Genomic DNA, 144,179 nt, shown 5'->3' on the forward strand with positions numbered 1-144,179 from the left:
AGGGGTCTTGGGTTCATTGTCTATGCCCAAGAATGAATTGAAGAATAGGACACAGAGATAGCTGGCAAGCAGTAGTTTTATTGCAAAAGCTGAAGGAGCAGATTTCTTCAAAAAGAAGAGATCCGGGGGCCTGGAGGCCAGTGAGAAAATTTTGGCTTGTTCTTTTTATGGTCTCCTTCATTCTTTCTCTCCTCCCCTCCCCAAACAGTACTTTCTATTGTCCACACATCTATTTTAGGTTTTCTGTTGGATATTCCATTTAGAAGCACAAATATAAACATATCTGTCTCATTGGGTCCCCAAATCAGACAGATATGTTTATACTCATTGACCTCATTGGAAGACCCTCTCCAGGCTCCTTTTGTCCAACCCTGCCTCCTGACTTCCTCACTTGTCATCTTGCCCTGGTTGCCTATGCCCTTTTGCATCTCCCACATTTATACTGTCAGAACTTTCTGATGCTAACTTTTATCATAAATGTTTTCATGATAGCATATTTCTTCATATATACATATTACAGAAATGTAAGGGGCTTATTATTGTTAATTTTAAATCTAATTTTTATATAAAATTTAAATTGTAACATGATAAACATAAATATGATGCTCATAAACTACATATTTAGATACTTAATAAAATTTGAAGACTATAAACACTTCCTGAATCACACACATTGATCCTTAAAAAGAGATGTCACTCACAGTACTGACCACGGAGTTAGCCTACATATTGATCACAAGGTGAATAGATATAATAACTTAGGCAGAATTTACCACGTGCCCTTGCCATTTTAAGCACTTTACCCATTCCACAGTTAATCCCTATAATCCATGCAGCAAACCCATGTGGAAGGCACTCATTACTTCTGTTTTACAGATAACAGAGTGAATGCTGAGTTACTAGCTGAGGTACTAACGACAAACTGGTGAAGAGTGGAGCCACCACTTACTCCCACAGTCTTGCCTTTGTGTGTGTGGGCTTACCACTCTCCTACAGGAGCTTGTGTTTGCATAGAACAAAACATCACACTGCAGTCAGGAAGAGTCGGTGAGAACAGCATAGCTTCACATGGTAGATACTTCACAAATAATGTTGAACTTAAAAAATACCAGAGAGATGTGTTGGTATGATTGGAAAAAGGATGCTATCAAAGTATAAGTCTATGCATTGCACGGTTTATTGCCATACAGGGACAGCACTCCTTAGGTTCATAATGCTTAATAAGAAGAACAAACCTCACAGGAAATACACTCTATAAACGAGGTTCCTTAACCACCTAGTAATTTCCAAAATTCTTAAAGTCTAGTTGTTCCATTAGGATGGAAGCAGGTCCCTTGGGAAGGTAAAATCTCATTATTGCTGGTGGTATACATTTATACAAGTGGTTCTCAGAGAGAAACTGGAAGGACCTACAAAGCAGAGATCTTTGACGATGTCTGAGGTCCCTAGATTCTAAAAGTCAGTGCCAGAGTTGGAGGCAAGGTTCATAGGTGAGCAGAATGCCCAAATGACAAATAGATAAGTAATAATAACTTAGGCAGTATTTACCATGTGTCCTTGCCATTTTAAGCACTTTTCTCATTCCACAATTAAGTCATATAACACTTGCAACAAACCGGTGTGGGAGACACTCATTAGGGTGTGGCACTGTCACAGCCTAAGTTCTCAGTCTTCAGAGAAGTGGCCGATTGCAGACTTGTCACAGCATGCTAGAAGAAGCCATTGACATAATGTAGCCTGCCATGGTGTAAACTCTCATATATCTAACAAATTCTTGAGTTCAGGTCAGTAACTCACACAGGGTGATCTGATAAGGCATGGTGTCATAGTCCTGAGGGGAGAAGCCACCCCATGTTCTTGGCACAGCAAAATATATATCATATTCATTGGTAGTGGTAGCAAACTGTGTAAGAGTTTGGAATCATTTCACAGCTACATGACAAGAGCAAATTTTATTGAAGCAATCTTGTATAAAACACCATTGGTATAAATATTATACATACATAAAATGGCACCAGATAGTTTTCAAGGATAAACAAGTAGTTGATAAATGTATAGAAGTTGGAGAGGAAAGATTCTGATTAGTGGTCCCATGACAGGGGAAAATTGATTAGAAAATGAATAGGTGAGAAAATAAAAATAAAACAAAATAAAATTTAAAAGGCCCTTCATGAAATGAAAATGATATTATTCTATGAATTGAATAATATTGTTAACTCACACTTTTATACCAAGGTTAATTAGAACAATGAAAGTAATATTTATTCAATATACTCTATGAGAATATAATCCACAATCACTTTAAAGAAGAATTCTCCCCTCTCTGCCATGGTGACAACTATATGCCATGCTAACTATGCAGTCAGCTCTTGCCTTCCAACAGCTGCAGAGACAGTGACTCTGTTCCATGTGGCTCTCCTCAACAGGAAAGGGCGACCTGCATGCCTGCAGAACTTGGAAAGCACCTCAAAATTCCTGGAAGGACTAATGAAACTTTCCAACACACTGAAGAGTGGAATATTGTGACATGAATACGTCCTGCCCATTACTAAGTCAAACTGCACTTTTATTCCACCTTTCCATGATTTTCTTTGTGCTAGCTAATGAAGGTATTTATTCACACTCCAGTTGGCATAAGAAATCATTAAGTCAGAATGCTAACTTTGCAGTTAGATTTTGTATATATCAGATCCTTTTATTTTATTCTTTCAATTTCCCTATACAAATACAGATTTTCTTTAAATAACTGTTGAAAACTAAGTTTTCTTTATAGAAACCGTCATGCTTTCCCTCTCATTTCCAGTTCCGCCATTGACCTACCACTTTTCAATTAATTTAGTCATTCTTCTCTCTTCACTTCTATCAAGGAGGTGAGTCTGTTTGCAGAATTGAGCAACTAAAGAAGTATTTCTGTGCAGTTCCTAGAACCAGTCTTTCCTGAGGAAACTGTTTTCTAGAGGAGAAAGACAAATGCTTAGTGACTATGCTATTTTTAGGGTTTCTCTTCTTCCTGGCTTCCCTCTCTATGACACACGTTCAGTTTCTTCTTTCCTTGTAACTGTATCTGAAAAAGCAAGAATGTCCTGCCCATTACTAAGTCCAGCTGCACTTTTATTCCACCTTTCCATAATTTTCTTTGTGCTAGCTAATGGTTTTTACTAAAAACTAAATGTCACCTCTTAATTTTCATATTCCCCTTTATACATCATGTGTCACCTTTATTTCTTTGTTAATTCTAGTTACTATGGAGTTTTTCATTTTTTATCTTAATTTATAATTAATATGAAGAATATAATCTGCATGTAAATAATGTTATGGTTTTCTAGTACCAATTTATATTTACATTTGCTGTTAAGGCCATTGCAATAAATTTATATCCCCTATATTCTACTGATACTTGTCCTTTTCTGTAGGAGACAGCTGTAACATTCTGTGTGCAAACTTATACGTGTCATGAGAGGAAGGAACCAGCTTTGTGCTTTCTAACAGGCCAACCTAGAAATTGGGAAATTGAGGACCAGTAAGTCAAGTGCAAGTCTGGGATCCTCTGAGATGGACAATTTCTCTCCCTCCCTTCTAACTCTTCCTCCTCCCAGCACTACCGGGTTCCACCCTCACCCCGCCCCCGGTCCTCTGACCAGGAAGGGCAGTGGGTACAGCTGGCAAGGCGACAGCTGACTCTCACGCACGGGTCTGCCACCTCCAGAGCTCTGCATCACAGCGCCTCCCAAGGGAGGTGACAACCCCAGCACCTCTCCGCCGCCAGTCTCAGGTGCCCAGCGGCATGTTTTCCAGCCTGCCGAGGTGGGGCGCCTGCAGGTTCTACGAGCCGATCCCAGGGGGGCTGGATACGCAGGTAAAGCCCCCTGGTCCTGGGGCGGAGGCGGAGCAAGTCTTGGCGGCTCCGGTGGGGGCGGGAGTGGAAAAGGGGGGACGGGCTGGCTCCTGGGACCTTGGACTAGGCAGATGTCTCAGAGCCTTATTTTAGTGGTGCAGAGACAGACACATGCACACGCTCCAATCCTGAGAGCTGAGATCAGTCCCCAGGACGGTGGGAAACCTGAGCCATCGTGATCTACGCCTTGGTGAAGAGACATCTGAAGAATAAGTGACTCCTGCATAAGGAAAAACAAGCGTTTGAGAGCATGAATGGGCTTGTCCTTGCTGAAGGGGTGGAAGCCCGTGGGGAAATTCTACAACCAGGGACTCATCCCACGAAAACCGCGGGAGCCATTAGACATAAATACTTGGAACCCTGACTTGGGTATGGGGACACTAGGGTCTGGGACAAATCCAGAAACTGTAGACACTTAATGGTGCTTTGCTCTACCCCATAATGAGTCATTCTTCTCCCACAATAGGAGTCATGTGCTAAGGCAGTAGCCCAGAGAAATGAAACCTTCCGTTGTGAATTAGGAGAGATTTGTCTAACAAAAATTGCATTCGTTTCATTTATTATCACTATATAAGACGTGGTCTTTAAAAATAGTCCTTCATACAAGTTGTTCTATAGTTCTAACAAAAAACAAATAAAGAAAAAAGAAGAAATAAACATATTTTGTGGAACTCGTTTTAAAATTTGTCTTTTGTTATAATTCCAAAATTTAAATAAATATAACAGCTATTTTTCTTATTACGTATAAAATGAAATTATAAAAAAATTTAAAAAACTAAAAAAAAAAAGTTGCATGTAAACTATGCTTTTTAAAGTTTACATAATAGAGGGGTCAATAAGCCCTTAAAATATGGAAAAGCCCCCTCAAGACAATATGCCTGTTTCATCTTACAGTGGAGAGAACAGGCTCAATCAGTCAAATTGTTTTAATGTCATTACTGAACAGCGAAGTTGCCACAAGCCCTAAATTACAAACTTACATAGTGGGAAATTATAAAACTCAAGCAATTTCCTCATCAAAAATTCCACTGTGCTCTTCCTCTAGAATTCAAATAATGTTTATTTTCTTGATTGTTTTTCAACGTTGATAGTCATTACAGATAAAAAAAAATCCGCTTGAACAGAATAGAAAATGTCCATTTTAATTATATTATATAATGCAAAAAATTTTTAAAGTTAATGGCTTGAAAGCATATTGAAGACCTTACATGATTACATTCATGGTTGAGTCAATATTTTTGAAATAATGAATTTTAGTTAACAAATCTCTTCCTAACCTATAAACTAAGAACGTGATTTTGTGATTCAGTAGGGCTGGCATGGTGATCTAAGACTAGAATGCTTGTAAATATTTTTAGTTGATAGTAACATTTATTTGTCTGTTCATTCATTCATTTATTCATTCATCCAAAATATATTTATTATGAACTAGGTTCTAAGAAAAAACTAGATATCCAGAGTGAAATTTAATGTATTTTCTGTCCTCCAGAGATACTGATTATACTAGGAGAAAAGCACATGCTAGAAAAGATGACATTCTGGGAGGATGGGGTGAACTTTAGTGAGTGCAGATCTGAAGGAGCCCTCAAGTCCTCCCTAAGGAGTACGTTGAGATTTCCTTGATGACACAGAACCACCATGTGAATAAGAGAAGAGGAAAAAACAGTTGGGCACAGTGGCACACCCCTGAAATCTCAACAGCTTGGGAAGCTGAGACAGGAAGATCCCAAGTTAAAAGCCAGCCTCATCAATATCCAGGCGCTAAGCATCTCAGTGATACCCTGTCTCTAAATAAAAATACAAAGTAGGGCTGGGGATGTGGCTCAGTGGTTGAGTACTCCTGAGTTCAATCCCTGGTACCGCCCCTTCCCCCCTCCCCCACCCCCACCCCCCCCACCCCCGCAAAAAAAAAAAAAAAAAAGAAGAGGAAAAGCAAAGGCAGTAAGTAAATCCTGAACAGGACTGAAGTGCAAGGGGAGGTGAGTGGAACAACAATGGGCAGGAACAAATGCCTAAGTCATAGAAAGCAGTATGTGACAGGTATGGAGTTGAAAGTGTGGAATGTAGGAATAGAAGACAGAATGGACTATCTAAATTAGATCTAATTTGTTAGATTCTTAAAAGGTCTTGTGCCAGTTTCTTGAAGTCTGTGTGTTATTTTCCTTGTCTAAAAACATGGCAATCAGAAACATGTTTCCACCACAAAGGTATTTTGTATTTAATGAGAGAGAACATTTTGTACAGAATCTGATACATAGTAAGTTATTAAAAACATACCTCTTTTTGATTTCTAAATGCTTTCCCTTCTCTATGAGTCTATACTTCCACTTTCCTACTTTTAGATCTTTTGTACAACACCCTCAAAGGAAATTAGGGGATATGAGATATTAAACCTAGCAATCAGTCACACAAACCCTATCTTTGTGAGGCCACATCTCACAAAGAAGATGAGCAGACATTTTACCAAGTGCTGGATCCTGGTTATGCTATGGCACAGTGGGTCTAAATAATTTGGGTATATCAGCTTTCCAGGAGTGTAACAAATTCCTAATCTCAAGAAACTTAAAAAGAGGCTCAGAGTTTAGGAGGTTTCATTCTATGGCTCCTTTGCTTTGGTTATATGGCAGCACGGGACATCATGGAGGAAGCATGTGAAGGAGGATGTCCTTTTACCTCATGACTCCCTGCAAAGGAGACAAAGAGGAAAAGGTTGGGTTCCATTATCTGTGTCAAGGGTATACCCTTAAATGATCTAAGACCTTTGATGAGGCCCTACCTCTTAAACATTTTCATTACCTCTGAACAGACCTTAAAAGGACATTTGAGATTCAAACTATAGCATGCTCTTGCTTCTCTGCCATAATCCAGAAATAAGAGTGCCTCCAGTCAAGTGAAAATTGCCCTTAAGTCAGCAGTGTTATGTTTATGAAATATCTACTGTAAGTCCTATTAGGGTCTGTAAACAAGTCAGGATGGCGCCTGGCATTTTGCCAGGGGGAGTGGTTTGTGAGGTGGCGCCAGCGAGCCATTAAGTGTGGAGATTTCTTATTGGTTGACTGCTGTATCTAGTTTATGTTAATTAAGATAAGCTGTGTGGAATGTATAAATACCTCTGTTGTCCTACAATAAACGGCTCCTACTCCTGCTGTATCAATCTACACAAGTTGCTTGTCACTCCCCGGTTATTTTGCTGCAGCTGGACTGCAGCAAGTCCAGTGATAGAGAAGTACAATGGATAATCAAAAGGCTTAGAAGACAAAGGCCTGTGCAAGCTTAATAAGACAAAGGCAAAGAGACACCAATTGGGGTCAAGCAGATCTGGAGATTAGAGATGTGTGAGTAAGAAGGGGTAAATTAGAAGGACTAAAAAAGAAAATTGAAATGTAATCCCACATGTTTCTATATAGAAAAATAGAAACATGTTCTATATATTATATTTTTCTATATACAAGTTGCAATGCATTGATATTTAAATAATAAACTCAGTGAAATCTATAGTATGAATTCAGTAACTAACTATTCCTTGAAAAATTATTCATATATTCTTGATGCTTTGTAAGAATTAAGCATCTTCACCATTATTTTTTTTTAACCTGGCTGCTGTTCCTTCTCAGACATTATATATACTTGGACTTTGCCTATGATAAATTCAGTATAAGATGCCAGGTCCACACTTAAGGAGGCTGTTTACCAGAGTAATCAGTGGGCCTCATATAAGATACTACCTGGAAAATTATTCTAAGGGAAATATCAAGTCAAATGCTGAGTTCTAGTCTTCTAAAGTAACTATCTGTGAAGCTTTGTAAGACTTAGGTGCTTAAAACACAACCCATTATACTTAGCTGATGACTTTCTGGATCCATTGGGCTGTGTCCTGACTTGGATCAGCTTCTCTGATACCTGCTGAGCTCCTACTCATCTACAGTCAGCTTGCAGCTCCACTGATGGCTGGATAATGCAGCCCCTCTTTACCCATGTGCCTGACAGTTTTCAAGGTCTTGGGCAAAAACAGATGTGGTAAGATTTTGAGTTTAGAATTAGAGCTCTTTCAATGTTGCTCCCGTGGCATTTTCATGATCAAAGCAACATTGTCAAGACTCAACAGATGGGAATTAAGATCTACTCGGTGGAATAAGCTGCAAAGAATTGTTAGCCATTTACAATGTGCCAGACATGTACCTGTTTGGGAGGTGGAAGAGATCCTTTCATTGACAGTGAATTATCAAATTGATAACTCCCTCTGACATTTGGATATATGTCACAAAAGTTGAATTCCAGGTTAATTGGAGAATTTTAACAATATTTCCCCAATAACTTGTGTATTTGTTTTTTAAAATAATATAGTTAATAAAAACAGTGATGGCAACATCATAATTCATGTTATTGAGTCTTTGGGGCCAAAATTGTGATAAATGTTTTTTAATCATCATTATACTTACTTCTTACAAAAATCCTGAGGATAGATACCATTTGGAAAAGTTTTATATAAATGATTTTTATCATTTACTATAATGCAGAAAACAGATTTAAAGTTGAATATCATGTTTTCCCTTCATGCTCAGGACATCTTGCTGTATGGGATGGAATTTTTTCTTTTCTCTCTTTTAGGTTCAGAATTTTTAAAATATGGTAAACTCTTTGTTTGAGTATGGAATCCAAACTGGGTTAGAGAGGATCAATACAAAAGTTGTTAAACATGGGACAATTTTTAAGAATCAAATTTAGCTTAGTGATTGATCAGATTTACTTTTTGAAATACAGATGGATGCTGACTCTAAAAATGTAAAAAAAAAAAAAAAAAGTCAATTTTGAAAGCTTCCTTTTAAAAATCTCTCTTCTCTTCATTGAACCCACTAAGTTAATGAGAAAACTTTTAGGGAAATGTTTAACTTTAAAATAATATGTAATTGTGATAATTACATGATTGCGAATGCCATTATAAAAATATATAATTAAGTGCTTATACAGAAGTATGCCAAATACCTATTGTCTTTTTTCTGGACTTCAGAAAAAATGAAAACTATATTTAAAAAAAATTTTTTTTAGTTGTTGATGTACCTTTATTTTATTTATTTTTATATGTGGTGCTGAGAATTGAACCCAATGCCTCATGCATGCCAGACAAGTGCTGTATCACTGAGCCACAACTTTAGCCTGACAACTATCTTTAATTTAATAATTATAAAATATGTGTATAAGTCAAAGTATGTATGTATATATGTTCATACACACATAACTATCATAAGTATATATTATAGTGCATGCTATAATATACATGTATATGGACATATACAGAGAGAAGAGTAAGTTTTAGAAATTATCATCTATTCCAACATCATTTACTCATATGTAAATGGTCATAATGTTGGTGAAAATCTTAAAATTCCTTTACTCCAATAATCACCCAGGAATATATTCGCTTAACTGTACTCCTTGAAGATTATGAAATCAATGTATCTTTAACTGTTAGTAAAATAACTTATTTAATGTTTACTCTTCCACCTACTGACCAAGATACAGGCTGAGCTTCCTTAATTCAACAGTCTAAAATCTGAAATACTCCAAAATATGAAACTTTTTTTAGCACCAATTTGATGCCACAAGTGGAAAATTTCACACCTGACTTCCTGGAATATACTGCAGTCAAAATGCAGGCATACTAAAAGCATTGTGTAAAATTACCTTCAGGATATGTGTATAAGGTAAACATAAAATATAAAAGAACTTCAAATTTAGATTTGGGTCACATCCTAAGATATCTCATTATGTCTATGAAAACATTCCAAAACCTTAAAAAAAAATCCAAAATACTTCTGATCTCAAATATTACAGATAAGGCTTATACAACCTGAATTCCAAATGAAAACTAAAGGCATTAAGTATGTGTTCATTATGTTTTTCATTTTAGAAATGCAGTCCAGAGAAAAGTGCTTCATTTTTCAGTAAAGTGACATACTCCTGGTTTAGCAGGTAAGAATTATACTTACTTATTAACAGCATGTGGAGATAAGAACAATTCCAAGGGAAAAGACACTGGAATGCTATTCCTTTACTTTAAGTATGAATATTTTTACAATATGTCATTGTAAAGACTTTCTTTTCATGTCACCTATTACACAGAAATCATAGGTAATGACAATAAGGCTATCTCTTTTTAGGAAATGTGTCCTGTGAGCACTAAGGAGGGAAAGAAAAAAGGAACCTTTTCTTAACATCAAGTAAATGTAATACATATATATACATACATATATATATGTATGTATATATCATATGTATGTGTGTGTAAATGTATGCATGTGTATGGAATTCATCCATTGGATTGGTACCCAGGTAGGATCAAGTATGTGTTATAAGTCTGTTTCTTTTGAGTCCATGTTTTTTTTCACTTATGTCTTTCTACTCTTAACTAGGAGTGGTTTCATATATGCTTATATATTCTACTATAAAAACTCATACACGTACATACATAAGAAATCATTTTTGTAAAATACTGTGCTTTATGTCACAGAGTAATTAATCTGTATAGTACAATGAGAGCTCAGAAGTTCTTTTAGACACACCAGTATGATCTCTGACTTTAACACAGGAATGAAGTCAAATGAGAAGTGTTGACTTTCTTATTTTATAAATTCAGAAGATTTTTTAGAAATATATTTCTTTCTCACTCTTAAGAGAAAGTTTCTGATAATATGAAATTAAATCTACCTTGTTAACTTCATTTACCCTGCTTAGTAAAAACAAAATTCAATTTTTGTCTACAAATATTTTCTCAAGAGTAGATGAATCCTTAAAATAATTGATTGAAAACTAGATGACCTGATCTCTGCTAACCTTTAAAAATATAGGGATAAATAATTTAGTTTCTGCTTTCTTGGAATTCATAGCAGAATTAGAAAGATTAAAAAATAAATCATCAATTATCAAAAGGTAACAAAGATGTATCAAAAAAGCAACATAAATAAGATTAAGAAACACATTTTCAGTAGAGTCATCTAAAAAAATTTGCACTGCTTTGAAATGTTTCATGAGTACATGTATCTTAATTCAACATTTAAAGATGTGTAGGAGTGAATCAGGTTGCATTCCAAGTTGCCACTTGCAAGCCACAGAAAGAAGAGAGAACTGCCCCTTCACACCTTGCAGGACATTAGAGTGGCATAAGACTAACCCAGAGGGAGAGATCATGAGACTTTCTTTAGAACATTGTGAAGGGAATGAAAAGACACTGGAGAATCATAACAGAAGAGTGATGTGATCATATTTGCATTTTAGAACATCACCTTTGCAATAATGTAGAAAAGGTGTATAAGAGATAGAAATGGAGACAGGAAAATTTATAAAGAGTCTCTTTGGGTGTCCTGGAAGATTTATGGTCACATTTTGAAATAAGATAATGATAAAGGTGATAAAAAGGAAGAAACTATTTAGAAGATTTATTTAGAAAAGTGTGGATTGGATGAGATTATTGAAGGACTGGGAAAAGTGTAGGTTAAATGCCAATTTCTAGTTCAGGTAACTGTGAAGTTCCGTTGTGGTGGGAAAAAAAAAATGTAGGCTCAGATGGGGGAAGTTTTACTCTGAGAGGCATGAGAAGCATCATTTAAACAGGTATTTGGATATGTGGTCTCTAGTATGGATTTGGGAATCACTTATTATAGGTCAGTCGCTGAAACCATCGATATGAATATGACTGTCAAGAAAGAAAATCCACTGAATACAGATGGCTTGTTGGGAATCCTTCATTTTTAAATGAAGAGAGGAGTTGTAGTCAGTCTACAAAGGAAACTATATACAGGTATTCACAATGTAAGAGGAATATCCAAGGACAGAAATATGATTAGCAATTAAGAAAAAAGGAGCTATCAAAAAAGGAGAAAGATAAGCAGATGTAGCTCAGTGGTCATGTGCTTAGCATGCATAAGGCCCTACATTCAATCCCCACCACCATCAAAAAATATAATAATAAAACAAAATATTCAATAGAGCTAAATGTTAAAAAGGGAGTAAATTAAAATAAATACAGGATACTCTTCCTTAAATTTGGCAACCTTAAGATTAGTCTTTTTTTTTTTTTTTTTGAAATCAGGTTAAGTAGAAAATGTATATACTTATGGGCAAATTCCAGGTAGACAAAACTGAATTATGGTAAGAATTCCAAGTTATATCAACCTAGGAACCAATTAAAGAGTTTGGCAAAAATTTTATACTAATACAATTAAACTACATATTAGGAAGAAAAACAATTAGGTAGAAATTATAGTAATATGTGCTTATGTGCTATTTACAGTTAATGATTTTTGACTTTTCAAATTAACATATGTATATAAATGTTTTCCAAACCTGGATTCTGTTACATCTGTGAATTGAGAGAAAGAGTACTATTTATTGTGGTTTTAAAAAATTGGGGTCATTTTAAAGTTGTAGATATCAAAGAATTTAAATTGTACAGATTAAATTAATTTCAGTCAAATATAGATTTAAATTTTTATTACCAAACTATAAAATTGTATGTAATATTTAATTTTGTGAATACCATTTTAGGATTCCTAAAGCAAGAAACTGAAATTAAGTGTAAGCATAACATTTTTGTAAATGCTAATATTTTGAAATCCATATCTTAAGTTAATTAAACATACCAACATGCTATAATTGCTGACTATCATATTTATTTTATTTAAATTTAGCATAACAGAAGTAAATACAAAATATTTTTATAGTATGCTATTATTTGGAATGTCGCTGGCTTGATTTTTTATTTGATGGTTAGACAATTGCAGTTGGAAAATAACTGTTGTTTAATAGGAGACTCAGAATAGCTAAAGCAATCCTTAGCAAGAAGAATGAAGCAGGAGGCATCACAATACCAGACCTAAAACTATACTACAGAGCAATAGTAACAAATATGGCATGATATTCACACCAATATAGACTTGTAGACCAATGGTACAGAATAGAGGACACAGAGGAAAATTCACATAAATACGGTTATCTCATATTAGACAAAGGTACCAAAAGCACACTAGAGAAAAAATAGCTTCTTTAACAAATGTTGCTTGGAAAACTGAAAAACCATATGCAGCAAAATGGCCCCTTTTTCTCACATGCACAAAACTCAACCCAAAGTGGATCAGGGACTTAGGAATTAAACCAGACATCCTGCACCTAATGGAAGAAAAAGTTGGCCCAAATCTTCATCATGTTGGATTAGACTCTGACTTTCTTAATAAGAAAGACTTCTATAGCACAAGAAATAAAATCAAGAATCAATAAATGGGATGAATTCAAACTGAAAAGTTTCTTCTCAGCAAAACAAACAAACAAACAAAAAAACAATCTGTGATGTGAATAGAGAGCCTTCATCTTGGGAGCAAATTTTTACCACATGCACATCAGATAGAGCACTAATTTCCTGGATATATAAAAAACTTCAAAAATTTAACACAATAATAATAATAATAATAACCCAATCAGTAAATGGGCCAAAGATTTGAACAGATACTTCTTAGAAGATGATATACACTTGACCAACAAAGACATGAAAAAATGTTCAGCATCTCTAGCAATTAGAGAAATGCAAATCAAAACTACTCTAAGATTTCATCTTTCGCCAGTCAGAATGGCAGCTATTAAGAATACAAACAACAATAAGTGTTGGCAAGGATGTAAGGGAAAAGGCACACTTATATATTGCTGGTGGGACTGCAAATTAGTGCAACCAATCTGAAAAGCAGTATGGAGATTCTTTGGAAAACTTGGAATGAGACCACCATTTGACCCGGCTATCCCACTCCTTGGGTTATACCCAAAGGACTTAAAAACAGTTATGTAGCCGTGTCCATATTTATTGCAGCACAATGCACAATAGCTAAACTGTGGAACCAACCTAGATGCCCTTCAGTAGATGAATGGGTAAAGAAATTGTGGTATATATGCTCAATGGAATAATACTCAGCATTAAAGGAGAATAAAATCATGGCATTTGCATGTAAATGGATGGAGTTGGAGAATATTATGCTAAGTTAGCCAATCCCAAAAAAAACAAAGTCTGAATGTTTTCTCTGATATGTGGATGCTGATCCATATTCGGATGTGTGTAGGGTGGGTGCATGGGAGGAATGGAGGAACTTTAAATAGTGCAAGGGCAAGGGAGGGGAGGGAAGTGGGTATAGTGGGAAGAAAGATGGTAAATGAGGTGGACATCATTACCCTAACTAAGTATATGTATGAAGACATGAATGATGTGACTCTACTTTGTGAACAACCAGAGACAAGAAAAATTGTGCTCTATATGTGTACTATAAATTGAAGTGCATTCTGTTGTCATGTATAACAAATTAGAATAAATAAATACATTTAAAATTTAAACAAAAGAAAAAGATCTATTATTTAAGAGAATGTCCCTCTGAAATCATTGTTTAATTATATTCTTGTGTCTGGTTTTCAGTTGTAAAATAAAGTCAGAAATTATTTCCTAGGCCAACTTTGCCCAAAATTATATAAATAATTCAATTAAAAATGAGCTCAGACAATACATTACTTAGGAAATAATATGCTTATGAGTCTTAATTCCTAAGGTAGTAGCGATCTAGATCATTTTGATGATCAAATAATTACCAAGCCTTTATTAGAAAATATAATCTGTCTTTAGTGTATAATGATCAGGGTCATAGAATAATCCCCTTGATATATGTGGAAAAATCTAGTTAATGTTTTTATGGGTCACAGTTGGGTCATTATTTTAACTAGGCCTACATTCTCCAATATGTCCTACCTTTTATTCACACATTAATAAAATGTGTACATTAACTGGCTTTGTTTCAGTCAATGATTTTTGGACAGATTGATTCATTCCTTTACTATCTACTCAAAAAAAGGGACAATCACCCCTTCCCAGAAATCTTTAAAAGGTGACTAATATTAATGTAAATGAAAATGCTCTCTGTTCTTGTTTTGCAAGTATTTAAATTTATTCATCTACAAAATTATATTTTACTGCATCTTTCTAATTAAATGACACTTGTTAATATTACATATGTTCAAAATTCTGTCTATGATGACAAAATTAAAAATGGAGTGGTGTTATCACATTTCGAAGCAACTGTCTGACTTTTGTTAAAGTAGCATTAATTTATTCCACATAGAAAAAACTGCAACCTGTCCCTGGAGTTCATGGTGTTTAACCACCTGTAAAAATGGAAATGAATACTGCCCTGTCTGCTTTAAAGAGTTGTGAGGATTAGGTGAACTGAAATGAATACCCTTTGAAGAGAAAAAAATATTCTAACAAATACTAGATGCACATTGGAATCTGATAATTGCTTTGAGAAGAAGGTCCACAAGTTGATGGGATCCAGCAAATGCAACATTTCAGTCATGGAGAAGGTCAACTATTGATCCTAGTTGCTTCCCAAAAAGCTCCCTCAACATTTAATATAAAGAAATACCACTTCTACACTTCTTCTTTTTCCCAAACTCTTAAGTGGGAATATAAGTCTGCCCCATTGTGATCAGAGTCTTAAAAGTTTATCACAGAGAACAAAAGATGGGGAGGGAGCACACACCTGGGAGAAAGGAAGTCAAGGTAGCTAAATTACAGAGCCATGAAAATCACAATCAATTCAGCTGAAGTGTCACTTCTAGATACTGCATTATTTGGAGACTCAGCATGAAAGCTAGGGGTCACTTATCCCTGAACCAAAACCGCTGAGTTTTGCACAGTTCTATCTCAAAATGCTGAGGCAGTAAATGTTATTAAAAATGCTTTTCTGAAAAATCAATGTGATCTTATTTTGAAAATGAATATTTATTTTATGCAATGGAATAGAAGGACTTAATATGACATGAAAGGAGTTTATTGCTTAATATGTTTTTAAAAGTGCACTTCAGGAAAATGTCCAGCATATTTGAGCCAACAGAAACATGATTACTGATGGTACTTTCTTATTACATTTGGGCCTTTTTGTTAAATAAGGATTGTAATATGCTACTATGTATTACAATAAAAGTAAAATTGAATCCAATGGAGAATCCAGTTACCACAGGGTTTACATTCATCCCAGGGTCAATCAGTTGAGATTTTTCAGTAACAATGAAAATGAAGTAGACCTAGTTGGAGTAGTATAATAGTTTGCTATGGTTTCTTGGTCTAATGCATTTTATAATTGAAGGAACTGAGGCTAGAGAGTTTGAAGGATTAGATATAAATTAGTTTAATTTTTTTTTTTTTTTTTTTTACTGTGCAAGTCACATCACCAAGCTCACAGACTATATCTGAATTCTATCACTGAGAATTGTGTTTGGGTTCAAGTAACAGAGTAGTCAAATAATAATAGCTTAAACAAATAAGTACAGACATGACTATGGGTTGACATAATGACATTTTGGTCACAACGTCATAACAGTGCATTACTCACTTTTGTGTTTGTGGCATTGTCGGTGTAAACTACCCCACTGCACTGCCACTTGTGTAAAAGTATATCACATCTGATTATATATCGTACCTGATACTTTATAATAATAATAAACACCTCTGTTACTGCTTTACATGTTTACTGTATTATACTTTTATCATTATTTTAGAGTGTGTGCCTTCTGTTTACTAAAAAAAAAAATCACTGTAAAACTATCTTCTGGGATATGCTATCAACACCTATTACATCTCAGGTTTACCATGACTCCTGATTACATAAAGAAGCCATGCCAAGTGAGTGACCTATGCCATCTAGGTTCCTTTAATGACACCTTTTGATGTTTGCACAAAAAAATATTGCCTAATAGCATATCTCTGGGAATGTGTCTCATCATTCAACAAGGGTTAATTGCATTCATTTTCTTAGTGAGAGAAAGACATGGAACATGCTGGCGAGCTACCTCAAAAATGCTATGAAAGGCCCTGTCTTCCAACTTTCCATGCTTCTCATTGGCTTTTCACCTCTGATGGCAAAGGTAGTGTCTTAGTCCACTTCCTAGTTCTATAACCAAATACCTCAGACTGCATAAATTCTTAGGGAAGGAAATTAACTTGTCAGAGTGGTGAAAGCTGGGAGATTCCAAGCATGGCCTTTGTGCTGTTAGTGTTTCCATGCTGCATCAGGCTTGGTGAAAAGCCAATGAACAAGCAGGTGACCGGAAATCAGTAGATCTCACCCTCTTGTCCACTCCCTCCCTCAGTCACTTACCCCTCCAACAAGTTGATCCTTTTCATGAGGATGACTTGATCCACATTGCCTCACCACCTCTTAAAGTTCCCCCTCTTAATGCCGTTACAATGGCAATTACATTTCCAGATTAGTTTTGGAGAGGACATCCAAACCATAGCAGGTTCTATATCAGAATATCATTTCTTCAGTATGTGAACAAGAGTAAGCAGAAGGAAAGGGGTAGCAAAATATTTCTCTGCTTCAAGTTTTATAGTTTCTTTTGAAATCAAAATTTCTCCCCAGCATATTTTTGTTTCAGTATAATTAGCCATAACTAGTTAGTTATGTTCCTAACCCCAAGTAAAGGGTAATGGGATTTCCAGGACTGCTTTAGACCAACCATAATCCATAATTCAGCTACTGGAATATGGGCTGTCCCGGAGTTCACGAGACTTTCAACTGAATAATATAAGATTTCCATTAGCAGGAAGATGGTAGAACAGAAGGATTGCTGAGGGAATGTGCAGTTCATCATTTCCCACAATAAGTTTTGTGGTCTGGCTAGATTGTGCATGTTTGTCTGCCTTTCAGTTTAGACACACTATTCTCACAGAATTGTTTATGGTACACCTTGGGCCCTTTGAAGGAAGGGGGGATGCAAACTCTAAGAGGTTTGCAGAAACTTGCCATTTTCAGGTGTCAACTCAAAAATGGCACTCTCACATTGGCTGGTATTCTACCGGTCAGAGTAAGTCATATAGCCAAGGTCAAAATTTATGGGCTAAGGACAGATATTCTACATATTGTTGGAAAATCTCTACAGGCAAATCACAAAAAGCAAATAAATTTCCAACAGAATAGCAAAAAGTTGCAAACGCAAAGGGTGGATCCATTTCTCCTCTGCACAAGCCTAAAAAACAAATGTGGGTTCTTGAATGAGTGGGTGAATAACTTAACTGTAAAAGTTTGCTACTGATATTTCAGTAAAGGAGGTAAGATACATGAGTAGTATGTTTTCCAAATGTAAGATGAGTAATGAAGTTGGTATTTCACTAAATTATTGAATGTCTAAATAGCCATTTTAAAAACTACAAATAATTGTAATACATCATTTAACTCTGTAATAAAGTTGTACGAATTTTAAAATATACAATCTGGTCATTCTATCCTAATCAATAAAGCAATTTATAACCCAGGGAGTAAAATAAATGCATGTAAAATTATTTAAAGTAATTTCTGATTATGCTGAATTATTTACCTTACCATTTTATTTTTAGAATAATTATTTTAGGCTATAAGAAACCTTTGGAAAGAGAGGATCTTTTTGAACTAAATGAAAGTGATTCTCCCTACATTGTATGTCCCATCTTTGAAAAGCAATGGAGGAAGGAAGTTTTAAGGAATCAAGACAGGCAAAAGGTAGGGGTAATTAATTATTAAATTTTATTAATTACTCAAGAAGTTAACTACAATGTAAAGTTAGATAAAGATTTTTCTAAATATGAGATATTATTGTTATTAATCCAAAAAAAACCCCTAAATTATTTGCAGTGACAAACCATTCTCATAAGCACAACTGGTAGTCATTGTGACCCATTTCTATACTCAAATTTTTCATCATCTCTTCTCTTTATGTATATTTGGTTTGTCAGTCATGGTGGCAAAGATGGCTCCTATATCTCATAGTATACACCTATTGGTCAAAGTAAGTCACATTGTGACCACAGCAAGTTTGTGGGGCAAATCTTCCATATATAACATCACATATACACACATATATCCTTTTATAACATCCCCCAAAGAAAATGCACCTCGGAGATAAGGCAGTATTAATATTAATGAAATAATTTCAAAAAGTGATGAGTAAATGAAGTTGTGTTGGTGTTATTAACACCTGTGCATCTGGAAACCAATGATATGGGTCACATTTTCAACTTAACTGAATTTATTCTTTCCCTGTTGCCTTATTATCTTTGGAGTGCATCGCTAATTTTGTAGTAATATTGTATCTATATTTTACTTTTACTTATATTAGTTCTGTCCAATTTTCTCATTGTTTCTATTCTCTTTAATTACATAGGCATCTTTTCATAGAGAGGACCATACCAGGAAGCCATCTCTACTCTCTGCATTGTGGAATACATTTAAGTCTTCCCTGATTCAAGTTGCTTTGTTCAAAATGTTTGCTGATATTTTATCCTTCACTAGCCCAATCATAATGAAGTAAGTTGAAAGCTTATTGTTTTTTCTTTATTTTCTCCTCACAGGTAAATGCTAAGCAAATATTCCACTATAAAATTTCTCCTAGAAAAGAGTAGGAAAGTTTCCTTTTTGTGAATTTTATTTATTGTATGAACACTGTGTTGGGATTATCTGTGATGTGAATATAAATTGTGATACTATAGTCAGTGTTTACTGAGGTCAACAATGTAGTAAGTGATGCTATAAAATCTTTGTATTCGTAGTATTGTCAGAGTTGTCTGGAGAAACAGACCAAATAGACAGACAGATTTATAAGAGGGGAATTAATTATGAGAATTGGCTCATGAAATTATGGAAACCAAGAAATTTCCACAATCTGGGAAGCCAATATGTAATTCAGTACAAGTCTAAAGACCTGAGAACCTGGAAGTAAGACACTCAAGGACAGGAAATGGGAATTATAGTAATTTTTACTCAGAAAACAAAACAAACTTGCCCTTTTCTCATTTTTGTTTTTTATCTAGGCCACCAATTAACTAGATGACACACTAGGCCTTCCAATATCAGTCTACTAACTAAAATGCTAATCTCTTCTAGGAACTCCCTCATGGAAAATTGTACTATCAGCTATCTGGGTATTCCTTCACCAAATCAAGTTAAAGCATGAGATGAAAGTTCTATTAATTAGCTTACTTAACCTTTACAACATCCAACAAGGAAGTAGCATGTATTTTTACACCTAGGATTACAATATAGAAACAGAAAGGTTTAACTAATTTGCCTAGTCCACATAGCTAAAAACTACCAGGGTAATGATTGAACTCTTGAAAAATAGTTTGAATGTATGTTTATAAAATGCAGTGATAGATGCTTTTGATATTTGTTTTTAGCTGTGGTCTTTTGAGAATTCAACTTTATCAACCAAGGTACTAATATATAATGACTATGTCAGATTAATATATAATAATAATATATAGTAGTGATGTATATACACACACACATATATATATATATATATATATATATATCACTACTAATTAACATGTACATATTTGTAGATATATCTTTGTATATATATTTTTTCTCAAAGATTTTTTATAATATCTATCTTAAAGCATTTCTATAATATCTGCCTACAAGGGATTAAAGGCAATGAACTTGAAGCCTTGATTGTGTACCACATTTTTAAAGGAGTAATTACCTTACTTCTGTTATTTGAAGAAAACATTTATTATTAACCTATTATTTTATTTTAGCATTGAAGATACATAGTTTTTCAAACTAGTTAGAGTTTTTAAAAACAATTTAGTCATTTAATTCATGAAAATATAATTAATCATGAGTTACCTGAATTTCAGATAATTTCCAGGAGCATATTTATCCAATATTAATTGAGTATCTATTATATGCCAAACACTGTTCTAGGTAGACTATAGGGATAGAACAAAAATCAAAACAAAGTTCCATTCTGACACTTAGGATGATTTGAGAATAAACAAATGAATAAACATAAACAATATTTAGAAATCATCAGTGCTTAGGAAAGTAGAAGAACAAAGCCAAATGAGGGACTGTAAATTTCTATTTGATTTATTAGGTGATTGAAGATGACATTGGTGATAAGGTGACATTTGAGGAAAGTCCTGAAAGAAGTTAGAAAGTTAACCAAGACAATATCTGTTGTAATTTGAGGTTACATGAAGGGAAAAGGTAAGAGCTAAGGACATAGTTTGTTATCTTTGAGGGCTTGTAAGGTGACAAGTGACACTGGAGCAGAAGAAGGCTGAGAGGAAAAGTGATAAGATTAAGGTCAGAAAGGCTCAGAGTGAGTCAGGAGATCTTGAAGGGCCTTTATGAAAAGATGATGGAGAGAGTTAGAAGAGAGGCCTTAGGAAGATTTCAAGGGCAGAAAGTGATTAGACTCAAGTTTTTCTGTGATCGCTCTGGCTACTGTGTGGAGAATCATGTAAGGAAGAGGAAGAGGATCAGAAGGACCACCAGTTAAGTGTCCATTGATGTGATGCAGGCAAAAGTGAGTGGTGGCTTCAAATAGGCTGTGGTGATGAAAGTGATAAAAAGTGGTCAGAGTCTGGCTCTGGTTTAGAAGTGGAGACAAAAGAGGACATACTGATGGTTAGAATGTAGGTTGAGGGAGGAGGAGAGGTATCAAGAATGCCTTCAGAGTATTTTTTTTAAACTTAAGTCAGAAGGTAACAAAGTCACTGTGTATTATGAATACTCAGGAAAGACTAGAATAGGGAATTGAGTTTGCTTTAGGACTTTTTAAATTTGAAATATCTATTAACCATTGTGCAAGAAAGAATTGACATAGCAGGCCTGACTATGCACTCCAGAAGGCGTGCTTGTGGGAGTGGTCTGTTTCTGACATCTGGAGCTGAGATTTCAAGAGGGTTCTCACTACCTGGACAGATAGAAAGTGGTTCAATTATATTAAAACTGTTGTTATAGTTAATTGTGCCAAATACCTTCTGTCCTTCTAAGAGTCTAGAATTTTGATATGGGTTAAGAAAAAGGAAAAATATTGGACCAACCACCCTACATACTGATTTTCCACCAAATTTGCCTGGTAGAAAATATTTCACACTAGTATTAGTTGCTGGGGGAATTAAGTGTGTTCTTTGTGATTTTGCTGAAAGAGAAAAAGGAACTTTGGAAGCTTGTGCCTGTTTTCCCCTGGACTTCAACTCATGCACATTTTTTTTCTCATTGCTGATTTTGCTTTGTATTCTTTCACCATAATAAATCAGCTGTGTTTATGACTGTATGCCAAGTGCTGTAAGTTCTCCTAATGAATCATTGAATAGTCTTGGGTATTCCTGACACAGCAATTTAGATTAAAAGGTTGAGTAAGCAACTCTCTATACAAGTCTGGAATAGGGAAACGTGGAGGCACCAGTGATTAAACTGGGATTATTCTGAATTGGACTGGGGTGAGGGTCCAGCCACTGTTCTGGATGAGGCTATGTTAGCATACATGTCGAGAAGTAAAGATGTCCACGGACAAAGCCATCAGCTATTCCAATGCGTACAGTTGGTGAAGATGAAGAAATCTATCAGAGGATATTGAGAACGAATGACTAGTGTAGAAAGTAGAGAACCAAGAAAGAATGGTGTCAATATTGTGTGCGTGTACACACATATGTAACAGCGAATCCCATCAATATATACAACGGTAATACACCAATAAAAAAATGAAGAAATAAAAAATATAAATAAAAGAAAGAAAGAATGGCATCAGGAAGCCCGAGAAGAAGGTGTGCATTGCTATCAGAAAACTGTTCCACACCTCAGTATATGCCAAGAGTGATCCTACAGTTTCCTTGTGTGTGAAGAGAAAGCTACAGGCATTTAGCACCGTCTTCTTCCTCTCCTGCCCTTCTTTGGTTATCTAATGTGGCAAAATCAGCCATGTCAAAACTTAATGACATAACACAGAAGTTTCATTAATCTCATAATTTGGAGGGTCAGAACTTCAGGCAAGTTGCTTTTCTCTACTTCACAGCTCAGTGTCTTGAACAGCTGGACAAATGGAGATGTTATGTCTGGTGCCCTGGTTCTGGGTGTTGGCTGGGTGACCTTGTTTCTTCTCCCTCTTTGCTGGTACTGGAATATCCCAGATAGCTGCCTACCTTCCTAACTCAGACACCTGGGCTAAGATGGCTGGGAATGGCCAGTTATCCATCTCTTTCTTCCCATTTACCAATGACTTCTGCTCAAGAAAGTCATTAGAGAATCTCACTATGGCCACAGTCTCTCCTAAAATGTGTTATAGCATGTCAGTGTCTCTGTATTCTCCCAAAATTTGTACTATGAAAGAAGGCCTGTGAGATAGAGAATGTTCTAATTTTGTGACACATTCTTGCAACACACGTACTTGACCACACTTGCAAAACAGAAATTTTAATATTGCATTGAAATGAGTCAGCCTTTGTCCCTGCCTAGACAACAGGCTCCTCCAGGTGTTATTCACTCTTCAGCCACTGCCATAAACCTGGCACATAGAGCCCCAACACATTTCCTGAATTGCATACTGAATAAATGGACATCAGCAAAGTTACACTTTTCTCAGAGATTCTCATTCTACAGTAACTGAATAACCTTAAAATTTCTACACTGAGGAGCAACTTAGTAATCAGAAAGAATGAGTTTTTATGAGTTTGCATGAATATGATTTAGACTCAGCAGAGCTGAATTTATGAGCTAGTTTTGATATATATATATATATTTATGTTGATAAGGGAAAGTTAAGGAGAGGACTATTTTTAAAGATGAGGGCACTCTGTCATATGATTATGACACATATGTGTGACTAAGCATATAAAATAATGCTTTTGTCAATTTGCTAGTAGAAGAGATGTTTTTCTTTTTGGATTATTGTACTTTCTCTTTATCCCTCTTTATGGAATTTATTCTAACATCAGCCAAACATAAAATGAATGTTTATATCTAATATCACAAATAGTTTTATGGATTTTACCATATCTGGAGCACAGATTATTTTTAATATTCATAATTAATGTGTAGAATCTGTGTGGTACCTGGTGATAAACATTTAGTTTTTTGATTTTTATGAAAAAAAATCAAAAGGTTAATGAGAGCTATAATAGGAATACTAGAGCTCTTCTTTCAGGGAATCTTATTCAGAGACCCAAAAGGCATTTTGTTAAATTGCCTTTGCAAAAATAATTTATTGTTCTAGTAGATGGCACCCAATAGATATCAGTTAAGAAATTCAGCTAAGAGATCAGTTAAGAAACTCCCATTATTAGTATGTCCCTCTGGGAAATGGAATAATTTAATGTCACTGAGAATATATAATGCCCCAAATAATTTTCAAGAAGTTTTAATATTAGTTTTAGAGACACACATACACATATATACATATATATTATTCTAAAAGCTGATTTTAATAGCGTTAATATTTGAAGTCCTTGGTTTATAAAGCAATTTGAGCAACACATCCACTAGCAGTTCAAACTGTTAATATAAGAGATCAACTCTTAGAAATTTATTTTTATCTGCCACCTTAATTGTTAAGCTATATAGTGAGTTTTTAAATTTATTATTCTTTTAGAAATATTTAGATATGATTTTACCTAATTACATATGCTTTATTTTTCTGGTTATATAACTTACAAATTCATTCAAGATAGCTATTGGATGATAAAGACCATTTTTGTATCTCCTGAGTTCACAATGAAAATAATATATTTATACAACTTCTAATCTTATGCATTGTACCTATGAATTAGAAGGGACCACTTAAATCAACCAAGAACTGTGGGTCTGCAAAATAAATGATGTACTAATTTATACTATCTCATTCTATACGCCCATGTTGTTTTCACAGTTATGTGGAATATATGTAGTCTTTTAAAGCTATTATCTTTAGTCATGTAGATGCTATAAACAGGGTAAGACCACATGTAAATGTTATCAACAGTGGACATAAGGCACTCTGAATCTTAATCAATATTTACAACTGAAAGACAAAAGCCAATCAAGATAGTTACAAGATAGTTACGATTAGAACTGTCCCCACTGTTTCACTATCTCCTTGGCAGTAATGATCATGACTAAGTTTTGGTCACAATCAAACTTGAGAAAGTGAGAAAATGTAGAGAAGAGAGAAACTGGATATGGATAAAAGTAACAATAAAAGATGAGACATAAACCAAGTCTTTAATACAGGTGTCTATGGCTGGGCATGGTGGTGCATGCCCTTGATTCTGGAAAATCAGGAGGCTGAGGAAGAAGGATCACAAGATTGAGGTCCTATCTCAAAATAAAAAGAAATAGGGATGTTGCACAGTAGTAAAGGGGCTCTGCCAAATAATAAATAAATAAATAATATTACCAAAAATAAATAAGACATCTGTGTTTCATCCTAAAATACCACTTCTTGAGTTCTGATTTTTGTGTTTTCCTACATTTGGCAAAATGCATCATTTTGAAGAAAAAAAAGTTTGCTTTTTAATGTATCTGTCTCAACATTCTGATGAAGTCATATTAGAAGAGTTAATTATTTGATGACATTATCATATGAAAACCAGAAAATAACCTCATACCCACCTGCCTGTGATAGTAATTGGTGATTTTATTTACTTTGTCATCTAATGCATGAGTTTAAAAAACAAAGAAAGAGAAGGACACCAAATTGAGCAGGTACAGAAGAACATACAGGGGTGTGTGTGTGTGTGTGTGTGTGTGTGTGTGTGTATGTGTGTGTGTGTGTGTGTGTGTATGTGTGTGTGTGTGTGTGTGTGTGGTGTTAACAATACCTAACTCTTACAAGCATTTAACCACTTCAGGTATTTAATATTTCTTCCCTTTTCTCAATTTTTATGACATCCAGGCAAATGATCATTTTCTGTGAACACACCCCAGATTCCAGCTGGACTGGTTATGGTTATGCAGTTACACTTTTTGCTGTAGCCTTTTCCCAAACCTTGATCCTTCAGCAGTATCAACGTTTTAGCTTGCTCACCTCAGCAAAAATAAAAACAGCTGTAACTGGACTGATCTACAAAAAGGTAAAAATATTCAAGGATTTCCCAACTTTAAGTGGATTGCTCTCTCCTTATGCTTTACAATAATGGAACTGGGAAAGTAGTGGAATATATTAAAAAGTGCTTAAGGTGTCCTTTACATGAACATTTATTTTACTCCAATACAGAACTGACTCATCAATCTGGTTGCATTAATTTCCCTAGGGGATTCTCTCCCTCTCCCTATTGTCCTAAAACTTCTAGACAGCCTTCAATTGGGAAACTAATGGTTTCTTTGTCTACTGTTATGTCACTTAACTCCTCCTCCCAAAGCAAATGGAATTGAATGTTTTCCTGATTGTATTTCTGAGCATCCATAAAATTTCTTCTTTTCACTGTAATTCTTTCTACTTTTGTCTGACTCCACTGCTCACTTTTTTTTAATGCAACAAATCCATCCTGCTTTGTGCAATAATTGCTTCCCTCTCTTTGATCCTAAGTTTCATTCCTCAGACTTAAAGTTTGATTTGTCCTTTTTAGAAAATACTGTTTTACACACCACCTTGTTTCTATACAGGGCCTTTTATTTATATCATAATTATCAACAATTAAAGAGTTTCCTCCTTCCCCTAGTTATCAGCCATTTATTCAATCAGCAGTTGTGTTTTGTTCTTTTTTTGTGCTCCTCCTGTAAATTCTGGGTGCTTCATAATCTGGAACAGAAATGCATCTGCCTGTTGTGTCCTTATCATCTAAGATATGATTTTTTAATATTTTTATAAATGCTGGATGGCTCAGTAAATAAATGAATAAATGAATGAACAAAGAAGCCTTCGAGAAATTGGAAAGAAATGTTAGCATACATAGTATGTGGAACTAAATAGATCAAATAAGCAGAAAATCTACAAGGGTTGTATATAGTTAAGGAAATTTTCACACAAAGTCTTGAAAGAGTCTTTTAGAAACCTATCAAACTTGTATAAGTAAAAGGAAGCATTAGAATTTAGATTGAGCTGGCCAAGAGGCATTATAGGCTATTTCATCCTGTTGGGTCAAATGGGGACATAGAGTGGTTTTAGACAACCTAAAATAACCCAGGACCCATTGAATCAATAAATGTTAAATGAACTTGTAGCAGAGCTATATAGTTCAGCCCAAAACTGGGGTCAAAGAGACTGTCCTATCATAATTCCAGAGGAATCCAAACATGCAGGAGAGATACAAAAGAATCTAGGAACTGTTTAAATGCTGCCACTTGACTTTTGATGTACAGTCTCTACAGAACAGGATTTTATTCAGTGACTAAAGCCTCAGTGTTTAGATGTGGGTTGTGAGTAGATTTACAAGCATAAAAGTATCAACTGCCCTGAAAGAGCAGAAGCAAAAGTGGGTGGTTTTATAAGCATAAAAGGCAGAGCTCAGAAAAGTTTTAGGCAATGAAGCTGCTCTTTATGACACTATACTGGTGACTATGTCACACATTTGTCCTAGCCCATAGCATGTTCAACACAAGATTGAAATCTAATGTAAACTATGGGCTTTGGTGATAATGATGTGTCAGAGTGTGTTCATCAGTCACACCTCATGTCCTACTCCAGAAATGTTGATAATAGGGGAGGCCATGCCTGGGTGGGGAGAGACACTCTATCAGAACTACCTTCTTCTCAGTTTTGCTGTGAACCTAACATTTCTCTAAAAAATAGTCTTTAATTGAAGGGGAGTGCAGTAGAAATTAAAGCAAAGTGTCCAAAATAAAAAGGAAAATCAAGTATCCTGGATGAGTCCATTTCAAGGACAGAAAGTCTATGGAAGTAAGTGGGAACAGTGACTCCAAGGGAAATCCCTTATGGCTTCTATGAGATTGTTAAAGAATGAAGGTTACTAAAGGATCAAAGGATTACATCATGCCTCTTCAGTAGATTCTGCTGTAGTGACTAAAGTTTGGTAGGAAACACAAATCTCTCTCCTTGGGGTTAATTGGAATAGATAAATTTCCTTTCTTCTTTACAGGTTTTGGGATTGTGATTTATTTCATATTTAGATATCTTCAAGTGACTGTCCTAGCAGACCCCAGATGACCTATATTAACTTGAAACTGGATCTATTTCATTAGGATCTTGTTAATAGAGTTGAGTAAAGCTGGTCTCAGATCCTTTGCTTGACAAAAAGTGGAGTTGGCAGGACTCACTTGTTCTGTGTCATTCACATAACTATACTTTATTTGAAATATAGTTCAGGGAATATTATTTTTAGGTTCTCAGTGAAGAACATGAGTCTCCTTACATTGGTCACTTTAAGAATCTATGGATCTCTAAACTCAAATTTTTTTTTTTTTTATTCTTTGGTTTACAGGTGCAGGTTCCATGAGAATTCATAAAGACTCAGAAAAAGACATGACTCAAAAGCAGCGTCAATTAGTCCTGGGCTTAGTGTGGGAACTCGGGGTGTATTCCTTCATTAAGCACCATCCAATAGAAATTTCTGTGTTTCTAAAATTGTTCTACATTTACACTGTGCAATATGGTAGCTACTAGTCACATATGGATGTCGAAGATTCGAAAGTGACTGTTAGTATAACTTAGTATAACTAAGGAAGTGAACTTTTAATTTTAATTAATTTAACTTTAAATTTGCTAACCATACCTGGTTAGTGGCTACCATTTTGGAAAGTACAATATTTAGAATGTCTCCCTGTGTAGCTTAAAGTTTTTATCTTACTTTATTTATAGAAGTTATAAAATACAAATAAAACTGATAAAATTTAGTTGCACTCTGTAAAGTAGAGATATTGCATTTAAGGGTGGACAAGAAGAAGAGAGCCACAATCCAAACCCTGCACTTTGAGTCAAGAGAATCCTGGCATAGTTGTTGGCATATAAAGGAACTACAGAAGAACAAATTCCCATAAATGTTAAGGTTACACTTTTAAGTTCATGTCTCATACTTGCATTTGAGGATCATGGGAATATAGGGCCCTTTCAGCTTTGCATGATATGTATCGCTTCCAGCTAGCAAAGTCAGAAAAAGTTTCATGGTCAATATACAAATGTGGGTCAGTAGGATAAATGTCATGAGGTGAAGTCTTTTATGTAGCAATAACATGAAAGAAAGGTGGAAACAAATATAAGACTTGCTCAGAAAATGGTAAGTAGGTTAATTTGGGTTGACACTTTTCCTATATAGTATGATGGGGAGAGATAATATTGACAGAAAGAAGGGATTGTTTGTTGAAACAAAATTGAAGAACCTTGAAGACTATATTGTGAAAATGTATTTGCATTATATAAGAATTTAGTATGCAGTTGAACCACAGGGGGATACTCGAAACAAAAAGATTTAAAACAGATAGGGTAGAGAAAAGAAAAACCATAGAACTATTGCAATAGTTAAAGATTTGAAGAAGGGCCTTGGCAATGGATACAGCAAAAAAACAGTAAAGGGAGAGGTGAAATTGCAAAACAAATTTTATCATAAATGGATAAAATTAAATATTGGTGAATTGAACTCATCGATAATGAAGATATTTCCAGTTAGTTAGGAGGGGTTTGGGAAGCTTAAAACTCTATCTAGTTCATCTGGATCATCTTCTATTGTAATAATAGGTGGAATAAATGAAGTTTTGGAAGAGATGAGCCACACAATTATGCCTCTGTGTGTGTGTGTGTGTGTGTGTGTGTGTGTGTGTGTGTATGGATTAAAAACCTAAAACTTGGGGAGCTTGGAGGAACTTTCTTAGAAAAAAAGTAATTAGGATGCAAATATATGTTGGCTAATTTCAATTTTGACTTTAAGGATATTTATAAATGTCCGGACTTTTCAAATTATTTTAGATTTTAAAGATAAGATCCTTTCTTTTTATCTCAATCACACTTTCTCTTTTTCATTAGATTAAATTCTACCAGACAATTCTAGAAATGTTGCACGATCTACTGTAATTGTGGTGCATATTGCAGTATTCTTTCAAATTGTTTCCTGTAACACAAAGGCAGTTTTGATTGTATAATTTAGCAGTAAATGGTAACTGAATTGTCCTTCATGGCCTGTGAATTTTGTCCCTTATAGAAATGTGAAGGTTTATTTGTCAGAATAAAAGATCTTGAAAGAAGAATCAGTTCTCCTAATGTTAGAAATGCCATGCAAATAACATTAAATGATATGGTGCCCTTTAGTCTTTTCTTTAATATTCTGAAAACAATTATTTAATTTAATTTTGTCAGAGTATTTAATATGAATGCTGTCATCTTAACCTATTTTAAGTATAAAATGAATCCTTTTTGCTTATTTATTACATTGCTGTCTATATAATATTGCATAGCAGATCTCTATAACTTATTCCTCTTACTACACTGAAACTTTGTTAAGTATTCCCCAGTTTTTCCTCCCTTCTGCCTCTGGTAAACACAATGCCAGTCTTTGATTTTATGAATTTGACTCTTTTAGATACAGTATTTAAGTGGAATCAACACATATCTTTCTGTATTTGGTTTATTTCATTTCGCATAATATCCACAAGATTCATGTTTGTTGCCATATATTTCCTTGTTTTTTTAAGAAGACACATAGTGCCCAAACAGTATTTTTAAATGCTTATCTTCCTTATCATGAGAACATACTAATCAAAACCATGCCAATACCTTCCTTCATGCCTGCCAAAATGACTACTACCAAAATATCAAAAAGCAAAAATACAGACAAGATTTGGCAAAAATGTGGGGAAAGCAGAAGCCTGGTACACTGTTGTAGAAATGCAACGTGGTGCAGGTAGTATGGAAAATAATGTGGAGATTCTTCCAAAGGTTTAAAAAGGAGCTGTGCCTGTAATCCCAGTGGTTCAGGAGGCTGAGACAGGAGGATCTCTAGTTCAAAGCCAACCTCAGCAACATGGAGCTGCTAAGCAACTCAGTGAGACCCTTTCTCTAAATAAAACACAAAATAGGGCTGGGGATGTGGTTCAGTGGTTGAGTGCCCCTGAGTTCAATCCCTGGTATCCCCTCGCCACCCCCCCTCAAAAAAAAGAGCTGCCATGCCACCCAGCTGACTCCTACTTCTGGAGATATATATATATATATATATATATATATATATATATATAGAGAGAGAGAGAGAGAGAGAGAGAGAGAGAGAGAGAATTAAAAAATTACATTTTCTTTTTCATTCATGTCTTGTATGAGATTTAGTTTGTTTCTACATTTATATCTGTATTCATTAGACAACTATTCACCATAACCAAAATGTAGAAACAAACTAAATCTCATACAAGACATGAATGATAAAGAAAATGTATACTGCAGCTGAACACTATTCAGCAATTAATTGTTAAAGATTATTTTGTTCATTGAAGAAAGTACATAAAATATGAAAGAGAAAATAGCATTTATTCTAACTCCAAAAAGTAATCACTGATATTTTCTTTCGATATTTATTTTTTAATCTCATTTACTTAGTAATATATGATTTATTTAATAATAGATCATGAGCAAAAGTATTGAGAAAATACACCATCAATACAAGTTCTTTGTGATTCAAAGTATGTTTTCTCTAATTTCTGGGGAAAAATTTTTTAACTTCTCTAACATTTTACAAATTCCATTTTAAAGTACTATCTATTTGGACTTTGGATGCTTCCATTATGTTTGTATAAAATTTGATAGTTGTACTTCAGATATGGAAAAATTTCATGTTCTTACTCATTTTTTCTGGGTATCCTATTTTTTTCCTACAAAGATAATAAGGAGATAGTCAACTATTTTCTTGTGTTTATCATAATACCTTTTCCCAGTAGCAGGACATTTATTTGATTCCTTGGATAATTTACTTATTTTGAACTACAAACTTTTAATATGTTCATAAACACTAAGTGAGTATTTGAGAAAAACAGGGAGAAAAGAGCCTATATTTGTTTATAATTGTAAATTGGGGAGGATTCTATTCAATATCAATGGATTGAGCTTATGAATTATTATGCTCTTATTAAAATGAGTAGTGTGCTTGGATTTCTATTGTTTTACTTGTCCACATTAGTCAATAACTTACTAGAGGGAAGTTAAAAAGCAATATTTGAAATAAATATGACTGGAAGTTTAACTGGTAAATAATGACTTCCCTTTTCTTCTCATGTGGCAATAGTCATTTTATGTTATCTTGAATACAACTGTCCTCTTTAATAGTCAGTAGTAAAAATGTCTCTAATTTGTGGTGCAGGATTGGGGATATTTTTGCTACTGACTAGTAAAGAGGACAGTCATAGAGCCCAAGCCTGTGGGGATGCTGGAGCCTTGTGAAAGTCCCAGGGCTGTGCAGTCCCTCTGGCCCCCTACGCAACCCCACCTTGCATTTAATCCCTCTTCTTGAAGGTAGGCAATGTTGGGTAAGTTTCACTGTGAGTCCTGCCAGGTGGGCTTTCCTTTTGTATTATTACTTTAAAAAAATGTATTTTGCTTGCTTCTTGTACCCTATTATTCTTGGTAGCCTCAACTCTCAATCTTGTTTCTTTTAAATCAATGTAGTGACAATTTCATAAAATATTAGGTATGTAAATGGGCCTCTGCCTGGTTTCCAGTGCAAATACAAATCTTCCACTATTTTTAGTTATTTATGTATCTCACTGGAAATTTTAAGTGAGTGGGAATTAAATAAATGCATTTCTACTAGAATCCTTAAAAATGGTACCAATAAATTTGCTTAGGAATATTGAATTTGATATACAAATATTAAATAGTATACACAGGTGAAAATTAAGAATTGGGCCTTAGAAGAAAAGATGTATCTGCTCCATGAAGTCTTTGTAGTCATCTTATGCCTCTTTGTTTCCATAACCCTTTCCAGTTGTTTTTATACTTACAATTGGCCTATGTGGATGTGTATGTATGAATACAGTTCCCCAACTAGATTGTAATCATCTTAATAATTGGGATTATGTTTTTTTTTTAGTTTTTCACAACTTCAGTAATAATACTGCTCACCAATATTCATTAGATATTCATTGATTTATGTGTGTATTCTTTATCAGTTAACATTTAGCTTTATGGAGGTGGCACGAAATGGAAGAGAGTTCAATATATTCAGAAGAGATTTCTTTTTCAGTTTTGTAATTACAGAAAATAGTTATAGAGGGTCCTTCTTTTCTTATGAACCAGATGTTACTTTCTACCATTATGCAGTTGATTCCAAAACTATATATTTAATCAAAATTATAATTCCTCACTTAAAAGTCATGTTTTCTTAAATATATTAATGACTGATAAATAAAACTTACCATTGTTTGATAACAAGATGTCCCATAACTTAAAGAATTCTAAAATAGTTTGTTTCTCATTTTACAGGCCCTACATTTATCAAATGTTTCTCACAAAAAGTTTTCCACTGGGGAAATTATCAACTTGATGTCAGCAGATGCCCAGCAGCTCATGGACTTGACAGCCAACCTCAGTGTCCTCTGGTCAGCCCCTTTCCAAATCCTGATGGCCGTCTTTCTTCTTTGGCAAGAACTGGGTCCTGCAGTGTTAGCAGGAGTGGCAGTCCTTTTTCTTGTATTACCAATAAATGCTTTTGTTGCCATTAGAATAAAAAAGCTGAAGGTAAGAAAATCACTGCCTCCTGTTATGTGTGCTGAACAGAAGCTGAGTTTTCTGACTTGAGTTGACAATAGTCATCTGGCTAATTCTATAACTATGAAAAGTAAAGGTTATCAATGGAAACCACTCAGATTTATCATTCACTAATTCATTTAACCCATATTGATGAGGCACCTATTCTATGCCAGTCACCACTCTAGACACAGAAAGGGCAGTAGTGAGAGGAACTGACAAGTTCCAAGTCTCGTGAGGCTTGTGGGGGGAGACAGACATCAAGTGGGTATTAAATAGATACATAGTAAGATATATATGCATAAAAATAGTCAAGATGAGGTGATAGAGGTGCAAAGAGACCTCCATATATGCAGAAGGAGGAAAGTTCTCAGGAAGGAAATGGTATGTCAACAAATGGTTGGACATCTGTGTGGATGTCTCAGAAAAAGATAAACCAAGTGAAGGGGACGATAAGTGCAAAGGCTGGAGGTGGGTATTCTCAGTTGTCTGAAGAGTGGAAAGGGCCCACGTGCTCGAATGCGCAAAGAGTGAATGCACAGTAAATTTTTCACAGAACTAATTTTGACACTCTTTCCTTACCATCAATTTTTCATCTTTCTATCAATATCCATATATTGATAGAAAGTCTATTGACACCCATGGGGTGTCAGACAGTGTGTACTATTATGCTGTACTACAGGAAGAGAGAAACAGCATAGTTCACTCTGCTGAAGGAAATCACACTGCAATGAGAGAGAAAGATGATTCTATGCATTAAATAAGGTTACCTGAACATGAACACAGCTAGTGTTTGACAGTCAAACTGATAATGAGAAGGCTACCAAGTGACTAACAGGCATGTAGTCTACAAAGCATGGATATGTTGGACAAAGCAAGGATTCACATCCCAACAGGACAGAATGGATGAGAACAAGAGGTTTTGTCATGTTGCTCTGAGTTTAAGACTTATGAATTATTTCATTCTGGAATTTTCCATTTAATATCTTTAGACCTCTGTTGACCATTGGTAATCAAAAGCACTCAAAGAGAAATCACTGATACAAAGTTGGGGACCACTACATACATATACATTCATATATCTATATAACGCTACTCCAGTATTTACAACATGAATATACTCATGCACATGTGTGTGATAGAAATAAGTAAATGAAAATATATAACTACATATTTATTTGTTTAACTATAAAATTATCTAGAGAAAAAGGAAGAGTCTCTTATTACCCATAGAGTAGAATTAGATGTATGGGAGAGGGAAATGTTTTACTTACTTAAATAATTTAAGTGATGGAAAGTTGAATATTTTTTGTTTTTCTAAAATTTTCAAATAAAGGATGACTAATTATAAAGATGAAAACTAGAAAATAGGATATAATTCTGAAGTATTAAACACAATGTTTTGAATAATGCTTGCTCATAATAATAATATATTTTAATTATTTTTTAAAATGTAACAGACTTTTTATATTTTAAAAAAATTTTATTGATTCTTTTTAGTTATATGTGACAATAGGATTCATTCTGACATAATTATAAAAACATGGAATATAGTTTGTTCTAATTCCGTCCCCAGTACTTCCCCTTCCCCTCCTACCCTCCCTCCTCCTGTTTCCTTCACTCTGCTATACTGATCTTTCTGCCATTTATTTTTAGTTTACTTTTTTTTAAGTTAGTGACTTGTGGAGGTGCATGATGGTGAGATTCTGTTTATATTCATATATGTACATAGGAATGTTAGATCAGATTCATTCTACTGTCTTTCCCTAGCCCATCCCTCCATTTCTTCTCCCTTCCTTTCATTCCCCTTTGTCTACTCCATTGATCTTTCTTCTTTTTTTTACATGCCCCCCTTATTTTGAATTAGCTTCTGGATATCAGAGTACATATTCAACCTTTGACTTTTGGGGACTGGCTCATTTCACTTAGCATAATAGTCTCCAGTTCCATCCATTTACTGGCAAATGCCATAAATTCATTTTTCTTTATGGCTGAGTAATACTCCATTGTGCATATATAACACATTTTCTAGTTTGTATTTCAGAGACTTCAGCTATATACTCTGTCCTTGAGGTCTGAAAATCTTATCTTCAAAGTAGTTTAATCTATTGGTGATGCTTTCCATTGGACTTTTAATTTGATTTATTGATTACTTCATTTTGAGGATTTTTTTTTATTTTATTTTTTTTTATTGGTTGTTCACAACATTACAAAGCTCATGACATATCATATTTCATACATTAGATTGAAGTGGGTTATGAACTCCCAGTTTTACCCCAAATGCAGATTGCAGAATCACGTCAGTTACACATCCACAATTTTACATTTTGAGGATTTTTGTTTAGTTCTTTTTTAAGAATCTCTACCTCTTTATTTGAAGTGATCTTTCACTTCCTATAATTTCTCTCTGATTTTATTCCTTACATCTTCTTTTAGTTCATAGAACACCTTAACTATGAACTTTCTAAAGTACTTCTCTGGCATATTTTCCACTATGGTGTCAATGAAGTCTGCTGTTAAAGCATTAGGGACTCTTTGGGATGTTTTTTTCCCTTGCTTTTTCATATTGTTTATATGTCTACTCATCTATCAGTATAGTTTTGACTTCTTTTACGTGAAGGACTACTTTGTGAGCTTCTTTTTCTCAAGAGCCCTGGGTTGGATAAATATTAAGATTACAATATTTTAAGTCAATGTGTGACCTCTGCTGATACCAATATCAGTACCACTTTAAGAGATTCCACTGAGTCCTATTTACTGTAATCACTTCTGAGCCAAGCCTCATTCTATTCAACTTCATAAGAAACAAAAAACAAAAAAAACTCATTGCAGTTGTTTCCTGTAGTTCCCCAAATTCAGGTATAAACCTATTTTATAGGTTTATATAAATTCTGGAACAGGTCAAAAAATAAATTTTTAAATTTAGTAAATTACTAAAACCTTAAGTTAGGGATAAAAGGGAGGAGAAAGAATTATTGGGCAAATGGGAGAGAAAAAAAGAAGAGACAAAAAGAGAGAAGAAAAAAACTATAAAAAGAGAATTTATATCAAAGTCCAAAGGGAGAAATAGATAATGGGTGTTATTTGAGGTAGTAGCAGATAACATAAAAGGATGAGTAGAGGGTAAGAAAAACAGGTATAAACTAGAGCTAGGAAAACAAAGATGGAAAGATTGATTCCAACTCATGATTTAAACCATAAGATGAAATACATTCAAATGGTTTGAAGGTACAATGTTAGCTATTGGGTTAATAATTATTGTTCAAGTTAAGAAGTTGTTTATATGATCAAAGTTGACATTAGAGTTGTTTATAGTATCCCATTTCAAGATGAAGAAAATTTTTCTTGAATCTTGGTTCCCAAACAATAATAAATATAAGTTATTTTAATCATTACATATTTGAAAAAGTATACAATATTCAAATAATTATACATAGTATTTAAAAAAATAAACAGCTCATATTTGAAAATATGCATTGTAAGTACTCAAATTCTCCCAAAACTTCTCAAACTTATAGAGAGTTTTGCTTTTATTTCTGGAACTTTTGATTTGATAGAGTTTTGGGAAATTTATTCCATTTTTAATAGAATGCAGATGTTACTTCATTATTAAATTCTGAATTACATTTAAATAATTTTTCTACAATTTTATTCTGCTTTTATTCTATTAGTGACTGCATATAGTTTACCTATTTATAACTATCTTCTAACATTAGCAATAGAAGACTGTTTTTCAAGTATTGGTAAGATTCTTTTCTCAAATAAAATTTATATAAAACACAGGAAATAGAATGTATTTTTAAAATAGCTGTGGCCATATCAGCAAAAGTTTAAGCAACCTTTTTCCTATATGATTTTTTTCCATTAAACAGAAAAACCAAACAAAGAACAAAGATACACAGATAAAACTACTCAAGGAAATCTTACACGGAATTAAGGTAATATAAACAAGATTTACATTCAATTTGACTATTCATAATATACCAATATGCTAACTGATAAATAAAGTTTGTAATGTTCTCTGTGTCTCACAGTGATGACATATGTGTGTAATTACTGGGAGTAGATTTCAGAGTTGAGGTACATGGAAATATTTGTGCTAAAATAGCATTAAAATGAAAAGTCAAATAATATGCAGGTATTTTCGTTTCTCAACAACTAAATGTAAGTATTATAAGATACAGAATATTACTTATTTTAAAGAATTATGTGGAAAAAAATGGGTTGAAACAAGCTATATCACTCATGCCACCAACATTTTCTTCATAAAATAATGAGTGAATCCTTATGAAGTTATTTAAGTTCATAAGGTTTCATTTATTTTTATAAAGTTTTATATATATATACATATATATATATGTATATATATATACACACTTGTAGATGGACAGAATATTGTTATTTATTTATTTTTATGTGGTGCTGAGGATAGAACTCAGTGCCTCAAACATGCAAGTCAAGTGCTGTAACACTGAGCTACAGCCCCAACCCTATCATTTTTATAGAATTTTAATGAACATTTTCATAATATATATATATATATATATATTTATGTTTTCATACTGTTTTCCACACACAACATTTTAATTTATTATGACATAGGTTATGCTTTACAGAATTCTCTAAAAGACAAAATTTGCAAAGCCAATATGGAATTTCTTTCTGGCCTTAATAATCACATATGAGAGTCCCTCTGTAATACATCTAGTTTAAAAATTTTAAATTAAATTTATTTTTTGGCTGACACATAAACACATAAATTTATATGTATTTAATACAGTACCATGTGATGTTTTAATACATGTATACATCATATACTATATAAGTCAGGTAAAACATGTATATATCAATGTTTAAATATTGATCCTTTTTTTAGTAATAACATGCAAAATCTTTTTTTTCCTAGGTTTTTGAAATATGAAGTACACAATTGTTGTCTCTAGTCATCCTATTGTGGGATAGCATACTAGAACTGATTGTACCTATCTAAGTGTAACATAGTAGCCACGGTCAACCTTTCCCCATCCCTCTCTCCCTGCTACTCACCCCAAGGCTCTGGTAACCATCATTCTACTCTCAACTTCCATAAAACCAACTTTTTAAAAGATTCCGCATATGAGTAAGAGCATAAGGCACTAGTGTTTCTATGCCTGACTTATTTCATTTAACATAATGATCTTCAATTCCATTCATGTTGCAACAATTAACAGAATTTCATTCTTTTTATGACTGAGTAGTATTCTATTGTGTATATGTACCACATTTTAAAACCTATTTATCAGTAGTTGGGTAGATAGGTCTTTTTCCACTTCTTAGCTATTGTAACTAATGCTGCAATGAGCATGGGAATGCAGATGTCTCTTTGACATACTGATTTCATTTCCTTTGGATATATACCCAGTAATGGAATTGCTGGATCATATGGTAGTTCTATTTTCAATTTTTTCAGAAACCTCCATACTGTTTTCCGTAATAACTATTCAAATTTATATTCCCAGCAGTGTGCAAGAGTTCCCTTTCTCTCCATTCTCCCCACCAGTTACTATCAGATGTTTAATTTTCAAATACTTTCTCCCGTTCTGTAGGTTCTCTTTAATCTGTTGATTGTTCACTTTGCTGCACAGAAGCTTTTTATTTTGATGTAATCTCATTTGTCTATTGTTGCTTTGTGTGTGCTGTGCTTTGCATCTTGATGAATCCTTGGAATACCTATTTTCTATTTTTATGTGCACAGTATATATCCATTATATGTACATGTAGATTCACCTTAGAATCAGTAAGTGATCTGCTGTAGCGTTCTGTGGAGAACTTACACAAAATGGTAAATTACCAAGGTGAAAGAAATTGTTAGATTGAATATACCTTGAAGAGGGAGTGATATTTACCTGCTTGGCTGAAATTAAGAGAAGCCTTAAGTATCTCTGAAATTTAACTCACATTTTTAATAAGATTATATACTGTAAAGTGATATGATCTGAATGCAATTCTCAGTACATTGATCGATAGTCTTTGCATCCAAAAATAAAAAGTATACCAGCATTTGTTCACAGGTGTTAATATTTATATTGACAAAGGGATATTTGCATTATCAGTAGAATTAGTACAGTGTGGGTAAAATGGATGAACATTTCTCCAAGATCTGAGCAAAATTCAAGACTTGAAGTAGTATCCACAGCAGGAAATAAACTTGAAATTTAGTGGAAGTCCCAATAGCAATCAAGTAGTATGGTCTAAAATTGTGAGCAGTTGGATTCCATGGGGTCGGATAACAGGTGCCATAAATCCTCTCTTTGATAATCTAAGAAGAGCTGCCATCTACTAAACATCTTCTATGTGCCAAGTGCTGATAAGTTTATTTCCATTTCCTCATGTAATTCCTATAAACCTTGAGTAAAATATTTCTTATGCCCAATTTACAAATTACACAACAAAGACACTGGTCAGTTAAGTGTCATGTCTAAGTTTACAGAACAAATGAGAGTGTTTCAGGGTTCTCCAGTGAAATAGAAGCAAAAGGAAAATAGAGAACACGTGTGTGTGTGTGTATGTGTGAGTGTGTGTGTGTGTGTGTGTGTGTGTGTGTGTGTGTGTGTATTTAGAGAGAGAGCAAAGGGAAGGGAAGGGAAAGGAAGGGAAAGGGAGAGAGAGAAAGAGGAAAAGTGAATTTAACAAACTGGCTCATGAGGCATTGGGAATGCAGCTTAGTCTTAGAGTGCTTCCCTAGTATGTGTGAAATCCCTAACTTTAATTCCTCGAGCTACAAAAAAATAAAATTAAGAATTTGACTCATGATTGTGGGGGCAGGTGAGTCTGAAATCTGTAGAACAGGCTGGCAGTACTGGGTGGTAGGCAGTGTGAATGCACAATTTTTTCCTCCTTGGATGACCTCAATCTTTTTCCTTAAGGCCTTCAATTGATTGAATGAGGTTCACCCATAATCTAGAAATTAATCTCATTTGCTCAAAGTTACTGATTTAGATCTTAATCATATATGAAAATGTATCTGTAACAATATCTAGTCTAGCATTGAATCAAACAATTAGGCATCATAGTCCAGTCAAATAGACACAAAATAAAGCATCTCAAAGAGAACCGGAATTTGAATGTAGGTCTCTCACTTTAAAATGTGTACAGTGAGTCAGTATATGATCCTGCTTCCCCACATTTTCTGTCTTAGGAAGTAGTTTACAATGGGAAAATATCAATCATTTTTTTAGAGAATGGCTTGAAGTTCCAAGACACCAGTCTTAAAGAAATTGGGAAGCCAGAAACAATAGGCTGGCTATTAAGAAGCGAGAACTGGACCAACAGGAATAGTGACAGAATTGAGACAGAAACTGCTATGGAGTTCATTCATAGAGCTGGGATTTCATCAGAACTGGCTCAGAAATAAGTTGCTGGTGCATAAAAGAAAGATAAGGCTGATTGTGACCCCGTCCCCCAGACCCCCTCTTTAAGGCCACATAATTCAAGGAAATATTTTGATTCAGTCAAAAATAGGAGCATTTTTTTTTTACTTACCCTCAGTTGTGTTGTGTGTGTGTGTGTATGTGTAGTGTGCATTTGTATGCATTTAGTCTTTTCTTCTATAATATTAGTTGTCAAATATTCATTGTCTGACTTCTTTACAGATTCTCAAACTTTATGCATGGGAACCTGCCTATAAAAATAAGATTATTAAAATTCGAGATCAGGAATTGGAGTTTCAAAAATCATCTACATATCTTTCTGTATGTTCTATGCTGATGTTAACTTGCATTCCATTTTTGGTAAGTGTATATATTTCCTCTTTTGATTTTTAATTTAACTTTGTAGGTTTGCTTCCAAATTGCCTGAAATTAAAACATTTAAAGTAAAATTTTATGTCTAAATTAAAAATTTTAATAATTTTAATAATTAATTTTGGGAGATTAGAGAACAAACAGCTCAAAGAAAATGTGCTCCTATTGGTTTGTATTTTTTACACATTTTGTTCCTTTGAAATTTCTCACATTGAACATATGCCTTTTTAATTCTTAAAAAGAAAAATCTTCTCTTCAGAGCTTCATTACAGCTCTAAAGTTTCATTTGGCATGATTAATTCCTTTTAAGCAGCAACCAAAGGTACACTATATGGAGCTGGGAAGGGAAGTAACACTGAGTATTTTTCCTATGAGCAAGCCAAGTTATATATGTTGCTTTTTTTTATTCTCAGAATAATATGAATTATTTTTCTCATTTCACAAGAGAAAATGAAAGTCTATAGTAGTTTGAAAACAACGTCAAACTTGTAGAGTTAGTCTTCAGAAGTGAATTGATATAAAGTGAAGTATTCTCTTTCTTTCACACCATTTAATCATCAGGTATCTCATGCTATTTAAACTAGAGTATAAATTGCCTTGAGAAATGAATCAAAGGGCAAGAAAACAAAGAACAAACAAACCATGTTCAACTGGACTTTAACTTTAATCAAAATGGGCACTCTAGGTAGTAATGAGAATCAGGGAAATTCTATATGTCTCCATGTTGATAATTTAAAATACTTTTTAATTAAAAAAAACAGATGGGTATCATAGTTGATATTCTTCAGTTAAAAGCAAAGGGAAAAGTATTGAAATTTTCTTCCCTAATTTTTAAGACTGTATAACTTATTAGGTTGCAAGCAATAAATATATTTTTAAATTATGTATCTAATTTTAGGTGTCTCTGGCCACCTTTGGTGTATATTTCTCACTGGATGAAGGAAACATTTTAACAGCCACTAAAGCATTCACATCTTTGTCTTTGTTTAATATTCTGAGGATTCCTCTTTTTGATTTACCAACAGTGATCTCAGCTGTGGTTCAGGTACATTCAGAGTATCCTTAAACTAAGAATCATTTCTCTATAAAATCAATGATTTTGTACATTTTATTTTTTTGTCATTTTATATCATATATTCCCTTTTTGTAGTTATTTAACTCTGCATTCAAATTTGTTTTCCTGATTCAATAAGTGGTAGAGAACATTGTGACTTTTAAATATTTCAACATGTTACGTTATTTTCATTGTTAGGTGTTGGTTTCTTTTACTTAGCTCCTGTGTCATCACAGAGTTCACTTGGTTATAACTGAAGGTTTATAATCAGGTGCTTTGTATGTACCCAGATCTGAAGGTTTTCCCTGGGTTCAGCAACATGTCATCACTACTGAATAAGCAAGACAAGCAGTGAGAAAGTGCAGTGATAACACCAGTCTGATTAAAAAAAAAAAAAAAAAAAAAAAAAAAAACAAAAAAAACCTGAGAGCTGGCTTGGGCATGCTTTTAGGTGTAACCTCTAGTCCATAGAGACTATTTAGCTACTACAAAGAGTAAAAACTGCAAAAGCCACGGGGCATTCAAAAAAGTGAGTTCCTGTATCCTTCTTTTCCCACTGAGATTCACTCAAGTTAAAATCGTGCTTGGATTCTTCAGGCATCTTCCATTGGAACCATTTCCTCAAGTCTGGGTCCATAAAGTGGGTCTTTGTTTCTTACAATCAGCTCTTTGACCTAAGAACTTTGCTTTTGTTTTATTTGATTATTTTTTGAATGAAGAATAACAAATGAATAGTAAATACCAATGAAGTCATTCTTGTTACAGCCTATCTTTTTCATATTATCTTCCTTAGAATAACCAACAGAGGGCACAGAAGTACCTTGGATGTGATGCTTTTAACTCTTATTTCCACAGCACACTTCACTTGAAGAAAATGTTAGTTCTTAAACTAATGATTTGGATTTGCTTTTAAAACTGGAATCTAGCTAAAGGTCTCATATCTCAAAGTGTTAAAGATCTAGTGGCTTACTGCTGCCTTCATTTAAATTAAAAAAAAATTGTCTAAAGGAGAGAAAAAGCAGCAGCAGCAGTGTGTATTGATATGATGTACTCTATAAAGGAAACCACAGCCCAGTTACATCTTTAATGTTAACAATTGATGTCTTCTAATACAAAATAAAAATGTACTGCAGATTTCATGTACTCAGTTTCGGTGGGGGAGTGGTTTTATTTATCTTAATAGTAGCTCAATATTTTATAATTCTTTTTCTAAAATTGATTGCTTGTATTGCCAAAACCATGGATTTGTTTATTGTTGGAAGTCCAATTGATACGTCAATCTGAAGTTTCTTTTAAAATCTAATCTTTCTAGATCATTGTGAGTTATCACCTCATGCCTGTTAAGATGGCTATCATCAAAAAGTCAAAAGATAACAAAAAATGCTGGTGAGGATATGGAAAAAGGGGATGCTGGCACATGGTTGATGGGAATGTACATTGGTACAGTCATTATGGAAAGTGGCATGGAAATTTCCTAAAAAATTAAAAATAGAACTCCCATATGATCTAGCAATCTCCCTTTTGGTATATGTATCTAAAGGAAATAAAATTACTGTCTTGAGAATAACTCAATAATAACTCCCACATTAATTACAGTAGTTCCACAGCCCATAAGACATAGAAACAAGCTGAGTGTCCATTGATAGATGAATGTATAAGAAAAAGTGGTACATACACATACTCTCTCTCTTTCTCTCTTACACACACACACATATACAGAGGAATTATTGTTCAACCATAAGAAAGAAGGATATCCTGCCATTTGTGAAAACATGGAAGAACATTACGCTAAGTGAAATAAGCCAGACACATTAAATACAAATACTTCATTATCTCCCCTACATGTGAAATCTAAAAAAGTTGTAGAAGCACAGAGTAGAAGAGTGGTTACAAGAGGTTGGGAGGTGCCAGGAAAGAAATGGAGAGATGTTGATCAAACTGTACAAACTTTTTGTAAGATGAATGAGTTTTGGAGAGTTGATATTCAGCATGGTGATTCTGATTAATAATAATGTATTTTATATTTTTTAAATTTGCTGAGAGAGTAGATGTTAAATATTCTCATTACATAGAGAAAAAATAACTGTGTAAGGTGATGGATATGTTAATTAGTTTGATTGTGATAATCATTTAAAATGTATAGGTATATTAAAGCATGCTGTTATACATTTTAAATATATGTAATTTTATCATTTTTACCTCAACAAGGGTAGAAAATTAATATTTCTATAATTATTGATTAATTATGTTTTTATACAATAATAGGGAGGAATTTTTACTGCTGCCTTTCTTGCCTTCCTTCAAAGATGATGTGTTTTGATCTTTGACCCTTGAAACTGCTCTTTAAGGATGAACTTGTTTATATCATTAAAACAATTCAAACTATGCTTGCTCTATTTATATCAATATTTTGAAATTGCATCTAAAATATTTATTCGGTCTGTATGTTACAGTAAGAGCTTTTTAGTTTACATTTTGCTTCAACAACAGATAGATCCTGTGTATGTCTGTTTTGATAGACAAGGATATCATTGTGTCGTTTGGAAGACTTTCTGAACTCTGAGGAGCTTTCTCTTCGAAATATTGAAACAAACTACATAGGAGGTCAGTACTTATTCATTACCTTCAATATTTATTAGACTTCTGGATTCAAGGTAATCAGCTCTAATCCAAAATGCATTATTGCATTTATTTATTTTTTCCTAGATCATGCCATTGGGTTTACTAATGCCTCTTTCTCCTGGGATAAAACAGGGATTCCAGTACTAAAAGAGTAAGTCTTGATTTGAGGCACATTTGAAAAATTATTTTAGTATTGGATTCTATAATTATGTCAACTTTCATTTTTTTAGAGTTTAACAAATTAATATAGTGAATAAGATTTTTTTAACCCTTCATTGTACCTTTCATTTTCTTAGTGATTTTTTTCTGTTTGTTTCCTCTCTCAGGACTTTACAATTCACCTGTTCTTTGCAATTTGGAAGCCTAAGTGTTTGTAGAAAAATGTGAAAAATCTCTCCATCATCTCTCCCCTTTTTTCATCATGCAGCTTGAACATGAAGATTCCTGAAGGAGCTTTGGTGGCAATTGTAGGGCAGGTTGGGTCTGGGAAGTCCTCTGTGCTGTCTGCCATCCTGGGGGAAATGCAGAAGCTTACAGGAGTCGTCCAGAGAAAGGTAGCACTGACGTGTTCTTTCAAAATCTTGTCGAAGTGGCCATAACCAATTTGTCATTAGTTTCAATAAGAATTTATCAAATTAAATTGAAGATTCGAGAATTTAAAGGGTATTTCTAGTTTATAACAAACATTTCAATATCCATAAAAATCGATTAGCTATGGATAGATTAGTAACAGAGATCTGTCCTCTAAGTTCTTCAGCAAATCATTTATAAATGCTTATAGTAATTGTTTGATGATATTAACCAAATTGCAACCAATTATAAAGAAATGAATTTTATTTATACTGTAATTTGATTAGTTTTCTAATTACCATTCATTACAAGTTTCCGTAAGTAATTATGGCCATTCCATTTCTAACAAGTCTTTTAGCTAGTTGATCATGGGTGATATCTGTGGCCTAAAAGAAACCTCAGAAAAAATAATAAATAATATTAATAGCTTATATTTAATATTCAGTCACTGAATTATAAAGAATATATTCTCAGATATTTATTCTACTCTTAGAAGTAGATAAAAATTCAACTTAGGGCCTGGCTAAGTTATTGAGGCTGTGATCTTAAACCTGTGATCCTACTGTCTCAGCCTCCTGAGTCTCTAGGATTATACACATGCACCATCACACTGTCTCAACAAGTTCTTACTGGTTTTGAAATATTAGACTACCCTGTGAGTTTTTCCTTGAACCTAATTAACCCTCAGGTAAAATACTAGCCCAGTTCCTCCTTCTCACCTCTAAAAAGGGAGAAACTTTATGCATCTGAGACCAGTTCCTCTTTACCCTTACTTTTTTTTTCCTCCCTGGAAAAAAATTAACTCTATCAACTCCTTTTTCTTTCCTCATAACATATATTTCCTCATATCCTTATAACTTTATTGATTCTAGTCTTTATGACTTAACTTGTATTATTCTGTTTTCTCTGAGCTTTATTGTTACCTAGTGTAGGATCAAATATAATCCCTATGACTTTTTCAGATAAGATTACACTTAATAAGTACTACTATTTTTGAACTTTAAGTATACCATCTTTTAGCCCTGAGTTCTTCATAATGATTGCAATCAGCTCTTTCCATATAGTTCAAGATATCTATAACTTTTCTTGGACCAATGAATGTTCTTTGCAAACATAAAGAGGATCATAGTAATTTCATTTTCATTTAGTATTTAAAGCTATTTTCAATAAGCAGCTATGAAGCATATACTATGCATCTATAGCATAGTACTAGAGTAACAAACATGAACAAGATATGTTCCTCTTTTTTTCAGAGATCATAGTCAACTGAGGTAAATACCAAAGTAAGTTAAGACAAGTTATTAAAAATGAATGAAAGCACACACATAACAACATCGACAAAAAAACAACAAAGAATTCTGTTTTGAAGGGTAAGAAAAAGAATCAGAGAAGAGGTAGTCTTTATTTGATCTTGAAAAGAATTAGGAATTGATAAACATAAAAATGATATCAATTCTAGGTTTTACATAATGCATTAATAATGACAATGAGCAAAAGGCCTGGGGTAATGATTAAAATGAGAGGATATACCAAGACCTAGTTAGTTTATGGTACAGTCAGCTGGCTCCCTATGAATATTAATGACTAGCATTATTTTCATTTTGATTGTTGAGGTTTTTATGGTAAGACATAGGGATTCTTTCTGACATTTTGAGTGTTTTAAATTAAAAAGCGTGTTCATTGTAATAAAAGAAACCATATCAATGCCATTGTGAATGGTAAAGCAGAGGGACCCCCACCTGTTTTTTTAAACTGTAGGTGTCCAAGATAGAAGCTATAATCTCTGTAAGTGGTTGCTTGATCTTCAGAATTATTTGTTTTGGATCTATCGCAGGATTTGACATATTACACTCTGAATTATTTTCCCAATATTTTATCACAAATGTATAAGTATCATATTGATAAGCACTATTTAAGTGAAGTGATCATTATAATGGTATGACCAATTTCACATTTAGAGTTTTAAAAGTTTCTTTGTAGGGCTAGGGATTTAGCTCAGTTGGTAGGATGTTCTCCTTGAATGCACAAGGCCATGGGTTCAATCCCCAGCACCATGGAGGGAAAAAAAATGTGCTTTTGTGAGCTGGGCATAGTGACTCATGCCCATAATTCCAGGGCCAGGGAGTCTGAAGCCAGAGGATTATAAATTCAAGGGCAGCCTCAGCACCTTAGCAAGACCCTAAGCAATTTAGCAAGACCCTATCTCAAAATAAAAACTAAAAAGGTCAGGGGAATGTGGCTCAGTAGCTAAGTGCCCCTGGGTTCAAACCCTAGTACAAAAAATAAAATAAAAAAGTGTTTTTCTGTGTGTAGCATTCAGAGTATGATTACTTTTTTGAGGCATATTTTATATCATAATAGTCAAACTCTAAGACTCTCTAGGATCCCCTATTCTGTATCAAGGGCTCACAAAAGATGTCATTCATAAAGAATATTCAGTATTCAGTGTTCTTTGATAGAATATTAGAGATCTGAAGATTACTTTGCATTTCCAAAAATTCAACTGTAGTTTCATTATTATGTATGAAACAAAATGCATTTTCCTTTGTGAGAGGCGAATAATAATTATAATAACAATAAAAGAAAACATTTACATCTTTGTAAAAACAGATTAGCCAGTTTTAATCCCTGTAATAGCAATGTGAGACCATGTAGTTTTTGTTTTAAGTTATGTTTTTTTTCATATTCTTCAATCTTTTCTTCTATGTTCTTTAATTTATTCTCTTTTCTGCTTAACTTGCTTAATATGCCACAAGCATTCAAAATATTTTTCACCTGTGGGTTGATTTCATAGGCTATTCTAATCAAAGTTCAGATTATTCCCTTCACAATGCAATTCCAGAGCAATTACTTTTGTGTTCAAGATCAGGTCAGATCAGAACTATACTGTTTTTGATCAAAAGCCATTCTGTGTCTTACATGTTCAACAAAGAAGAATTAAACTTTAATCTTTGATCTTTAAAGTGGTTGGTTGAAATCAAAAGGCTAATAGTTGCATATATGCCTATCTCAGAAAGTACTTTAAACATTTGCTATTGTTGTAGAGCGGGCAGTGTTTAAGATACTCCAAAATCAATGTTTGGATAGAATCCAAACATGGGTCAGAATAAAAGGTGAGTCTCTGGTTCAAATATTATATATTCTTTTCCAGAAAAGAAGGGTTAGTTAAAAGGACATTTGATGGAGTAAATTGCCACATGTTTAGGGATCATTTCAAGCCATAAATAATCAAAAAATGAATTCAGGAGTGATAATCAATGTATAAGACATGGATGTGTGCTGTCAGGACACCCTTTTAAGAAGGACTTGCTGCCTGTTGTGGAAATACATGGTCAGCATGTCAGCTCCATCAGTGTTGGCCTTGACCCAGCCCAAGATCCTACTCTTTTTCAGTCTAACATGGGACAACTAATGGACAACACTCCTCCAAAACTCTGGAAGGTTGGACACAGCTTTATCAGGCCTGAATCACACAGTATGACATTTCCCTCTACCTACTGTTCCGTTCTCCTTTCTTTCCATGGGGTTGAGCCCCAATATACAATATAAAATCTGCACCTCAAATTCTATCTCTGTTTTAGAGTGAATTGTGTGTCCCCCAAATTGTATGTTGACGTTCTAATCCTCAGTAATTTAAAATATGATAGCATTCGGACACAGGATTTTTGAAGAGTTGATCAAGTTAAAATAATCTCATTAGGTTGGACCCTAACTGAATAGGACGGAAGTTCTTTTAGGAAGAGGAGATTAGAATGCAGACACATACACAAAGTGAATGCCATGTAAAGCAGAAAAGGCCATCATCCACAACCCACGTGAAAGGCCTCAGAAGGGACCAACCCTGCTGGCACTTTGATGTTGAATTTCTAGCCTCCAGAATTGTGAGAAGATAACATTCTATTATTTAAGCCACTGGGTCAGTGGTACCTTGTTATTGGTAGCCCTAGAAAATAACACATTTAGCATCTGCTTCCAGAAAATCCTAATAAAGACAGATAAGTGTGATGCAAGCTAAAGTGAAAGAAAGTAAAAAGCACAAATTAACTCATTTGAAGGGACTGCTAATTAACAGATATAATCTTAAAACAGGATACCATAATCTGTATGTTTACATGTAGGGAAATAACCTAGATTTAAAATTGTATGTGTGTGTACATACGTGTGTGCACGCACAGAACCCATGGACTGTGTATACTTTCATGTGGTGCATGCAAATTCTCCTCTTTCCTTGTTAAGAATATTCCTTTACTTCTTTCTTTCTTTAGGGCTCTGTGGCGTATGTTTCCCAGCAGGCCTGGATTCAGAATTGCATTTTGCAAGAAAACATTCTCTTTGGCTCCATCATGCAGAAGCAGTTTTATGAGCGAATATTGGAAGCCTGTGCTCTCCTTCCTGACTTGGAGCAGTTACCAAACGGAGATCAAACTGAGATTGGAGAAAGAGTAAGGAAAATATAATTTATCATATGCAGGAATAAAATAGCATTCGGCTACACTAATAAAATGTTAATAGTCTTTTTATTGAGGTCTTGGAGAGTTATCCAACTACAATTTTTAAAAACTCATTATAGAATTCCTGTGAAGAAGATGGCAGTATTAAGGGCAAAAAATTATTTATAATTAGCTACATAGAAAACAGATTAAAAAACAATTCATTTGTTAGTATCCATGGGGGTGGAATTAAAGTCCGCCAACTAGATTGTCAACATTTTTGTTTTAGTTCCTAGCACAATGCTGTTCTCCTTCTAAAGAGTTTTCCTTTTTTTTCTTTTTCTCTGTATAAGGCCAATCAGGAAAGGAGCATCAGAGCACCAAGCTCTGGTTCTACGGAGGTTCTGAGATGACATTTGTTAATGTGCCTGCTCTACACTGGCTTATTCCTGCTTAAAATGGACTTGTTTCCCAGTCATCTCACTGTTTGTTCTATTTTATTTACATTGTGTTAATGAATAATCATTACTCTGCTCAGTATTTCAGACTTTATATATATATATATATATATATATATATATATATATATATATATATCACTAAGTATGAACCCCTAAATAATTTATTATCCCTGATCAGTAACAAAAATCTTCATTTAAGCATGAATGTGGAAGTATCCTTGAGGTCTACAATCCATGTGGATATAAGGATGAATAAATAATCTTTACTGAGTACTTCAAATATCTGAAAAGGGAGCAGGCATAGGCAATTTTATACATTGATAAATAAAATATGGTATGCAACAAAATTGTAGGAAGTAGAAATCTATAAGGATAAATCTATAAGAAATCTATAAAATCCAGAAGGAACCAAAATTGACTTTCTAAATAAGATTGGCTTCCTTCATAGTCTGCTATTTTGTAGATTTAATTTTTCAATAATATTAAATAGATTTATTGTTTTCTAAACCCCTGTATTTTTCTGGGCATCTTCATTATCCCTGATCAAAATGATGCCATTGCTAAAATCATGCAGAAATGTGATTTCTTCAAACTTGTTAGTGCATACTAAAAAACACGCTGAGAAAACTATCTCTAAAAATATGAATATCTGATTGTATGTAAGTATAAAGAATTTTAAAAGGAAAAAAATTCAAAATTGGATATACTGATTTAGGATAGGAACTAAATGATATTACTATTTATAATTCCTGCTTCATTTAATTAGCTTTTTCTCAATGTGATATGATGTATTTTAAAACAAACATGGAATTGAATACTTCATAAGGAAATCTGTTTACAGCTGTTTATGAGATATCCAAGACAATGACTATAGAGTTTTCCTTTTCTTTTAATGATCTTTTCCTTTGACACTTTTTAATTAAACACAAACATTTATGAATTTATTATATACTCTGATTCTGCTTTGGGGTATAAGATGGTAAGTGAGAGAGCTGTCACCCAGCCTTCAAGTAATCTAGCGGAACACTACCAACAGTTTTAATCGATTGTCTTTACCAAGATTTATCCATTATCTGGTGTCATACACTAAGTATTTGGAATAAAGGATGAACTAGGTGGGAGCTGATAGGCTCATGAGAGACTATGAGACTGGGATGAATAAACAATGTTCTGCAAAATGAGAAGGGAGGGAAGACATCATTATACTCAATACACTGAGAGAGAGGTTGCTGTCCAAGAGAACTTTTTAGGGTATCCTTCAAATTGAAAAGAAAAAATGTGGCTCCCCAGCAGAATGAACATCCTTGGGTCTACTATGAAAGGGTAGGTCAATCTGCTCAGTCAATCATATTCACTTGAGGGCATCATTGGGAGAGAAGTAGAAGCGGGTATTAATACCATAATAAAAGCACTTAGACTGAGAAAGATGCTTTTGCTCATGGATGATAGAAGAGTGAGATGTGGGAATGCAAGGTATTTAAGCAAGATGGTAATATAATTACAGGATAAATGGTGACATGTCAGAAGATGAATTAGAGAGAGGAGTAATTGGGTAATAATACCAAATGCCAACGGTGTCCACACTCAGTGTTGGATTTAGGAATATTTTTACACACTTTATTGAATTCTCCCAAAATATGAGTCAGGGGCTACCATAATTACATGCAAACAAATGCACACATAACACACACATGTGAACCACATTCCTTAATATATACATTTTCATGCTCAACTCCCTTATTATCTTTGAGTCTGAAGGGCTAACATAGCCCCCAGAATATAATCATATTGAGGAGATATCTGTTGAGTAACAGGACGATTGTTAAATGCAAAGAAGCAATATCATTTTGCAATTGTAGGCCGTTGGCTAAGTTCTGCGTTGCATTGAGAGCTTTAAAATAAGATCAGTAAACATTAAACATAAATGAATCAAGTGAATTGGGTGCCTTACCCCATAATTCTCTATACATAGCTGTATGTGTCAACTTTAATTTTCACATAGTGATGTATATTCCTTACTTTTGCTTCTTGGAGTTGTCTTTTTGCCAACAAGACTTGCACTAATCTTTCTACAGGAGAAAATAGGACATGTTGATTACAGCTTTGGTAATTTAGCCATTATTCTCGATTTCCTATGTGTCAATTTAAAAATGATCACTTAGTGTCAGTATATAGTTGGCAGCCAGATATCTTGTTTAATATTCTACAGGCATAACTTTTCAGACATAGAGCTTTGAAAATTCTTCTTTCCTTAATTGGTAGCCTCTTCTTTTGAGAGTAAGTAGTTAAAAGGAGGTAGACATAGTTGTTAATTTGCCCAAGTTAGTAGAACTAGGAAATGGGATGGAGATAAGCCTAGGAAATAATTGATAAAGTTTTGAGTGTTCATATTGGGTTGTTATCTTGACCTTGCTATGAAAAAGCACTTAGATGTAACTTCTATTCCATACTCAGGGTGTGAATATAAGTGGAGGTCAGAAGCAACGAGTAAGTCTGGCCAGAGCTGTCTACAGTGGGGCTGACATCTACCTCCTGGATGATCCCTTGTCTGCTGTGGATGTTCACGTCGGAAAACAGCTCTTTGAAAAAGTGATAGGGTCCTCGGGCCTTTTAAAAAACAAGGTACTCAGAGTATCATTTTTGCCTTGGAGGGAGTCAAAGGGAGGATAATCTGCTTAGCACTGTGCCTACTAATCCAATTATCTTGCCCATTTGTTTAAACAAAATAGTCGACTTTCACATGAAAAGATGAGATATTTGTATTGCCCTTTAAAAGGTAAATTTCAATGATCATTTTTGAGATTTTTTGCATAACTTTATATCAGTAATAAGTATGTACATAAGGTAGTTACCTCATTAACAATTACCTTACTCTAAGGGGAAGTGTGAATTATAATTAGTTAACTTCATTTGAAAAATGGTATTTTGGTATGTACTACTTTTTAAAAAAAATAGAATCATTTTACTTAAAATTTGGTATTACAAACAGCAATAATAATGATTCCATCATTTTGTAATGGGGCAAAGACAATAGAAATTAATATTTACCAAGTGCATTATATGCTTGACTCTTTAAATTAGTGACTTCAGTTCTTATAGCAATTCTCTAAGATAGGTATTATCATTACTCCTATTTTACATATGAAGGAAATCATACTCTAAATTGAGGTTTCTCAACTTAAGAATAGCAAAGATTTTTCAAAGTCTATCTGACCACATAATCACAATCATTCCATGATAATATGTTTGTAGATTTGTTAATATGTAGCATTCTGGAAAATATATGTAAAATTCTAAAATATTTATTTCAATAAATAATGTAAAAATTTCTTGATTTACTGGGATGAACCCAAGATAAAAACTTCTCATTCACTTGTATTTATATGTGTATAATAATATGAAAGATTAAAAAATAAAACTTATTAATTGTAATTTGAACAAAACACATTTTTTAACGGTGGCATATTTTTTTTAAAGGCAAATGTTTTAGTCAGGTTTTTGTTACTGTGACTAAAATATCTGACAAGAACAATTTTAAGGAGAAGAAGTTTATTTGAGGTCTCATGGTTTTAGAGGTCTCAGTCAATAGCCAATTCCATTCCTCATGGTTTGAAGTGAAGCAAAACATCATGATGGAGGAGTGTGGTGGAGGGAAGAAGCTCATATGGCAATCAGGAAGCTGAGAGAAGTTCCACTCACCAATAAAAAATATATACCCCAAAGGCATGTCCCCAATAACCCACCTCCTCCAGCCACCCTGCCCAATTTCAGTTAGTTCCCATCAGGAGATTCATTCACTGATTGGGTCAAGGCTCTCAGAACCCAATCATTTCACCTCTGAATCTGCTTGCATTTTCTGACACATGAACTTTTGGGGGACACCCAATCTAAACCCTAACATTAAGCAGAAGTGACAGATATGAAATTATTTAAAATTTGCTATGAAATCAGTTAATTTCTAATGACTGAACAATACCCTAACCAAAGGGTTAAAATTACAATTGTAAGATATTTTCTGATCTAGCAGTATGTCTAGGAGATAGTATGGATGCTGTGTTCAATTGTCACCTACAAAAATTACACTCTCAAATAATAAAGACGAAAAAAGTGACTTTAGTTTAAAAAAAAAAATATTTGTGCCATTTTTTTGTTGTTGTTTGTTTGTTTTTCAGTTTTTTCTGGAGATCTAACCCAGAGCCTCACACATGCCATGAAAATGGTCCCCCACTGAGCTACATCCCTAGTCCTATTTATGCCATATTTTGTAACCTGTAGAATAAACACTTTTGCATTTCAGACTCGTATTTTAGTCACACACAACCTCACGCTTCTGCCACACGTGGATTTTATTGTCGTGATGGAAAGTGGCAGGGTAGCACAAATGGGAACATATCAGGAGCTGGTATCGAAAACCCAAAACATCCATAATTTGCTTCAGGTTTTCAGTGGACAAGAAGAAGGTAAGGATACAATAAAAAATAAACCTAAGACATAATATGCCTATGCATTTTGAAAGTCTATTAATTACCTAATCTCTTGCTGTACATTTCTTTTTCATTGATCCTGCTAAAGTCAAGGGCGAGGCTCTTTTATTTCGATAGGAAAGAAACAAAGACAATGAGATAGACCAGTTAAACATCAACTCCTTTATGGCTTTTAAGAATAAATATAAATGCACCAGTGTCTGTTTCTTCATCTATAAAGAGATTAGATGATTTATGAATTCTAGTCTAGTCTAGAATATAATGGGTCAAAACATTCTGTCTTTAACATTTAGAACACAAAGCTTAAAGCATAAATCCACAAGGAACAAAAAGTAATTATTTGAAACATTTCAGGTAAATTATTGGATGCACACAAAAAATAATAATACATGGAAACATATCTGCTTAACTTTGAAGAATTAGAAATTGGTTTTATTCACTAATTTTTGTAACTATAGTCATAGAATTTGAAAATCAGATTCATAGACTTTTTAAAACAAAATAAGTGGTTCCATCCCTGTTTAATGCTTAGGACACAGGGATGTTTGAAATCCAGCTTTATTTTAATATTTCACAGAAATCAGTCCTTGCCTGCTCTGAAAGTGGGATGTCACATCATCTCTTTGTAAAGCTTTAGTTGGTTTTTCATGTAGACCATCAGACCTTGATCATTTTCCTAGGCCTTTTCTGGATTATTTTGTAATTTCATGACTTACACTAATATGTCTCTGTGTTTTCTAAATGACTCAACAATATCTAGTCTAAACTCACTTTACCCTTGACCTGCATATAAATGCCATAGAATATGAAACTGGTTTAAAACAAGATCAATTATTATTTTAATGTCATGAAATCCAAAATAAAGTCATTTTTGGACCTTAGCTAAGACACACAAATTGAGTTCTATTTTTTTTTAATTCCCTGATTTTACTTCTCATATTATAAATATTCTATTTGTGCATATATTTAAAAATACACGGTGCATCTCCAGAAGGAAGGAGTCTTATTATTTTCTCTGTCCTCACCACTGATGGAGCCACATGCAAACAAATGACAAGTGCCAGCTAGATGTTTATTAAATAACTGCATCAAAATATGTGTCTCTTCAGAAGTAAACAGGATGATTTACAACACTATGAGCCAGTGTCTTTTTTTTTTTTGCCATTTATTGAAAGTCACTTAAAATATAGATTATATTATATTGGAAAAAGATATCTCCAGAATCAAACAGAATATGTTTTTAATTCCAATTTACTACAAATTATGAACAGTGGGCCATTTAAAAGTTGTGGGTTTGTTATTTTTCAAATCCCTTTTGGCATACAAATGCCACACCTTCTCTGCATTTGTATGTTTTTTTATGTATTTATGTGTCTTCTACAGTAACAGGTTAGAAGCAATGTTATTCTTAGAATTATCCTAACAGATACTACCAATTCTCCAGAAATATGCCATTAGAAATGTATAATTTGAACTTTTTTTTTCCTAATAACTTCAATATTTTTGCATTTTGTGTTAGAATTCAGGAAGATAGAAAGTAAAGACAGTTTGGGTGCTAGGAATAGAATATGTTTGAAATTGAATATTTCTGGGATTTGAATTTATTTGGATACTAGATGAAAATATAAAGGCTTTTTAAAAATCTATTATCTAGTATTTTTATCTAGTAAAAGCCCATAAAAATACTTTACTCATAATAAATAGATAGATAGATAACCTTCGAAGGTTAGCCATATATGGTATGATTTCTTTAGCTTACTGTGAAAGCAGGGCAAAAGTAGGTTTCAATGATATGAAATTCCTCATTAAATAATAGCTTCAAACTCAGTTACATCCAGTGTGATATATTCCTGCAGTACTACCTTTACACTTGGGTCAGTACTTGATGCCTTATAGAGTCTCTGTTCTGCCTTTCGTGCCTGACTTTCTGGTGAAGAGATGGCATCCACCACCTGAGCCCTTTCCACTTGCCGTTTCTTAACCGCTCTACCTTTGTCTTCAGATTCCAGAATTCTTTGGTCCTAGGACCAGGACAATTGTATCTGCCTTGGGTCTGCTTGCGCAAAGAACCAGCTGTTGTGCAGGCGTGCACAACTTTTTGACCTGAGAATTTTCCCCGCCTGGGGATGGTGGTGATGGGTAGAGCCTGAACATGTGGATGGAACATGTGTGCAGCTCTCCTGTTTTAGGATTGAACTGGGGTGGGAAAGATTGAGAGCTAAGGGACTACCTCACCAAAGACTGCTATGTACACAGTAGGGAAAAGTGTCAAGAATCCAAACATCTCCCCTGACCTTTTCTTCCAAGTGTTTGGGGAGGCATATTTGTTATGGTAAGCAGTAGAACTTATTTAAGAGTCCTCTAGTTCTATCTATAACTTTAAAATGATTACAGGGTATGTGGACCTTCATTTGAACTCTTGCCCTGGTTCACACAGATGTTAGATGTAGGCCTGTCTGTGAAGATTTATTTGCATAAGTGATAAGGAAAAGTCAAATTCTATCTGAGGACTTTTTTGGCCAAGATTTAGGAGAAGAGAACTATTTGGCAGGGAGTGCAGTTTGAGAAATGTGATCCCCAGTTTTAAAATCACCCTGTGATCTGTCATTCATCTATTATAATTCATCATTTTTGGTTTTGAACCTATTCAGAAATTCCTTTAAATGACACATAATTCTTCATTTTAAATTAAGTTATATGACATTATAATTGGGGTATAAGTTAGCACAACATTGTGGGGAAATACAGTGGTCTGAAGTCAGGAGCTCTTCAGATTTAGTCCTTGCACTGAAACACTATGTTGGTCTTCACAGGAGTGAACTCTTTTGGTTCTTCCTATTTGTGAAATATAGGGCTTGAACTAGCTGTTTTTCCTGGTGGCTGATGTGAAACTGAACAATGTGTGTTCTCCTTCCTACCTACCTATTTAATTTCTTTCTTTCTTTTCTTTTCTTTTCTTTTCTTTTCTTTTCTTTTCTTCTTTCTTTCTTTCTTTCTTTCTTTCTTTCTTTCTTTCTTTCTTTCTTTCTTTCTTTCCTCTGTCTCTCTGTCTCTGTCTCTCTCTCTCTCTCTCTCTCTCTCTCTCTCTCTCTCTCTCTCTCCTACCCTCAAGAGACTGCTTGTGACTCACACTTTATTTTTTCTAGAACATTCTCATTTTCTTTGCTGAAGTTGGTAACAGATAACATAGTAAGTAAACAGTAAAAAGACTGTTTAGTATAAATTGGATTTGGAGATATATTCGATCTTTAAGATTTCATCTAGCAGCCGGGTGCAGTGGCGCACACCTGTAATCCCAGCGACTTGAAAGGCTGAAACAGGAGGATCATGAGTTCAAAGCCATCCCAGCAATGGCCAGGCACTAAGCAACTCAGTGAGATCCTGTCTCTAAATTAAATACAAAAAAAGAAAAAAAAGTAGGGCTGGGCACATCAATATTTATAGCAGCACAATTCACAATAGCTAGACTGTGGAACCAACCTAGATGCCCTTCAATGGATAAATGGATAAAAAAAATGTGGCATATATACACAATAGAACATTACTCAGCACTAAAAAATAACAAGATCATGGCATTTGCCGGGAAATGGATGGCATTAGAGCAGATTATGCTAAGTGAAGTTAGCCAATCCCTAAAAAACAAATGCAGAATGTCTTCTCTGATATAAGAGGGGTGATTCAAAATGGGGCAGGGAAGAAGAACATGAGAAGAAGATTATCACTAAATAGGGAAGACAGGTGGGAGGGAAAGGGAGGGAGAAGGGGAATTGCACAGAAGATGGAAGGAGACCATCATCATTATACAGAATACATGTATGACGATGTGAGGAAAAAGAAAAAAAAAGAAGTGAGTCACATTAGATGGGGTTGAGAGAAGTGATGGGAGGGGAGAGGAAGGGAAGGACAGCAGAATAAAATAGATGTTATTATTGCTGTATGTATATACGTGACTGTATAACCAATGTGATTCTGCAACCTGTACACTCAGAAAAATGAGAAATTATACCCCATCTGATTAAAATGTATGATATGTCAAGATCATTGTATTGTCATGTGTAATGAATTAAAACAAATTTTTAAAAAAGTAGGGCTGGGGACGTGGTTCAGTGGTTGAGTGCCCCTGAGTTCAATCCTCAGTATACAAAAAAAAAAAAAAAAAAGATTTAGCTCTGAAAAATCTATGCATCTCACTTTATAGGGATTATGAGAAGTTGGTGTATGATGAAAGATGTAAGAGAACATTTTTTACATATTTACAAGTCTAGTCTTGGTTAATTCTTGTGCATACTAATAATACTGGTGAAAGTTGGTATATCTTGAGTATTAACTATATTAGTATATTCATGTGTTTTGCATTGACTTAATCCCCCAAAAAACTCCTAAGGCTGAATGATCTTGATTATACAAAGAGATTAGGTATCTTGCTTAAATTAAGACAGATTGGAAGAGAATCCAATGTTGCCTCTGTTTCATGCCAGAGAGCCTATTAATTCTTAAACATATATCAACATGTAGGAATAAGCACAAGACAGTGACTTAGTGTGAAAAGACAGGGCCAAAGGCCTAGCTCACTCTTCCTTGTGTAGCTTGCACCCCTCTCTGTGTCTTTCTGACAAATCTGGGTTTCAGGCAAGTTGCTTATCCTCTCTGTTTTATTTTCCGTTTTGCAAACTAACTACAAGTAACTTTCCCAGTTCTTTTTTACCTTATCAGCTTGTTTGGCACTTAGTATATACGATGCATGTGATACACACTAGAAACTGTAAATATATAAATTTAAATATTTTTATTAGAAGATATGAGAATGATAATGCACATTGGGAAGAAAGGCTGAAACATCTTCAAACTGAATTGTCATTCTTTAAGCCTGGGGATCCTGTGTTTATAGAGGTAGTCGAGATAAATCAGATTCTTTCCTGCTGGGTTAGGCACTTACTTCTAGAAATAATAAAGCATAGAATTTACATACTGACCTTAGACACTTCAAAGTCTACTTCTTTCCTTTTTGAGATTGGAAATTTAAGGAGTTTAAGTATCATAATGCTGTGTATTGGGGGTGGGGGGGGTCCAAAAATCTATTATGCTACCTCTGAGGTGTTTACCAACAAATTCACTAACAATTACTTGAACTTCATTCTCTGTTAATTATAACTATGTGACCTGCATAATCCCTCTTGGCCTTGGTATTGTTAAGCTGTGAAACAAGGACAATTATAGAAGCTTCCCTTTAGGGTAGTTGTGAAGATGAAAAGAGTTGTAGATACATATCCCTTAGAATAGTGTCTGCTGCATGGGAAGCGACTATTGGTATTGGTAACATATCAACAGATGACAGATTTGGAGGATTTACCGTACGGTTTTCTTTCTAATCTTTACAATAATCACACACATATATAAGCCTCGGTGGAGTTTTATTGTTCTTTTAAAGGCTAGAGTTGGAAGTTGGGTTCCTCTGGCAAATACTTGGTTCTTCTATAAAAGATCCAAAATAAGTTAGCACCACCCCCCCCCAAAAAGAAAAAAAAAACACTTTCTCTGTAGAGTTTTTGATTATGGAGTCTCAAATTTATTTAGTTCTATTTAATGAATTGTTTGCTTATATGGACATAAAAGCACTCACCCTCTTCCTCTCCAGGTCCTGCTTTAAAGCAAGTGAGTGCAATCAACTCCAGAAATGTACTGAAAGACCAAATCCTGGAACAAGAAAATAGGTAAGTATCAGGAGAATTCCAGGCTCTTTGGGAATGTGGACTGATTAATTACTTTTTTAGTATTTAAGATTCAGCTTATAAAAAGGATCCTCACATTAAAATAAATATAAAATGCACTTTGTTGTTTCCAACTTGAAGCTCAAATTAGATGAATGTGTTTAATTTTTTAAATGAGATGGATGTGACTTCATTTGGGAAACATATGCTCATTAGACTTGCAGCTATTTGTAGCCACAGACCGGTAGTAGAAAGCTAATTTAATTAGACTGATGTCAAAACCATCCCCATTTCATAGCATTTATACACTATAATGATGCGAATGTGAAGATAATCTTTGGACATAAAAATTCCACAGTGGTCTGGGATGATTATTGGTCCAAAGTATGTGACCTGTAAATAGTGACTAAGTGTAGGATCCAAATAACCTGTTTTAAAAACAAAAGCAAAGAATAAAGCAAAGAAGGGAAGAAAACATGAAAGAAGAGAGAGAACGGATGGGAGGGATAAAATAACTTTGTCAATGATTAGATTTTATTACATTTTAAGTGGGTTTATCTGTCTTTGTTTTTGTTTTTGCTTTTTGTACATAACTAAAATGATCAATGACTGAAGCAAATTAACCTAATAAATTCTGTCCCTTAAAATTTCCATCAGAAGTTGCCCAAACTGGAAGTTGAATGATAAAAATGAAATAATAGGAATAAGGAGATTAAAAAAATAAGTGACTAGAGTTATAGGGAGCATTGAGATAGATTCCAGGGAAGCAAGCATTGCAGTATCCAGTAGGTCAGAATTTTCTAGAGTTTGACCCAGATGAATGACATTGTTTTTTAGAAGGATTGGATATGCCAAAGGACGTGTGTATAATGCAGATGTGACAGGTTGGAGCTTTGCATATTCCCAGATTTAGCTGACTGGATAGGTCAACGGAATCATTCTCTTTATGGGCTCTCTTAGTGTTGTCAATGTATGGGGTTGTCATCTAGTCCCGTGACTTTAAATACCTTTGATACACTAGCACCTCCAATTAAAAAAAAAAAAATCTCTAGTCTGGCTCTCTTCTCTAAACTTTAGAGTTGGATGACCAGCTAATGCTCTCAGCCTTCCTTTAATGTCCAAATAACACCTCCAACTTATAAATCCAAATAAGAATTTCTGATTTTCCCATACCATACACAATTTGCCCCATATGCAACTTTCTTGATCTCAGCAAATGACAGTGCCTTTCTTACAGTTGCTCAGGAAAAATAATATATATAGGGTAGTATCCTTGACCTCTCTTATGTGATACTCAATCCATCATCAAATCCCAGCAGCCCTACCTTAAAAATATACCCAGTAATCCAGAATTCAGCCACTATTCCTCATTTTACAGCTGCCAACTTTGTCTAATCACTATCATTTCTCACCTGGATTATTATAATTACCATCTTTCAGGATTTTCTGCTGCCATCCCTGCCCCAACATACAGGCTGTTAGCAATGTACCATCCAGATTGTTTCCTCTGCCAGTATAAGTCAGATCATATCATTCTTCGGCTTTAAATTTACAGAGGATTACCATTTCTGAAAATGCCAGATCTTTTACAATGAACTGTACAGCTGTACAGAGACCTGGACCTGTCTGCCTTTCTGGTCTCAGAACCTCTCAGTGTTTTGTTCCAGAAATACAGAATCTCCGTTCCTGAAACAGCCCACACATGCCCCTACCTTCATACCCTTGCACTTCTTGCTCCACTGCTTAAAGCATAGTTTCCCATATAACTATATGGCTTCCTCACCCACGTTCTTTTGGTCTTTGGTCAACATCGACGATGAAAACTTGCTTCGATACCCTATTTCATATAACAATACTTCCCACTTCCTTCCCACTTTAATTTTTTTCATAAGTCTTATTAACCTTCAGCACACTGGAAAATGTCCTGATTTACTTTTATTTATTTTTTCTTGCTTCTGTCTATCGTTGTAAGTCTTATCAGGGCAGGAAGTTTTTTGTGTGTGTTCATTATTGTATTGTCATCAACTAGAACACTGAATAGCATATAAATCAGTGCTTAATAAATATATGTCAAATGAACAAATAAATTGCTAGAAACTGAAAGAATACCACAAAATCTTCTAATCCATCATTTATTTCATATTTTTGGGCGTTATAACTTAGTATCTTTCATTTAAGTTTCATTTTTTTAAAATATTTTTTTTAGTTGTAGATGGACACAGTACCTTTATTTATTTATTTTTATGTGGTGTTGAGGATCGAACCCAGTGCCTAACATGTGCTAGGCCAGCGCTCTACCACTGAGCCACAACCCTAGCCCCAAGGATCATTTTTTAAAGGAAGTCCTAGAAAAAAAACAATGTAGAAGTGTTGAAAGAGACTCTGAAAGTTGTGTGCTAGGGCTCATATATTCTCTAAATTATAAAGTTTCCATCTAGGTATAGTCTCATCATGCACTCGGTAAGTAGCTTGACAAAGCTTGAAACTTAAAAACCAATAAATATTTTTGCACTTTTAGTCAAAACCTTCCCTCTAAAATCAATTTTCTTATTTACAAAATTCATTGTTGATCATTATATAAAAATTGAACCCCTTGAAGTTCTGTCAACCACTCTTGAAACTATTTACCCTTTTCTTCATTGAACAAAGAACACAAATCCCAATAAAGATTTGTTTACAAATTGGTTTCTATGTATTTCTAAGTTTCAGAGGCTCAAACTGGAGTCAGACTTCTGAAACTGACTTCTAATTTCTTTTCAGTGAAAACTATATTGGGAAGATTACATTAGTTTCAGTGCATCATATTCTTAACATTACCCAGAGTCAAGCTTAACTTTTAAGGACTATGATAAAAACTAATTGGTTCCAAACTCTGTTACAAGTTCTTAAATCCCCTCCTGGGCTGGGGATGTGGCTCAAGCGGTAGCGTGCTTTCCTGGCAAGCACAGGGCGTTGGGTTCGATCCTCAACATCACATGGAAAGTAAAATAAACATATTGTGTCCACCAAAAAAAAATAAATAAACAAATATTTTTTAAAAACTTCTTGAATTCCGCCCCCCACCGAGTGCTGATTTTTCTTATTTTTTCAAGCAAGAAATTTCAAACAAATAATGAATTGATTATCTTTTATTTAATATATTTTTATCTTTATTCAAGACATCAGTTTTAATTTAATTTACTATAAGTTTTTGGCTCCATGGTTTATTATTTTCCATTTTATTTTCTATTCTCCCTTTATTTTTAATCTACTCTTTGATAAATAAAATTACATGAAGAGAACTTTCTTGACTTTTTGCCTAGTTTTTTACTGTCCAGAATTACTGGATTATTCCCAATATGGAACAGGGACAACTAACATGGACCAGGATTGGAAGATACAGCAGGAAGGAACTTGCCAACAGTTCAAGCCTCTCCCCAATGGGATCAATTGATATAAAATACAAAGAGTTTTCCTCGAGGAGAGGTTCATGGTAAATGTGGTTAACTATCTTCTGGGAATAAGGACAAGAAAGAGGGTTAAAGGGAATAATGTCTGAAAATTTCCCCCTTCAAAATTTAAGAATGAGTTAATTAATAATTTTGGTCCCATTTTCTAATCAGGGCTAAAGTATCTTTAACTATTTCCATATTTTTCTTTTTCTATCTAAATTTATATAGTATATTTTAATTACTTCCTTAACTCTCTGGTACTACCTACTGTGAATAAAATAAAACTCAATGTAATCTTAGTATCGAGACTGCCCCCTCCTGGCTTTCCAGCCGCGCTCTTTCTTAATCACCAATCTTCTCATACATACTCTATCCTTTGCAATTGTGTGCTCTAATCAGGCATAATGGTTTCAATATGTGAATTTTATATCTTTTATACAAAAATACATAGATGAGTATTGTGCCAAATTTTCTGAGGTTTTTCTGAAGGACAGAAAAAGACACATTTTAAAAACTTCTATACCAACATTAAGTAATTTGTTCTTGTAAAAGACTCAAACAAAACCTGTTATTGACAACAAAGTAGCCAGAACCAAATACAGTATTTTTTTTTTTGGAAAAATAATGAAAAACATTTTAGTTTAAAAAAGCAATACCCTTCTGTATAGTGCCCAATAAATTATTGGTCTTTTGTTAGTTATGTCTAATTAGAAAGCTTTAATTCCCTTTTAACAGTTGGATTTCATAGCATTTTATGTCCAGCTACATTAAGAATTAATTTTTTGGCTTGGCACCAATGCTAAATTTGCTTATTCAAACAGAAGCCATGCCAAGGGTTTGAAGGATGATGACAGTAATTAACCCAAATCATATACCAGGATCTATTCCAAAGTAAGTGTCTCTAAAAGAGTGTGTCTTTCTCTGATGGCAAAGCTGATCTACAGAGGACATGTACCGCAGCCTCCCACAAAATGCTTCTTGATGTTAGTCCCAAAGGCAGGAAAGGAAGAACTAATAGACTGATAAAATAAGGCATTTCTTATTCTGATAAATAAAACAAAAAAATAAGGAGAAACAGAAGCTTCTCATGATTTGCTTATGGGTGTGTAATCAGTTCCATTATTTCTAGAGGTCATATTAATATCAAATATATCAAAGGACTTAGAATTTAGCATACCTATGCTTCTACATATAGAATTTATTACAAGGGACAATCTATTTTTTTTAAAAAAGCTCATTTTAACAATGATTACATCAGGAGAAAATAACAACCAGAATAAGTATTGCCTTTTATACCACATTATGATAGAATTATAAAATAATATTATATTATCATATTATAAAATATGATGCTTTTATAAGATACAATTCTGCTATAGAAGGCTATTGATTATTCATCATATATTGAGTTATAAAGACCATATACAAATTCTATGATTTTGTCATTTTTTATTGCTGCGTAGTACTCTATTGTGTATAGATGCCACATTTTTTTTATCCATTCATGTATTGAAGGGCATCTAGGTTGGTTCCACAGTCTAGCTATTGTGAATTATGCCTCTATGATCATTGATGTGGCAGTATCCCTATAGTACGCTCTTTTAAGATCCTCAGGGAATAGTCCGAGGAGGGCGATAGCTGAGTCAAATGGTGGATCCATTCCCAGCTTTCCCAGGTGTCTCCATACTGCTTTCCAAATTGGCCTTACCAATTTGCAGTCCCACCAGCAGTGTACAAGTGTACCCTTTTCCCCACATCCTCACCAGCACTTGTTGTTGTTTGACTTCATAATGGCTGCCAATCTTACTGGAGTGAGATGGTATCTTAGGGTGGTTTTGATTTGCATTTCTCTGACTGCTAGAGATGGTGAGCATTTTTTCATGTACTTGTTGATTGATTGTATGTCCTCCTCTGTGAAGTGTCTGTTCAGGTCCTTGGCCCATTTGTTGATTGGGTTATTTGTTATCTTATTGTTTAATTTTTTGAGTTCTTTGTATATTCTGCTTATTAGGGCTCTATCTGAAGTGTGAGGGGTAAAAATTTGTGGATGGCATTAGAACAGATTATGCTAAGCGAAGCTAGCCAATCCTTAAAAAACAAATGCCAAATGTCTTCTTTGATATAACGAGAGCAACTAAGAACAGAACAGGGAGGAAGAGCATGAGAAGAAGATTAACATTAAATAAAGATGAGTGGGGGGAGAGAAAGGGAGAGAGAAGGGAAAGCATATGGAAATGGTAGGAGACCCTCAATGTTACACAAAATTACATAGAAGAGGATGTGAGGGGAAAGGGAGGGAAACAAGGGAGAGAATTGAACAACAGCAGATGAGGTAGAGAGGGATGATGGGTGGGGAGGGGAGGGGGGATAGTAGGGGATAGGAAAGGCAGCAGAATACAACAGTCACTAATATGCCATTATGTAAAAATGTGAGTGTGTAACCGATGTGATTCTGCAATTTGTATTTGGGTAAAAATGGGAGTTCATAACCCAATTGAGTCAAATGTATGAAAGATGATATATCATGAGGTTTGTAATGTTTTGAACAACCAATAAAAAATATATAAAAAAAGACCATATACAAGTTCAAAAAAAATGAAGACCAGTTTTAGAACACGCATGTTATCATACCACACTTATAGAGAGAAACTACAACAATATTCACAAACATCTTAGCACAGATTATTTGAAATATAGGATTATGAATCTTTTTTCTTCTATATATCTCCCTTCTTCCTCCTCCTCTTCTTTCCCCTTCTCTTCCTCCTCCTCTACTTCCACTTCTTCTTCATTCTCTTCCTCTTATCTTCCTGTTTCTCTTCCTTCTCCTTTCTCTGCCTCCTTTCTCCTTAATCTTCTTTATGTTTTTTGACATTTACCAAATACTTCCCTAATAATATAATTTCAGAGATAATTTGAAGATGCAATTGACAAGTACTTGGGAATAGTTGGAAATGTCCCATGATTGGGACAGAAGTTGTACTGCAACTCTTTGCAAAGTCAAAAAATTTTGGAGAAAGCAGAAAAATAACTAGTTCATTTTTGGGTGTGTATGATACCTGCAAAGAAATAAATAATATGGCAAGTAGGAGTTAGACTTGGAACTGGAGCTCAGAAAACTGATGTGGACTTAATATAGCAATATGAGAGTTATCCACAAGAAAGAGTCATTAAAATTATGAGAGTGGATGAGATGGTTTAGGAGGTGTGGATTATCCAAAGAAAATAATGGCTAGAACTGAGCCCCAGGAATATAAACATTAAAGAGAAAGCAGAGAAAGGAGCTTGAAGAGAAATTAAAAGTGCTCCAGAGAGGTACGAGGAACATACAGCAGAAAGAGAAGAGTCCCTCAAACAAAGAAGTGGTCAAAGTACCCAAGGAATTTCTCATAGAAATTTTCAAAAGTGTGGAGTAGATAAAGTCATAAGTAGTTGGCTATTGCCCATGATGAAAAAAACTGTTTTACGAAGATTCCAGAAAGTTTGAGGAATAAAAGGTGGTTGGGCAGGAAGATATTTGGCAACAAAAGGAAATCAAGAAGTGGGATGTGCAATGGTAAGGAGGGAACACATAGTTTGGAGTGTTTTTTTTTTTTTTTTTTTTTTTTTTTGGTGGTGATGTTACTGATTTCAAAATGAGAAGCACATGTTCGCTGTAGGCTGATGGGAAGGCATCAGTAGAAAGGGAGAAGGGGATGATTAGAAAAGGGAGTAGAGTTGTTTTTCCAACTTGCCGTAAGATGAGAATCTCTTGAATCATTTGTTTAAATGACAGATTTCTGGAGGAGAAATTTCACAATCTGTGTTTTTAACCAATACTATCAGGGGACTCATTAGCAGGAAAGTTTAGAAACACTATAATTAATAAATGTATTTTGAGAAAGTGGGACAGAGTAGAACTCCGGCCATGAGTTATCCTTGGATCTAAGGAGCGAAATCTCTGTGATTGTTAAAAGAGAAAATGAGAAAAGACTGGGTGGAAATGCAGATACCTATAAAGGTTTGGTGGTTGTTCTCCTGTCTGCTTCCATTGTTTCCATAAAGCAGGATAGAAGGCCTCCTTCTGAGAGTGACGCAAACTCTTTGGTCATATTAGGAGCCCAAGTGCAAGAAAGGCATCATTATGGCGGAACCAATTTACAGGGTTACATGATGTTTTGGAGCAGCATTCTGCAGGGTAGGTGTGGGGAGATAAGTGAGTTCTGATGAGGTTTAAGGGAAAGAAAGCAGGTCTGGAGTTTAACATGTTACCACAGTTTGGATAAAATTAAATCAAGGATGATATGCAGGGTAATGAAGGAATTAGTGAGAGAGCATAGTTTTTCTTTTGACTAAATTTTTTTTTTAAATGTGAAATAATCAATGCTAAAACCAGGGAAATCCAGGTAAACTAGGATTATTGATCATTGAAGAGCGAAAACATGATAGAAAAGTGGATTTGGGAATTGGAAACCTAGGTGTGATGGAAGTCACTAAATTTACAACTGAAATACAAAAGGTTATGACCAGAGATTGAAATATTTAGACTTGAGTTTTTAGAGGTGAGTTGATTCTATATAATACAATTTATGGTTTAAAGTCATGAAATGTAATGGTCAAAGTAAAATAAAGATGAAGGAACTGAAACTATGAAGGTCATGAGGTTGGGAAAGGGCTGAGTTTGACATCGTTGTTCACGGACACTATATGATTTTACCAGGATGGTGGAAGAACAAGGTGGAAAGAATATGGATTTGGGGAGCTTTCTTGATACCAGGAAGTGAGTCAAGAAGGAGTGATGGGGTACAATGCACCCAGTGACTTGATTCAGTTTTGAAAAATAATTATTTAGAAGAAATAAAAAAGCAGACAACATGCCCTGACCCTGAACTATATGAGGAATGAGAGAGAAACACCTTCCTTTGGATAAGACTAAAGGACCAATAGCAATTCAGATTGCTATGAAGATAAGGAACTAGAAGAAAAAATGTAAAAAATGGTTCAGAGTGCATATTGTTTAAAAATGTTAAGTTATCTAAAACTTAAAAACTAAACATTGTCTTGGTTTATCAGACCTTCAATGGACCATGGAAAACAGTTCTCGATGAAAAAAGAAAAGATCCCTGTTGGTGGGGTAAGAATCAGAAGAACATATGTTATTAATTATCCAGATATAAAATGTTATATCTCATCATTAATAAATGCTACATTTACCATTTAATTTATATACAATAGTCTGTAAAAATTAAATTAAATGGAATTGTTGGATATGTTACTTGTGTTTAGTAATGATTACCTTATTTAGTTATGCATAGTCTTTTACTAATGATAGTAACTAAGATTAATTTACCACTTTTAAGTATTCAGGACTGTTATTTTTGCTTTGGATGTTCTTAAGATGGCTACTTGTTCTTATTCTAATTTGCAGATGAGTAATCTTGGAGTTAGACAAGGTAGTAATTTGATCACCATACCAAAGCTTAAGAAACACCAGAATAGGATTTAAATCTATCGTGTCTAACTACAACTTTGAGGCTTTTTATCATGGTATTTATTTAATTGATACTAATCATAAATGATCAGTAATGAAACATTCAAAGCTAGCATGTCACATTTTAGTGTTCTCAGCAATCTAATTTTAGACCAATTTTACCTTAGGTGAAGTTCTCAATCATTCTGAAGTATCTCCAAGCCTTTGGCTGGCCCTGGGTGTGGCTGATGGTAGCCAGTTGCCTAGGACAGAATTTGGTGAGCATTGGACAGAATCTATGGCTTAGTTCCTGGGCAAAAGAAGCAAAACACTTGAATGATTTCACAGAATGGAAGCAAATAAGAAGCAATAAACTTAATATCTATGGATTATTGGGATTAATTCAAGGTAAAAAAGAAATGTCTATTTGCTTTTCTCTTTCTCTTTTATACTGACTCAAATTTAATTCAAACATAAGCATATGGCATCATGATATCTCAAAATAAAGCCATAATTTTCAAATATATGGAGGTAACCAAATGCATATATTTCCAGTTTACCACATTTGAGAGAGTATACCAAAGCTTGTCAGCGTCAGCTACATGGCTCACAACAATAACTTGCATATTTATCTCATTTAGTCTTGGCAGTAATTATCTAGAAAGATGCCATTGTCACCATTGTACAGTTGAACACTGAGACTTATATATTAAGCCATGCAGCATTCAAAAGTTCCGGTGAGGTATCACTCTATATGTGTGAGTGTTGGGAGTGATGTGAAAATCGATAGGAAAGTCTGTTAAGGAATTAAAACCTAATGAATATAGGTCAGGTTCACAATCAAACTGCATGGTAAGCAATCAGTGCTATATAGGTATAAAAGAAAGCTCTATGAGGATTCAGGGCAGGAAGATCATATTTGGTTGAGGTATTAATGTGACTTCTAAAGAATACTTGGAGTTTGAAGTGATACTAAGAGGATATATGGATTTTTTTTTTTTTTACATTGAGGTGACAGAACAGAGTATGTAAGAGGCAGAAAGGTATTTTGGCAAGAATGAGGGTGTCAGTTTGAGTGATCCTCAGGCTGCTATAAGGGCAGAATGGAACCAAAGATGGTAAGGTAGTTTGGAGATATGTTGGAGACCATATTTGAAAAAGCAAGTGGAAAACTTTGGGAATTGGAGAGAAATAGTTACATATTTGAAGTTACATTTCAAAAAAAAAAAGAAAAAAATCAGCAGCAATGATTAAAAATATACATTTTTCTTATTGTGAGGATAAGAGTCGGATGGACCAGGGAGAACTTGAAGTTGATAGAAAAGAAATAAGCAAGGGTATTTAGGAGTCTAAGGGAACGGTAATCTAATGTGGAACATTTTCTTGTCTGATACATCTATGTATCACCCAGAGCCTCTAGTCCAGTGCTGACTCACGGGTACAGGGCAGAAGAGCATCGAATAAATACATAATGAATGAATGAATGACCAAAGAAAGAATGGATAGAGAGCTGCCATTGGATTGTTTAAACGGGATGGATGGGAAAACATTGCAGTGAAAATGTACATAAGAATTGAGGGTGAGTGAGGAAAAGACACCCATTCGTCATGATTTTAAGGTTTAGATTAGGTAACTAGAAAAGCGATGATGGCAAAAATAAAGAAATAGGGAGGGATCCTTAATTGGTGGGGCAGACAAATGGTAAATTCAGTTTCGGACACATTTAATGGAAAGTGTTGATAACTATTTCCACCATTTTTATTCCATTAGACCGATTAAAATGCGTATCTGGAAGTTTAAACCAACAGTTTTCTTTGTAAAATGAGAGACTTAGACTAGATGATTTCTGTATTTCCTCCAAATTCCAATATTCTATACTTCTGTGGTTCTACTTTGACTTGGAATTGTTCTACACAGAGAATAAATGAAGCCACGAGAGCACATGTGACCATTATAAATGAAAATTAAGGGCCATAAGGGTGAATGAGGACTTTGTCCATAGAGCTACTTGGTGGACCAGCTTCATAGAAGCTGAGCTGAGATTATTCCACAGTCAGTGAAATGGAGATAAAACAAATACAATAATGTGAATGTTTGCTCTGTTTCTGGAAGGACAAAGTATTTTAACTATAGAGATTTAGCCAAGTGAGATTTGGCTTTCTCTAACTCACAAAAATGGCCATTTCATACTATTTAAACTACTAGATTAATTAACTTAGCATATATATCCTAAAGAGAAACTCATTAAACTTGGGGATGTTACTTAACCTTTCACTTTTAATGCTCATACAATATAGATATTCCCACACAGACATTTTTCCTCATGATTAAATTAGACAATATGGGTAGAGTAGGTAGAAAAATACTGAGCATACAGCAGTAGTGCAATAAATGTAGGGTATTATTAGCAATGGAGAAACTAAATCGTATGATCAACATTCTGTGATAGCATATTTTGGAGCTAATTTTTGAATCCATGTTTGCCTGACTCCCAAGTGCTTGTTCTTAAACATTAAATTAGAATTTCCAAAAGGATTTTACACGAAACTTTCAGTATGCTTCACAAACTGAGTTCTATATTTCAACAGGTTAGGAAAAGTGGCAACTATATTCTTCTGAGTCTGAAATTTTCTTTCTGGATTTCATTAAAGGTTTTAGGTTATTAAATGATAAGCTGCCCTGTTTAATTGTTTGACTTGATATTTCTCAAATCTATTGACTATGGATATTTTAAAAATGTTCTTTCCCATTAACATCTTGAAAAACATTCCTTTTATAGAATATACTTTGGGAAACTTCAGGCTGTAATACACTGCTTTCAAAGTGAGGCATAAAATCATGATGAAGCAAAACAAAAACTTAGAAATAAAAAGTTAATGTTTCAAAGTTCAATGATTGTGAAATGTTATAATATGAGAAGGAGAAAGAAAACTAAGAATCCTGGTATAGCCAAGATACATCATGGAGAGAAAAATGGGAAAAGAACACATTGTAGGAAATTATGAAGTTGTTAGAGAATGAAGGAGTATATTTTACATATATATTTATATATATACATGCATATACAATATATACATATATACACACCTACACATACACATATGTGTGTATATATGTATATATGTTGTATATACATACATACACACCTACATACATACACGTTGTATATATAGTATAATTATATTACATGTACATATATAGTATATATATTACATGTACATACATACACACCTACATACATACACGTTGTATATATAGTATAATTATATTACATGTACATATATAGTATATATATTACATGTACATGTAATATATATACTATATATACAACGTGTATGTGTGTAGGTGTGTATGTATGTATATGTAATTATATTACATGTACATGTAATATATATACTATATATACAACGTGTATGTGTGTAGGTGTGTATGTATGTATATGTAATTATATTACATGTACATGTAATATAATTATACTATATAATCCTTAAAAGATGTTAGGCAATTTGAAAGAACAAAGATACTCAAAAACATAGTATAAACATAAGGAAATTTTAAAAACTAAATGCAACTAGTTTCATTTATAAGAAAGGAAGCCAACTTGAGAGACAGTAATATCAAATCAGAAAGAAAATAACAGAGCCTTCTACATGGACATTGTAGTCTTTAAGAATATGAAGGGAAAATAGATGCATGCATAAGAGAGAGGGGCAGGATTTTTCTTCTTCCTTTTCAGTATTTCGTTTCATCTAGTGCTGAGAGTTAAATTGATATAAGATAGATTAACAAGAAAAAAAAGCATATTAATTTATTTAATCAAAGTTTGGAAACCTTCATAAAGAAATAAAAGCCCAGAGAAGCAGAATGAATCACTTATATACTCAATTGTATAAAGAATCAGTAAGCTGTGAACTAAATAACTTGGAAAGGCTTAGTAGCAACCAAATAACTTGCGAAGGCTTAGTAGATCAGAGCTATTTGAATGGCTTACGTAAAGAACTCTCTGGGTCTTGACTCCCATTCTTTTTTTTTTTTTTTTTCCTGTGCTAAGGATTGAATGCAGGGCTTGTGCAGGCTATACTCACATTATCTTCATTTAAATTATCTTAGCTCAAAGCAATTTTTTTAACTTAAAGGCAAAAACAGTACTTTCACATGTTAATTCTAGATCTGTTATAAATAATATAGAGGGCTAATATTTGAACAGAACCTGAGTACTGAGGCAGAAAACTTTATATTTTATAAAGATCTTCCTTCATTTTCTAAAAAAATAAATAGCCCTGAGCATTTTTTCCTTGGGTCTCAGCTATTTGCTTTAAAATCTGTAGGATACTCTGCACATCCCTAATCTATTGTGTTTTATGTATCACTATTAGGGACTTTATTTCCTGATCTAAGGTATAAAACATAGACACCTTATTTCCCAAAATGTAATGTTTAAAGAGTATACTGTTCCTTCCACTTTAAAATCACTGAATGGACCATTTACTTACCACACAAAACTTCACTGAAATGACAGTGAATAAATATAAAAGGAAAGGCTTCAGGGAATCTCAAAGTGACAAATTTCTACATAAACCATTATACCTGTAGAAAATCAAGGGTACAAGAACCTGAAGCCAGGCGTAAATACTGGAGAAACTCTAAAGAAGAGGGTGATGCTTGGTAGAGCCATGGAAAAACACTAGTTTTTATGGTTGCAAAGAATAAAATCAAATTACATGAAAGTCATAAAAATAACTCACTAGGGCATTATTCCACTAGCCCATCAGCATCTCCTGCAACACCCACCACCACTGCCATCACAACCAAAGTAAGCACTAACACAGGAACAGTGCAATGAAACCAGAAAGATGATGTTTATAGAGGAAAGTAGGAATAGTAGAGTGTGTGGCAAATATAGAGAAAAGCTTTCTTATTGTGGCTTTTGAAGCCTCAGCCTGCTGGGTCTTATTGAAGACTTCTGGTGTCATATCCTTCCACTTAAGTGAATCTCGAAGTAAGCCCTCGCATTCAAGGGAGAGAAATGTTCGGGGAAATAAATGTGAGCAATGGCAAAAGAAAGCCTCATCAAATGTTTTTCCTTTAGTTGTTTAAAATGATCCTGTATTTCAGTCTTAGCAATGGTATAAAAAAACAGTCAGCAAATTAGAGCAGCTAAATCCAGAAAACAATCATATTTAAATTAGAAGAGAACCTTCAAATGTCTAATTAGTATCTTCAGAGATTCAAATATTGCATTCATAAAGTAAATGCAGAATGTGTTGAACTAAATACAATCTGAGAATAAGATAGCTCTTAAACAATTTAAAGAATTTTAAAAGATTGTACGGGTGTGAGAAGATAAATTATAAGAAATTATCCCAAATGTACAACCAACTGAAAAGCCTCGATCTTTAAACACACTTTAACCAAAGGATCAAAGGAAGTGTCCACAACCCTTTTAACTTATTATCTCTATTATTTTCCTCATTGTTTCCCCTCTCAGTTTTCACATGGTAATGGAAATGTGTTTTCAAAGAACTTCCTCCTATAGATGTACTTGAATTACTCTGCATGAAACAATTTGGGTCACAAAGTAATTCCTGAACATTGTAACCCAACATTTCCGTTCAAGCCCTACTAGTTCTTCAAGCTGAGGACTCTCATTTCTTATATATTGGTTAACTCTTTTTTGTCTTTTGTTATACATTGTCAAAATCAACATTGTATTGGTACTAATAACTGTAATTGGTACTAATAACTTCTAACCTCTTTCACTAAAGCTTCCCATTTATTTCATATTATTTTCTGACTTTTTAGTTATTATAAAAATAACCCTCCCACCAGCCAAATCTCAGTACCTTATGACATCAAAAAATGTTTATTCCTCACTCATACCTTGTGTCCACTGAGTCGAGAAAGGGACTTTCTTGTCCGAGGACTCAAACTGAAGGAGCAATTCGGTCACCATTTCAATGTTAGAAGACACGGTATAAAGGAAATTGGAGCTGTAACAGGGCTGGCATCTGCAATTAAATACTCTAACCTGGAAGTGTCATGTGGTAATGTCACAATTCATTGTTCAGAACTATGTGCTTAGTATTATCAATCACAAAGAGGCCAGAGGGTACAAATGTACCATGTACCTAGAAGCTGAGAGAACTTGGAACAGTTTGGCTGACAACACTAGTGACAACCACATTATAAACTTAATAGGATGCTAACATTTTGTGAACCAGATTGATCTCTTATTAACTTTTGTGCATTTTGTATAGAACCTTTGACCACAAACCTATGGTAGCATGCGAACCATCAGACTATCTGTTTCTAGTGCACCAAGTACATTTACATTTACATTTGCTTTGGTTCGCAATTGTACATTTTTTAAGTATGACACTTGGATTTTCTATTTTTTAAAATGTCATTATAAGCAGACTTTTGAGAATTAAAACACAAAATTCCTTTAAGATGTGAACCTGATCCTAACAACGTTTGTGATTAGGTCTCTTTGTCTGCTTTGGAGCCTGTGTACTCACCAAAGGATCCTTGACTGCTTCTAGAACCTTATATGCTCAGCTCTTGAGTAATGTGCTACACCTCCCACTCCAGTATTTTGAAACTAATCCCATTGGTCAAATTATCAATCGGTTCACCAAGGTAAGGAAAGACTTTCCTTGTCAAGTATCATACTTAAAGTGATAACCTATGTGTAGTTCTTTGCAATCTCATTTGTAAAAATGTTATTATAAAATGCTGGGAATGTGTTTAGAGTAGATTTTATTGTTAAATTTATTAAGAAGTTTGTAATTGATGTGTAAGAGTGTCATACCTTAAGCATTTAATTAAAATTACCTTGAAGGTAGCTTAAATAATAAAGAACAACCTATACTTTGGTATCTACAACTATTTTTTCTCACATGCATAAAGTTGACAGTCACTGGTTTAAGGCTAAGAAGGGAAAGAAAATGTAAGTACATGTGGAGATATCTGGGAATCACTAGGGTGAGTGGGGGATGGATAGAGATAATCCATGTCCCTGCTTCCCTGGAGGGTTTTCAATGTGTTACATACTATTAAGCACTTAAAATTGCATGTTTAATAGCTAGAATGCAAATCACATGTATTTTTAAGTGTTCACGTAAACATAATAAAAAAGTGAAAAGTAATCAAAATAATTGATTGTAATAATGTATTCTTTTTTTTTTTTTTTTTTATTGGTCGTTCATAACATTACATAGTTCTTAATACATCATATTACACGGTTTGATTCAAGTGGATTATGAACTCCCCCTTTTACCCCGTATACAAATTGCTGTATCACATCAGTTACCCTTCCATTGATTGACATATTGCCTTTCTAGTGTCTGATGTATTCTGCTGTCTGTCCTATTCTCTACTATCCCCCCTCCCCTCCCCTTCCCTCCCCTCCCCCCCTCCCCTTTTCTCTCTCTACCCCTTTTACTGTAAATCATTTCTTCCATTTGTATTATCTTGTCTTACCCCTCCATTCCTCTTATATGACATTTTGTATAACCCTGAGGATCGCCTTCCATTTCCATGCACTTTCCCTTCTCACTCCCTTTCCCTCCCACCTCTCATCCCTGTTTAATGTAAATATATATTGATTATTGTTTGGTTTAATGTTTTAAATATACTGTGTTGATTAGAATACAATATATAACTAATGATTAAAAAATAAATTAAAAATCTTCAGATCTGGTCTGAATTATATTCTTTTTTAAAATGTATTTATTTTAATTAGGTATATATGACAGCAGAGGGCATTTTGATTCATTGCACACAATTGCAGCCCAACTTTTCTTTTTTGTACATGATGCACCATGGCACCATATGTGCAATCATACATATACATATACCTGGGGTAATGATGACTATCTCATTCCACCATCTTTCCTGCCCCCATTTCTCCTCCTCACCCCTCCCTCTCCTTTGCCCAAAGTTCCTCCATTTTTCCCATTTCCCCGCCACTTATAGATCAGCATCCATTTTTCTGAGAAAACATTCAGCCTTTAGTTTTGGGGGATTGGCTTACTTTGAGTAGCATGATATTCCCCAACTCCATCCATTTACCTGTAAATGCCATAAATTCATTCCCTTTTAATGCTGAGTAATATCTCATAGTGTATATACACCACATTTTCTTTATCCATTTGTCTATTGAAGGGCATCTAGGTTGCTTCCACAGTTTAGCTATTGTGAATTGAGCTGCTATAATTATTGATGTGGCAGCGTTGCTACAGTATGCTGACTTTAAGTCCTTTGGGTATAGGTGGGGGAGTGGGATAGCTGGGTCAAATGGTGGTTCCATTCAAAGTTTTCTAAGGATCTCCATACTGCTTTCAGATTGGTTGCATCAATTTGCAGTCCCACCAGCAATGTATGAGTGTTCCTTTTCCCCCACTTCCTTGCCAACATTTATTATTGTCCGTATTCTTGATAACTACCATTCTGACTGGTGTGAGATGAAATCTTAGAGTAGTTTAGATTTGCATTTCTCTAATTACTAGAGATGTTGAACATTTTTTCAGATATTTGTTGATCAATTGTATATCTTCTTCTGAGAAGTGTCTGTTCATCTACTTAGTCCATTTATTGATTGAGTTTTTTTTTTGGGGGGGGGTTGAGTTTTTTGAGTTTTTTATATATTCTGGAGATGACTCCTCTTTTGATGTGTGGGGGGCAAAAATCTGCTCCTAAAAATGTAGGCTTTCTGTTCAACTCATTGGTGTTTCTTTTGCTGAGAAGAAGCTTTTCAGTTTCAGTCCATCCCACTTATTAATTCTTGATTTTATTTCTTGTGCTTTAGGAGTCTTGTTAAGGAAGTTGGGGCCTAATCTGATGTGATAAAGATTTGACCTACTTTTTCCTCTATTAGATGCAGGGTCTCTGGTGTAATTCCTAGGTCCTTGATCTCTGTCTTGTTCCAGTTTATATATAAGGAATGCTTCCAATGTTTCCCCATTTAGAAAGATGTTGGCCTTGGGTTAAGCATAGATAGCTTTTACAATGTTGAGGTATTTTCCTACTATCCTTAGTTTTTCTAGAGTTTTGAACATGAAAGGGTGCTATATTTTGTCAAATGCTTTTTCTGCATCAATTGATATAATCATGATTCTTATCTTAATTCTATTGATGTGATGAATTATATCTATTGATTTCCACATGTTGAACCACACTTCCATCCCTGGAATGAACCCCACTTGATCATGGTGCACTGTTTTTTCAATATTTTTGTATGTGGTTTGCCAGAATTTTTCTGAGAATTCTTGCATCCTTAGGAATATTGAAAATCTGAAAATTGGAAATCTGAAATTTTCTTTCCTTAATGTGTGTCTGCCTTGTTTTGGTAATGGGATACTAGCTTCATAGAATGAGTTTGGAAGGGTTCCTTCCTTTTCTATTTCGTGAAATAATTTGGAGAATATTGGTATTAGTTCTTCTTTGAGGGTCTTGTAGAACTCAACTGTGAATTCATCTGCTCCTGAGCTTTTCTTGGTTGATAGGGTTTTGATGGCATCTTCTATTTCCTTGCTTGAAATTCATCTGTTTTAATTGTGTATATCCTCTTGACTCAGTTTGGATTGATCACATACCTCCAGAAATTTCAATAGTGTCTGTCGTGATATTTCCTTTTTCATTACACAAATTTTAGTAATTTGAGTTTTCTCAACCTGCTTCTTTTTGTTAGAGTGGTTAAGGGTTTTTCAGTTTTTTACTTTTTTTTCAAATAACTAGATTTTTGATGTTGTCAATTTTTTAAATTGTTTCTTCAGTTTCAATGTCATTGATTTCCACCCTGTTTTTAATTATTTCCTGTCTTCTGCTACTTTTGGTGTTGGTTTGTTCTTTTTTTTCCTAGGGCTTTGAAATGTAATGTCAAGTTGTTTATTTGTTGACTTTTTCTTCTTTTAATGAATGAACTCCATGCAATGAACTTTCCTTTTAGCACTGCCTTCATAGTGTCCCAGAGATTTTGATAAATTGAATCAGAGTTATAAATCAAAGGCATTCCTGTATATCAGTGACAAATCTTCTAAAATGGAAATGAGGACAACCACCCCATTCACAATATCCTCAAAAAAAATAAATAAATAAAATACTTGGGAATCAACCTAACAAAAGATATGAAAGACCTATACAATGAAAACTACAGAACCCTAAAGAGAGAAATAGAAGAAGACCTTAGAAGATGGAAAGATATACCCTGTTCATGGATAGGCAGAACTAACATCATTATAATGACAATATTACCAAAAGTACTCTATAGGTTTAATGCAATCCCAATCAAAATCCCAATGGCATTTCTCACAGAAATAGAAAAGGCAGTCATGAAATTCATCTGGAAAAATAAAAGACTCAGAATAGCAAAAGCAATTCTAAGCAGGAAGAGTGAAACAGGCAGTATAGCGATACCAGACTTTCAACTATACTACAGAGCAATAGTAACAAAAACAGCATGGTACTGGTAGCAAAACAGGCAGGTAGACCAATGGTACAGAATAGAAGACACAGAGACCAATCCACAAAATTACAACTATCTTATATTAGACAAAGGTGCTAAAAGCATGCAATGGAGAAAGGATAGCATCTTCAATAAATGGTGCTGGGAGAACTGGAAATCCATATGCAACAAAATGAAACTGAATCCTTTTCTCTCGTCATGCACAAAAGTTAATGCAAAATGGATCAAGGAGCTAGGGATCAAACCAGAAACTCTGCGTCTGATAGAAGAAAAAGTTGGCTCTAATCTCCATTTCATGGGGTCAGGCTCCAAATTTGATATCTTCTGTTATCGATGCATCATTCAATAACATATTGTTTAGTCTCCAAGTGTTGGAGTAGCTTGTCTTTTTTTTTGTCATCAATTTCAAATTTCATTCCATTATGGTCAGATAGAATGCTGTGTAATATCTCTATTTTTTTGTATTTGTGAAGACTTGCTTTGTGGCATAGCCTATGGACTATAAGAGAAATGTATAGTGGTGGGAAAAGAGTGTAGTTAGACTTTCTTAGTCATCTAATTGTAACATTTTGGTAAATTCTTTTTCATTTTCCATTAAAGGATATATTTCTTCTTTCTCTCATTCTAAGCCATGAAATAGTTAAAAATAAAGTGATCTGGTATCAAATTTTTTTCAGGATATGTTTATAATTGATATACGTTTCCATTACTATTTACGGACCTGGTTGAATTATACACTAGATGTTATCGGAACAATTTTGGTCATCCTGGGAGCTTTCCCACTCTTCATTCTTGGGATTATTCCCTTGGTTTTCTTATATTTCACCATACAAGTAAGTATTTTGGTTTTTATTTGTATTAATAACATGCATCTACAGTTCAATGTAGTTTTACACCCACTTAAACTTACTATTAGTTCAGATTCTCCAAAAAGCAGGGTCCTAGAAGTGAATTATACTATAGATATACTTTGGGAAATGCATGTCAAAATAAAGAAGAGGAAACAGGAAAAGGCTTAGCTGGGAGGACTCTTGGACAGCAATGTATGTGTGATACCTGTGAGGGAAAAGGAGCTAGAAGAATTGGGGAGGAAAAGTCTGTCATTGCAGAGCATTTTTTATTAAAGGTACATTCAATTCAAAGGGAAAATCTCAACCAAGGTCACCACTGGTGGGTCCCATGTAACTTCTGAATGAGTCTGCTTTCACACTCTCTCTCATATCCAGTCATTGGCTGGGAGCCATCCATGAAAAAGTAGCCTCAATAGTCATTGTGCAGTAAATCTAGAAGAGCAGCAGTCCATGCTGTCTCTAAGCTATGCTAATTTGCCTGCATAATCAAGACAGAAACAGATACTACCTTTTGTCCTATTATCCTAGATATCAGCAAATTTTTGCTGGAAGAACTAAATATGTCTCATGTTATTCATGTGTTATCTGTGTATTAAAATACAATCAACCAATTTGAACTCAAAAATTATGTCACTGTGAGGCTACAGTAAGTAAACACAATTTACTAATATATTTTTTAAATTGAATATCAAAATATTCTAAAGCTTTTCTCACAAAAGGATACCTTCTTTGTAGTTCAAATCCTTCCAAAAACTCAGCTTTTAAAATTCATATTAGAATTTAGTCTGCTCAAGACAGAATGTTAATCATTTTCTTATTTCTGAACATGTGCTATTATTATTCTACCTACTTCACATGTTTTCTCTATTCTCTCTACCTAGATCTTACTCTGCATGGCCTATGTTATATTCCACTTTCTTGTGAATCATTTTCTACCAAAATAGTGCAAAATCACCTATGTACTATGGATGTATTATATTACTAGTATTATAAGTTACTTTTTAGGAGACCACATATTGTCTTTTTGATCAGATCATGTTTCCAAAGGCCAGAGACTATGTCTTATTTAAAAAAAAAAATCAATCTGGAAACAGAAGAATGCTACTGAGGGTCAATTTTATCCACTTAAAAAAAGATACATACATACACACACGCACACACACACATGTCATGAATGAAGTTTTATGTGATGATCTTATGGTTGGTAAACTATAATAGGGTGACTAGGATTAAAAGAATCTAGAACCCCCTAGGAAGTTGAATAAGGTGATACTTGAATTTGGATTCAGGAGCCTTGAGTTCTTGTCACCTTTTGTTTTCTGCATCAAGAATATAACTTCCCTTTCTGCGCTCTACTTCTCTTCCCTGTGGAATTATCAGTTTCACTTGACATGTGCTATTCAAAGTATGGTAAACCCAGGCCTACTGAATTAGAATATCTCAATATGGGGCCCAGAGGTCTGCATTTTAACAAACCTTCCAGGTGATTCCTACTAGAGTATGAGAAACTGATCTAGATTAATGGTGCTTAAGCTAGATTCCCTGGAGAGTTCCCTGGAAGAACTGCATGGCTTCTATAGGTCAATGAATTTAAAAAAAAAAACAAAAAACTCAAAGGATGTATAGTATTCACATATACATATACCTAGGGATAAGTGTCTCACCCTTAATCAGCTACTCTCAGAGTCTGTGTCTCCAAAAACAGCATCCATGAACTAGACAGTCTGGTAAGTCCCTTTGCAGCCTCTAGAATGTGATAATCCTTTGTATTTTCCAGAGCATTTAGTACAGAGAAGAGTTTATGAACTATAAACTGATAGTTTTATAAATGGCTTGAGATACATGTTTGTTTTGCTTGATCAGCGTTTTTACCAAAATAAAGACATTAAAATCAGGGATTTTACATGAAATTCCAGATATGGAGATTTTTCTGAAAAAAAAAAAAGTAAAAGATCTGTAATCCCTGATTTTCATTTGCAATTGGTAGCAATTTTCTGTAGATGGTTAATGATATTTCAGTTAATTTAGGACATAGTCCTTCCAAACTCTTCATAATCCCTCAGGCTAAGGGGGAGTAACTCAATCATAATTCTGGGTATACTATATCTTTTTCATGGAGGAAAAAATAAATTGATTTGCTTTTTGTTTTGCAATTTTGTTCAGGTAAAAAAATATCATAGGTACCCTTGGTCAGCTTCCCTCAATGGGTTAACTGCCTGGTCATGTTTTCAGCATGTGACACAGAACTTTTCCTATTGTAGGTACTCAATAATGGTCACTTGAGAGCACCAATTGAGTGAAATTTTTTCTAATTATGTCCTAGTTCTACTGTCCATAATTTGGGGTTTTCACTGTTATAAAGGGGTATTAGTTTTCTAAGTCTCCTGTAGCAAGTAAAAGCTGGGTGTTTTAAAAATGAGAGAAATTTATCCTCTGTTAATTCTGGAGGCCAGAAGTCCAAGATCAAAATGCAGGCAGGGTTGGTTCCTCCTGGGGACTCCAAGGAGAAGTTGTTTCATGCTTTATGCTTGCTTTTCTGGGCTGTTGGCAATCCTGGCATTTTCCTTATCTTGTGGACATATCCCTCTAAGTTCCGCCTTTCACCACACATGGCATTCTCTCTCTCTGTTTTGAGTCCTTTACCGAGACTTGTAGAGACACTCAGCATTGGATTAAGGGCCTACCACAAATCCAGAATGATTTTATCTTGAGATCCTTACATTATGTACATCTGCAAAGGTTCTAATTCCAAATAAGGTGATGCTTAAAGATACAGAGAGAGGTGTTAGAATTTGGACGCAAGCTTTTGTCGGGGGTGGGGGGTCACTTTAAGTCACAACACAAGGTTCTTGTAGTTTTTAAGTCACTGAAGCAACTTCTGCTACATCTTTCCAACTACTTCTTTCTGTCTTCTGATTAGAGATACTACATAGCCAGCTCTCGACAGATTCGGCGGTTGTCAGGAGCTTCCCGTTCCCCTGTCATTTCTCACTTCAGTGAGACTTTATTGGGAGTGTCCACTATTAGAGCATTCGGACATGAACAGAGGTTTATCCAGCAAAACAGAGAGGTAGTGAATGAGAACTTGGTCTGTTTCTACAATAATGTAATTTCAAACAGGTACGTTTCATCAATAAATCTAGCATAGAATCTGTCTATTCTTAGATACTTTGTTCACTGACTTTTAAATGAAAGAATGTTTTCTAGCCAGGTGCAGTAGCACACTCCTATAATCCCAGTGGCTTGGGAGGCTGAAGCTTGAGGGTCAAGAGTTCAAAGCCAGCCTCAGCAAAATCAAGGCACTAAGCAACTCACTAAGACCCTGTATCTAAAGAGAAAAAAATACAAAATAGGGCTAGGGATGTGTCTCAGTGGAGTGCCCCTGAGTTCAATCCAGAATACCAAAAAAAAAAAAAAAAGTGTTTTCTAATGCCATTTCATCAAATCAGTATACATTCATTAGTTAAATATGTATTTATACACACACACACACACACACACACACACATATGTAAATCCTGAATATTTTCTAGTGTTTAATATGCATTTAAGTTAAATCATATCTACATATATACCATATAAAAGACACATACTTACTACTTTATATGAAAACAAAGTTCTGTTTTTTGAAGAAATTATAGGATGCTATTAGAATGACTAATAAGATTCTGTTGTATTCAATGTTTGTAGAATATATTTTGTTTGTGTATACTTTTCTATGGTAGTTTTAATTTCAAGTTATAATCTTATAAGGAGGTAATAATGAAATAATAAGTAGTAGTTGGGCATATTTTAATTTTTAGAGAATAATTTAATCAGTATGAAATGTATCTGATTTTACAGTGTATGTAATTGGAGAAGTAACTTATTTGCCAGTAACTCATCTTAGCTAAAGTTCTTGTCTTTTGCTTTTTAATTCTGATTAAGCTTTAAAGGAAACTTCTGCAAAAGTAATGTGAACTTTTATGCAGAGGAATCCTTTATTTAAGCTAGCATCATTGTGATAATCTGGGTTTAATTGAGTTCCTAATTGAGTTCCAAGTAAGGACGGGGGTGTGGGGCAGGCAAAGAAAGTAGTCATTGATGTTTTCTTCTCAATTTCTTAGAGTAGAGTTAGTATTAACTGCACCAAAACTTTTGCATCTCAGTTCTCAGGAACATTCCATTTATTACAGGTGGCTGTCCGTTAGGCTTGAATTTCTTGGCAACTTAATGCTGTTCTTTACTGCTCTGCTTGCTGTGTTGTCTGGCAATTCCATAGATTCAGCAATAGTTGGTTTGTCTATATCCTATGCCCTAAATGTAAGTAATAATGATTTTGTGGTACATGGCATGTTTATAATGCAATTAATTAAACACTCTTCTCCTTTGCCTGTCTGAATTATAGATTGTATTAACTAAGTAATGAGAGGCAAATCTGGATTACCCCGGAGGCCCATTTCTTCCTCTATTTTGGTAGTAGCCAGGAGCTGGCTCAGCAATTTTCAGTTAGCTCCCAGAAAGAATGGGCTGAGCCCTGGAGGAACAGGAACCTTCCATAATGACCCACAAGTCTCTTGCTCCCCATCTTTATAATTACAGAGGGTTATGCGGTATGGTCTCTCCCCACCATAGCTGGTGTGCTCACTTTGCCCTGCTGAAGCAAGTAGATACATGCAAGCTCTGGGTGCAGTATATGCTCTACTTCTCTTCTGCTTATGAATTTTCCCCTAAGCCCTATTTTATATTATACTTCAAAGCACTGGTAAGAGTGTGTCCATATCTCCTTTGTGAAAGAGTAAATGCCTTAAACCAGTTAATGTAATTACACATTAATTACACAGGTAAGTCTAGATGATTTGGGTATGTACCTTAGTCTTGTATTCAAAACCCTTCGGGCATTTCAGTATTCTGGACTTATACTTCTAGAAAGAGAATATAAAATACATATTCAGGGTTTGGGGTAAAATCCCATAATCAAATGTTAGTATTTCTTCAGTGAAATGTGTGAATATATATCTCAAGTGGGTTCAAGAAACATTTTAAGGAGCTCCACATCTGTTCAAGTCAAGTAGGCCATCATGTAAGTTGGCACCAAACTGAAGATAAAATAAAAGCCAAAGCTTTTGACTTTCAGAAGTAAACTTGAAGTTCAACCTGGAGAACCTACATTTGAGGGCACGGTAAAAAACAAAACAAAACAAACTAGTGTTTACAAACTTTTATTAATTTATTTATTTTAATTAGGTATATATGACAGCAGAATGCATTCTGATTTATTGTACACAATTACAGCACAACTTTTCATTTCTCTGGTTGTACATGATGTAGTGTCACATCATATGTGCAGTCAGTCATACATGTACTTAGGGTAATAAGGTCCGTCTCATTCCACCATCTTTCCTGCCCCCATGACCCCACCCCACTCTTCCCTCCCCTTTGCCTCATCAAAGTTCCTCCATTTTTCCCATGTTTCCCCGCTCCCCATTATGGATCAGCATCCACTTACCAGAGGGAACATTCAGCCTTTGGTTTTGGGGATATTCTCCAACTCCATTCATTTACCTGCAAATACAATAATTTTATTCTCTATTAATGCTATGTAATATTCTATTGAAAAATATAGAACACTTCACGAATATTTGTGTCATCCTTGTGCAGGGACCATCCTAATTTTCTTTGTATCATTCCAATTTTAGTATATACACTGCCATAGTGAGGACTATGAATTTTTTTTTTCAAATGAGGAAATAAAATAGGAGAGTCTTCCTTCTGGCGGAAGGTAGAGAAGAATGCCCCAGTGTCATTAATTATCTTTTATTTGCATTTATGATGTAGATTTTGTGAGGCATATCCTATCCATCTTGCTATTCATTATTCCTTACACCAAGTATGGATTACTTTACTATGTATTGAATTCTGGTCATTTTATCATCTTCCAAATCATTCCATTATTTATTATATTTAGGTCTAACATACTTGAAGGAACACAGATGTGTATATATGTATAAATATGTTTTCTTCTAGAGTTGTTAAGTAATCAAAAGACAGGAGGCATTTGAAAACTCAGAAAATTAAACCTTATAAAACATAGTATTACTTTTTACATATAAGATGAAAGAATATGAATTAATCTCTTACTTCCTCTCTTATCCTCATCCCCAAGATTACTCAATCTCTGAATTTTTGGGTAAGGAAGGCATGTGAAATTGAAACCAATGCAGTGTCCATTGAAAGAGTGTGTGAATATGAAGATATTGATAAAGAGGTAGGCACTCATCAATAACCAGTAAATGTTTAGGATTAAGACATCATGATGAACCTTCAGTTGACATCTTGAAAACTAAATTTTAACAAAGCCTTCAATTTCTAAATTCACATTCTAATATTCAGCATTTCAATGACATTGAAACAAAAAAAATATTGTAAAATGCACCATTATTGTATATATCACTAAAATAGAAATAAAAACCTTGCTGATTAAATAGACTCTCCACAAATTGTAAGGTGTTTCAACAAGTTATGAGAATGTAATAGGATAACCTGTTTTCAAAAGACATGATGATTTGTCCTCTACTGATATAGGGTAAAATACACAATTTACAATTATAACTTTATGGGGTATTTAACATTGTGAAAAAAGCCTTTATATAGTCATCTTATAATTATTTAGAGTCCTCACAGTTTTTAGATTAATTATGTTTGTAGTGATTATACCTTCTGTTTCATTAATTCATCATTAACACCTCAGTGAATGGGAAGGAGAAGGAAAATAAATCTTCCTTTTAATCAATTATAATTTGGGAAGGCAAAAAATTTAACTATTGATAGGGAATAAAATTTAAGTTATCCTTGTATTTTGCTCATCAAGTGATCTCCACTTCAAGTTCCATAAATATTAAGATAGTGAAGGTGACTTGAATTCCTCTTTCCTCTTTTGCATATAACTCTCATTTGCTTGGACACTAAGGAAGAAATACATCTTCTCCACATAACAATTTAATATCTCCAATTATATTTTTTGTTTTATTTCTTCCTGTCTTCTCAGACCTTTCTCCAGTAACCACCTCTCTACCTTTTTTTCCTACCTTTCTAATTTCCTACTCCCTTACTTTACACAACCTATAAATAAGCTAAAGTATTCTCCACATCCTCCAGCTCCTTCCTAAACTTTGAATTGTCCTCTGGATTCTCTCCTAGCTCTTGCCTTTCCTTCTCATAGACAATTATTCTATATTCTTAATCTTTAGGAACTAAATTTCACTTTGCTTAGTCTATTTATCATCTGATGACTTACATAAAAAATATCATTTTCTTTATTTTCTGAAATTTTTCAATAAATATATATTTCTTTCATATTGGAAAAATACAATTCAATGCATGTGTAAGTATACACATATTTAAAAAACAAAAACATCTTCATGTAATTTGATGCAAATTGTGACAAATACCCCTGCAAAAACTCTTGATGTAGAAGAGGTATATCTGTTTAGATAAACTTGTTCACCCCCTCCAGAGCCCCCTTTCTCCACTCCCTTTTGTAGAAGAATTCTCTGGAACATTTTCCGGTACTTGCTGTCTCCAGTTCCTTTCTTCTTTAAACAGGCCTCTGATTCCACCACTTCAGGGAACCTGTCTTACCTAGATCACAAATGTTCCGTATTCAGTTCTCATGTTACCTGAGGTATAACTTGACATTGGCCATCTGTCTCTCTGTCTCCATGGGCAAAAGGTGCGACTTATGCAGTCGAGGGGGAGAAATAAAGACTGTCCATGCGCTTCTGCCCTTTTCAATAATTTTTTTTCAAATCAGTCAATACAATTTCACTCTGTAGGTTCTTTTTTTTTTTTAAAGAGAGAGGGAGAGAGGGAGAGAGAGAGAGAGAATTTTCAATATTTATTTTTTAGTTCTTGGAGGACACAACATCTTTGTTGGTATGTGGTGCTGAGGATCGAACCCGGGCGGCACGCGTGCCAGGCGAGCGCGCTACCCCTTGAGCCACATCCCCAGCCCACTCTGTAGGTTCTTAATCAAGAAAATGACAATCCTTAATGCTGCAATCCTCAGGCACTGCAACAGACATAATCAATTCACAGCAAACAATTCTAGATTAATTCTAAGCACTGCAAACACACTTAATCATGACAGGCTCATGACAGACATTCCCTCTGCATGTTAAGCTCAAGGGTCAGATCAAAAGTCTCAAGCCTTAGGTTCTGAGTCCAGCAGATGCACACTCACTCAGACCGTGGCGATCAGGTAAGGAACCAAGGCAGGCTTCTCCTGGGGTGGAGCTGATGGCTTCCTGAGGAGGTGATCAGGGAGAAGTCCTTTTCTCACCCAAATCAGGAGGCTGCTGTAGAGTTTGAGAGCAGTGAGAATGACACAGAGGATCAGGCAGATGAGAAGAGTTGGGCTGTCAGTCCAGTTCCTCATCAGGCTCTCAGGATTGTGTGCATCCTTGTCTGCTGGCTGAATGTCTGTTCATTTGCTCCATCATTTATACTAAATTTGGGAGCTTCTGATTGTCTTTTCAATCCCTATCAGCTGCTACTGGATTTCTCAGTGACATCATTTGTCCTGAGGTTAAAGAATCTGATCTGGTGGTCCCCTCCCTGATTTTCTTGCTTCTCGCTCTTATCAGGGTGAGGACAACACGCCAGAGTCTTCACTCTGAGTTTGTCAGGGTGGGGAGAAGTGACTTGTTTGTGCCTGAGGGCCATACTGAAGGGCTCCATAGGTGTGCCTGGTGAGACTGCAGATTTCAAACTAGAGTTTTAAAATGGAGTTGCTTAGGCTAAGGTCTAAGGCCATCCTTACATCCTCCCATGAAATACTTCATCCAGCCACCCAGGTACACACAGTCCTGTGTGTTCTACCTCCTGAAGTCTCTCCAGTATTCCAGGCAGGCTTCCATCTCAGGTCCTTGGCACACACACTTTCCTTTGCCCTGAATCCTCTTCTGCTGACATTCTTGTGACTTGTTCCCTCACTGTGTGCAGTGTAGCCTTTGCTAATGACCCTGCTCACAATCATGCCCTCTTCCTACCACTTCTACCAAGTGCTTATCCTCCAAAACTTTGTTCATCCAATGCTCCCCCTGTGTTATGTAGTTCTGTCTCCCTCCCTGTTAGCACATATCCTTCAAAAGTGGAAGATCACTTTATCTGTTTTCCTCTTTGCTGAATCTCCAGTAAGTACAATTGGCATTATAAACACTTAGTATTTAGGGAATGAATGGGAGACAAATTGTCCTCCTCTCACCTCAAATTTCAAGTTACCCTAAACCTCTTGATAGGATTTTAGGAAGTTTGTCCTGATAACTTGATAGGTGATGGGAAGCTTTGCTCTCTCTAAAAATTTATTTCTAAAATTTTCTTATAACCTGATGAGAAGTTTTATTTTCGTAAGTATTGAAAACTATTTTCAGAAAATTATATATATAAATGTCTTTTATCATTTTTCCTCACTTTTGGTTACATGCAGAAGAATTATTTTGGGGGAAGAGAAGGTATTATTTTATTGTAAGTATAACTTAAAGAATATTTCTTCGTTTTAAGGCACCTTGGATTATGTCTAGAAGGCCTCCATTACAATGGCCCAATAAAGGGGTAGTGGAGTTTATTAATTATCAAGCTCGATATCGAGATGATCTTGGTTTGGCATTACAAGACATCACTTTCCAGACTAATGGGGAAGAGAAGGTACCATATCTAATGCACTTTGTTAAGTATAATATAATATTTATTATAAGATAGTCTTTTAAAGATATTTCATAAATATAAGAGGAATAAAGACATGTGGTTGATAGTAGAAAACAAGTTTTCCCTCTATTAAGAAAAAAATACATTTTTAAATTGTACACTATTATGAAACACAATTTTAGTACATTTTATTTTTACTTCCTCTATAAAGCAAATGTCAAAAATAAGTAAATATTCACCTAAAATATGGTAAATCCTTATAATGGGACAATTGTTCATGATATGATGTTTTCTGATGATTGAGATGAAATTTGGTTTAAAAATGGTTTGATGGGCTGGGGATGTGGCTCAAGCGGTAGCGCGCTCACCTGGCACCTCAGCACCATATACAAACAAAGATGTTGTGTCCACCGAAAACTAAACAATAAATATTAAAAAAAAATTCTCTCTCTCAAAAAAAAATAAATAAAAAATAAAAATGGTTTGAAAAACATTTGGTAGTGTAATGTCAGTTTTGTCTTTTAAAAAGTAAAGAGACACATTAGCAAAAATATAAGAAGTGTCATCAAACATAGCGGTTACTTCTGGGTGATATAATTTCAGATGATCTTATACTTTCTTCTGTAATTTTCCTTCATTTTTTTTACAATTATATATGAAACATTATTTTCATTTTAAAAAGATGCTTTACACATGAATGTAAGTAACATAAAAAATAAGAATAACGTCCTACTTGGGCTTTTTCAGAGATTTATCTTTTGTAACCTTAAACATCTTGTTCCAACACTCTGAACTAGGTCTGCTGCCATGGTAGTTAAAGACTAAAATATTATTGAAACAAGTAAAATCGTTCTAGCATTTGGGTTACCCCAGTTAATGCAAGAGATTCTGGTTTGGTTTTGTTTTCTGATGCATCTTGTCAAATTTAAGATCTCTCATTAGGGCAAAACAACTCTTTTCCTAATGTTCTTCTATTAACACCAATATACAAATCAGCAACCAGAAAATATTGTACTAATTTTTATGACTATAGGAACATGTTCAGTCACTGGGGTGCTTATTATTTTGGTCAGAAGTCCAAGACCCTTAACGTTACTTGTGGTTCTCTTGATAATTTAATGTGAAGTTGTTTTAATACACCTGGGATAATTACAGATATCCCTTCGGATTTTCCAACCAGTTTCCAGTCCCTTTTATTAATTAGTTGTTTGTTTGTTGTGGGGAGGAAGGGTAGAGAAAATTCTCATTCTGAAAGTTCCAGTTAAACTACCTCGTCCTCAGTGATGCCCATATACTGGATGTTCAGGAATGATTCGGAGATGACCTACTATCACTGGAGTGACTGGGATTCTCTAGTTAAGTGGCAACTAGTTCACTCAAAGCTAGAGGGAAAACTTAGTATCCAGAGTCTTTTCAGTGGGTAAAGAGGGTCTGCACACAACAGATCTTGGGAAGACACATTATTATCTTCCACACCAGTCAATGTTAGTCTAGTTGGCAGAATTAGATCCCACTGACCCAAATGTGACAAATAACACATTTGGGTCAGTGGGATCTAATTGTGACAAATAATACATTTGGGTAGAGCAAAGGCTCTGTTCCTTTACAAAATGCACCATGTGAACTGTTTATGATCATTTCATTACAGATCGGAATTGTGGGAAGGACTGGGGCAGGTAAATCAACACTATCAAATAGCTTATTTAGAATTGTGGAGAGATCAGGAGGCAAAATTATCATTGATGGAATAGACATATCAACAATTGGGCTTCATGACCTTCGTGGTAGACTCAATATAATTCCACAGGTAAGACCTGTTTTGAAAGCAGTATCTCTTAACTCATTTCAGGTGAGCTATCTTGCTCACACTCCCTCCCTCATTCTCTCCTCCCTTTCTCCCTCCTTCCCTCCCTCCCTCCCTTGCTTCCTCCTCCTCCTCCTCTTTCTTCTTCTTATTCTTTTTCCTCTCTCTCTTTCTCTCCTCACCTCCAACCATTTTGCTTACGTTCCTTCCTATCCATACATTCCTATGATGAGGCTTAACTTACAAATTAGGTACTATGAGGGATGAATAATAACTATCGACAGAACAGTTATAGCCATATTCTCTTAAAAAAATAGTAAGTTTTGAGAATGCACCCCACACTCTCTCTCTCTCTCTCTCTCTTTTAATTTGGTTAAATTTTTCTTTATAAACTTTATGAGTTTTTTATGACTTTTCCCCCCTTTTTTTCAGTAAGTATATGGCACAACAGGAAAACTAATACAAATTTCTTGTTCTTTTATGAGAGGTTCACACAAGATTCATTCTTACTGTAGGTCTTAGGAACCTCAGCAAACAATTATTTTTTTCCTTTCTGAGCACCATAAATTTTTAATTTTTTTTCTTCTCACTTTTTTTGGTCCTGGAGATTGAACCAGGGCCTCTCATGAGCTAGACAAGCACTATACCACTGAGATATATGCCCAGACCTCTTTTTGTTTTCTTTTGAAAGAAGGTCTTAATAAGTTGCCCCAGTTGATTTCTCAAGTAGCTGAGATTACAGGCATGTACACCTGTGCCCTGTTACATTTTTGCTTTAAGGAAACATTTGAGTGTTTCTCTTTGGCATATCAAGTTGCCAGCATTACTTGGCACTTTGAAACTATTAATAAGTAAAATAAATATTTTCTGAACACAAGCACTGCAATACTGAGACAGCTGGTATGATAACCAGGATGACTTCTAAGTGACTCACTGGTATGTAGGTTATACAGTGTGGATACACTGACCAAAGAGATGATTCATGTTCTGTATAGGACAAAGTGGGATGGTGGGAGATATGATCTCACTACTCAGAATGGCATGCAATTTAAAACTTTTGAATTGTATATTTCTGGACTTTTCTATTTAATATTTTTTTTAACCATGGTTGGCCATGGGTAACTAAAACCATGGGGAATAGAACAGCAGATTGGCGGAGGGGATACTGTATAGTTTATTTATTTATGTAAAATGGATTTTATAAATGTAATAGGTTTGATCAGTTCGCTTTTTCCCTGTTAGTTTTCTGATATGTTTTTTAAAAAATGTGTTGACTCATATGACAGTAAGATCACAGAAGGCTACTTTATTGTTTAGGATCCTGTTTTATTTTCTGGAACTCTTCAAATGAACCTGGACCCCTTAGACAATTATTCTGATAGTGAGCTGTGGGAGGTGTTGGAATTGTGTCACTTAAAAGAATTTGTGCAGTCCCTTCCCAAGAAGCTGCTGCATGAGATCTCAGAAGGTGGTGAAAACCTCAGGTAAGTTGCAAGAACAGAGCTTTCCAAGGGTTTTAGAACTAGCATTTGCTGAGAGCCACAGCCAGCATTGTTTAAAGTATACCCTTGCTGGTTCCCTTCAGGGAAGAGGGACAGGTAATAAAGGGGCAGCCTCAGTAAATGTTGGTATTATTTTCATCTCTGTGTGTTGTCTTAAGACAGCCCCTTTCAGGTGATCAGAGACCCAGGGAAAATGAGCTACTCCCATTCAAGGTTGCACAGCAGGACTTCCACTTCTTTGATTAATCTCCCTGCTGATCCTGTTTCTGCACAATGACCTCTTGCTGTTTCCTGAGTTTGCCAGGCCAGACCTGCTTGCCTCCAGGGTTTTGCATATGCGATTTCCTTTGCCTGGTATAAGTTTGCACCAGAAATCTGGGGGTTAACTTTTGGCCTTGACCTGAAAGGCAACTCCTTTGGTGAGAGTTTTCTTAGCCATCCAGGTCCACTCCTCATCCACATTTTATAACCCCTCTTCATGCATGCTTGAATTCTTCTTAGCACTTTTTATATACATATTTTTATGAAAATTCTATAATACACATCTACTATACTGGTACCCTTACTATTATTATGCACTTACTCAGTTATCCTTTTGTTATTATTTTCTGTGTCCTCCAGGAGGATCCAAACTCTACACAGATTTTTGTCTGTCCTTCCTCGCTCCATTTCTAGAACCTAGACAAGTGTTTGGTTTATAGAAGACAATATTTTTTGAATGAATAATGAATGAGAAAAAAAAGAATAACAATATCAGGGTTTGGGAACAGGAGTCATTACCATAAAGTCCAGTGCTGAAATTATTTTACATTTTTTGTGTGTACATTTACAGTGTTGGACAGCGGCAGCTCCTTTGTCTGGCTCGTGCTTTGCTTCGGAAAACAAAAATTCTCATCTTGGATGAGGCAACAGCCTCTATTGATTTTGAGACTGATAACTTGGTGCAGAACACAATCAGGAAGGAGTTTTCTGATTGCACCATCCTGACCATTGCTCATAGACTACATTCTATCTTTGATTCAGACAGGTATGCTTTGTTTTCAAAAAATAAACAATATCTATAGGAAACACATTAATTGTTTGCCTCTAATAAGAAAGTTTACCTGTGTTAGAAATACTATATTTCCCCATATGATATAGAAGATCTTTTCCAAATTAGAGGAAAACTCTAGTGCTAGAAGAATATTAGAAAACTTGATTTATTTCTCGAGTTAATTAGTATCTATATATTTTTTGGAATGAAATTATTTGTATGGTAATTTGTTTTTTAAAATTTTTTTATTGTATTTATTCTAATTCATATGATAATTTAAAAATCTTACCTTTCTAAGATCAGAAAACCTGATTGCAGGTTATTTAACTGGTTTTCTTCTTATTTCAGAGTGCTTGTTCTAGATTCTGGAAGGATTATAGAATTTGGGGCACCACAGAATCTGATACACCAGAAAGGACTCTTCTTTAGAATGACAACAGAAGCTGGAATGACACAGGACTTGGGGACAAAAGATCAATTACTTTAGCTGGGTATTGATGATACTGAGTAGAACAACTGTTCAGCATTAGTATTGAAAAAATAAGGATGGGGAGGAATGCTCAAAGGCAAGTTCCTGACTGTGAGTTGGCACATACACTAACAGACGCCCCAATTTCTCACCATCAGGCACTGCATTCAGGCTTCTCACTTTGTTCATGCCTGCTTTCTCTGCATTTCCCCATGGGCTAAGTATCTCAGGAGTAACTTCCTTAGTGCAGGACCACTCTATCTTCATTTGCCTTCCAGTCTGATCTGAGTGCCCCTCATCTGTGCCCTTACTTACCTCTTGTGCATATCTTTATCATGGTAGTGATGGGCTCTACTCTACTTCGTGTCTGTCCCCTTTTTAAAAAAGCTACTTGAGGCAGGTGCTCAGTTTTAATCTTCTTTATATGATAGGTCCTAGCATAGACCCTTTCATATTGCTCAAGCCCAACAAATGTTTTTATAGAATAATGAACTTGGTGTTAGAGTATGTATATGTGTGCGTTGAATTATTGTATAGTTTATGAAATGATGGAGGAATCAAAGAAAAGTTGAGCTGCTTTTAGGTTCAAAGAAAGGGCAATATTTTTGATAATTATATCTTAACTGAATTTTATGGTCTGATTTATTTGAAAACATTTTGTAGAATTTTTACTATTTGCCTAAAAATATCTATTTTCTATGGAATATCTGGATCAATCTCAGAAAGATATTTATCAGCTGGTATACAATTGTGATAATATTGTTGACTTATAGTACAAATCATATTTTGAAGGAATTTTTAATTCAGATTTTTGGAATAAAATCAACATTGTGTCTGCATTGCCCTTCAGATTTGAAGTGATCAAACTTCAGTGGCATTTTCAACATGATTTTAAACAATTATTTAACATGTTTGCTAGGGCCATCAACCATTTCTTTGTCTTCCCCTTTTTCCTTTCTATGCAACCATATATATAAAATATATTTGCTTCATTTCCTAAGGGTATTTATGAAAAAAATTCCCTTAATCTATAAAACCAAATATTAACTAAATCTCCTTCTAATAGAATGTAAGATATTTGAAATATTGTCCTGGCTTTATAATCCTTGATGTAATTTATAGACGCTGAATAAATATTTATTTAGAATCCATTAAGGGATATAGGCATTTCAGAAATACCATTAAAACTTGTTTTAGCTTTTGTCTTAGTTCATTATGAATTGCTTTAACAGAATATCACACACTGGGTAAATTACAAAGAACAGAAATTTATTTAGGTTATAGTTCTGGAGTTTGGAAACTCCAATATTGAGGGTTCATATCTGGCAAGGGCCCTCTTGCTCTGCCATTTCATTGTGGAAGACTTTAAAAGAGAAGAGACAGAGACAGAAAAGGGAAGTAGGCTGAAATCATCTTTTTATTAGGACTCACTCCTGTGATAATGGTACTGATCCATTCATGAGGGCAGAACCCTCATGAGTGAATCACCCTTAAAAGTCTCAACCTCTCAACACTGTTGATTGGGATTTTTTCCATCCTATGAACTTTGGGGGACAAATTCATACCATAGTGCCTCTCTTTTTTTATATATTTTATTGTAGATGGACAACCTTTATTTATCTATTTTTTTTTATTAGGTGCTGAGGATCAAACACAGTACCTCACACATGCCAGGCAGACGCTCTACCACTGAGCCACAACCCTAGCCCCATAGTGCCTCTCTTTTCCTATAGAGAAGCTGCACAATTTAAAAATCTAAGGTGACATCAACAGTAGCCTGCCTAGATGGCGGAACTTTGTGTAGTCATGGGATGAATGTATGACAGCTGCAGATACAATGGATCTCACAAACATAATGCTGAATCAATGAGGCTAGGTACAAAGAAATAACATTGTATGGTTCTATGATTCTATTTATGTTAAAGTTAAAATCTATAGTATTGAAATTTGGGATATTGGTTATCCTTGGTGTGTGTGTGTGTGTGTGTGTGAGGGGGTAGTGATGGAGTCTGTAAAGTAAGCTCCTGGGATAATAGCTGTATTCTGATTTTAATCTGAGTATTGGTTCAGTATTATTATATATTGTTACATATGATATTTAAGAGTTAAACAAAACTAAAATTATTAAAAATGACTAATATTCAAAATTATTCAAAGATGAGTTCATTGTGTTTTGAGAAATTATTATTTTATTCTCATTTCCACATTATAATCCAATTGTCCACATTAAGCTTGCTAATCAATGAAGTATACCTGAAACAAAGTACAGGGTACTCAAAATGATTAGATTACAAAGAAGTCATACATTTGTATTTAAGAAAAAAGTTTACTCCATGATTATCTAATTTGTTCAAGGATTGTAACTTCAAAATAGATTAAGAATATAATCTCAATATGTAATATCTACCTTATCAGATAGAAAGAAAATCCTAAACAGCATGAACTACTTTGAAGACAAGAGGAATATTTATTACTGATAGTCCTCAATGCCAGACATTTGAAGACATTTGAAGTATTTGCTACTTTCAGTCCTTACTGAACAGCATATTATCTACCAATTTCACCAAAAATGACACTAAGTTTCCAAGAGAATCGTAGGCAATAAGATTCAAAATCCAGTCCACGTGACTCCATTTTTCCACCAATGTCTCATTCCTACAAGAAACACTTAAGAGTCTGTAATTCAAGAATGGGGGAGGAAATTGAAACAATAATATTGTAGGTATAGTAAATTAAATTAAATATTGGGATGGGGCTGCTATGCTTCTTTATATATAGTATTAGCTTGAACCATATACAATAATCATTTTCATAGGTCGATGGAGTAGTGGCAATTACATCTATTTTTAAACACAGTTTGATATCAAACTTAATGGTTAAGGAGATTTAATGTTGTTTTAAAATATGCATACAAATTATAAATAGTTCTACTTGATCCAGAGGGCCTTCTTTCAGGAAAAAGGAATAAAAACAGTTAAAATATGAAAATATTACAGTGGTTAAGGGTTCAGGGTCTTGAGATGGGAGTGCCTTTATTAAACCTCTACTCAAACACTTTAGACTTGTACAAACTTGGGCAAGTTAACTTCTCTGTGCTTATTTGGGAGTAATAATTTTATGTACTTCTGAAGTTGTTTGGAAAACTAAATATTATATAATATAGTATATATAATATATAATCATTAGAACAGTGTCTGCCATATAGAAAACATTGAGTAACATCTCATGTTTACAAAATCACATCATAAGATACACTATTATGTAAATAAAAATAAAACTAAGCCAATGTTTATGAAGGTCTGTTCAATGGACAACAACATTGGGATAACTGGAGATTACAGTGAGGCATGATTCTCAATGATGCATGTTTCCAGTTAGATCAAACAAAGGTGAGGAAGAAGGGGTGAGGGCAGATCTCCTAGCTCCTTCCAGCTTTCCCTCTAGTCCCACTTTTCTAGATTTTATTTTTCAGAGATTTCTGTCATCACATAAGGCAGCACAACATTGGGGCTGAGCATGGACTGGTTTGGGATACTGATACTGCCAATTTATTAGCTGCATAAACCTGGAAAGTTTACCTGATACATTTGTGCCTTAATCGCCCCATTTGAAATTGGGGATACAACACCTACTCATGTTTGCTTGGAGGATGAAACTAAATTGGTTAATACTAGTAAAACATTTGGAGCAATGTCCTGGTTCCTATTAAGAGTTCTATTCTCTATTGCTGGGTAAAATTATTCAAAATTTAGTACTTTAAAACAAAAATGAGGGGCTGGGGATGTGGCTCAAGCGGTAGCGTGCTCGCCTGGCATGCGTGGGGCCCGGGTTCGATCCTCAGCACCACATACCAACAAAGATGTTGTGTCCGCCGAGAACTAAAAAATAAATATTAAAAAAAATTCTCTCTCTCTCTCTCACTCTCTCTTTAAAAAAAAAAAAATGAGTGTTTTTGTGGGTAAAGAATCAGGAAGTCACTTAACTAATGGATGTTTCTGGCTTAAGGTCTATGATGAAGTTACATTCACATTTTCAATTATGGCTGCAACACCTAAGCCTTGACTAGCATTGAAATCTTTTAAGGAGCTGTGAATTGGTGCTGGCTGTCAGTGGGAATGCCTCTTCCTAGGGCCTTTTCTTTACCAGTATTTACCAACAGAACAGGCTGAACTTTACATGACAGTTGGAATTCCAAGAGAGAGGTAGCCAGCAGCAAGAGGAAACACCTAAGACAGAAGAGTCTTTTTTTAAAAACCGAGTTTTGGAAGAGATATCCCCACACTTCTGCCATGTCATTCATTAGCAGAGTTATTAAATCTCACTCAAACTCAAGGGAAGATGGATTTTTTTTTGGTATCTTGTGGGGATGGATACCAGAAGGTGGGGTGTTACTGGGAGCCACCCAAATTAGAGGTTGCCTACCTAAAAAAGGCACTGTATTTTTGTTTGTTAAGTAAAATAAATATGTAAGTATCTTTATATTTCCTTATTTGTTTGAGTTCCTCAGTAAGGTAATTTAAATAAGTATGAAGAAATCACAGGAACTAGTCCCGGAAGGGATTGGGACTATCATCTTATAAGGATAATTTAAAAAGCATCAGTTATCCAAAAAATAACACAAACTCTGTTAGAAAATTACTTTTTATAATTACAACTTCCTATTTTTGCAAAATTATTACCTATCTAATTAGCTCAGTTTGTGGCTTCATTACATTCTTAAGCAATGAACTCATATTCAGAATTCAAGACACTGTTCATATGATGCAGGAACTCTTTTTCCTAAATTAGGGAAATAAGCAAAAACTCTATTAGAAATCCCAGAGACAGAAGCAGGAAAATGTACATTTCTGGAAAGAGACATTGAGACTGAGGTTGAGGGACACCATTAGCATCAGACCACCTCTATCCAACTTTTGAATTTATACACATCAAAACTGTGTTTTAGTCTAGCTCTTAATAGAAAATAAAGTACACAGTTTAAAAAACAAACTGCAAAATGGTATTTATTTACATTAAAACATGAATTACCTGTACACACACATTTAAGAGGCACAATCTGTTTTGCACAATATTATAATATTCAGCACACATTACACAGTTATCTGTTGATAAGTTAGTGGTTTGAGTGACAACACAGTACCAAAACATTCCTGATACAAAATAAATTACTCACATACTCTATACAAGACATTTAGAATTTTGTTATGTACTTGAAAAAAAATAGTCACATGTACAACTAAAACGTTTGTTTTACGAAAAACAACTTCAGATTGTTATTAATAAATGACTCCTTTCAGAATGCATTCTTATCTTTTAAATAAACTACACTGATGTCAAGACTATGTATCTATACATAGAGCCCTAAAATATGATTGAAGACAAAAATTCCTTCATTTTTTAAAGGTATAATTATACTAGAGAATATGCTAAACTACTGCCCCCAAATTCCAACACTGCTATTCTATTTTTCAAAGAGTCAAATTATTTAAATTCCAATTTTATTGTGTGATTAGCTGCCCTGTTTTGCACATTGCTTCCTTAAAAAAAAAAAATGTTAACAGGTTAACAGATTGTCATGAACCACATCAAGTATCTTGAGAAATTCAAGTTTTTTAATCTTAAAATATTTTAGGTTAAAATTGATACTCTGTAGAGATTGAACACTTTTCCCAAAGACCTTCCAAAGATAATTTTCAATTCTAATCTATTAAAATTTATATAAAGTCCAAGAGAACACTTAAATATTTTCATAATGCAGTGGTGGATTCATCTTTGGCATTTCTCAATTAGTTCTAAAATAAAAATTTTGTATTTTCTTTACCTACTACAGGTATTTTCTATATACAAACGTATTTGAAATTTGTTTCAAAATCAATTTCACTGCTAAGAAATGTTTTCTTTTTATATCTGAAAAAATATTAACACTGTTCAATGTTTTGATATTGTTGAAATGTATTTGCTTGGTTCTCGTCTTTAGTGATTGGAAACAACATCTTTCAAGTTAGGATAAAGAAGATACACTTTACCTTAAAAAAAATGGTGACTAGGATATAAAATTTTTGAATATTAATATGAAGTAGGTCTCCACTAAAGAAATACATGTATCTTCACATAACATGGAAATCATAGAAATCAAACTGCTATTATTTTCTTACTTGGTCTCTGGGTTTTCTTAAAGAAAACAAATAAAATACAACAAAATACCTAAGTTCTACAAATGCTGATTTGTGGAAAATTTTCCCATATTGCCTTCTATGTTAGATTTATTTCCAGTATTCACAAATTTTATGATCTCATCATACCCCAATTTATGGCTAAAATAATCCAAGTGTAACTATTTAAAAATAATACAGACTAAATAACAGGGTTTTTACAGTTTGATACATTTTCCTCATTTGAAACAAAATATGGGGAAAAAAATCTCAATGAAACTCAATCAGACTAACTTTTATAGTTCAAATCCATGCTATATTTTCCAGAGCTCACTGAAAATGTAAATTAAGAAATAAACAGAAACACAATAGGTAATTAATGCTATTTACTAATATCTGCACATCCTGGTTTACAAAAATGAAATAGCAATGACTTTATTGTGACAATAACACATTTTAAGAATGCAACTAATAATTCCCTACTGTATTCTAGCCAAGCAGAATCATGGAAATCCAAGCAGAGAATGATGCACAGTAGATGAAGGACCTACAATAAAAATTGGGTATTTCTACTAGCTGATACAGAAAAATTTGAATAAATCTGTACTTATTTTAGAAAGCAAAACTGATTCATGAAATACATTAAGATAATCTGGAAAAAGCAGAATATGTGCATATGACACACAACTGGACATTGAATTTGTAAAAGTAAATTTGTATATGGCCGTTATTGAATATATATGCAGCTTAATAATACTGGTACCTTCCAATGAAAATACCTGACATCAACACTGTCATTCAAGTATATTCAAATTTATAGTTAGATGTGATGACCAAGTAAAGAAATTACCAGCTCCTATTAACACAATTTAGTAAGAACTGGGAAATCTTATAATTGGCACTATTTAATGTTTACAGAATACAATGTTAAGTGCATATGGTTATCTATTTCCAGAATTCAGAAAATATAGCCACCTATGCTCCTCTAATAAGAGTATGTACTGGAATGAGACCTCTCCAAAAAAAAAAAAATATATATATATATATGCTATGTAAAATTTTATTTTATCTAAATATTGCCTTCTAGGTAAATCTGTGACATATTTTAGATAGTAATTCTCTTTTTTTGGAGGAGGTGCTCTGATAAAGGGGAAGAGCTCACCAGATAAGATCATGTATTTGTATTTGATCACACATCATTACTCCAGAATTCAATTGAAGTTGGTTTTTTGTAAATGCTTATTGGGAATTTCTAAAGCACTGACTTGGAGAGGCCATGAGCCTCCATCAATCCCTGCTTGGATGGCCACGCCTGTCACCACTGCCAGGTCAGGGTCTACAGATGTGTTGGGATCCTTTCCAAAGAACTCTTGAATGACTTGGCGGATTCGAGGAATACGAGTAGAGCCCCCAACTAAAACGACCTCATCAATCTCAGTCTTGTCCAGGTGGCCTTCTTTTAATACTTGCTGAATGGGCACAAGTATTTTCTGGAAGAGATCTTCATTAAGGCTATCAAAGAGCTTCCGAGATATTTCTGTTTCAAATAAAACCTGACTTTTCCCACTTTTCTTTTCCAAAAGGCCGGGTCCAAACTCTCTGTTTGCATGACCATCTACTGGGTTAAGTTTGTCCTTTGGCAGTTCAGTGTCATTACTCTGAGCTTCCTTTCCATCCTTTTCCTCCACTGTTAGCAATACAGATATCTGGGCAGACTGATGCAGAGTCAGATTTAATTTGACCATTTCTACAGCTTGCCTTAATCTGTGGATTTCCTCTTTCCTAGATGGGAGAAAGCCATATGTTTGGTACACCAGTTTATACAAGTACTGAAGCAACCGCTGATTGAAGTCCTGTCCTCCAAGTTTATTGTTTCCTAAGTAAAAAATCAAAAAAGTTTGTATTATATTCATATATATGTATGTGTATAAAATTTTATTCTAATATAATAAATTTCTTTTAAAATGCATTAAAATTTTATTCAAAGATCATTATTAAATACTGTGTTAAAATGATTTGAACCCTGACCCATACTATTAAAAAACTGTGCACATTAAAGTTAAAATATCTAAATGATGTGAAAGAAGTATCTTAATAATCAGATAATTTTTCAAAACTAGAGATGAAAAAACAGATTGGCTTGCTATAATAACGTATGTTAACAAATATAATGAAATTATCCCTTTTTATTTTTCAGGAATTTTTTCTTCCCACTGTTTCCTTCACCATCACCATGAATGCCTTATTAGCGCAATATGAAAAAATTGGAAGTTAATTTGATTTATAGGGTTTCCTATCACTTAAACATAACTTTTTTTATATGAAAATAGTGGCATAAATAACACAGAAAATTATAAGCTGGGGTGGTACATCGTCTATAATCCTAACTACTCAGCAGGCTAAAAGAAGAGGATCACAAGTTCAAGGCTGTATAAACATCTTAGCCAGAGCCTGTCTGAAAATAAAAATTTAAAAACAGGTTGCGGATGTAGCTCAGAGGGAGAATGCTCTTTGGTTCAATCCCCAGTACAAAACAACAACAACAACAAAACAAAACAAAACAAAAAAAACCCACAAACTACATATTAGGTAAGTTAAGTGTTGCTTGAATCTCTTCAATTTTCTATTTTTTCTCACCAGACATTGCTCGGGTTAGAAACATCCCTCCTTGTTTATTCAGTAATGACACATCTAGAGTTCCTCCGCCCAAGTCGATAACCAAGACATGGAAGACATCAGCCTTGTGGAGACCATAGGCCATTGCTGCTGCTGTAGGTTCATTTATTACTCGCAGGATCTTCAGTCCTGTAAAGATTGATTGGAGAAAAGGACAAGTGATAAGAGGAAGTTATTAAGAAATTTCTTGTCACTCAGCAAACTAACTTTCAAGAGTAGACTGAAAACTAATGTTATGTTTCAGGAGCTATAACAACATTCAAACTGAAGAATTCTTTTAAATATCCTAATACCTATTCCTTTATTCCTTTGGTTCTCTATCACTCTGCTCTGGTCACACTAGACAACTTCCTATTCCTTTATTTGTGGTGTGGGGGGGTACCCAAGTTAGAATTCAGGGACACTCAATCACTGAGCCACACTCCCAACCCTATTTTGCATTTTATTTAGAGACAGGGTCTCACTGAGCTGCTTTAGCACCTAGATTTTGCTGGCTTTGAACTTGCAATCTTCCTGTGTCAGCCTCCCGAGCCACTGGGATTATAGGCGAGCGCCACCACTCTTGTCTTCCTATCCTTATATATCACCAAAATCCTATTTTATGATTGTACTGTTTCCTCCCCCTATAATGAACTTCCTGCATGTGTCTGCATAACTAACTACCTCACTTCCTTCAAATCTGCTTAAATATCTCCATGAGGCCAACTGATCATCCTACTTAAATGTGTAAGTCCCCTGTTATTTATGGTTTGGGTCTGAAATGTCTCCCCAAGTCTCATGTGCTCAAAGGTAAAGATTTTGGGAATTAATTAGATAATGAGGGCTCTCACCTCATCAGTACATTAATCCACTGATGGCTTGGAGGGACTACTGGAAGGTGGGACCTAGTTGGAGGAAATAGGTCACTGGAAGCATGCCCTAGAAGTTTTTCTTCTCTGGCTTATCTTTCTCTCCTCCCTGGCTACCATGATCTGAAAGCTTTCCTCTGCATACCCTTCTGCCAAGAGGTTTCTGCCTAGAAGCCAGCTGACCATAAACTGATTGCCCTGAAAACATAAGCCAAAATAAATCTTTCTTCTTCTTAAGTTGTTCTCATCAGGTACTTTGATCACCCTGACTCAAAGCTAACACGCTGCCTCTAATCACTTGACCACCACAAACAATTCTGTCCCTTTATCCTGCTTTTATTTTTCATAGCATGTTACTTTCTGATACACACTGTATCAATGATTTTCAATCAGAGGTGATTTTATCTCCAAGAGATCTATGGAAATGAATGAAAGCATGATTGTCATAACATGCTGCAAAATATTCTTAAATGCACAGGACTGCCACCACCACACCCAAGAATTATTGAGCCCAAAATGTCAATAATGCATATGTTAAACTTAGAGATATGTTTATTCTGTGTTCCTTTCTGTCAAACATAAGCTGCACAAAAACAAGGATGTACCTGTTTATTTTGTGAGACACTCAATATTTGTTTTATTTTTTTAAATTCCATCTGCTTTTATTTTTGTTTTGATGTGGTCTTGGGGATTGAACCCAGTGCTTCACACATGCTAGGTGAGTGCTCTACCACTGAGCCCCTGCCCCAGCCCCAATATTTTTTGAAAAGTTTTAAAATATTTTCACATCAGATTTTTTGACAACATTATGTTTACCTTAACTTTGATTAAAGAAATTTTAGGGAAAAAAAAAATCCCTCCCTGCTAATGTGTCCATGTTTTCTACCTTTGTCATGTGCCTATGACTGGTTCTTATTTTAATATACACATTCTACATCATGCTACAGAGCTCTTGTAATTATCACTTATCAACCTATATAAAAATCTACTAATTTACCCACCATATAGGTTGTTTTTGTGCCAATAGTTAAGTGATTTACAAAGTGACAAATACCAAACAAAATCTTGAGAAAAATCCAACACAGGCAAGAGTGCTATTACCTGCAAGGTTGGCTGCTTCAATTGTTGAATTTCTTTGTTTTAGGTCAAATTCTGCTGGTACAGAAATGACAGCATTAGCAACTGGCATTCCAAGATATTCTTCTGCCATTTCTTTTAATTTTAACAATAGTCGAGAGCCAACATATTCTGGGGAAACGGTGATGGTCTCATTACTTGTCACAGAAAACTCAACCAATCCATTTTTGTTTAAAACCTATAAATAGGATTATAAAAAAAGGAATACGAATAAAAGTCTGTTAAATATAAACATATGTATGTACTTACACACATACATACTAGATTTTTTTCAATAAAAATTTACCTTTACAAAGTGATAAATTCCATATTTGTATCCATCTGCCAAGATTAGAGCTTATTAAATGTTATACTTTAAGAAGTATAAAGTAAATAAAATATATGCTACAGTTTTTAATAAGAGCAGAATAAAATTCATAACCAAGCATATTTATTTGTTCAATGAATTCCTGATGAAAGACAGGAATTTTCCTTTATCCACACAGGGATGTGTTCCAAGTTCCCCAGTGGATGATCCTTCAGCTTAAAAGAAAAGCATTTGCTTTGGTTTCTCTTTGGCATATTCAAATTGTCTGCATCACTACCCCTGCATCTTGGTTCCACTAATCAGTAAAATAAAGTTACCTGAACACAAGCACTATACTTCAAGAGTCAAGTTGATAATCAGTATAAGTACCAAGGGACTTGGTAGCATATAAAATAGATACGGGGTAATACCAGTTCTGGGTGGGATTGAACAGTTCTGAAGACTTTGTTTTGCTACTCAGAATGTTATATAATTTAAAATCTGTGAATTATTTCTAAAATTTTTCCTTTAATATTTTCAGATAGTGGTTGATCACAGGTAACTAAAACCATGGAAAATAACCACAGAAAGCAAAATCACAAATAAAGGGGGGGACTAATATATAAGGAATAACAGTTGCTCAATCATGTATATAACTCAGGATCTTCCCTTTCTCTTTTGTTCCAAGTTAGCTTGTTTTCTAGAGTAAAAAATAAAATTAAAGAAATTTCTAATACATATTAAAAATAATAATTTTAGTACTTTATTATGTCCTTATCCAAGAATCAAACATCATTTACATTCTTATTTCCATGAAAATATTTACTATGTATTAGCTCATTTTCTCTAATGTGGGCATACATTTAAAAAACTAGATTATCTCTAAAATGTACTACATTAGTACATTCTACCTAGTACACTTGTACATACCCTAGTATAAACTATGAACAGATTGTTTTAACAGCAATAGCAAAGAAAATTAATCTCATGCAGAAGTTATAAGACTCTTTCCCCAGCCATTCTAGACCTCATAATTAAGTTATAATCAAGAAAATCTGACCTTGTAAATAAAAGCAAGCTATAGATCTACTATGAATATAAGATACAAAGATACCAGTACCATAAGGCCCACCCCAAACCAAAACAAATTGTTTAGAATCATTTGAAATTTAGTAACTTAAAATAACTCTTCAAACAGTAAGTAATGCACCCAAAGCTGTAACTTAGAGAAAATGTATAGCTTTAGTATTTTATCACTAAAGATTATAAATTAATAAAAGAATCCCAAAGAAAGAAACTAAAAACAAAGTAATAAAGTTAGAAGTACAACAATTTTTTTTCTCTCTGAAAATAGATCAAAAGTTTAAAAATTTTTATGGATAGGGTTATTCAACAAGCAGCAGTGACTGAACTACCTAATGATTTTAAAACTAATTTAGAATCCTAGTTCATAACTTAGAAGAAAAACTGTACATAAAAAAAAAAAGATTTAAATGTTTAAAACAAAAACAAAAAAAAAACCACTCAGCAACAAAACACAAACCAACACCTATATAAAAGCATCAGGATGAAAAATGAAACAAAACAAAACAAAAACACCAAAACAAGTGGATAAGAAAACCATATTAAGCACAGTAAGAGTCAATGCCATTTTTATAAAATTAAGAGGGAATTTTGCTGCATACAAATTTAAAATTTTGACAACTCAAAAACAAATTATCAGTTAAAAATAAAAAACAATTAAAAAAATAACAAAATCAAAAGTATTTGATTTTCATTTAGGAAAAAAAATCATGTCAAAGAAACAGAACAACAACAACAAGAAATAGTTCACCAAGGAAAATAAAAATATGAATAAAAAAATTTCTAAAAAAATCTGACTAGAAAGCAAAGAAATGAAATTTAACAGAAGATTTCATTTTTCTTTCATCTGATCGGCAAATATTGTAAAATAATAATAACCAGGGAAGATAGAGGTGCTCTAAAAAATAACAGTTAAGAGCATATAACCTTTCTGGTGCACAATCTGTTAATAAAAATCAAAGCCTTAAAAACATGTGTACCTTTGACCTATCAATTCCACTTCTAGAATTCAAGTCAGGAAATTTTCAGATAAGTAAAAACAGATGTATATACAAGAACATTCACTGAACCTCCACCATTAGTGGAATACCAGAAAAAAATAAGAAAATATACAGTGAAAAGAGACTGATCAATTTAGTCATTTTACACAACCATTAAGATAACATCTATGACATATTGCTGAGTTTCAAGTAAGTCAGAAAACACCATGCCTTGTATGATCTATTCAGACATAAACAAATATGTACCTACATAGATAATATCTATCTACAGTATATGGGGCTTCATTAACCTTCCTGCTACCTTGAATAAGGTAAGGACACATTCTCAAAATGGCAGAGCAAGTATATAGTAAGGTCCTAAGTTCTTGATAACATTGGAGAGTCTTAGTAATAACTCACCCTGGAGCTGCTGTGGAATTTCCTGTTAAATGAGATAGCATAATATCCATGTAGATTAAGTAAATTAAAATAGAATGTTTTATAATGTGAAAGTAAAGTATTAATTGAAACAATACAATAAATAAGTTATTTAACAGTAAAATAAACAAAACATATTTTGGATTAATCCCTTACCTTAAATGGGTATCTGCCAATTTCAGCTTCAAGCTCTTCTGGAGTGAAAATCTTGCCTATGAATCTTTTGGCATCATAGATTGTGTTTTGAGGATTTGAATCTGCCAACTCTAAGCTTTCATATCCCACATATACATCACTGTCAGTAAAAGACACCATGCTAGGTATGCTGATATGCCCATTTTCATCTGGAATCACCTTTACTTTTCCTGTGCCAGGAAAAAACACCCCAACAGAACAATAGGTGGTGCCCAGGTCAATGCCAATCACTTTTGGAGTAGGCAATGGTAAATACTGTTGTGCCAAATAGCCAGCCAATAGGAGAGTCAAAACAGCTGATCCTGAAAACAGGCAAATTAAAAGATACATCTTATCAGATTATGATAATATACTAAATTACTATAGCAAAGTCTAATATGCTCAATTACTAAAGCAGTCCCTTTAATACCAATCTTTGAAGCAAGACTAAAAATATACCTCATTTAATTTTATAGAACTGTTAATACTTCTCTAAGACATCTAGTTTTTTATAATGTAAATTAGTTATAATTAAAAATAAAGTAATGACAAAACAAAAACAAAAAATCCTGTAATTGTATCTGTAGTTCACTAGTAGAACACAGGAATAAAATGTAAAAATATTTAATAATATTTGTAGAATAATTCTGCTCATGATGTAAGGAAACACCCTTCATCTGAAGTAAAAGTTAAATTTTATCCAATTTTCCTGAACAATTGCTATTTAAATTTTATAAAGCTTATGTTATCATTTTTGAAAAGAAGCTCCATTATTGAAATTCTCACACCAAAACCTTTACTAATAATGTAAAGTTAAAACTCTTTACTTTTATATCTCCTTTTCTTTTTCAAAAGGATAAAATGGATACATCAGATACAATGACTTTGAAAGTTGCTCAGGTATTAAACCATCACTTCATAACAGAACATAGTTTATATATATATGAATTAAAGACAGATCTTGTAGCGATAATATTTAGGGGAGAAGTATAAAAGTGAGTAACACTGATGGCAACATATATGCAAGCTCCTTGAAGGCAAGTTTTGTACACTGTTGTAGCTCTCATGCCAAGGAATAACATATGCTCAGCAAATACAAATTCATGAAAAAATAGATCTGAACAAATGCCATAAATAATTGTAAACATAAGAAAAAAAACTACTCTAAATTTGGAATTATGCTCTTACTTGATTACTTGTGTTAAATACCTGTGTACACTTATGTTACATTACAACCAAAAACGTCAGTTAGTAGGCCTGTGTTACTAATTGTTAGCTCATCCTCTTCAACACTAACTCAAAGAAATGAAATCAAGTGTCAATTTCCTTCCACCTACAGGCAAATTGCATAAAGAGTTTATCACCTTCCAAGCAGGGGAAGGTAAATCCCATCCGATATGGTGGAAAGAGCATCAAAAGGCCCTACATCCCTTCAAGCTCAGCATCCCAGGCATCTACAACTCAGGATGCTCCTGCTGCGGCTCCTCCCCCTTCCTCCACAAAGGGTCCCGGAGGTGTAGGTTCCTGCGGCCTCTCAAAGGCCCCATTTCGGCCAGCAATTCAAAACCGAGGTTCTGTTGTAAGAAACCCATCGCCAAGCCGCAAATCCCTGAGAGGTACGATTTGTACGTAGCTTGCCAGGGCCAGACTTCTCTAGGAGGCGCCTCCACCCCCACCAGGTCCGAAAAGCCCCAAATCGCCTCCAAGTCAGCTTTTCCAAGTCCCCTTCTATGCCAGCTGGAACCATAAGCTGAGACAATCATTCCGCCCACCCTGGCCTCCGCGGACCGCCTTGACGTCCACCCAAGGCAAAAGAGACCCCTTAGACACTGACCTAAGATCGTCATCTCTCCGGCCATTACAGTCCCGCCGAAGGGGCTTGGGATGACTGTACCAGACGTGAGGCACCGCCCCCACGCCGCCCCGCCGACCCCTGGGAAATGTAGTCGTTCTGTTCTGACGCAGTGGAAGAAGCTATTGCTCCGTCCACAGCGAGGACATCAAGTACCATAAGGCCGCGGGGCGGAGAGCCTCCATTCAACCGCTGCCAGTGACGACCCAGACGCCCTCCCACGCGCGGATTGCAGAACCAGTGAGGCTGAGATGGAGGGCTGGCACGGGGACGCACTAGAGTTTATTATCAAACCTCAAACGCCTGGGTCCAACTTGAGGTAAACAGTCTCTTTAGCTCCGCCCTTCCGCTTTGCATTCTGGGAAGTGTAGTCCTGTGCCCTATCTGGCGGAAAGCGTGAGAAGGAGGGTGGAAACCCTTAGGGTGATGTTTTCTTTGGTCTCTGGCCTAGGGTGCTGGCCTTTGTTTTTTCCTTTGGCTTCCGTGTAAAGCGTGTTTCTTTGCCTGTGATCTAGATTTTAGATGGAGTTCTTCTAAACCCGCAAGCCCCTCCAGCTTCCCCTTGCCTCAGTGCAAGCCCAGAGGAGGCCTAATGTCCCTACTCATTACCCTGGACACAGACCTGGAACTCTAGTAGGCTCTTCAGGCTTCTGCTTTTGGTTTGGGACAAACGAATTCAAGTAATCTTCAGTGAATGCGATTTATCCAAGAGCGCATTTTTCTATTGCTAAGCATCAAAGTGGGCCCTTAACAATAAACCTAGCTTTATCTTAAATGAAAAGTGGCCAGCATGTCCTTTATGGACAGGTCCTATACCATATATTGGCTAGTTAGAATACTTATGAAATGTTTTTTAAGTTTTTAGTTGATAATTTTTGATTCTCATTTCTTAGTCGTGGGCTCCTTTTGACACTACTTTTGTTGTTTTTGTGACGAGCTGGGGCCTGTGAGAAACTGAGGCAAAGGGAGGACCACCCTCTTCAAACCCTGATCCTTGAGACTAAGTCAGAGGGATTTCAGACATGTCGTTCCAAGTAATAGGCATGAATTTATTAAGAGCTAGGAAAGGGAAAGGGATATTTTCAAGGGAGGGAGTTTGTTCTCTCAGGAGAGAAACAATATGCCTCTCATGCACTCCAGTTTTATTGGAGATTCTAGAGAAGCTTCCAGAGTCCTGCCCAGCTACACCTCATGACTTGTTTGGCAAAAGGGTAACATCAGACTTTCAAGTACCCACTGTCATGGTAACTTTAGGTTACCTTGGCCCATGCTGACTGGAACTCATTGGATTCTTAAGCCTCCATTTTTACAGATTTTATAGCTGGGAGGAACTCTTCTTATCTCCCAGAGTTTTAGGATCTGGTCACAAAAGTCTCCTGGATTTCTCCCTTGACATTATCTTGGGCCTGCATTTCTCTTGCAGTTAACGGGTAGTCTGCTCAGGAATGTGACATACATTGTTCACTTTGGTCAGACAGGCCCGCAGGTAAATTGCTTCTTGGAAAAGAAAGCATGTGGGGGTCAGCCACCAAGGTGCCAATTTTATAGAATTATTCTCTTAACTTCATGTTCCCACCATTCATATATGTCTATTCCCTAACATTTTAACTGCTAAAATTCTTGAGACTGAAGATCCTAGAGACTTGAATCTGTTTTTTATGGGAATAAACTTCTATTAGCTTTCTAGCTGATTCAATTGTATATATAAATGGTTATTGAATCTGAATTAAGACTATTGAGGATTCATTCTAATATGCTATTTGTGTTTTTTAAGCATATGAAATGTGAAACTTATGTATACATGTCTATAACAAGTATTATTCAGTAAAATTTTTGTGAAGAATTTATATTCAATTTTTGAATACTGTTATGGGAAATAATGATACTAACAAATATTGCTGGGGAGTTGCTATATACTGTAGTATATGGCATATACTATAATACCAGCCTGGACAGCTAGCAGAAACAGAATTGAAGAAATACTATACTCTTAACTTGAAGCGGTTTGTGGAAGAGAATATGAGCAGTATATTGGAGGGTAAAGGGAAACAAAACATAGATTAATGGAGGAGTAGTATGAATAGTAGGCTGGGGATTTCTAGGTAGAAGGAACTGTATTACTAAGAGCATAGGAGCAGAAAAACATCCCCTAGGTTAGAAACTCTAGGGACATGAAGTATGGGTGGAAGTATGAGATATAGGACTAGAGAAGTCAAAGCAGATCAGGAAAATTGTGTCAGTCACTGCTCATTGTCATGCTTCCTGCCACCCATTCCTTTCTCCTTGGTAAAAGTATTCTCACTTGTTCAAGGAGTAGCTAGAGTTTATATGCTTTCAGAGTGGCAGTCCTTTATCTAAGGGGAGGAATTTAAATTGAACATTAATTTTCTATGCTGTCTTAAATTTACCACAAATTTGATGTCTTGAACTAATACAGATGTTATTATTTTACAATTCAGTAGGTCAGAAATTTGATTTGGAATTCACAGGATTAAAATCTGGATACTGTCATGCTGAATGAAATAAGCCAATCTCAAAAAACCAGAGGTTGAATGTCCACTCTGATATGTGAATACTAACCACAACAAGGGGAGTGGAGAATAGAACTTCAGTGATTAGACAAAGGGAAATGAAGGGAAAGAGGGGGGCTAGATTAGGAACGACAGTGGACTGAATCAGACATACTTTTACTATGCACATATGTGAATACACTTCAACGAATTTAAACATTGTGTACATCCAAAAGACTGGGATCCTAAAGATATATTCCAGGCTTGTATAAATATATCAAAATATATTCTACTGCCCTGTACAAGTAAAAAGAACAAGTAAAAATCAAGTAGTCATCAGGGTGTGTTCCTTTCTGGAGATTCTAGGTTTGAATCCATTTCCTGTACATTCAAGTTGGCAGAATTTATTTCCTTGTGATTATAGGATCAAGGTCCCATTTTCTTTCTGTCTGTAAACTAAAGGCTGTTCCCAACTTGTAGAGGCCACCCACATTCCTTAGCTCAGAAATTTCTTACTGTATCTTTAAAGCCAATAACAGTGGGTCAGGTCCCTCTTAGAGGACATTGTTTTGTATCCTTTAAAGGTCATGTGATTGGGGTTGGTGCTGTAGCTCAGTGGTAGAGCTGTTTGCTTAGCCCTGGTGAGGCATTGGATTCAATCCTCAGCACCACATAAAAAATAAGTAAATAAAATAAAATTATAAAAAATATATTTAAATAAAGGTCATGTGATTAGTTGGATCCATTCAGAAAACCTAGGATAATTTCCATTTCAAGCTCTTTACCTTATTATATTTTCAGAGACCGTATTTGGCATGTAAGGAAACAGTCATAAGTTCCATGAATAAGAGTGTGAACTTCTTTGGGAGGCAGTTATTCTTCCTATCACGATTTGCCCTCTTGTTCTCAAAGATTCACAACTGTACATATACAAAATGCAGTATCCCTTCCAAATCTCATCCTGTTAACATTAACTTAAAGTCTGAAGAGCTCTTCCAAACTTAATCAGCTCAAAAGCCCAAATCTGTTCTTTTTAATATTATTATATCCCCAAGGACCAAGAACTCGACAGTGGTGTTGGGAAATGAGAATAGCAGGAACAGAGAAATAAAAGTAGATGTACTTATTTATTCCTGTTTTAATGCAAGGAGCTAATAGGTGTTATGTAGAATGGAGAAATTAAGATATAATTCAAAATAAAAAATGCAACTATTAGAAGGACTAAATAAAAGCAGGAAACGTAGAAAAAAGAATAGGTTATAAGGAAAAATAAGTGGAACAAAATAAAAATATGTAATTTTTTTGTGTTTTCTATAGAAGAGAGTCAATTTAATTGTAAAAATTTATAGGGCAAGCATATCAATAAAACAGTAGAAATAAAAAATAGATGACAGATTTAGGATCAATACTAACAAATACAAATGGGGTAGACCAAAAACTACCAGATGGTTCCTTTAAAATCCATATCTGAAAACAGCAAAACACAAAAATTAAAAGGATATTTCCTTACATGTAAGAAAAAAAATCCCAAACAATAAACCATCACTAAACTTCAAATTATAACCAGTAAAATTGGAAATGAGATAAAAATGCCTATTTACAACTATTATATAATATTTCTCTGGAATATCTAGTTCAAAGAAATAAAATGGAAGTTACAAATTTGGGAAAAGAATAAAGGGGCAGATTTTTCATTTTATAGACATATGATTATTTACAAAGAAAATAAGCTAAGAATATCTGAGAAGCAATAAGATTAAGTGGTAAATTGTTCAGTAATATTATACAAAGATAACTTTCCTGTTGCAAATAAGAACCAGTTATAAAACAGTATGGCAGGAAATATCACATTTGTGATAGCAAACAAAAAGATAAAATCCACAGAAGTAAATTTAAGAATAAAAGAAAAAAGCTGTCAAACTATCCTAACACCGAAACAATACATTTTAGTAAATGAAAATAGAACACATTTTTGGGTCAAAAAACAATAAATTTATTATACAAAAATTTTAAATATATATTAGAGTAGAGGGAACTAATTTTCATGTACCTCATCTAGATTCAATTTTATGTCTATCTCTACCCAGTTCTCATTTTATATTCCATTAAATCAAATAAGAGATATATTATTTTATCCTTAAATATTTTAATAGATTTATCTAACAGTGTTTTCAAAAACACACACAATAATATTAGTAAGCCTAAATATCCATAGTTATATTTTGTTATTAGTAATTGTCAGTGCTCTAGTTTCCAAATGCTTCATAAATATATTATTGCCTTCCAGGTGACTCTTTGAATTCCAATCCAAATAAAATCTTCAACTTGTAGTTTTGAAGAAATTTGTCCTACAAAGTTTTTCACAGTCTAGATTTGCTGATTTATTGTATAATTTGAAAATTTATTCTAAAGAATGGTGTCTTTGCTGTCACACCCCGTGAAACTAGAGACTGTCATCACGGGAAAACACTCAGGTCATGGACACCTGCTTCAGGAACACTCTCACAGAACTAACCAATGAGATGGCATGCCCTATTTTTGACAATTTTTGTTTAGCAACTGATGATAGAATTTCCAAGGCCACAGTGTAGAGAAGGAAATCCCATGTAGAGCACAATGTCCTTGTTGAGTTGAGAAGTGATATCAGAGCTCAGGGAGTCTGAACCTTGCTGCAATGGAGACTATGATTTTAACACCTGAACTTTTTTTTTTTGGGGGGGGGTGGATTCCAGATCCAAATTATAATGGGAAGAATCTCCTTAAATTGTGTGATAGATGCCTCACTCTTTAGGAGCTACACACTTTCTAATGTCAGTGCGTTAAGCACTTGCACTTGCTTGCTGTACCCTCTTCCCAGCCCTGCGTTATCATATTAGTGTAGTAACTGTAGCTTTCTTTTGCTAGTCTGTGCTTAGTACATTTTTTCCAATCCTGTATCTCTTTATCCAATTATGTCTTTAAAGGTTCTCATGTAAATAGTATACAGTTAGGCTTTAGTTTCAATGCAAGTTGGGACAATTAGACTTTTACATGAGATCTTTAGTTTATTACTTTAAATATAGCTATGGATATTGCTTAATAAATAGATTTAGTCTACCAAGGTTGCTTTTAACAACAAAATCTCCTAATTCATTTTTTCTTTTACTTCTTTTGTACTTTTCTTAAGATCATTTAAAAAAAATTTTTTAATTTTATTTTCTCTTTTATTCTTTAGTGGCTATCAGTGATTTTAGCACATACCTTTGAGTTATCGCAAATGGTCTTTTTATCATGTTTTGAAGAATACAAGAATCTTATAGCACTTTTTGCCCCATTTAGCACTGCTGTCATTGAACTATTGGGGTCTTTTGTACATAAAATATGTTAAAACCCCACATCTAAAAATTAGTACTATTGTAGTCTATCTCATTAAATTTAGTCTTTCTCTAAAGTAGAGACTGGTAGAGACATATCCTGTATTTATTGCAGATTCATCTCTTTTTAGGAGCTTTGTCACCTAAGCATTATAAGAAAGCAGGAGTTTCTGTTTTCCTTTGTACCAAACCAGCATTCATATTTGGGGCTCCTTGAGATTCTAGTTTCAGTGACCACCAAAAGCTGTGCTGATTTTTCTTTCTCATTGTGAATTTTTGCTTAAGTCAGCTTGATTTTTAGTATGTGCACAGATTTTCCTGTGTTCCCAATAAATAAAACTATTAGTTTCATCTTTCCTAAGAAGGCATATTTCATCTCTGGAAATGGTTCATGTAGTCCAGTTTGCTTCCTGACTGTTGATGTCTTTACAAACTTGACTTTTGGATGTGTGCATTTTGCCTCTATTTATTAAAGTAGAAGTAATAGTATGTTGTCCCCTCCATTTTGCATTCTACTCAGGTTGAAATAGATATTTTAACTTATTTGTTAACTGTAATTGATTGATAATGGCTGATGTGAATACTGTAATGAAAAGAATTTTCACATCATATTCAGACTCTTTAAGAATGACAGCCATAATTAATTAGCAATGTCTGCCATGGGATTAGATTGGAGTGTGGCACATATGCTATTCTTATGTCTAAATACCTTTTTTATTACAGTGTGCCCAAAGTTTCACTATTGAGTGTGCCCAAGTCATAAAGAATATAAAGATGTAAACACACAATAACAATACTAGTTATTGTCTTGGTCTCTGCTGCATGTTCACATCCTAGTACATTGGTAAATACATTATGGATGCTTAAATATAGTCAATAAAAATAAAATAGAGTAAATACAAAGCATATATGAAAATAAAATATATTTGGGACTTTTCATTAAGTCTTGAGGAGCCAACTGCTTAAAGAATAAAATTAAGACTTATTTTAGCATTTTCACAGCATTCCATACATGGAGATCAGTTGTTTTTGAATAGTGATTTAATGAATGTGTTTTGGGTAGATCATCATAAATATTTCCATTTTTCTAAGGTAATTGGACTTATCTATCCATTATATAGGCTTTGACTTTATGGTGTCAAATATCATTCTAAGGTTAATTTTTATTTTATAAATTTTTACAAACAATTAAATCATGTATTTTAAAAATTTCATCAAATACTACATAAACTTTGTGAAATAATTGTATAATCTTTTATCTTGTTTAATGGTCATTTGTGTTTTGTGTCTTCCAACTAGTCATTAAAAGTCACATTACTGTGACATTAAAAATTAAGAGAAAGGACTCATAAGAGAAAAATTGCTTCATTCTGGAATGCCTGATATTAATAATGACTTAGCACTTAAATATGTATTAAGTTCCTCTTAAGTTGTGAAAGTGTGTGATTTGCTAACCAGTCTAAATGAGGAGTAAAGAATAAAGTAATAAGTTACCATTTGTTTGATTTCTTAACAACTGATTTGTATATATTATATATTTTTTCCCCTAAAAATGGATTTTAGGGGTGAATTAATACCCTTTTTTACGAACAGGAAACTAAAGGTAGAATTTAAGAGTACATCTTCTTATTTAATGAAACGTATGTTCTTGTTTTAGTCAGCTTGGACTGCCATAATAAAATACCATAGACTGGTAGCTTAAAGAATGCAAATTTCTATTCTCACAGTTCTGATGACTGGGAAGTCTAAGATAAAAGTACTGACCACCTGGTTTCTTTTAGGAGTTTTCTTCTTGGCCTTTCAGTTGGTTGAAAAAAAGCTGGGGAGAAAGAGAAGCATCTTCCTCTTCTTACCAGGCCACATCCCTGTCAGACTGGAACCCCATTTTTATGACCTCATTAGCTTTAATTGCCCCCCCTCAAAAAACCGTGTCTCCAGATAGTCAAATTTCACATTGGAGGTTAAGACTTCAACATACAAATTTGGGAGGGGCACAATTCTGTCTGTAATGGTTCTTGGATACATATATAAAATACTATTTTATATTCAGTATTGTTATAATTGTTAAAGATGAAATAATTTAATACATTGGGTTATTTTTCACTTTTGTTTTATACATGATTTACTTTGTGAACTGTAATTAATAACTCCATGAATAACTCTTTGGCACATAATATTTGTTGAATTAATTAGTGACTTCACCCCCTAAAAAGAACAAGTTGATGATCACACAGAATTGTGTTCTTGTATGATTTTCTAATTTTTTTCTCCAAAGAATAACTAAGTTATGCATTATTTCCAATGCAAATTATACCCTTTAATTTTTTCTAGCAGCTTTAGAATTCAAATAAGTGCTATATGTCTCAAGTTAGCTTTCGTATCCTAGACTTAATTATGCCTTAAGAGACTTCAGTAGTTTAATCCTTATTGTCATCTTCATTGTTCCTGAACCCATCAAAACAGTATTTGGCCATAACAAAATCATTAGATTTACAATATGGTTTTTGAGTACATGAATCAAACTATACTGATAGTTAAAACTTGTTTTGCAAAGCTAGTCTAGAATGAATACACTATGGATTATGCAGTATGACAGCATGTATCAGTTTTTAGGTTAGTTTTCTCTTTTCAACAGAGAAAAATCTTCAGTGGTATATTTAAAGTATTTAATTATTCAGTTTTTAATAATACAACATTATGATCTTAGATTGTTGATTGACACAAAGGCACACAATAAAAGCTTTAATAAAGGCACATAAAAGAAGAGCTTTCTAATCTCTACTATATGCAGGCTGCAGATAAAGGAGAGAAGGGAAGGGGTCAAAAATGTTACCAGCCCATTGTTCCTAAACAAATGTTCTAATTCAAATATTTTAACAACTACCTTAGAAGTTGTTATCGTTTAGATATAAAGTGTCTTCAGAAGCTCATGTGTGAGACAGGGCAAGAAAGTGTAGGGCTGAAATGATTGGGTTTTGAAAGCCTTAACCTAATCAGTGCATTAATTCACTTGTCTGGGTTTACTGGGTGGTGACTAACTGTGGGCAAGTAAGGTGTGGTTGGAGAATGTAGGTTAATAGAGATGTGCCTTTGGGGAATATATTTTGTTCCTGGTATATAGAACTCTTTCCCTGCTTCTTTGTTGCCATGTCCTGAACTGCTTTCTTCTGCTACATCCTTCTTGGAGTTGGTCATCTATAGACTTAGAACTCTGAAACTGTGAGCGCCAAATATACTTTTCTTCCTTTGAATTATTCTTGTCAGGTCTTTTGGTTATAGAGATGAAAAGCTGACTAAAACAGAAGTGTTGAAGAGTTGACTAAATTTTTATCAAGTTTGCTATATAGTGTACATGGAGATACTCTGTTGGTTCAAATTAGAATGAAATTCACTGATTGGGAGTAGAATAAAATCTGTTGCATATAAAAATAGAAAGAATAATGGGCCCATATCAGAAGAGATTTCCAGAGCTATTCTGTAACATTGATTGTATGATGCTTATATTATAAACATTGATGACATGACATTCATTTTATCTATTGAAAATAGGTGACCTTGAAGATTCATTTGTTCTTCTAAAAAGTGATTCCTTCCCACATTTTTTCTGTCCCTAATTGCCTCCTTCCCTCCCTTTCTTCTTTCCTTCCACAAATATTTACTTTACCTTTACCATTTCCTACATTCTCCAAATACAGTAGGAAATCAAGATGGAAGGTTTCTGAGCTCAGAGTGTTCATAACCTAGTTGGAGGAGCTTGGACATTTAATTACTAGTTGCTTAGATAGTGATTAAATTTTAAGTGGAGTCATAACTACTTCAAGGAAATGTTTATATTGGTGGAGGGGGCTTTGGGGACACTATTTCATGTTTTAACTTAGATACATCTACTTCCATTTATTAAAGGCATGTGTTTGTGTCTTTTAAAAATTATAATGAAAGATGTAATTGGTAATGAAAGAGAGAATTAATTGTGCCAAGATTTCAAAAAAGAAAATAATAAATTTTAGTCTTCCAAGTAATGTTAATGTTTCAAATATATTTTTAGTAAAATTAGTTGTCTTTCTCCTAAAACTTCTGTTTTTTCAATATCCTAGGGGATGGATTAAGCTTATTTCAGTGCCATTTACTTTAAGAATTTCAAATGTTAGCAATGAGTTGTTTTATTCATGAAGATGATGAGCTCAGAGGACTAGGTGAAATATATACTGCCCTAGATTTATCCTTTTTCTAATGTGAATTTTTTTCCTTTACATTTTAGACCAGCTGCAAATATTTTCTTCATATGGCCTATTGTAAAAACTTTCAACACCACAATGGTTGAATAAATTAAAAAGAAAGCTCCCTTTCAAACAATCCAAGTTCCCTGTGTGGTATTTTTTCTTGATTTTTTTTCTGCATAGACATACATAAACATAGCTATACATTTTTATCAACAGAAATGTGTTTATATCATATATATTGCTCTGTAATTTTATTATCTCATTTAACAATATATTGTGATATCTTTCCATGTTGATGTACATAATTTTGTGTTAGTCTAATAGCCACATAATTTTCTACTACATGAATATGTTATAATTTACTGAAATAATCCATCTTATTGGATACTTGGTTTATTTCTAGTTTTTACTATAACCATATACTTATGCAGTAAAATCCTTGTATGTCTGTTTTTCCTTACAGTTATTTGTTATCACTTATTAGAAGTAAAATACTTTGTAAATTCAGAATTTTGACAGATACTGCCAATTTGCCCTTCAAAGAACTGTACAATATAAAGTGTACAAGCCTCTGCCCCTCTGCCTTCTTGCCAATGCTGCTTATTATCAATATTGATCTGATCAGGGTGGGGGAATATAATTACTGTATTTTTGCATTTGTTTATTCATGATGTTAAATGTTCACAATTCAGTGCTGGGGTTGTGGCTCAGTGGTAAAGTGTTCGCCTAGCATGCATGAGGCACTGGGTTCAATCTCAGCACCACATAAAAATAAAATAAAGATATTGTGTCCACTTAAAACTAAAAAATAAATTTAAAAAAATGTTCATGATTCATTTACAGTTATTTGAGTGAGCTATTTGTTCCCCATTTTTTTTCTTTTAGTCATTTTACCTAGTATTTTATAGATATTTGTTATGAATATTCACATTAAAATACTCTCAATTACATGTTGTAGTTGTTTTTCCCAGTACATCATTCATTTTTTGTTTTGTGTATGCCATCTGTTATTATGTCAAAGTTTTAGATTTTTATATAATTAAGTCTTTAGGGCGTCTAAGGTTGGTGCCATTCAATGAAATGACTTCCCAAATTTAGTTTCAACTATACTCCTGCTTTTAACTCATATATTTGTTCTTTTTTATGTTCAAATTATGAATTTAATATAAGTGCATTCTAATGTATGTTGTGAGATTGATTTTCAACTTTCTTCTTAAATAAGAAATTGTTAAAATAGAATTAACTAAATAAACTATTTTTTCCTCATTGGTTTTCAATGCCACATATGCCATATATTAAATTCCCATATGCAGATAGACCTTTTTGCCTGACTTGTGTTTCATTAAAGCGATTATAAAGATTAGTAACATACTATTTTATTCACTTAAGCTTTATCATAAATATTATATCTGGCTGGACAAATGTATTCTTATACTTCATTTTGACCATCTTGTCTTCTATTTCAATCGATTTATTTTTCTACATGGAATTAAGAATCAACTCAACCTAGTTTCTTTTCCTCCAAAAGACTCATTAAGATTTGTAATAAAACTTTATGCATTGAATGTAAGATATTGTACATCTTTACAACAATGAAATTTTCATCAAGAACAAGATATATTACCATATTTAATGAGGACTTCTACATCCTGTGATACAGTTTTATAGGTTTCTTCATATAGATATTGTATATTCTGGGTTAAGTTTATTTAAAGATACTCTGTAGCTTTTTGGTATTGTGACACAGTGTTTATTAGAATTACATTACCAATTAAACACTCTTAAGTTATTGATCTTTTTAAATTAAAAAAAATTTAATTTGTTCTAGTTATTCATGACATTTGCATTTTGACACATTATACACAAACAAAGCATAACTTCTCCTTCCTCTAGCTATACATGGTGCAGAGTCGAACTGGTAGTGTAATCATACATGTATATAGGGTAATAATGTCCATGTTATTCCACCATCTCTCCTACCCCAACACCTGCTCCCCTCCCCTCACTCCTCTCTGCCCAATCTAAAGTTCCTTCATTCTTCTCTATACCCACCCCATATTATGGATCAGCATCTGCTTATCAGAGAAAACTAGGCCTTTGGTTTTTTGGGTTTGCGTTATTTTGCTTAGCATGATATTCTCCAGCTCCATCTATTTAAGGTATTGATTTTTGATACATTTAGTCTGTTTAATTGATCTCAGTAACTCTCATCTCCAAATAATGATAATGTCTTTTGTTCTAAAATGAGAAGATGATGAAGGAAATATAACTATGAATGTTTACAGCTGTTCTTATTTTCATATGTACAGTAATGAAGCAGAATGATGGGATTATATTCCATTGCTTCTCTGGCTATATAGGTATGTTAGGAACCTGTTGCAACTTCATGCAAAATAGAGCCCTCACTAGTTGCAGCCTTAGCACGTATGACAGACAAGCTGTTCTGCTATAAACCAAAGTGCTTTAAGGGCACTCTTCATTCCCAAATTATAGTAATTACTCTATGGCTTGCTTCTGAGCCTGCTCATCTTTCCAATCTTTGCTCTTTCTTAGGACAGTTTTTCTTTAGGGCTGGTTCAGAAAATCAGTGTACCTTCTGTTCTAGACACTGCCTATATTTTCCTGTTGAATTCCTAGTTTCTTAACTTCACTCTTATTTTCATGCCCATCTTAGGGCTTTGTTTTTATAATTCGTATATAATATTTTATACATATACATATATATATATATATAAAATCTATATTTAAGTTAAGAAACAGAATATAGGCTGAGCATCCTTAATCTAAAAAATGTCAAATCTGACATATGCTGACAATCAAAATATTTTTATTTTGAAGCATTTCAGATTTTTTATTTTCAAATTGGGGATACTCAAACAGGAAAATTTATGCAAATCTTCCAAAATCCGAAAAAAAAAACCTCAAATCTGAAACATTTCTGGTCCTAAGTATTTTAGAAAGGGATAACCATAATAGACCTACAATAAAACCTGTGATCAAATGAACATCAGTGAGTGAATCCCTCTTTCTACCTAAGACCATCAATCCAAATATCTCCAAATCTACCAATCTTTCCTTATTTTAATTTCTAATTCCTACTTCCCTCCCAGAGAAGAATTTTGGTTTTGCCATGTCCTTTAACAAAGAAAAAAAAAGTTTATTTCTATAGTTTGTGAACAATTAGAAAAGTGGAGCTCAAAGCCTCCAAAACAAAGTAATTATAAGGTGAGGGAAATGTTAAATATCCCTGATTTGATCACTACACACTGGATGCATGTATTGAATTATCACAATGAATTCCATAAATGTGTTCAATTAAAATAATAAAAATAAATAATTGCAGTGTGAAAATGTTTTATCATTTATGATACTTATGTAAGCAGTACAGTATTTAGTTTTAGTGTTGAGCTATCTAAAAGGCCCCACAGTGACATCATATTATTTGTATCAGGGTTTGCTCAGGAAAGCAGAACCCATGTGAGTCATGTAAAATAATGGTTCATTTTATCACAGGTTTTTATTTTGGGTCAATTATGGGTATCCCTTTTCTAAAATGCTTGGGACCAGAATGTTTCAGAATTCAGAGTTTTTCAGATTTTGGAAGATTTGCATAAACTTTCGTGTTTGAGTATCCCCAGTCCGAAAATCCAAAATCCAAAATGCTTTAAAATAAAAATTAATTAGAATTAATAACTAATTAGATTGACTACTTAGGTCCTTTTTTTGTTTCTCTGAGCTTGAAGTCAGAGGCCCTGACCATGGAAGCAAAGGTGGGTATGAATGCAGTAAGTAGGAAAAAGCAAGGACAAAGCCAGAAGCAAGTCTGTCTTGCTAGTCTCCAGTCCTGATGATGCAGGTGACCCGAAGGGCAAGGTGATTCTCTTCACCAGAAAGCTGAACCACACCTGGTCAAAATCAGAGAAGCTGAAGGCGAAGTTTTGCCAAAATAAGTGGAAATGTGTGATCTGAAACTACACATGAATCTCAACAGAGTATCTTCTGTGTTCAAAATGCAATGAAAGTAGAAATCAACAATAGAAAAGGAACTGAAAGAGCAATACATGTGAAAACTGAATTGCAAACTTTTAATATCTTATTGTTTAAAAAAAGTCTTGATGGGAATTAGAAAATATTTATAAAATTATGGATTATAAAAGAAAAGTTAAAAATTACATAAAACAAATAAATGTACTTTCTCTACTCACTGGTATAGACTATGTTTGTTGATTGTATTGTTCCAAATTTCCCCATACAAATATTAGATAAATTTCTCTACAGAATATTTAATTCAAAATCACACAGAAAAAATGTGACATGTAATTCCAAGTTAGTTAAATTGACACAGTAGAAAGGTATTAATTCTTTATTGATTTCTGTGACTTTTTTTTTTCACTCAAAAACAACTTTCTAACTTGTTTTGTGTAGGTATATAGCCTTACCTTTCATTGCTGTATTGTGGTCCACTATGTGAAAATCTCTATCTGTTCTACTATATGTGGGTATCTCAGTTGTTTCCAGTTTTTGCTTTTATAAAGGATGTTATTGTGGATATTCTTATATATTTCTCCTAATGTAAATTGTACAACCATTTCTCCATGGTTTATAAATAGGAGACTTATCACCTAATTTTATAAAATAATGCTAACCTGTCTTCCAGAAATATTTACCAAGTTTATATTTCTACCAATGCCATATTAAAGTTTTAATTGAACTACATGCTTATTAATACTTAGCATTATCATACTGCTCAATATTGTCTTGTCTGATGAAAGCAGAAAGATATATCTTTGTGATACATACTTGCATGTTTATCTGATTGTTAATAAAATTAAGTATTTTTAATGTTTAGTTTCCATTTCTCTTTTTTCTAAATGTTCATATACATTTTCCACATTTTTATAATTTTTTTGTATCTATAAGAGTTCTTTTTTTTTAACTAAGGATTGAACCCTTTATTTTTTATTTTTATTTTGATACAGGGTCTTGTTAGGTTACTTAAGGCCTTGATAAGTTGCTGAGGCTGACCTCAAACTTGTGGTCACCCTTCCTTAGTGCAATTACAGGTATGCGCCACTGTGGCTGGTTTTTATATATTTTTAATACTATTATTTTGCAATATAAATATATAGAAATATCTCAGTGGCTTATGTTTAGGATATTTTATGATGTTTTTAAAATAAGATAACATAACTTTTAATTATCATAATTTTTAAAATTATATAATGTGGTCAGTTTTGGAGTTAGTACTTTTTAATATTGTTTAAGAACTCCTAAAATATACTTAGGTCGTTCATATATCCTTCTGTGTTATCTTCTTATAGCTTTCAGATTGTGTCTTTAACCAACCTGGTTGTGATTTGTGTGTGTGGTCTAGAATAAGGATTCTATCCCATTTTTTCCATATATATAATTTTTAGCTCAGTACTATTTATTGAATACTTCATAATTTCTATAATGTTTTACGTGATCTTTTCTCATATATAGTCAAGTTTCAATATATACAAGTCTTTCTTAGCTCTTTATTCTGTTTTATTTGTCAATTGATCTAAGTCTTTAAAATTATTGTAGTTTTCTAGTAGGTTATGCTGTTTATTAGGGCAAATAACTTACTACATCTTTTTCAGGCATGTGTTGCATATTTTTTATTCCTTTTGTTCTTTATGTGAGTATTAGAAACAATTTAGAAGATGATCCAACTAGATCAGAGTAACCTGCTTGGGGCCATGTTAGTCCCATCCAAAGCCCCCTTGCTAGATTCTTGAGTCTCAATTTGATCTTCCCTGTCTTACTAGTGGCCCAGGATTTGGGTGTTGATTTTGGAATTTGCCCTCAGGGTATCTCTGCCTCTTGAGGACTCTTTTAGGCTTTCCCTTTAAATTTCAGCAACTCATTTTTTAGTCCCTTAAAAGTTATTGTCAAATTATCAGAAGCCTAGTTCCCAATAATAATAATTTTTTTTTTCCTTATGGACGCTCTTTTGCTTTCCCCACCTTAAGTAAGAAGACTCTTCATTATATCTAATATACAATTTTTCTAGAAATGTTCAGTTCTCCATAAGTTGTCTTATGTTACAACTTTAACACTCTGAGTAAAAAAATGTCATATTTGAATTAATTGATTACCTCTTAAATAACAGTTCTTAACTGGTGAGTTAGGGTCAGTGAAAGCAACCAAAGATCTTAGATTCTACTGTTAGAGTTGTTTGACCCAGACATATTTCTTTTCTCTTTCTCCCTTTTTATATTGTTTTGGTTTTGTTTTTATATATTATTACAGGATTTGGAGAAAACTATGCACCTATATAATCTAGTATCCCTTGATTTTCTCTCTTATTTAAAAGCTATAAATCAGAGATTACTTTATCTCCTAATAGAGATATATAATCAATAATAGTGGAAAACCATGCCAAAATGAGAAGTAGCCTAGAAAAAAATTGCAATATCAATTATTTATATCAAGAACTTTAAAAGTAGGCCAGAATAGAGAGTTGCCTGACTTATATCACCAAAATTAAGCAGTAACTGAAACAAAACAAACAAAAACTAGTAGAAGATTAGCATGTTATCTATTATTCAATGTCAGGCTCCATTATGACTCTAGGATACTTAGAGTGAATTTTGAAATTATGCCTTGGAACTCTGCCATTTCAATCCTCAGCCAGACCTTGCTATCAATACTCATGCTTTCCATGATCATTGCTGTAGTAGTCCACTAACATTTTGGCATGCTATAATTTGAATGTAGTTTGAAGTGGCCTTTAACTTTGACATTTAACTTATGAAGGTAAAGCAGGGGCAGAAATTGCTTCAGTGTTTCATATAGTGTCCTCACCATAGTGACTAGCTGAGATCATGCAGAGAACTGAATGGGATCAGACAGACCTGGGTTCACATCCAAGTACATAATGTGAGGGATCTTCTTCCAGATCCTGTGAGCCTGTGACAACTTAGCTGCAAAGATAAAAATGCAGTCCCTTCTTTGAGGAGGTGCTGTGACAATTTAGTGAAATGAATAGATTTATGCTTAAAAATTAGGCAATCTTTAATTGTAGCAAACATTACTTCTCCTATAATTTAGTGTATGCTTACTAAAGTTTCATGTAATTCAGGACAAATTCTCTGTAATTTTTTTTCCTAAAAAAGATTAGATAATAAAAACAGAATGACAATTATTCCTTTCTCTTAACCAATTCTGTTTCTTTTTATTAGGGAATGGAGGTGAGAAGGTACAAAAACGTAGATTTGGGGTTCTTATTAAGCTGATCATTGATAGGAATCAAATTTATTGCTTGGCTTTCTTCTTCATTTATTATTGGCCTATACTAAGTAAATAATTTAATATAGAATGTATGAAGTTATATATAAACCACTTTCCTTGTAGGTAAAATTTGAATATTATTAGCAAAGTAACCCAAGTGGAGCAAATCCATATTAGACCACTTATAGAGAAGGTTGCTTCCAAACTAATCTTAAATATGGAATTTATTAAGTAACTCTCATTATTGAATTTATCAGAACTCATCTTTCTCATGTCCTAATGCATCAAATCTAAACTCTTCTGCCAGACTTTCAAGAATTTCCTTATGCTGGCCCTTCTGTTTCAAGCCAGATGTTTCTTGTGATACCCTCTGTCCACTCTGCTAACAAATTATTTCTGGGCTTTGCTCCTTGCTCGTTACTCCTAATGTTCCCTTTACCTGAAATAATTTTTACTGAAACTTCATCCTACACAAATCCTGCCCTGCATTCATATACCTGTTCAGTGTTCATTTCTACCATGAACATTTCCCTGACCAGTCCCTAACTGTCATAGCTCTCATGTCAGAACTTTTTCATGACTTTAGGTCATTATCACTTTCGTTCATAATTAAATATTGATTTTTATTTATATGAAATAAAGTTACCTACCAATTAGAATAATGGACTCCTTGAAAATAGGTCTTAGAGTTTGCATCTGTTGTAATCCTAAGCACAGTATTAAAAAGTCTTAATATATACTTGTTAATTAGCAAATTGATTAAAATCAGCACTTTTTACATTTCTCACCTTATGAATTTAGCCATGTGTAATACTTAATGTCCTAAGTAAATTTATGGTATATGCAATTTTAGATTATGATTGTAATTCTTGGTTTTTGAAATATTTTTAAATCCAGTTTTTCAAAAGATGAAATTTGAAGATGTTAAAGAACATACACATTACATTTTGTGTGTCAAAAAAAGTGACTGCAGTATTTTAATTCATTTGATGAATTATTTAAGGAAGAAGGATATATTCCCACTAAGTCAAAGTTCTTTTGGGGATAGGAAACCCATTTTACCCTCCATAATCACATGGTCAATTTTCGTGTCTGACCCCTTCCAAGTCTTGGTCTAGTTTCTACGGACAGATCCCTTCAGTCTTTAGCATTTTATATTAGTGAGAAATAACAAACCAGTTTCTTTTACTGGATTATAATATTATAAGCTGGGTCATTAGTATTTTTATGTAATTATATTTTATATTTTGTTTTTAATAAAAATCTTAACCAAATATGTTAGATATATTTGTCTTATAATTTTTCATTGGCCATAATAGTATTGTGGACTTTCAGAAATTGCAACCTATTTTTTTTGTTGATAAAGATAGTAGTATGATATACTTTAATCTACCATTTAATAGCATATTATACAAAACAGATGTAGTTTAACATGTATTTAAAATGGCATTAGCAAAGTTGTCTTGCTGGCAAAACTCACCCTCCCAGATTTAGTGTGAAAGCTATACTCCATGATTTAATTATTATCATTTTGATGTGAACCTCTCATTGTATTTGTGCTTTGAAAGTTCAAGAGCTTACAGACTTTCTGTGGGAGTGGAATTTAAAAAGTAAAGGAATGAATAAATGTATTTTGACCGTTAGATCAGTGAAATACTTAGTGACCAGCAGGTGTCTCTGTTATGCAATGTAGATTAGATTCTGGAGCCTTTTTTTTTTTATTATTAGTGATCCTATTTATATGTAACTAAATTCACTTTTCATTTTCTACATTTAAATTTCCTTTATTATTCTACTGTATGTGAAGAAATTCTTCTTTCAAGTCATTAATGGTGGGTCTGTGTTTCTTTTTCATTGACATCCCAAATTATTTCTTAGTATTTAACTTTTACCTTTTTTCTCTGTTTATCTTACAACAAATTTTAGAATAAAGACCAGATAAAAATCTTTACTTAAAGTCCTAAACACTGAAAAGATTGTGACATCATATCTTCTCATATGTAATTAAATCCAAACAATAGTACAGTGTACAAAAATGTTAAGGAAGTTTGACAAAGTATTTTTTTAAATTTAACTAAAAGTTAAAAAGATGTATTAAGAATTGTAATGCAAAAAAAAATCAATAAGAGAGCTCATGTATAATGGCATAATTTGACGAGAACATATTTTATATAGAGTTATGAAAAGCTGTGCTGTGAATGGATAATTATGAATGTAATACATTCCACTATTGTCATGTATGAAAGAAATAAAAAAAATGACAGCAATGTTTTCCTCGAATATCTAATACATTTCAGTCATAGACCAGGGATATGTGAGTGGACAAAGGAAGCCAAGAGACAGTTGAAGGAAAATGAGGAGTGAATGTGTACATCAGGCATCACCACTTGGAGTAGACTTTCTACATTTTTTTTATATAAATAAAATTAACATTTATTCTTAATTTCATTTTATACTGAACTTTGTATGCACTCTCATTTTTCTTTACAATAGCCCTCAAATTGATGTTCTGATTAATCCCATAGTAAAATGAGTAAACTGAGGCTGAGAGATCAGTTGCAAAATGCAATGCGCTAAGAGATCAGCTAGCCTTCTTAACTGCTATGTTGTATTTAAAGAAGTAGTTTGACAACATACTTTTAAATTAAGATTTTGAATAAGCTTTACTTGACATTTCTAAGTCTCTAAAGAAATAATAATGGACACATGCAAAATGTATCTACAGGGTTTTGATCAAAAATGTTTACACTATACAAAACCATGGTTAATTCTAAAGAAGCAGATTGACTAACTTTTGCTAAAATTTGTTAAAAGGTTCTATGGAAATCTACAGAACAATGGGACAGTGATGCAATAGGAATTAAGTTATGAAGGAGGAAAATGTAAGAGGCACAGTTACTGTCTTGTGCTTTAACAGGTATTACCCCTGTTGAGACGAACAACCTATTAACATTGGCCTCCTGCACGTGATTCAAAGATGAAGGTTCTAAGTCTCAAAGAGGACCTTCCACTGGTCAACTTTTGATCACCTGCCAATACCTGACTGTACAGGTACCAGGAAAGAATATTTCTTTTCTTTGGCTTCTATGGTAAAAGGCAATTGCCTAGAAGTTTTCTCCCTCAATATTAAAAACAATGAAAAGGAGCTACTTCTCTAATTAAAAATCAAAGTGTTATTAGGAGAGGGAATGAAGCTTGGCAGGAAAAAAAAAAGCACAAAAAGGACAAATGACCATTGGATCATTATAAAATTGGAGTATCTAGCATTTGAGGATTAATTGAATTCATAGCACATCAATATAATAGAATGCAAGAAGCACCTAAAATGAAATTATAGACGGTTTCTTGACATTGAAAGATGATCATGATATAATGTTAATTTTAAAATTAAATCCAAAATATGATCCATGACTACTTTCTTGTAAATATGCAAACTCAGTAGCAAGTATACATTTGCTTTTGTGGAGTTAGGAAGCACTAGTTCTTAGTAGAATCAAATACTCCCTGGAAATGCAGCACACTTTTATTTAATGTTTTTCCCTTTCCTTATTCATGATTCTTTTACTAGATTTCCCATCAATGATCATCTCAGTTATTTGGGGAAGATAGGAGTAATTTATGTGTGTTTCTTGGGGGGAATCTTCTGGAATTATAACATTTCCCTTTTTTTCACTTATTGTATTTGTATATGTGCCTATTTGTATACATGCTTGTAGAAGCTGATTTAGGTCATGTGAATTGTGCTATGAAAATATTTGAGAATTATTATATAAGATCATTATCATTATATCTGAAGTTATTGGAAACTTTGGATGATTCTAATCTTTTTGCTTCATGAATTTAAATTACTTTCTATAAGAGGGAGGGGCCATGCTTATTGGGAGTTAAGTGATCATTGAATTTATAGAAGCACTGAGAAAATAAATAAAAACATTTTTAGAATGTGTTGCTTAGGAAAATGTTATTATAAAAGCATTAGATAGCAATGATAAATTTCCATTTATAGAGATCTCTAATTTTCCTGTATCTAACTTATATCCAACTTTTAGAACTAACGTCTGATCTTTAAAACACATCAGAAGAGTTAAATCATCTGACAATACATACGGGCTCATGCTGATAAGGCAGTACAAATTACTGACCATAGCAATCCCTCTTCATGTTAATATCACCTCTACCTGTGCTGACATGTGACTTGTAGTTGTATATGTGTCTTATTAGTGCAAAGAAATATTTGTTGAGAGTCAATGTAATTTTGTGCCTTCCTGCTCTTGGTCTGCTGACAATGATCTAATTCACACAGACTTCCTTATTGCACAGTAAGTTGTACAGGAAGTCACAGCTTAGCATATTTTGAGCTTGAGTGCAATGTTAATGAGGTCAGGGAGATGGGCTTTATAGGCGAGTTAGCTTTCTTGTGTTTCTAGCTCCACACAGGCTCCATACAATTAACTCCATTCAATATTTGTCTGGCAAACACTGCAAGAGAATTGGGTCAAAGTTTGCCTATGGGTCATTGAAATCTTGTACCTATAATAGAAAAGTGAATCAAGATTCATTTTTCTCATATGATGGACAGAGCTTTTTTATGAAATATATTATGTTAGCCTTTCATTGCTGGAACAAAATACCGGAGGAAAAAATTTAGAGAAGGGAAGATTACTTTGGCTCATGTTTTCAGTCCATGGTTGGCTAGTGTCATTTCTTGGAACCTTAGGTGAGGCAGAACATCATGGCAGACAGGCATAGTAGAGTAAACCTACTCACCTCATGGCAGCCAGGAAGTGGGGAGAGAGGGTGGGGGGAGGAAGGGAGGGAGAGGGAAAGAGAGGGGTGGGGGAGGTAGGGGATAGCACCAGGGACAAAAGATATACCCTTACAGAGTATATCCAACTTACAGAGTGCACTTCCAGTGACTACTTCCTCCACCTAGGCCCAACCACTTGCATTTTCAGCCACCTCCCAACATTGACACCAAATGTGAATCCCTTAATGAATTAACCCATTTATGAGGTCAAGCTCTCATGATCCAATTACTTCCACAAATTCCCACCTCTGAACATTGGTGAATTGGGGACAAAATCTTCAACCCATGAGTCTTTTGGGAATATTTTATCCAAACCATTTAACATGTATAATACAAACCATAATATATATAATTTTTAAACATATTCCCTTTCTTGCAAAATATAACATGGGCTAAGACCATTTAAACAATATAGAAAGATTTTAGAGCAATGTTAGGAAAGATTTAATAGTTAAAGAGTGAAAATTCTAGGAGAAATTCTACCCCATAAGTATATACAATTATTACATGTCAAAAATTTTAGATCTCTTTTGGGCCATGTAATCCTTTTTCTACTAAAAGGTAAGACAGAAAGTCAATCATTGTTTTCTTTATTTAAAATTCTGATTTCTGTCAACCATTGCTTTCTTTAGTATTCTGATTTCACACCCTCCCTAACCATACATTTCAGAATAAAATCGTGTGAATGTTTTGAAATATTGTAAGTAAAAGAATGTAAAACAGGCTGATTTCTACTCCTTTTGCATGTCATATTTCCTATTATTAAAAACAAAAGCTCTAGGAAATCACAGAACACTTATCGCATTATGTAATGAAAGCATTAAACAGAGAAAGGCACTGAAATTATATTGTTTTACTATATTTCTATATCATGTGCATAAGTTATATATATATTTATATATATATATCATGTGCATAAGTTATATATATATTTATATATATAAATATATATATATATATGAAAACTGAGTCCAAATTTTGTATCATGCTAAATGCAAAGGCAAATTGGGAAAAATACATTTTGAGCCCTTTTGATTTTATGGAATTTGCAAAATATTTTGCAAATGATTTCTTCAAGTTCTTATTCTTTTCCTCCATATGGAGTCTGTCTTCAAAGTTATCACAGTCTGTATTTCAATGTGGAAAATTAAAATTAATGAATTTATCCCTTAAATTTCTGCATACTATAACTAAGTTGAATGGGATGTCTCTGTCAGAATGCTTATAGAATAAGTGCTGGAGAGGATGCGGGGAAAAGGGCACTCTTGTTCATTGCTGGTGGGACTGCAAATTGGTGCAGCCAATTTGGAAAGCAGTATGGAGATTTCTCGGAAAGCTGGGAATGGAACCACCATTTGACCCAGCTATTCCCCTTCTCGGTCTATTCCCTAAAGCCCTAACAAGAGCATGCTACAGGGACACTGCTACATCGATGTTCATAGCAGCTCAATTCACGATAGCAAGACTGTGGAACCAGCCTAGATGCCCTTCAATAGATGAATGGATAAAAAAAATGTGGCATTTATATACAATGGAGTATTATTCTGCATTAAAAAATGACAAAATCATAGAATTTGGAGGGAAATGGATGGCATTAGAGCAGATTATGCTAAGTGAAGCTAGTCAATCTTTAAAAAACAAATACCAAATGACTCCTTTGATATAAGGGGAGTTAACAAGGACAGGGTAGGGACGAAGAGCTTGAGAAGAATATTTACATTAAACAGGGATGAGAGGTGGGAGGGAAAGGGAGTGAGAAGGGAAAGTGCATGGAAATGGAAGGCGATCCTCAGGGTTATACAAAATGTCATATAAGAGGAATGGAGGGATAAGACAAGATAATACAAATGGAAGAAATGATTTACAGTAAAAGGGGTAGAGAGAGAAAAGGGGAGGGGGGAGGGGAGGGAAGGGGAGGGGAGGGGGGATAGTAGAGAATAGGACAGACAGCAGAATACATCAGACACTAGAAAGGCAATATGTCAATCAATGGAAGGGTAACTGATGTGATACAGCAATTTGTATACGGGGTAAAAGGGGGAGTTCATAATCCACTTGAATCAAACCGTGTAATATGATGTATTAAGAACTATGTAATGTTATGAACGACCAATAAAAAAAAAAAAAGAATGCTTATAGAAGAAGACAAGAACATGTGATTATCTTCTTGATGCAAACAAAAATTTGATAAATTTTAAATGCACACATGAGTTGAAAAGAAGAAAAGAATCTGCTGAGATGCTGAAAATGAAGGAACTGATTCCCAGAGTGCAAAGTGCATCAACTTACCATGCAAAAATTTATAAGAATTTCAGTATTGTAATTAAGGAGTTGCAATTAAGACTCATTTAGGAGTTGGATAGAAAGCCTGGGATATAACAAGTCTTTGGAGCAAAGTTAATACACAAGACAAAATCCTTGAAGTGCTCAGCTATTGAGAGAAATTACATAAAAAATGAAAAAAAATCTGCAAGTAAGGACCAACAAGGGAGCTTTTCTACCAGGGACCTGGGTGAAAATAACAGTGAAACATAACAATAATAGTCTTTCCTACAAAATCAAAATCCCTAACTCTACATCTTAACAGTTAAGGAGCCACAATTATACTTTATTACTGACCCTGAAACCCCAAAGTATAATTAATATAAAAATTAGTCACAGTCTGGGAAAAGCCTTGAATCTCTAGCAGAAATCTTTACAAAACCACTCAACAATTAGACTACAGAAAATATAAAAGAAGATATACATATCTTTTTAAGATCTGAAAGAGGAATAAGAAGGGACGACAATTTCTTAAATAATCAATGGAATTTATAGGAAAAAATGCTTCATTTTTTTGTAAGAACAAATAATATAAAAGGAATTCACAAGAAGGATATAATAGTATAGCCTCAAAAATACCTGTAATTATGACCATTTTTATTTTAAATGTATATAATATATGTATATAAGTATATATACATATATATTTTTAACCTTCCTTGTGGTGCTAGGAATCAAACACATCTTTTTTTATGTGATGCTAAGGATTGAACCCAGTGCCTCACACGCTCACACGTGGTAGGCAATTGTTCTACTTGAGCCACATTCCCAGCCCTGTGCTTAAGAATTTAAAATTCCTTCAGTTAATGTATATTAAGCCAAAAAAAAAACCTGTGAAAAATTGGGACATTGTAATTAAACCTCTTAACAAGGTGGACCTTGGTAGAACCCTTTATTCAATATTTGGAATACAGTTTTTTCAAACACACACAATACATTAAAATTGTTTTCACCTGAAGAAAACCTCAAAACTACAGATGATCAATGTTATACAGATAATGCTCTGTGTCAATAACTGATAAAATAAAATTAAATATCTATAATACAAAAATATAATCAAATGCCTTACTTAATAGGAAGTTAAAAATATATTTCTAGGGCTGGGGCTATAGCTCAGTGGAAAAGCGCTTGCCTCACATGTGTGCGGCACTGGATTCAATTCAGCATCACATTAAAAATAAAAAGGAGTGTGTCCATTACAACTAAAAAAAAATACTTCTGAAAGGCCCAAACAGAAATCAAAATGTAAATTTTAAGTTATTTAGTACTAGATAACAATGGACATGTTATATAGCAAAACAGGCCACATGCTAATACTACTTAAAGGAAATCTATGACCTTAAATTTGTTGAAAAGAATTTAGAGTGTAAAATAATGATTGAAGCATTCAACTAAACAAGTTAGAGAAAGAACAATACAAATATAAGGCAAACAGAAGGATATAATAAAGTTTAGAAAATGAAATAAAATAGAAAAATATGAATAATAAGAAGAATCATCAATCATCAAAATTCATATGCCAATTTTCCAAATACATGTAGGTTTGCTTCTTTTTGCTCTAATGTTTCCTGAAATTATTGTTTTCTTTCCTTCCTTGAACTTTGTTTTAATTACAAGACATTACTATAAAAGTTATATAATCAAAAGAATACATTGCCACATCAGTAAAACAAGACTATTTGGTAAAAGTGATAAAAACTTATACCTATGGAGATATACTAAACCAGACACTTAACTCTTTTTTTATATATATACCTTTATTTGTTTATTTATTTATTTTCATGTGGTGCTGAGGATCGAACCCAGTGCCTCACACGCGTGAGGCAGGCGCTCTACTGCTGAGCCCCAGCCCCAGCCCAGATGCTTAAATCTTAACCATATTTTTTATGTAGTTAATATACTAAATGCAAAAAAGGGAAATATTTTAGAAAACAACTATATTTATTTTATTGGAACAGGAAATAAATTTATAAACCAGATAAGCACCAAAACATCAAGAGTCACAAGTAAGTACTTGCAAAAGTGCTCAACATTATTGAGAAAATGCAAATCTTTAAAACCCATGAGATACCAGTATTTTCCTAATATGGTGACTAAAATTGAAAGGATTGATATAGATAGTATCTACTAATTCTAAATAAATTTCTATCCTATGACCAAGCAAATCCACACATTCAATAATATCTTTAGCACCTTTATTTTATAAATTCTAATGATTTGAAACAAACTGTTGTTCACCAACATGAAAATAAAAGTGGTAAAGATTGAACCACCTGTCCTCACAACATGGATGAATCTTACAAAATGCTGAGCAATAGAAGCCAAACACATTGGTGAATATTGTATTTTTTCTGTGCATATGAAATTTACACAAATCTTTACAAAATTGCTATGGTCCCCTGGCAAAATGCATGTGTTAAAAACTTAATCACCAAGGCAACAGTATTGGGATTGGGACCTTTTCAAAGGTGTTTAAACTGTTAAAGCATTTGACAGGAAGTTTGTCCCCTTTGGCCTTCTGTCTTCTGCCAGGGGAAGGACACTGTGTTCCTCCCTTCTGTAGAACAGCAATCAAATGCCATTTTGTAAACATCCCTCACAGGAATCTGAACCTGTAGGTACTTCCATCTTGGATTTTCCAGCCTCCTGACCAGGGAATAGTAAATTTCTTTGCTTTATATATTATCCATTCTCTGATATTCTGTTATAAGGGCACAAACTGGACCAAAAATGCAGGAAAAATAATCTATTATGCTAGAGTAAAAATACTAGCTAATCTTACAAGTAACTTTTGCTTTGACAAAATATTGATCAGTGTGGTATCTTATCTACACAGGTATATAAGTATGTAAAAATTAATTGAGCTATACACTTACCAATTACTAACTTTTATCTATCATATGTAATTGATGTCAAGAAGAATTTAATTAAAAACTCAATTTAGGTTAATTTAAAAAGTGAAAAGACAAAGATGACATCAGCACAATGGTGGACTAGGAAGTCCCTATACTTGTCGGTCTCAGAAAAACAACAAAAAACGGTGAATAAACAACTATATTCTGAAAAATAAATAGCTGAAAGATAGCTGTAGAGCAAAGGAGTAACAGAAACACTATGGGGCACATGAATCAAGGATAACAGCTTGGGAAAGAGTAGGAAATACCTTGCTCATGCCACTTTCTTCCCCATTCAGAATCAGTTTGGAGCCAGGAGGGATTCCCCAAAGAGGGAAAAGGCAAGCAGGAGGACTTTCCTAGATTTGTCTTCTCAAGCTAGAATTTGCTAGCCTCCAGAATCATGAGCTAAATATTTCTCTGCTCTACAAATTTTTCAGTCTGGTCTTTAATAATAGCAAAAGGAAATGGACTATGACATTGCCTTTCTCTCTCTTGTCCTTCTAATGCTCCCATAATAGATACATTGACTTGTTCAGTGGTGCACAATTTCTTGAGGGTCAATTTGTACAAATTGCCTGAAAAGAAATAAAAAGTTGTTTTTAAAGAAAGCTGAATGAAAAACAAGAGAATATAGATATATACACCAATGAAATCAGGAAATCAATATGAACAAAATATTCAATGAAGAAAAAGAAATCATTTAAATAATTTCTAGAGCTGAAGAATATAATGAATGAAATGAAAAAATGTAAAACAGTGCAAACAGCAGACTTGATCAAGCAAAAGAAAGAACCTGTGAGCATGAAGGCAAGCCATTTGAAATTATCCAGTCAGAGGAGAAAAGAGAAAAATAATGGGGGGGAAAAAGAATAAAGAAAGTCTCTGGCAGGTATGGCTGAAATGATAGCCAATATTAAAAATATTGGCAAATCATATCTTATAAGGGGTTAATATTCAACCTATATAAGGAACTCACACAACTCAATACAAAAGCAAATAACCTGATTAAAAATCAACAAAGGAACTGAAGAAACATTTCTCCTAAGAGAACATAAAAATTGACATGAAGTACATAAAAAGGTGTTTTTCACTAATTTTCAGGGATATTTAGATCAAAATGATTGTGAGTTATCACCTCATACCTCTTATAATTGCCCCAAAGGAAAGAAATATCAAGTGTTGAGGGCGTAAAAAAAAGGGAGATCTTAAGCCCTGTTGGTATAGTACATTATGGAAAACAATGTGACTCAGTGGTAGGGAGGGAGAGCATGGGAGGCTTAGATTAATTCTAGATAGGGAAGAGGGGGTGGGAGGGAAAGGGAGAGGGAAGGGGATTATCAAGCATGGTGGAATGTTATGGTCATCATTATACAATGTACATGTATGAAGTACTTGAATTGGGTGTCAACATACCTTATATACAAACAGAGATATGAAAAATTGTGGTATATATGTGTATTAAGAATTGTAATGCAAAAAAAGTACATGTATAATGGCATAAATTGGTGTGAACATACTTTATATACAGAGATAAGAAAAATTGTGTTCTATATGTGTAATAAGAATTGTAATGCATTCCACTGTTGTTGTGTATTTTAAAAAAATAATAAAATCAATAAAAAATTAAAAATAGAACTATGTTATGATATTCCATCCCTTTTCTGGATTTATACCCAAAGGAATGACATCATCCATTTATAGAGATGTTTGCACTCCCATGTTCATTACAATATTATTCATAATAGTCAAGTTTTTGAAACAACCTAAGTGTCTACCAACAGATGAATGAATAAAGAGATATATATGATATATATTATGATATCGTATATATAGATGTATTTATGTATATAGATATCTATATGTATATAGATATAGTTCATTCATAAAAAAGAAGGACATTCTGCCTTCTGTAACAACAAGGATGAGGTTGTTGAACATTATGCATAGTGACTGAGCCAAACATGGAAAAGATGATACTGCATGATCTCACTTATATGGGGAAATCTAAAATATTCAAAAGACATAAAAATTTAGAAGTGTAGTAGTTACCATGGGCCAGTAGAAAGGAAAAAGAAACAGGAAAATGAAGGTAAGAGGGTATGATGTTGTACTTATGTACAACTAATAAGTTTGTACAGTGAATAAGTCTGAGATCTATTGTGCAAATGATAATTATAGTTAATAATATTCTATTGTAAACTGGAAATTTACCAAGAGTAAATTTTAGGTCATTAATCAATGAAAAAAATTACATCTGTGAGATGATGAATGTGATAATTTGCTTGATTATAATAACCATTTAACTATGTGTAAGGAAACCAGAAAAACATATTGTACACCGTGATTAATTACATATTTATATACACATATGTATACAATAAAAAAATTTAAAAAGTGAAGAGGAAAGTAGCAAAGGAGTGATTATATGTGAGACCCATATTACTGACAAAGAATCTAAATCCAGACTATACATTGGATTAAAAGTCAAAGACAAATACCTTCAAACTATTCTAAAAAAATGGGCAAAATGGGTAAACTGCATAAATGGGAGCTTTTTAGGCAAAGAAATCTCAATGCCCAATAGGTATTTAGAAAGCTGACTACTAATTAGGGAAGTACAAATTAAGCAAAAATGCAATATCATTTCACACACATCAGATGGGTAAAAAATAGTCAGGTAATAAAAGTCTTGAAAAGATAACATTTGCTAGGAATTCTAAAATATTGCTGGTAGGTGTATATGCTGGTATACTTGGGTGAGTAATATTCATTTCAAGCAAAATTGAAGATATACATATCCTTCAACCAATAATCTTCTGCTATCTTCATAAAACATTTTCCTAAATATTTTGAAAAAAACATGTTCAAATATAGACTTTTTACAATAGAGAAAATATAGAAAAAACTTGTTACCAGATAAGGATATAAACTTTGTGTTCTTTTTATACAACATAATACAATTCCTTAAATAAAATAAATGAATATGTCAACCTATGTTAGCATATACATATATCATAAATATACTATTGAATAAAATATAAGATATAGTATGATACTACTTATGTAAAATTTAAAACACTATAATATCATATATTGTTAATGAACATATACATATGTAGTACAATTAAAAAATATTCATAAGAATAATATACACTAAGCTTAGAATAGTAGATCATAAGTTATAGGCATTGGTATTTTGAGTATATACAAATTTTTATTTAAAATGAAGTAATTATATAATATATCCTAATCTATTATAATTGCATGAATGGTATATATTATTTTCTGAATGTTTCAATATTCTGGAGTTTTTTCATACTGAATATCTTTAAATAAGCAAAAAGATATTATGAGAATAGACTATTCCTTGACTTTTCTGTAAATTAACTTTTCTTGGATCTGATCATATTTTCTAGCACAAATTACTGCAAGGAATTTTTCATGTCTTGAGCTATAATTTGTTTGGGGATCTTTTAATGCTAGAATAATTTCTTCTTGATAAAATGCAATGAAGAGAAAACTTATCCTGGGAAACTTTCAATCTCAAATGTATCTAATCATAGATGAATAAGTTTACTTCACTGAGTTTTGGTTCTCTCTCCTTAAAATGATGAGTGGGACTACATGATAAATTGTGTTCCCCCTAAATCAGTATGTTGAAGCTCTAGTCTTCAGTCCTTCAGAATCTGACTATATTTAGTGATAGGACATTTAAAAAGGCAATTAAGTTCAAAATGAGGCTGTTCAATGTGTTCCAATCAGTTGTGATCAATCTGATTGATGTCAAGATAATAAGAGAAAATTTGTACATAGACCACCACCAGGGAGATACACATATAGAAGAAAGACCATATGAAGACCCTGAGAAGGTGGCTGCCTTAAGCCACAAAGAGAAGCCTTAGAAGAAACCAAATTTTCTAAAACTAGATCTTGGATATCTATCCCCCAATACTGTGAGAAAATAAATATATACTTTTAAACCACCCAATCTGTAACATTGTAGAAGTCCTAGAAAGCTAATATATGCTAGATCACTGCTAATGTCCTTTTGAATCTGTAAATTCTGTTGGTTTTTAAATATGACTTTCCTCTTTCTAGAGTCAAAAGTAGATGCAGATAATGCTGATAATCCTGGAGTGGTCTGAAGGAACTTTTTATGTCCTATTTATTTATATTTATCTGCTTTTAGATACTTCCTACAAATTGTTGGAATCCCACCAAATGACAGTACAGGATCCCGGAACTATGCATTATAAAACTTTTCTCACTCAGCTTTTGTGTAGACTTCTTTGTTAATATATTTGGTGTTTTACTGCAGAACCATTGCTTAAGGATTAAAGTATAGATTTTTCTGACCTTTTCCTTTTCTCTGATTATTACTGGTATTGATAGTCTTTACAATTAATCTCTTTAAATATCACCATTTAGTTTCCAAATATTGATCTCATTATGTTTCTAAGTACATGTCCTATGAGATCCTAACCATTTAACCATCTTCATGTAATGATGATAAATTATAAAAAACTCAATGTGTTTGTTTTATTGTAGGTTAACTATACATGCATGTTTTCACAAAGGCATCAAAAACTTATTACAATCATGGTTCCTTAGAGAAATGATTAATTCTAGAACTGAGCAGGAAATAGAATGAGCCTGGAGTATCTTGTAGTGCCAGAAATTAAGGAAAAGCTCACAAATAAAATTCATATTGATGAGAGTGTAAAAGGAGATACAAAAGCAAACTAAAAAAAGCTTGTAATAGTCAAAGCTAGTATTCTGATCAAGAAAATAAAATTGTCCTATATAGTAACCCAGAGTAGGAAATAAATATCCATGAAACCATGTCAATATAATAAACTATTAAAAAGTAAAAGTTGGGGGAGATGGGACAAATGTTCCATATATAGAAATTCCAAATAGTTTAGGTAGTTGTTCTCCTCTTGAGGAGTGAAGCATAAATACTCACTTAGGTATGGGCAGAACATAGTGACTTCCTTTTAAAAAGTGCAATATGGAAAGGGGAAAAAAGGAGTAACTTCAAAGTGAAGAATCCTCATGAAAGTTAACTCAGCATGGTTATCAAGCTCAACAATAACAGTCATCAACCATGTTGATTGTAAGTATCCCTGATATTGCTGTGATAAAGTGGTACTTCTGTAATATTCCAAACCCCTAAGTCCAATAACCCCATTATGATCGTGAAAAAGATATATACCAACTGTTATTCGAGGTGCAAGCTATAAAATTCCTGACCAGCACTCCTCAAAGCTATCAAGGTCATCAAGTAAAACGAGATCTAAGAAACTGTCATAGGACATAGGAAACAAAGGTGACAGACAAAGCAACTAATAACCCTGGATGAGACACTATATCAGAAAAAGGAGGAAGTTCAAATCAAGGAAATCTGGGCAAATTATGGACTTTAGTTATAAACATGTCCATATTAGTTCATTAATTATAACATGAACCATGTTAAAAACAGGAGAAACTGGGCATGAGGTACATAGAAACTCTATGTATTATCTTCTCAGCTTTTCTGTAAATATTAAGCTTATTTTTTAAGTGTATTTTTAAAAATATGAAATCAAACTTAAAACACAAGGACTATGACATCTGAGCTGACTACTAATAGTAATATGAGACAAGGGTTAAAGTGTATCTAAGATGTAGTTAGGGATAATATAATATTCATTAGTATAATATTCATTATACTAATGAATACTACTTAGCTTTTCAAAATAAAATTAATTTGAATTTTGGCTTTAAAAAATCAAAAAGCTATCATGCAGCCTTCCCTATTTCCCAATATATCACAAAGCTTTTTCCAAAAATGGTAAGTTTTAGGAAAATGTAACTTGGTAGGATATTTTATTTATTTTACTTTTCTACTTAGAAGTCTGCCATTATAAAGGTGATGACTATTAATTCTCACTTTATAGATGGGAAAACTAATAAGTGCAAAAATGTGCTCAATGTCAGAAAGCCAGTAGGACAGAATCAAGATTTGAATAGTCTTAAATTAAGACTCCAGGTTGAAGTTTGTTTCAATCACACCAGT

General features: G+C 33.9%; 2 protein-coding genes and 1 non-coding gene across 3 annotated transcripts; 1 reads left to right on the forward strand and 2 right to left on the reverse strand.

Moving 5' to 3' along the window:
• The first annotated feature begins 3,674 nt into the window (after positions 1-3,674).
• On the forward strand, positions 3,675-95,147 carry LOC113199044 (multidrug resistance-associated protein 1-like). The gene is made up of 28 exons (XM_026411930.2): positions 3,675-3,856; positions 9,804-9,865; positions 18,312-18,459; positions 19,115-19,257; positions 25,613-25,790; positions 33,068-33,322; positions 37,204-37,269; positions 40,963-41,100; positions 42,011-42,157; positions 44,686-44,770; positions 44,873-44,939; positions 45,216-45,342; positions 49,624-49,800; positions 52,704-52,871; positions 54,547-54,709; positions 60,369-60,444; positions 68,925-68,985; positions 69,510-69,729; positions 75,806-75,960; positions 80,464-80,619; positions 83,558-83,757; positions 84,813-84,939; positions 86,783-86,884; positions 90,178-90,321; positions 91,970-92,128; positions 93,443-93,609; positions 94,460-94,654; positions 95,009-95,147. The coding sequence occupies exons 1-28, from the start codon at positions 3,785-3,787 to the stop codon at positions 95,145-95,147; spliced, it is 3,897 nt and encodes a 1,298-aa protein (XP_026267715.2). The 5' UTR covers positions 3,675-3,784.
• On the reverse strand, positions 86,233-86,335 carry LOC113199146 (U6 spliceosomal RNA). Its single transcript, XR_003302935.2, has one exon. It is a non-coding gene; the product is annotated as a U6 spliceosomal RNA (small nuclear RNA).
• Positions 95,148-101,652: 6,505 nt separating the features above from the next.
• Hspa13 (heat shock protein family A (Hsp70) member 13) lies at positions 101,653-110,803 on the reverse strand. The gene is made up of 5 exons (XM_026411982.2): positions 110,738-110,803; positions 108,886-109,226; positions 105,907-106,120; positions 103,919-104,086; positions 101,653-103,157 (listed from the first exon to the last, which is right to left on the reverse strand). The coding sequence occupies exons 1-5, from the start codon at positions 110,760-110,762 to the stop codon at positions 102,493-102,495; spliced, it is 1,413 nt and encodes a 470-aa protein (XP_026267767.1). The 5' UTR covers positions 110,763-110,803; the 3' UTR covers positions 101,653-102,492.
• Positions 110,804-144,179: the final 33,376 nt, after the last annotated feature.

Source organism: Urocitellus parryii, chromosome 2 (assembly GCF_045843805.1).
Source record: "Urocitellus parryii isolate mUroPar1 chromosome 2, mUroPar1.hap1, whole genome shotgun sequence".
In the NCBI taxonomy this organism is placed as follows: domain Eukaryota; kingdom Metazoa; phylum Chordata; class Mammalia; order Rodentia; family Sciuridae; genus Urocitellus; species Urocitellus parryii.

Coding starts and splice junctions, on each gene's coding strand:
- LOC113199044 (XM_026411930.2), top strand. CDS start 3,785: ATGTTTTCCAGCCTGCCGAGGTGGGGCGCCTGCAGGTTCTACGAGCCG. Junction 18,460..19,114: donor AAGACAGGCAAAAGGTAGGG/GTAATTAATTAT, acceptor TTAATTACATAG/GCATCTTTTCATAGAGAGGA. Junction 84,940..86,782: donor CTATATCCTATGCCCTAAAT/GTAAGTAATAAT, acceptor CTCATCCCCAAG/ATTACTCAATCTCTGAATTT.
- Hspa13 (XM_026411982.2), bottom strand. CDS start 110,762: ATGGCCGGAGAGATGACGATCTTAG. Junction 104,087..105,906: donor TGAAGCAGCCAACCTTGCAG/GTAATAGCACTC, acceptor CAATCTTTACAG/GACTGAAGATCCTGCGAGTA. Junction 103,158..103,918: donor TCTAACCCGAGCAATGTCTG/GTGAGAAAAAAT, acceptor TTTTTTACTTAG/GAAACAATAAACTTGGAGGA.